The sequence below is a fragment of the Rhinopithecus roxellana genome, chromosome 8 (assembly GCF_007565055.1).
Source record: "Rhinopithecus roxellana isolate Shanxi Qingling chromosome 8, ASM756505v1, whole genome shotgun sequence".
In the NCBI taxonomy this organism is placed as follows: Eukaryota; Metazoa; Chordata; class Mammalia; order Primates; family Cercopithecidae; genus Rhinopithecus; species Rhinopithecus roxellana.
Genome location: NC_044556.1, coordinates 71,022,926 through 71,167,104, shown reverse-complemented (window position 1 = coordinate 71,167,104; position 144,179 = coordinate 71,022,926). Strand labels below are relative to the sequence as shown.

Below are 144,179 nucleotides of genomic sequence, written 5' to 3'. Positions count from 1 at the left end.
CTGGTAACATATTTCTGGTGACCACAGAAGCGACTATAGAGCAGAAACCCCCGACCCAAAGGTTAACTTGGGGTAAGTGTTGGGGTCCAATAACATCTTTCTCTTGGACCACAAAAGGGACTCAGGAGACCCCCGACCCAAAGGAAATAGATTGCTGCACTGAATGGAGAGCTTCAGGTAAGTGGTGGGGTACCCGGGGAAAGAATAGGATTGGGTTAGAGGCCCAACTTAGGGGAGTTAGAGTCTCTCCTAAGACAGAGTGGGTTAGAGGCCCCTCTTAATAAAAGGCAAGGACACTTGACCGACCTCGGGTTAGAGGCCCAGCTTAGGGGAGTTACAGTCTCTAATCGTCTATAATTCTCTTTTTTTGTGGTATCTCTGTCAGGCTTTGGTATCAGGATGATGTTGGCCTCGTAAAATGAGTTAGGGAGGATTCCCTCTTTTTCTATTGATTGGAATAGTTTCAGAAGGAATGGTACCAGCTCCTCCTTGTACCTCTGGTAGAATTCGGCTGTGAACCCGTCTGGTCCTGGACTTTTTTTGGTTGGTAGGCTATTAATTATTGCCTCAATTTCAGAGCCTGCTATTGGTCTATTCAGGGATTCAACTTCTTCCTGGTTTAGTCTTGGGAGAGTGTAAGTGTCCAGGAAATTATCCATTTCTTCTAGGTTTTCCAGTTTATTTGCGCAGAGGTGTTTATAGTATTCTCTGATGGTAGTTTGTATTTCTGTGGGGTCGGTGGTGATATCCCCTTTATCGTTTTTTATTGCGTCTATTTGATTCTTCTCTCTTTTCTTCTTTGTTAGTCTTGCTAGCTGTCTATCAATTTTGTTGATCTTTTCAAAAAACCAGCTCCTGGATTCATTGATTTTTTGGAGGGTTTTTGTGTCTCTATCTCCTTCAGTTCTGCTCTGCTGAACTTTTCATTGTTGGCTGCAATGATTGGGTCTTTCTCTGGCCTCCCTAAGCTCTTCACCTTCCCCACCCTGCCACAACCAATACTTTCCTTCTCTACTTTTCCTTTCCTATCTTTCCTGTTACTCAGGGCAACCATCTTGCCCAGAGACCACGTGTTGAAACTCCAAGTCAGAGGCTGGATTAAAGATGACAGGGCCTAGCTGGGGGCAAATTTAAGGCTTGCCAGTTTGATATTGGGTGCATGCAGAGTGAATAATGTCTATATTTTATCACACGTATTTTGTGCTGGCCAGAATGAAAAAAAAAAATTTTTCCTTTATGATGTAGCTTGGCCCCCAGGGCGATAGTGCCTCAAGCCGGATCACTAGGGTCACTCAGAGAAAGGGAAACCAGAAATCTGGCACGCTGACAAAAGGGTAAGAATTTCTTACCAGTCAGATTTCTGGCTTCTCTCTCTGTGTGCAAACAGTTGAATGAATGGTAAAAAAATGAAATAAAATAATCAGTGTTTATCTTCTCTGTAAAGTTTTCATTAATATGAAAAAGAATTCTAAGGCTAGTCTTAAGTTGGTGTATTTTGTGCTATGCATTCGTTTTTCTGTGTTGAAGGGTACTTCGGGATAAAACACGGGCTTAGAACACCTGTAAGCCCGCTTTTCAAGATGACCTGCAAGCTGGTCAGTAACAAACTTGGCTGCAGGTCCCTGAAACCACCAAAAAAATTGGATGAAGTCTCCACCTTGTTTTATGTCCTTGGGAGCTTGACATTTTAACCATGTGGCTGTACTTTCTCTTGGTCTCTGCCTTCTGGGGAACAGGAATTTTAGGGTTCATATCATAGTTAGCTCTAAAAATCATATGAGATAGTTAAAAGCCTTTGCAAGCTCAAAATTAATGACTCTAGACTCCTTCTGGGAAAGTCCCTAGACACTGCCCTGTGCTGTAGCTCAGTAGTGAGGCTTTGCTCTTTCCAGTGGTGATCTGGATTCCATTCCCAACCTAGAAAGTAAGTTGTTTCTGGTTTAACATCTTTGTGACCTTGTCTATTCTCTTCTCCTCCACAGACCGTCCTAAGTTTTCCTTTCTCTAAGCACCTGGGAGGTTACCTCTGGTAAAATTCAAAAGCCAGAAATATCAGCAGTTTGGCATAAGAAATTCTCAAAGTACTTTATTAAACAATGCTATGGCTAAAATCAGTTTAATTAAAAGCGAATACTCAAGCTCTAACAGCCTGGACTCCTTGGGAAAAGCAGGAAGCATCAGAGACAACTTTCCTGGCCCTATTTTTCCAAGAGCTCCACCGTAAAGCCCATAATCCAATTAAGAAACAAAAACTGGCAATGAGAAATCTTACAACTACCATAGTAATCTTCTTCTGCCTTTCTGTGTAGCTATATATGTGCTGTGTGCAATGCTTATATAAAAGAGCTCTAATTAATTGGCTTAAACAAAAATAAGCACTTAAATAAAATATTTTAAAAGCAAAATAAAAACTGTAATACCTTTTAGTTCATGTAGCTTTAGTAATCTTTGGGAAATATAAACGGCTTTAAAAATTATTGATAAGTGAGACATGGTGCCTCATGCCTGTGATCCCAGCACTTTAGGAGGCCAGGGCCGGCAGATCACTTGAGATCAGGAGTTCAAGACCAGCCTGACTGATATGGCAAAACCCCGTCTCTACTAAAAATACAAAAATTAGCCAGGTGTGGTGGTATGCACCTGTAATCCCAGCTATTCAGGAGGCTGAGGCATGAGAATCGCTTGAGCCCAGGAGGCAGAGGTTGCAGTGAGCCAAGAGTGCACCACTACACTCTAGCCTGGGTGACAGAGCAAGACTCCATCTCAACAACAGCAACAACAATTATTGATAAAAACATTTAGTCTAAATTATCCATGTTAGATATTAAGCTGCTAAATACTTTAAGGTCATAAACTCCTTTTTGTTTGTTTGTTTGTTTGTTTGTTTGTGACAGAGTCTTGCTCTGTCACTAGGCTGGAGTGCAGTAGTGTGATCTTGGCTTACTGCAACCTCCACCTCCCGGATTCAAGTGATTCTCCTGCCTCAGTCTCCCAGGTAGCTGGGACTATAGGCATGCACCACCATGCCCAGCTAATTTTTGTATTTTTAGTAGAGACGGGGCTTCACCATGTTGGCCAGGATGGTCTTGATCTCTTGACCTCGTGTTCCACTCGCCTCAGCCTCCCAAAGTGCTGGGATTACAGGCATGAGCCACCAAGCCCGGCCTAAACTGCTTCTTTAACTTTTAAAAATTGTTCAATTTACCTACCTGAAAGCCACTAGTTTCTAGATAAGGCCTGGGACATATGGAATTAGCCACAACCCCTAATTATACAAAGAAGATTATAAAGAAAGAGATTTTATATAAGAAAGGATCTTGTGTGGTAAGTTCTTGTCCTAAAGTAAAATGAATGGTTGTTTAAAAGGAGGGCAAGTCAGAAAGTCTGAGAATGTCTCAGATGGTCTTTGTAAGTCATGAACGGATTTGTGGGGGGAATTTATGTAAGAAATGCTGTGCAGTTCAAAGGTTGCTTGGCCTCCTAAATGCTTCATAAAATGCCGCCATGACTCTTACTGTACAACTTGCCTGCTTCAGAAAGGTGCGGCCTGGGGACATGTGGAGTTAGCCTGAATAGGTTAACTCGCTTAGCTGTGCTGGAGAGTAAGCCCTTATCTGCACTTCTGCCTGGTGTGTCCCAGGCTAGACCCTGCACCTAGTACACAATTAAAATTGCTTACTAGGAAAGTTAATCTATTCATCACCCCTATTCAGCCTGAAGAAGTGGCAGAAGATGGATCTTTGCCCCTCTGCAACCCTTAGGATTAAGGGATCTCTTATAAAAGGGAAGGGGTCAATGCCAGGGGCATGTGAACCAGAACAACTCCATCTTGAATAGGAGCTGGGTAAAGTGAGGCTGAAACTTACTGGGCTGCCTTCCCACACAGTTAAGACATTCTAAGTCACAGGATGAGATAGGAGGTCAGCATAAGATACAGGTTATAAAGACCTTGCTGATAAGGCAGGTTGCAGTAAAAGAGCCGGCCAAACCCTACCAAAACCAAGATGGTGACGAGAGTGACCTCTGGTTGTCCTCACTGCTGCACTCCCACCAGCACCACGACAATTTACAAATGCCATGGCAACATCAGGAAGTTGCCCTGTATGGTCTAAAAAGGGGAAGCATGAAAAATTCACCACTTATTTAGCATATCATCAATAAATAACCATAAAAATGGGCAACCAGCAGCTCTCACGGCTGCTCTGTCTATGGAGTGGCCATTCTTTTATTCCTTTACTTTCTTTTTTTTTTTTTTCCTTTAAATTACATTTATTTTAATGCTGAATTTACTCCTGTGCCATAAGTTTTTGTTTCTTCAGTTTCTTCTGGGATATCTTTTTCTTCTGGGCAACCTCCTCTTCTGGTTTAGGAACAATCTGTTCCTTTTCAGTAAGGATCATCTCAATGTGGCAGGGAGAGCTCATGTATGGGTTAATCCGACCATGAGCTCTGTAGGTCCGTCGGCGCATCTTAGGTGCTTTGTTCACTTGGATATGCTCGATGACCAGAGAATCTACATCTAAACCCTTAAGTTCAGCATTACTCTCTGCGTTTTTAAGCATGTGCAGCAAAAATTCAGCACTGTTTTTGGGCCATCGACCTTGTGTCCAGCCCCACTGCTTGGCCTGGGCACACCTGCCAACTCCACCATTGTAACGTCGGAATGGTACTACGCACTGTTTCTGTAAAGTGACATCTTTCAGATACTTCGTGGCTTTTCGAATATGCATACCCTTGATGGCCTGGGCAGTTTCACGAGTGTTCTTAAAGTGAACACGAAGATTGGAACCTCTTAATTTGCATGATTTCGTGGGGTTCTCCGGGTCAAGTGAATAGCGAACCATTTTCACAGATTACCTCAGGCCGCTTAGGGAAAGAGGAAGTCCTTTACTTTCTTAATAGACTTACTTTCACTTTGCACTGTGGACTCGCCCTGAATTCTTTCTTGCTCGAGATCCAAGAACACTCTCCTGGTGTCTGGATTGGGACCCCTTTCCTCTAACACAAGGTCAAGGGGCCTGCATCTGGCGAGGGCCTGCTTGCTGCATCATCCCATGGCAGAAAGTGGAAGGGCAAGAGTGCACTTGTGGGAGAGAGAGCAGGAAATCAAACTCACAGCCTCAAGCTCTTTTATAATTGGCATAAATCCATTCATGAGGGTGGAGCCCTCATGACCTAAACATCTGCCACTAGGCCCCACCTCCCAATACTGTTGCCTTGGAGATTAACTTTCCAACACATGCTTTCACTTTGTAGGGGACACACACAAACCCAGCAAGGCCCTTGACTGCTGGGATGAGGTCCTGGCAGGTTGGGATGCAGTGGCCTTACTTGAGGCTGACAGGCCCTGGGCCTGTGTGTACAACCTGCTCTTGACTTAGGTTTCCCTCTGCAGGGGGCTCTTTTCTCCACCCCGCTCCCTCTCCACCGCTGCACACACAACCAGCAAAGGCTCCAGTATATTTCCCCGTGTGCTCCCCTGGCTTCCCCATTGGGGCTCACAAAATGGGGTGAAAGAGCTAACACCCCAGCAAAAGATATGCCAGGTCACAGTCAAACCAGAGGGAAAAAGAGTTATCTATCCCCTTTGACCTCACATTCAGATATCAATTTTCTCTGGTTATCCTGATTTCTGTTTTATTATTTATGTTTCTTTTGTTACCTGAATTCTTGAAAGCCACCTAAACTCATTTATTAAAAAGATTTTTTTTCTTTTTTCCTTTTTTTTTTTTTTGAGCAAAGTCTCTCTCTTGTCCTCCAGGCTGGAGTGCAATGACTCAATCTCGGCTCACTGCAACCTCTGCCTCCTGGGTTCAAGTGATTCTCTCGAATCAGGCTCCTGAGTAGCTGAGATTACAGGTGTCTGCCACCACGCCCATCTAATTTTTGTATTTTTAGTAGAGACAGAGTTTCACCATGTTGGCCAGGCTGATCTCAGACTCCTGATCTCAGGTGATCCACCTGCCTCAGCCTCCCAAAATGCTGGGATTATAGGCATGAGCCACCGTGCCTGGTCTTTTTTTTTTTTTTTTTTTTCCTTTTTAAAGTAGGTCTACTCTTATCTCAAAAGCAGACACAGTGTGATTCTGGGGAGAATATTGTCCCCTAGTATGATGGGGCACCACTGCACTCCAGCCTGGGCAACAGAGCAAGACTCCATCTCAAAAAAAAAAAAAATATGTAAGGTGATAAATTTTATACTGTGCATTTTTCCACAATTAAAACATTTTTAAAACCCTGAAACTCTGTACCCTCACCTCTTTTTTCTTTTTTTTTTTTTTTTTGAGAGAAGGTCTTGCTCTGTCACCCAGGCTGGAGTGCAGTGGTGCAGGTCACAGCTCACTGCAACCTCTGCCTCCTAGGCTCAAAGTGATCCTCTTACCTCAGCCTCCCGAGTAGCGAGGACTACTGGTGTGTACCACCACGCCTGGCTAATTTTTGTATTTTTAGCAGAGACGAGGTTTCACCATGTTGTCCAGGCTGGCGAACTCCTGGCCTCAAGTGATCGATCCACCCACCTTATCCTCCCAAAGTGCTGGGATTACAGGCATGAGTCAGTGCTCCCGGCCACCTCGTTTCTTTTTGCCTCTACTTTGTCATCTGTAAAATGGGAATAATCAGAATATCTACCTCCTAGGGTTGTGGTGAGGACTGGCCCAGGGAATCAATTTCCTTGGTGCCTGGCCATCTAGTTGCCCTTGTGTCGGCGATTATGTTTCATGTTGAGAAGGGCAGGAAGCAGGTGTATTAGATGATGAACTTTTCTGAGGAAGGGGATGGGGTGGAGTTGTAAGAGGGAAGTCTGTTCTGAGTCCTTGGGAATCAACCCTGCAAGACAGAGGAGTTCATCAATGCTTGTTTGAACATCTGGATCCCAGGAGAACTGCTGAGTTTTCCTAATTATGTAGACTCTAATAATTTTGAATTTGTGATCATTTATAAAGAGAGGGCAGATGTTCCTGAGACTTTAACCAGGCAAGAGTGAGGCTGACCTCATTTTTGACATGTACTAGACACACACTAGGTTTAGAGCAGAAAATATTTTTATATTTCTTTCTTTCTTTTTTTTTTTGAGATAGGGTCTTACTTTGTCACCCAGGCTGGAATGCAGTGATGGAATATTGTCTCACTGCAACCTCCACCTCCTGGGTTCAAGCAATCCTCCCACCTCAGCCTCCCCGGTAGCTGGGACTACAGATGCACACCACCACATCTGGCTACTGTTTTTTTCTTTGAATTTTTGGTAGAGATGGGGTTTCACAATGTTGTCCAGGCTGGTCTCGAACTCCTGACCTCAGGTGATCTGCCCGCCTTGGCCTTCCAAAGTGCTGGGATTACAGGTGTGAGCACTGGAGCCCGGTGATTTGGTGATTTCTAAATTTCTTAACAGAATAAACTGCCTCTCAGACCTTCAGCAGGGGTTTCTAGGAATACGGTTGTGAATTATCTCACCTTCTAGTTAAGCAGATATTCACAGATATTTTTTCTTAATTCGTTCTTTAAAAAAATTTTAATTGTTAATTTTGATAAAATACACTTAATGTTTACTATCTTAACCATTTTTTTTTTTTTTTTTGAGACAGAGTTTCACTCTTGTTGCCCAGGCTGGAGTGCAATGGCACAATCTTGGCTCACTGCAACCTCTGCCTATCAGGTTCAAGCGATTCTCCTGCCTCAGCTTCCTGAGTAGCTGGGATTACAGTAAGCATGCACCACCACACCCAGCTAATTTTGCATTTTTGGTAGAGACAGGGTTTCTCCATGTTGGTCAGGCTGGTCTCAAACTCCCGACCTCAGGCGGTCTGCCTGCCTTGGTCTCCCAAAGTGCTGAGATTACAGGCATGAGCCACCGCACCCGGCCTATCTTAATCATTTTAAAGTGTACAGTCCAGTAGTGTTAAGTGCATTCACGTTGTTGTGCAAACCATTTAAAAATACATATTCATAAAAAGTCTCTGAAACTATGAAATGTAATTACATTTAATTAAAAATTTCATTAAAAGGAATAAAATAGCCAGGTATGGTGGTGGTGCACCTGTGGTCCCAGCTACTCTGGAGGCTGAGGTGGGAGGATCGCTCGAGCCCAGGAGTTTGAGGCTGTAGTGAGCAATGATTGTGCCATTGCACTCCTAGCCTGGGCGACAGAGCAAGACCCTGTCTCAAAAAAAGCAACAAAAAATCAAAAACTAACAGCAAGGAAAAAAATCACACATTTTAAAATCTGGGAGATGTAGACCCCAATTCCGCTGGAATCCCACCATACCAGCCAGAGGTCTGGACTCTCCCCTCCTCCCAGTACTCACCGCATGACTGGGAGGGGGCAACTGAGCAGAATCCCCATTCTAAGGAAAGATCCAGCTGTCGATAGACAGCAAAAGTAAATGGAGCAAAGAAAGGAGATTACTCCAAGGGGCTTTACAGCATCTGTTGAACCAAATGTTTTGTTTGCAATAACTCTCTTGGGATCTTACTCTGAGGACTCTAATGACCTAATTTCCCCCTGATTACCACCTCCAGCCAACCCTCAGACAAGCTCGGGACATTCTCCTGAGGTGAAGGGATTGACAGAACCTGGGGCTGAGAGGGGTGAGGGGTGGGAGGCGCTGCCTGGGATCCAGTCCTGCAGGTGTATATGTGCAAGCAAGTGGGCTGGCACGCTGCCACCAGCAGAGAGACCTCCCAAGTCCTTCAGTGCCTCATCCCCTCCCTCTGCCTCCATCCTAATGTGGTGGCCACAGCACTCATGCTAGGAACACTGGAGACATTGGTTTTCCTTTTTTTTTTCTTTTTTTGAGACAGAGTCTTGCTTTGTTGCCCAGGCTGGAGTGCAGTGGCGCGATCACAGCTCACTGCAACCTCTGCCTCCCAGGTTCAAGTGATTCTTCTGCCTCAGCCTCCTGAATAGCTGGGATTACAGGCACACACCACCATACCCAGCTAATTTTTGTATTTTTAGTAGAGATGGGGTTTCATCATATTGGCCAGGCTGGTCTTGAACTCCTGACCTCAGATGATCCGCCCCCCTTGGTATCCCAAAGTGCTGGGATTACAGGCCTGAGCCACTGTGCCTGGTTAACATCAGCTTTTATCTTTTGGTTTATAGCTTTACTGAGATTATAATTGACATATAATAAACGACATATTCAAAGTATACACTTTGATAGGTTTTGACATATGTATATACCTGTAAAACCATCACTACCAGATAGTGAGCATATACATTTTCCCTGAATGTTCCCTCCAGCCTCTTGTAATCCTTTCCACCTGCTCCGTACCCCAGTCCCTTCCCCCCACTCTCAAGTAACCATTGATCTGCTTTTAAATTATAGACTGATTTTCTTTTATAGAATCTTACATATATAGAACAGCACATTATGTTCTTTTTTTAGTCCATGTTTTTTCACTTAGCATAATTATTTTGAGATCCATCTGTTGTTGCACATATCAATGGTTCATTCCTTTAATAGCTGAGTATATTCCTTTGTATTAATATATCATGATTGATTGATACATTTAACTGCTGATGGACATTGGGTTTTTTCCAGTGTGGGGATGATATGGTCTGGCCCTGTGTCCCCACCTAAATCTCATCTTGCATTGTAATCCAAATTGTACTCTCCATATGTTGGGGGAAGGACCTCATGGGAGGTGACTAGATCACGGGGGCAGTTCCCCCATGCTGTTCTCATGATAATGAATGAGTTCTCACAAGATCTGATAATTTTATAAGGGGCTTTTCCCGTCTTTGCTCTGCACTTCTCCTTCCTGCCGTCATGTGAAGAAAGACGTGTTTGCTTCACCTTCCGCCAAGATTGTAAGTTTCCTGAGGTCTTCTCAGCCATGTGAAACTGTGAATCAAATAAACGTCTTTCCTTTATCAATTATCCAGTGTCAGGCAGTTCTTTAGGGCAGTATGAGAACAGATTAATACAGGGGACATCACAGATAAAGCTGCTATGAACATTTGTGTACAAGTCTTTGTATGGACATATGCTTTTATTTCTCTTGGGTAAATACCTAGGAGTGGAAATGTTGGATCACATATTAGGTGCATGTTTATTTAAGAAACTATCTCACCCTTTTCCAAAGTGGTTATACCATTTTACAGTCCCACCAGCAGTGCACAAGAGTTCAGGTTGCTCTATACCCTAGCCAGTATTTGGTACTGAAAGTCTTTAATTTTAGACATTCTGCTAGGTGTTTAGTAATAACTCATTGTGGTTTTGATTTATATTTCCTTAACAGCAAATAATTTTGAGCATCTTATTTGTCATCTCTATATCTTTTTTGGTGAAAAGTCTATTTAAATCTTTTGCCTATTTTAAAAATTGGGTTGTTTATCATTGAATTTTGAGAGCTTTAAAATATATAACCTAAGTACAAGTTCCTTATTAGATATATATCTTGCAGTCTGGGATTTGTCTTTTCATTCTCTTACTAGTGTCTTATGAAGAACAGAAGTTTTATTTTTAAAAGTCCAATTTATCTATTTTAAAATTTTATGGATCATATTTTGGTGTCACGTGTAAGAAATCTTTGCTTAACAGAAGGGCACAAAAGTTTTTTCTTATGAGCTCCTGCAGAAATTTTATAGCTTTGGTTTTACATTGATCAATTTTGAGTTAATTTTTATGTAGTAGTCCCTCCTTACCTGAAGTCTTACTTTCCACAGTTTCAGTTACCCATGGTCTGAAAGTATTAAATGGTAAATCCCAGAAATTAACAATTCATAAGTTTTAATGTGCACACTGTCCTGCTCCATCTCACTAGAGGTTATGAATCAGCCCTTTGTCTGGTGTATTCACGCTATGCAGTATGTATGCATAGGAAAAAAATATGGTCTATACAGTATAGGGCCCAGTACTATCCCTATTAAGGCATCCACTAGGGGTTTTGGAATGTATCCCCTTCGGATAAGGGGGGTGCCTACTATATATGGTAAAAGATATGAATAAAAGTTTATTTATTTGTATTTGCATATCCAATTGTTGATCATCGTTTGTTGAAAATACTTTTTTCTTCATGGAATTGCCTTTGCACATTTGTCAAAATGAGTTATGTATTGTATTTGTTTCCTAGGGTTGCATAGCAAATTACCACAAACTTGGTGGCTTAAAACAATAGAAATTTATTCTCTCTCAGTTCTGGAGGCCAGACATCTGAAATTAACGTGTCACAAGGTCACCCTCCCTCTGGAGGATCTAGGGGAGAACCCTTCCTGTCCTCTTCCACCTTCTGGTGGCTCCAGACATTCCTTTGCTTGTGGTAGCCTCCATTTTTATAAGGCCTTCTAGCCCAATGGCTCTCAGTGTGGCCCTCTTATAAGGATACCTGTCATTGGATTTAGGGCATATTCAAAATACAGGATAATCTCATCTTGAGATCCTTAATTACATCTGCAAAGATCCTTTTTCCAAATAAGGTCATATTCACAAGTCCCAGTGAACACATTTTTTTTGGGTGAGACACAAATCAATCCACTACACACATGTACATGCAGGTCTGTTTCTGGATTCTTTTTTTTGCTCCATTGGTCTTTTTTATCAATATTACACTGACTTCATGTAAACTGTAAACAAGGTATGTCTCTCCATTTATTCACATCTTTCAAATTTATCTCAGCAATATTTTATAGTTTTCAGTGTACAGGTCTTTCACATCTATTATCAGATTTATCCCTTTTTTAAAAAAAACCTTTTATTTATTTAATTAATTAATTTATTTTAGAAACAGGGTCTCCAGCTTATCGTTCAAGCTGGAGTGAAGTGGTGCAATCATAGCTCACTTCGGCCTTGAACTTCTGGCCTCAAGCAATCCTCCCACCTCTGCCTTCCAAACCTATTTCATATTTTTTATGTGCTTAAAAAGGGTACCTGATAGGGTTTGGCTGTGTCCCCACCCAAATCTCATCTTGAATTGTAGCTCCCATAATTCCCATGTGTTGTGGGAGGGACCTGGTGGGAGACAATTGAATCCTGGGGGCGGTTTCCCCCATACTGTTCTCATGACAGTGAATAAGTTTCACGAGATCTGATGGTTTTATAAGGGGAAATCCCTTTAGCTTGGTTCTCATTCTCTTTCTTGCCTGTTGCCATGTAAGACGTGCCTTTCACCTTCCACCATGACTGTGGGCCTCCCGAGCCATGTGGTACTATGGATCCATTAAACCTCTTTTTCTTTATAAATTACCCAGTCTCAGGTATGTCTTTATCAGCAGTGTGAGAATGGACTAATATAGTACCATTACTTTAATTTCAATTCATTGTTAGCATATACAAATACAGTTGATTTGTATATACCCACCTGAATCTTGCAATCTTGCTACACTCACTTAGTAGCTCTAGTGTCTTATTTGTAAAGTCAATCAGATTTTCTTCATCGATGATTGTATAATCTGAGAATAAACACAGTTTAACTTCTTTCTAATCTGTGTTTCTTTTCATTCTTTACTTATGCATTGGCTGAAGTCTCCAGTAAAATGTTAACAGAAGTGGTGACAGCAGACATTCTGATGGGCTCTTGATCTTCGGAGGAAGGCATTCAGTCTTTCACCATTAAGTCTGATATTAGTTGCAGGTAAGGTGACCAGTGAGCTTGGTTTTCCTGGGACTGAAGGGTTTCCAAGGATGTACAACTTTCACTGCTAAAATTGGGATAGTCCTGAGCAAACCAGGATGTTTGGTCACCCTACTTGAGGTTCTGGGTCTGTTTCAAAGATTAATTTTCCTCCTTATTATGGATTATATTTTCCAGTTTCTTTGCCCTCCTGGTAAGTTTTTCGTTGAATACTAGACATTGTGAATTTTACTTTTTGGATGCTGGATTTTTTTTTTTTTTTTTTTTTTAAAACAGAGTCTCACTCTGTCACCCAGGCTGGAGTACAGTGGCGCAATCTCAGCTCAATGCAAGGTCCGCCTCCTGGGTTCAAACAATTTTTGTGCCTCAGCCTCCCAAGTAGCTGGGACCACAGGCACACGCCACCATGACAGGCTAATTTTTGTATTTTTAGTAGATATGGGGTTTCACCATGTTGGCTAGGCTGATCTGGAACTCCTGACTTCAAGTGAACCGCCTGCCTCAGCCTTCCAAAGTGTTGGGATTACAGGCATGAGCCACCACACCTGGCCTGGATATTTTTTGTATTCCTATAAATATTCTAAAATTGGAATTTTGTTCTGGGGCAATTAAACAACTTGAACCAGTTTTTTTTTTGTTGTTATTTTTTGTTTTGTTTTTGTTTTTGTTTCGAGATGGAGTCTCGCTCTGTGCCCAGGCTGGAGTGCAGTGGCGCAGTCTCGGCTCACTGCAAGCTCCGCCTCCCAGGTTCACGCCATTCTCCTGCCTCAGTCTCCCGAGTAGCTGGGACTACAGGCACTTGCCACCACGCCTGGCTAATTTTTTGTATTTTTAGTAGGGATGGGGTTTCACCGTGTTAGCTAGGATGGTCACGATTTCATGACCTCATGATCTGCCTGCCTCGCCCCCTCAAAGTGCTGAGATTACGCGCCTGGCCTTGAAACAGTTTTATGTTTCAGGTCTTCAAGATTTGTTAGGTGGGATGAAAACAGTATTTAGCCTGGAGCTAATTCTTTTCCACTGCTGAAGCAAGATCCTCCTGAGTACTCTCCCCAGTGCTCCGTAGATAATGAATTTTTCTAGGCTGACTGGTGGGGCTGGAAAGTAGTCCCAGCCCTGTGTGAGCTTTGGATACTCCTCTTTTATCCTTTTGGATGGTTCTTTCCTTGCACATACGCTGGTCAGTGTTCTGCTCAATACTTGCAGAGAAGGCTCTGCAGATTTCTGGGGTTCTCCCTCTGTGTGACTCTCTCCTCTTGGATACTCTGTTCTGTGTGCTGCAGCTGCTTCAACCTCCCCAGACTCCCAGCTCCTCCTCACTTACAGAATCTGCTGGGCTCCACTTTGGTATCTCTTCCCTGCACATTTCTCTCCCAAGACAGCAAACAGGGCATTGTAAGGCTTGCCTTGTTTGTTTCCCATCTCTCAGGTATCACTGTCTTTTGCTGCCTGACACACAGGGTCTTGGAAACCATTTTTCCTATAGCCCTCCATTGGGCTAGGAGCTCCCAGAAGGCAGGGGCTATGCTTTTTTTTTTTTTTTTTTTTTTTAATCAGACCAGGTACTACTTGAGAGCAGGCCTCTTCCTTCCTCCTCATCCTTCCCTTAAAGCATGCAAAACAAGCCCATTCCAACAGATACTTAACGCCATAGCATTTTATGGAGTGGTTATTCTCACCCAAGTTCATGTGACACAAATTAAGCTTCAGTCCCTTCAGTTTGCTCTTTCTTCCATTAGGTGTCTCCTGAGGTCACACATCCTCCAGGAAGTCTTTCTGGATGGAGAAACATGACGCTTCTTGCCACACTATCAGCCCAGGAGTCTGCAAATCCTCTTTCCTTTGTTTTCCATTATCACAGAGAACACCTCAGAACTCCTCTCCCCAGTCTCAGGTTTCCCCAGGAATGTTTTAATCAACCCTACCAGTCCTATGAAACATATGTGATTTACAGTTCAAATAACTTTGGGAAGTATTGCTGGCCACGTCTCACCCATGAAGCCTCACAGCGCATATGATGATTTTAAAGGCCCTGACAAGTGTGGTAGTACCGAAACCTGTGACATGTTTCCTAAATATATTTGATCCCATTAACTCTTATTTGCTCTCAGAATCTCTCTGGATTATTTATTATTCCTAGGAACATACTGGAAAGAACACTAAACCAAGTCATCATGAACAAATATGAGATTCTTGATTTTTCCCCTTTTCCCTGAGAGCTGCAGAGATTGCATCAGATGAATGTTTGTTAGGTAAATGGTTAAATGCAATACGTGAAATGATTCTCAACCACCATTGTGATTTTAACTGCCCTCATGGATCGGGTTGGATTTCCATGGGACTGCCCTCAGTCTCTCCCACTGCAGGTACAGCTGCTCCCCCTACCCCATGTCCTTTGAGCCCCACTTTAGTTCGTTTCCTCCTGTTTGGAATTAGTTGAATACAACATGAGTAAGGCTGTGTGCACAGACTGATAAGAACACAGCTGAAGGGCAGGACCATAGTATTGCACAAGCTCAGTGGACACCCTGAGGTGTCCCTTGGAGTTGTAAGGGAGGGTATACATGTAGAAGCTCCATGGCTTTGTCATTTCTAGATCTCTGATCACACTATTTCTCTGCTTGGAATGCTGTTCTGCTCGTTTATTTGTCAAAATTCTATCCAACCTTCATGGCCTGGCCAAATGCTAACTCAGTGAAGTCTTCCTAGGTTCCTCAGGGGGCATTAGAATCCGCTATGTCCTCCCATGGCTTATCAGAGTCTGTCTTTGAACATGATTAGTTGTGTCCAGGCTTTTCTCCCAGACTATAGTATGTATTTCATAAAAATAGGAGCCATGTCTTACTCATTTCTGGATCTCTGGTTCTTAACACAGCACCTGGCCTGGAAGAAGCTCAGTGGCTGTTTCAGGAGTGAATGAATGGACAAGTGAACTGACATCCAGTGGAAACACAAAAGAGCAGGTATTCTCAGCACTTCTGGGAAAGCCTTAGGTGTAGCATACAATAATTTTCAGGAACCCATGGCAGACTGACAAGGGAGGAAGAAAGTTTGGGACATTAGGGTACATGTGCATGTGTCGTCTCTGGGTAAAGCCAGGGAAATGGCAAGGCTCAGTTCAATGTCCAGCCTGCAGTGAGGATGTCATCATGCTGTTGGACATTAAAACCTGGTACATGAATGCTCAGTGTGTTTGCAAAAGAGGATCCAGAGTGCACACAACTATGCACACTCATGTATGCACAGGGACAACTTAGGCAAAAACAGGAATTGTCACACGTGATCACACCCACATGGATATCTGCAAATGTACACTTGGATGGCAAGCCATGCAGAGATACTTGTAAAGTGCCCATGAACCCACACACGCTCAGTAATCTTTGTGGCCCAAGAAACAAAGCTGAGTGTGACAACAGGTGTTAAGGGGCAGGGACATGAGAGCCCCAAACAAACATTTGAGCTCTCTCTTGACCACCAAAGTCAAAGAAAGTTGTAAAAGCTAAATGTTGAACTACTCCCCACCCTCCTTTCTCTTTTCCAGAAAGTAGGACTTCAGGCAATAGGCAGGCGAGATCCTTACAGCTATTGCCTCCTATAAGGACCACAGCATCCTGTGAGGATGCCCAGCAAGCAGCAAGCTAGTTTAGACCTTTATCTGCACAGCTCTGCACTAGATGATAGGGAAGCCTTAGGGAGGTGGGCAACTTCTGTGCTAATCTTCACCTTTGGGCCACGCCCCTACTGCTGTGGGGTTAGTTCTGGCCTCATGCTCAATGCTTATATCTTGCCTATACCTTGTTCCAGCTCCTATCAATAGCAATCATGGTGTGTGTGGTGTGCGTGTGTGGGGGGTGTGTGTGTGTGTGTCCATATCCTCTGTCTGCCCAGGAGCTTCCTAAGAGCAGGGCTCATGCCTCCCACAGTTAGGCTGAGCATTTCTTTAGGGGAGACCATGCCTCTCCTGGGATCCTCCAGTGGGAAAAAAGCATTGTTTTTTGTTTGTTTGTTTGTTTTTGAGACAGTCTTACTCTGTCACCCAGGCTGGAGTGCAGTGGTGTGATGTCAGCTCACTGCAACCTCTGCCTCCTGGGTTCAAGCGATTCTCATGCCTCAGCCTTCTGAGTAGCTGGGACTGCAGGTGTACACCACTGTGCCCAGCTAATTTCTGTATTCTTTTGGTAGAGACGGGGCTTCACCATGTTGGCCAGGCTGGTCTTGAACTCCTGACTTCAAGTGATCCACCAGCCTCAGCCTCCCAAAGTCCTGGGATTAGAGGCATAAGCCACCATGCCTGGCCAGAAAAAAGCATTGGTTTTTCCTTGTCTTCACACTCGCTGAGGGCCCTGAATAAGCGTGGTTTCTGAGTCGGGTTTGTCAGTGGGCTGTTGCTGTCTCACCCCTACAGATCTTTTGAGAAATCCTTGCTGCAGATAGCTTTTCACATGGGGTCCTAGTGAGCCATCAGACTTTGGGATTCAATCATTGTCAGGCTCAGAGGCCTGCAAGCCTGGGAACTGATGCCAGCTCAATCCTAGCTGCAGCACCCCAAGGGCCGAGCTCTCTCAGGTTTCTTGGCATATTTGAATCGCTAGGGAATTGTTGAGAACCTGAGATTTCCTTAATAATTTACATCCATGTTCCTCCCTTTACAGGATCACAGGGCCCTGGACAAAGTTAGTGAACATTATCCTGGGGTAACCCAATCTCCTAGGTCTGATAGCAACAACAAGGGAAACAATCCAAAGGATTACCTTGAACTCTGGCCAGCACCACGGGAGACTTGGACCTAGTGAAGGCCAGTGACCCAGAAGGGCCCCTTAAGCTCGGTAATGGGCCTCCACTTGCTGGGAGGTAAAGGGTAATTGAGAAAAAGAAAATCAAATGCTTTGGGAGACTTAGGAAAAAAGATGGAGGCTCTGTTTTTCCCAACCTCGTAGCTTGGGGAGAGGCTGAGTGAGATTACTGTCACCTTCTAGGGCACTGTCTAAACTGGAGTGTCTGTTAGTCATTCTTGTTCCTTTTCCTTCCACTTGTGCTCTGGGCCCATCCCCTCCCCCTGTCCCATGGTTTTGCTTCTATTCCCTCCTCATCCTCTCTCTCCACTGTCTCCATTCCCTCAACATACAAACACTCCAGGTCTTGGAATGTTAAAGTCCCTTTTGTCCTTCCAGTTGCTACTCTACTTCTGTCCTTCCCTTCCTGGATAAGCCACTGAAAAGTGGCTCTGGGCTCTACCCGCTTCCTCTCCTCCCACTGCCCACTGCCCCCTGGTCTCCTCCTCCCGCTCCTACAGAAGCAGAGCCCTTCTGTGATTTATTTATTTTTATTTTTATTTTTTTGAGATGTAGTCTTGCTCTGTTGCCCAGGCTGGAGTGCAGTGGCACGATCTCGGCTCCCTGCAATCTCCACCTCCCGGGTTTAAGCATTCTCCTGCCTTAGCCTCCCAAGGAGCTGGGACTATAGGTATGCACCATCATGTCCATCTAATTTTTGTATTTTTAGTAGAGATAGAGTTTCACTGTGTTGGCCATGCTGGTCTCAAACTCCTGACCTTAGGTGATCTGACCACCTCAGCCCCCCAAAGTGCTGGAATTACAGGCATGAACCACCACACCTGGCCCCCTCTGTGATTTAAATACCCAAATATATCACAGACACCTGGGTGTTCCATAGGAAACAAAAAACTTGATGTTCATCAAAAGCTGATTGAACACCTCCTCTGCACCAGGCATTGAACTATAAAGTCAATACAATGAGGGTCAAGAAGCTTATGACTTGATGGTAAACAGCGATGTAAACTATTACCAGTCTGGTTGCTAAGGGATACAATTGATATATGCCCAGATGTTATGGAACCCAGGGAAGAGCATTGAACTGGGAGAGGAAGAGCAACTGGTCCTTCAGAGAAGGCTTACTGGAAGAATGGAACTGGAACTGAGATCTGAAGGATGTGTAGAAAGTGAGAAGAAGAAATTGGGATTTTGGCTATGGAATGCTTTCAGTTTCAAATGACAGAAACCTTACTCAGGCCAGAGAAAGCAAACCAGGGAACTGTATAACTGGGGCGACTGGGTGAAGCTGGTCTCAGACACACAGGCATTCAGGTTTGCTGCTCCCCTCAGACTTACCTCTGCTGCTTCTTCCTCTGTATTGGACTCATTCTCTCCTAATCAGGTTAGCTTCCTCCAGGTTTCACAGGCAGGAGCGCCCTAGCCACAGGCAGTTCCAGGCTTATATTAACCCAGTTTTTTGGCTACAGAAAAAAAGAGAGAACTCTCCCAGCACCCATATGTAAAATCCCAGGGAAGGGCTCTGATTGGCCCAGCTTGGGTCATGTGCCAATCCCAGGTCAATCACTGTGACCAGGGGATGGGTACTGTGTCTGAACGGGCCTGGATCTGCTACCCAGCACTGGGGGTAGGGGACAGGATACTGTGGTTGGCAGTTCCATTAGGACCACATGGAATGAGGGGGGATGCTGAGAACACTAAAGCAACAGATGTTCGTAACAGAGAGCTTTCTAGACAGAGAGAATGACACATGCAAAACCATTCAACAGCCAGGGAACACGGCTGAGAATTACTAGTAGTTTTATGTTGCTGGAACTTAGGATGAACTTGGGTGAGTGACAAGAAATAAACCTGGAGAAGAAGAATGAATGTGGAGGGTCATATGTGCTATACAATAGAGTTTGAATGTTATCGTGAAAGCTATAGAGAATCTTTGAAAAATGTTGTATCAGATATTTATATGATCAGGTTATATTATTTGGGGAAAAATCCTTTTGCCCATAGATCTATTCTCTTGCTTTCTTCCTTATTTCAGTTAATGGTATCCTCCATCCCTGCAATGTCATGAACTAGAAACTAGGGGAATCTTGGGGCCATTTCCCTCTGCCAAGTCCTTTTTGGGGCACCTCTCAAGGAGCCATTCCTTTCTATTCTGACATTGTCTGTGTCTGTTCAGGCCTCTGCCTGTTCTTGCCAGGACTGCTATCGTGGGTCCCCCTAACTTGTACTAAGGTATCTGCTCTTTCAGGGAATTTCCTGTTCCCCAACCTAGCCTGGGTCAGACCCGGTTCTCTCTGCTTTGGTAGCTAATATGGTTGGATGTTTGTCCCTTCCAAATCCCATGTTGAAATGTAGTCTCCAGTGTTAGAGGTGGGGTCTGGTGGGAGGTGTTAGGGTCATGGGGGTGGAGTCCTCATGAATGTCTTAGTACCCACCTCACAGTAATGAGTCTCATTCTATTAGTTCACAAGAGAGCTGGTTGTTTAAAGAAACTGGCACCTCCTCCCTTCTGTCTCCTGTCCTCTGTCACCATGTGATGTGCCTGATTTCCCTTCGCCTTCTGCCATGATTGTAGGCTCCCTGAGGCCTCACCAGAAGTAGATGCTGGCGCCACACTTCCTGTACAGCCTGCAGAACCATGAGCCAAAATAAACTCCTTTCTTTACAAATTACCCAGTCTTAGGTTTTCTCTTTAGCAATGCAAACAGACTAACACAGTAGTCCATATCCCTCTCCTAGCAGTCATTACCCTGCCTCATAACCATTTACTGTCTGGCTCTGCACCATGCGATGTGTGTGCGTATGCTCTAAGGATGCCTCAGGGGCAGGAGCTCTGTTTTTCACTGCTCAGCCCAGCTGCAGGGATAGCACCCAGTGCACTGTAGACACTGGATAAATGAATAAACCAACCCCAGCCCTTCAATAAGACTGGCAAATGAAAGCACCCTATAGCTTAAAGAAAATAAAAGAAAAGAAAAAAGTTCTAAGGCCTAAGTGAACCACTATGAAACAAAGGTATTTTTCTCATCAACTTCCAAACTCCCAATGCTCATGTTCTTTTTTTTTTTTTTTTTTTTTTTTGAGATGGAGTCTCATTCTGTCAGCCAGGCTGGAGTGCAGTGGCACAATCTCGGTTCACTGCAACCTCCACCTCCCAGGTTCAAGTGATTCTCCTGCCTCAGCCTCCCAAGTAGCTGGGATTACAGGCATGTGCCACCACACCCAGCTAATTTCTCTATTTTTAGTAGAAATGGGATTTCACTATGTTGGCCAGGGTGGTCTCGAACTCCTGACCTCAAGCGATCCATCCGCCTCAGCCTCCTGAAGTGCTGGGATTACAGGTGTGAGCCACTGCTCCAGGCAGGCCCATGTTCTTTTTCTCTATCCTCCTATCTCCTCTCTGTAACTCTCTACCTTGTCCGACTATGCATGTTATAGAACTGAAATCTGCAGTGTGTGTGGATGTATGTGTGTACATGCAATGCTTTATTTTCCTGTTTTAATTTGAAAATGTGAATAGTCACGTAGTTTTTCTGAATTGTGTGGTGAGTTTAAGTTTTAATTTTCATATTACAGTAGCCTTTGGTGGTTTTAATTTTCATACTACAGTAGCCCTTACAGTAGGAATACAGGTTTTATATTCCTAACATAGCTGTATAAAAAACACTCCTTAAGCTATGCACAGGCACACACACACACTCACACTCACACTCATAGTCACTCACTCTATCCTTGTTGTCCATGTTACAGGTATTGATGTAACGTCCTTTAAGTATTTTTGTAAGAAAACATTTCTAAGTTGAATCCTCTGAACTGAATATTGTGCCATAGAAAAGATATTCTCAGAATCATCTCTTTGCAGCTCATGGGACTGAAAACATCCATGGGCTCAGCACAAATGGACCTAACACATTCCACTCCTTTTTCAGAGGTAACCATATGGAAATAAATGATAGGAATAATGCCGAATATATTTCAGTTATTTAAAAGCAAGTAATTTACATACTTAAGTACTTTGAGTACACAGAACAGCTCCTTGACTTCACTTCTGTTTGTTTATTCTGTTGATTTTTTAAAAATTGTCTGCTTTTTATATAATGGGACTTTTATTACCAGAGTTGAGTTCAGTATCTATTGCTTTGTAACAGATTACCCCAACATTTAGTGGCTTCAAACCACATGCGTGTATTATGTCCCAGTTTCTGTGTGTCAGGAATCTGGGTATGGTTTCGCTGGGAGTCTCACCCAGCTGCAGTCGAGGTTCAACTGGGCACTGATCCGCTTCTAAACAGTTGGTGGCAGGATTCAGTTTCTTACAGGCTGCTGGACCGAGGGCCTCAGTTCCTGGCTGGCTGTTGGTGGAAGCCACCTTCAGTTCCTGGCCATGTGGGCCTCTCTAACATGGCAGCTTCATCAAAGCCAGCGAGAGAGAGAGCCTGCATTACAACCTCTTGTGACCTAATCACAGACATGATATTCCATCACCTTTGCTATATTCTACTTGTCAGAAGCAAGTTACCAGATTCAACTCACACTCAAGGGAAGGGAATTACACAAGGATATGAGTATTGAGATATGGGCGTCATTGGGGACCATTTTGGAAGTTGGTCTTCTACAAGATGAAGCCATTAAAAAAAGAGACTATTTGAATGTCACTTTTACTCTTTTATATTGAATGAGAGAGCCATCAATACTTTTTTGTTAACCCCCTGATTAAAACACACTGGTTTACTTAAATACTTTATTTTCAAATATTAAATTGAAAACAAAACATGATTTCTTTTTTATTATTTTTTATTTTTTTGAGATAGGGTCTCTTGCTCTGTCACTCAGGCTGGAGTGTAGTGGCACAACCATAGCTCACTGCAACCCTGACCTACTGGGCTCAAGCAATCCTCCTGCCTCAGCCTCTTGAGTAGCTAGGACTACAGGTGCGTTCCACCACGCTCAGCTTGATTTCTAATGTTGCCCAGCTTGATTTCTTTTTTTTTTACTGACCTCTTCATTACCAACACGAGCTAACATTTATTTTTGCACTGAGATGATAATTCAGACTGCTGTGGTTGCCAGTGACAGAAAATAAATGTGAACCTGTTTGGGCAAAAGAGGGGAAAAGGGAAATAAATTGGCTCAAGTAACCAAGGCATGGGAAGGGCCTTAGGGATAGCCACAACTAAGATCTCCAGGTCCACCAGGCCTCCCTCTGCAAGCCCTGTGTCTGCTCTTCTCTCTGAGGGCTTTGTCCTCATAGCCGCCAGCAGCTTGATCTCCCAGCTTTGCCATTAGGGTGGAACTGAGACTCACACTGTCAGGCCCTGAGGTCTAAATTGCCAATTGGCTCTGTTTTCCTCAACTTGAATCACACACTCATCTCTGGACAAGTTGAATGCAGTCAAAAGTGTCAAGTGTTGGGCCCCAAGTAGCCCCTATACCAGGAAGAGGGCCCTACTAGAGCATGGTGGCCTCCATGGAGCCATGTGATTGGAAAAGCTGATCTGCCATAAGAAGAGAGGAGAGAGCTGGACAGACAAGACAGCAGCTCTTTTCTGCCCTCGCTGTCTGTCTGTCTTCCTTGCACATAACATACATACAAGGTGTATGTATGTGTGTAAAACTTGGGTGAGGGCTGGGCACTGTGGTTCACACCTATAGTTCCAGTTACTTGGGAGGCTGAGGCAGGAGGACCACTGGAGCCCAGGAGATCAAGGCTGCAGTAGGAAATGATAGAGCCACTGTACTCCAGCCTGGGCAACAGAGAGAGACTCCATCTCACAAAAAACAAACAAACAAACAAACAAAAAAAAAAAAAAAAAAAAACTTGGGTGGGGAAACAGTCCTGGAGGAGGAATTTAAATCTGGGACCTATTCCCACCAACTAACTATATAACCATAGGCCAGTTAACTTCTCTTCTCTAGACCCTGGCTTTCCAACTTATACAAAGGCAATTATAGTACTTGTCTTTCTTGTTCCAGTGGGCCACTGCAAAGATAGAGTGGGTTGAATAGTGTCCCCCTAAAATTCATGTTTATACCTCAAAGTGTGACCTTATTTGGAAATAAGTTATATTGCAGATATAATTAATTTTGGATCCTACGAGGGAATCATCCTGGTTTTAGGGTAGGACCTGAATCCAATGACTGGTGTCCTTAGAAGAAAAAGAGAGGGCACAGAAAGACTCAGAGAAAGGGGTGAGGTGCAGATGGAGGCAGAGATTGGAGTGACATGTGACAAGCTGGGGAAAGCCAAGGATTGCTGGCAGGCACCAGAAGCCAGGAGAGGCCTCGATGCTTTCTCCTTGACAGCCCTCAGAAGGGTCCAACCTTGCTGACACCTTGATTTTGGACTTCAGGTCTGATCTGTGAAAGAAAAAATTTGTTGTTTGAAGCCTCCAGGTTTGTGGCAATTCATCATGGCAGCCCTAGGAGAGAGATTAACTCATAAGATAGCATGAAAAGTGTGAAAAATGCACAGTGTCATGGGATCAAGGATGTTATCATAGCAAGCACAGTGATTCCATAGGCTCTATGAAACTCACAGTTACTGTGCCTGATTCAGAGCACAGATCTGTACGTATGACATTGTTGCCACACCTTAATCCAGTCAGCAGCCACCTTTTATTTGTGCAGGAGTGACCTGCAGCTTGGAAGTCAATGTTGAACTCAGAGGCAGATGTGAAATGGGCTCAGTACCAGCTCAAGATTCTGTTTACTGAGTGTTTGCTATGTGCCAGCCATTGTTCTAGGCACCCCATGGGCACACTGTGTGCTTGGTGCTCTTCTGCAGACAGGGGAAAAGGCACAACAATGAGTACACGGTTGAACTAAGATCTGAATCCAAGTGGTCAGGCTCCAGAACCTGTGCACTGACCGCCTCGCCATGCTGCTTCAAGGCAGAGGAATCACCCCTTCCCGATTCATTGGGCACAATACAGCTACCACCAGAGCCCTGGGCTGCCAGCTGGTCCTTCCTTCTCTGTCTCTTTCCCCATTACCTAAGGGGAGAACAGGCTCGGAATTACCACGTTCTCTAACCGAAGTCCTGCTCAGGCCAACCCCTGCCTTTCTTTCTCTCACTGGATGTCTAGCCCAGTAGCAAAAAACCTTTTACATAGGGAAATTAGCTGGTTAGAAATAACGAGCCAGCTATAAGCCTGTTCAGGTGCTTAATGTCAGGTGGGACAGAATGAGGGTGTGGAGGAGCCGTGGATGGGCCCCAGGCTGGATGGTAGATCCTGTTACTCACAGGGAGGCTGGGTTCCCGCCAGCGTCTACAGAACAGGGCTGCAGGGGGTGCCTCCTCGGTTTCTAAGCCCTGAGATTCCACATTTCTCAGATCCCCTTTCACCACTCTCACAACCAGAAACATCAGCTGCCTCTCAGCCTGTACTCCCACCTGTGTGGACCCTGTCTGCACACTCAGCCTCTCTTGCCACAACTCACTTCTGTCTGAATCCTGTAGAGGTTCCCAACTGCCCACCAACCCTCAGGGACCTCATCCAGTTTAATCGCTTCTCAATTTCTCTCTCCAATTCCGACACACCCCTGAGCTTGATTCATGTATTCAATCACTCACATGTCCTTAGATATTTAGCAAGTGTCTGAAACTTAACGTGCTCATAATTGTCCTGCCCTAGTCATCCCCATCTCAGCAAATGGCAACACAATCCATCCCGCTATTTCAGCTCAAAACCCAGGGGTCATCTTAATTCCTGTCTTTCACTTTCTACATTTAATTCATCAGCAAATCAAGCTTAACTCTTCCTCCAGAATAGACCTGAATCTGTCTGCAGTGCCACAGCCTTGATGGAGGCTATGCCGTCTCAAGCCTGGATAGTGCAGTCACCTCCCAGCGGGACCTCCACTTCCAGCCTGGTCTCTTTGGCTCATTCCCCACACAGCAGCCGGTGGTCTGTGAACACCATAGATCAGTTTCATTGTTCTGCTGAAAACTTTCCAGTGGCTTTCATGGGACTAAGAATCAAAGCCACAGTCCTCATGTGGCCCCCAGGGGCCTTCTCTCAGCCTCCTCTTTTATTTATTTATTTTTATTCTTTTGAGATGGAGTCTCACTCTGTTGCCCAGGCTGGAGTGCAGTGGCACCGTCTCAGCTCACTGCAACCTCTGCCTCCCAGGTTCAAGCGATTCTCCTGCCTCAGCCTCTCAAGTAGCTGGGATTACAGACATGCATCATCATGCCCGGCTGATTTGTGTGTGTGTGTGTGTGTGTGTGTATATATCTATATCTATATCTATATCTATCTATATCTATATCTATATCTATATCTATATCTATATCTATATCTATCTATCTATCTATCTATCTATCTATCTATCTATCTATCTATTTTTTTTTAGTAGAGACAGGGTTTCACTGTGTTGGCCAGGCTGGTCTCAAACTCCTGGCCTCAGGTGATCCGCCCGCCTTGGCCTCCCAACGTGCTGGGATCACAGGCGTGAGCCACTGCGCCCGACTTTCTGCCTCCTCTTGTGTGATGTTTTCCTCTTCCAGTTGCTCCACTGTCCAGCCGGGCTCTCAATCTGCCCCGGCCATGCCCACCATAGCTTTCCCACCCCAGGGCTGGTGCCCCTGCTGTTCCCATCTCCTGGAATTCTCTGCAAAGGTCCTCACATGGCTGCCTGCTTCTTGTCATCCCAGTCTTAGCTCAATTGTCACCTCCCCAAAGAGCCTCCTGGATCACCAGCCCCCTTCCAATCATACTCTAATCTATCCCCATTTGATCTTCTTTATCACACTTACAAATAAAGTTACTGTCCTTCCTCATTATTTGGGGTAGCTATGCTTTATAAAGTCACCAGGAACACTCAGCTAGTGAGTACTGAACTATTGGGGAAATGGAGGTTAGGTTTTTGCAAGCCACTGGCTACAACATTTCCATCCTTCAAGCAATATATAACCTTGTTTTATGTGTGTTTCTGCTTAAAGACACCTTAGTTAATACAGTTGACCCTTGAACAATGAGGGAGTTAGGGGTACTAACCCCCACTGTGCATGTCAAAATCCATGTAGAATTTTTGACTCCCCAAAATTTAAATTACTAATCGCCCACTGTCAGTTGGAAGCCTTACTGATAACATGAACAGTTGATTCACATATGTTTTATATATGTATTATATATACTGTATTCTTATTACAGTAAAGTAAACTAGAGGAAAAATGTTATTATATTAATAAGATCATAAGGAAAACATATTTACTATTCATTAAGTAGAAGTGATCATCATAAAAGGCTTCATCCTTGTCTTCACCTTGAGTAGGCTGAGAAGGAGGAGGAAGAGGAGGGGTTGATCTTGCTGCCTCAGCGGTGGAAGAGGTGGAGGTGGAAGGGGCAGCAGGAGAGGCAGGCACACTTGGTGTAACTTTTATTGAAACAAGTTTGCATATAAATGGACCTACGCTGTTCAAACTCATGCTGTTCAAGAGTCAACTGTGTATACCGCTGATTCATTTGTAGTGAACTCATGGCCAAGAGCACTAACTCACACCTGAACGAAGCTTATCTAACATATATATTTTCTCTGTCAGGCCTGTCATTGCTTCCTTGCACTCAGAAACACGAGACAGCACTTCAGCACTAAGCTTGGGGGCCTTTTTAAATAGCGAACTCACCAAATAAAAACACAACAATGCAAAAAAAACCGCAGCATCGAACAGACGGTGAAAAGGATGCTTGTTTATGATATGATAGCAGAAACAAAAAGGTCTTGAGCAACTCAAAATTGCTGCCTCTCTGCACTTCTGCGAATTACTCTGATAGTCTATGAATATTGATTTTGGTGTTTCAAGTAAGTTTCATTGAGTGGGCATATTTGCAAAAATGGAATCTGTGAAGAAGGAGGGTCAACTGTATTTTATTCAGTTGTTTTGCTGTCTCGTGTTTCTGAGTGCAAGGAAGCAGTGACAGGCCTGACAGATAAAAAGCGTATGTTAGATAAGCTTCATTCAGGTGTGAGTTAGTGCTCTTGGCCATGAGTTCACTACGAATGAATCAGCGGTGTACACAGTTGACTCTTGAACAACACGAGTTTGAACAGCATAGGTCCATTTATAGAATACACACTCCAGGAGACCTTGTCTGTTTTGCTCCCTGCCGAATGCCCAGCACCTGGCACAGTGCCTAGCATGCAGTAAGTACTCAGTACATACTGCATGAAAGGAAGAGGAGAAGGAAGAATAAAAGAATAAAGTCCAGGCTCCTTTTCACTCCCCATTATTGGTGATGCCTGTGCAGGAAGCTCCTGCTCCCAAAGAGACCACAGGGCCCCTGCCCTCCTTGTCCCTTCACACAATTATATACCATTTCAGACCACCACCATGGTTCTTTGGCTTCTTCCAGGCAACCTATGTCTGCCCTCCTTCCTTTGTCTTACTACTGCCCATTCATACAAGCCTGCGTGTGCCAGGGAGTCAGTGGCCTCATGCTTGGGAAAGACTGCCCGCCCTTGCTTTACACTTTCTCAGTTTTCCCTCCTTCCCTCTAGGAGCTTCTTGGTTAGTGCAGGAACGAACATGCCATCTCCTTCATCTGGCCACCTCCCCAATCCCCTGCTGTCTGGTTCCTCCCTTCGGGTTTCTGCCAGTCCTCCCAAGACTTCTTGACACTTTCTTCTTCCTTTCCTGGGAAAGGAAGAATTCCACTCTATCCCCTTCCCTTTTCTTTGTTCTGACCCATGATAGCCACCACCGTAATGGTAAGGACTAACGTACTCCTGCCTAGGAAGAGGGTGAGTATTTATTTTGTGCACTGACTGTCAGCTGTTCCAGAAAATGTTTCCAGATCTTGTCTCTGCCTCCCAGTCCACATTAGGCCTGATGAAAGGGTGTGTGCTGTGGAATCAAGGTAGAAAGCTTTTTCCCCCAATCATTGCCCCCTGCATCTTCGCAGCGCTTGACCATCTAGCGTGCCCCTGTGTAGAACCATTCACATCTAACGTGACCCTCCTGGGAACCCAGCAGGCAGACAGGGCAGGCATAGTAACCTCCTTTGTCAGATGAGTCACAAGATGAGTCACAAGAGGCGACAGAAAATCAAGGAGTTTGCTCAAGGCCACGGAGCTCCAAAGAGCTGGATCTGTGCATTCCTGGCTCTGAAGCAGGATCAAGTGCCCCTGCGGGCCTGAGACAACCCACGACTGGCCTGTCTGAGTGTCCAGTTTAGACTCCAGACCAATGGGAGCTTGCCAAGATAACAAGTTCCACATAACAAAGCCCACAGTGTGTGCCACGGGAGAGCGTAGGAGAAGGCACAAGAGCAGCAAACGGTGGTTATTAAATGTTATGTTTACATAAAACTCCGTTGGTTAGAAAATTCCATTCTCAGGTGCAATTTCATTTGATCTCACGGCAGCTGATTATTGTCCCAAGATGTGGAAACTGAGGAAATGTGACCTATCTGGCTAGAAAGGAGCTGAGCTGGGGTATTGCCCTAAGATTCCTGTTTCCTATACCTGAATCCTTCCCCGTCGAAGATCGATTAATAACAATGATCAACTTGCTTCTCTGCTCGAAGGTTTAGGGGTTCTGGCCTGGGCAACTTGCTGACCCATTTCTCAGAACAATGTAGGAGTCAACAAGGGCCTAGAAAGTGGTTTCCAGGAAATGTGGGCAAGAAAGGGGGCCTTGGGGAGGGAAGGACTTGGCAAGGGGATATGAGCTGGCCTGCTGGATCCAGGGCAGTGTCAGGCGGGCAGCCAGGTGGAGCCTGGAGGCGAGCTGCTGCGCGGGCGACTGAGATGGAGGCAGCACCAGGCTCCAGCATCCTTCTGCCAGCAGCAGAATGTGCTCTGAACTCTTCCCTGAGCTTTGCGCCTCCCTCTCTAGGCAGCCCCTAGGGATTAACCCTTGCCGCGAAGCACTTCAGCACTGCCACAGTTAATCTCTGTGATGCCATCTGCACACGTCAACATGTGACTGTAATGGTGGCAGAGCTTGTGTCCCATCCCCAGCCCCCTTTCCAGTCCACCCAGTAGACACATTCTGCAAACACTAGCTGACTGATCTGACCCCTTTGTCCTGCTTTCCTGTGCAACCTGGTTTTGGTTCCGTGGCGTGACTGCACAGTGGGTGGGAAAGGGGGCAGCTCAAATAATGGACAACTGCAGTCATTGAGGAAAGAGAGGTCACGTTAATTCACAGAGCAGTGCAAATGTTATTTTGTCCACAGACCTTGCGGTCCCACCCCATGCTGCCCTGGGAGGTTGGGTCCTCAGGAAGTCTGGTGGCCCCTGTGCAGATGTCTTAGGTGCCCCTGGCCATGTTCCCTTAGCTCAGTGCTCAGCTGTCCTGTGGCAGGTGGCTCCTGCTCCATGGGACTCACGCTCACCCTGGGCATCATCCTTCCCACACCTTGAGCCTTTCAGCTTTGGGCCTCGAGGCTTCTCTGGTGCCACGGGAGCCTTTTCCACCCACTGCAGGGGCAGCCCTTAATCACCAGGGGATGGTCGGTGGATGCCTGGTCTCCTGGACTTCAGGGCACAATTCTGGGATGCCTTGGCAGGCTAAGCTTCCACACCCTAGTTTGCTACTCTCATCTCCTCCTCTCTAAAGCATCCTGTGCAGTGCCTTGGCAGGAGGGACAATGAGGGGACATGGACCACCTCCACGGGCCTGGCTCCTTCCCATTCCTCATTTCTTCCTTCGTGGTCCTCGTGATAGGGCAGGCTTCGTGAGGTGCTTGTGTTTTACTGCTCTTCTGTTGCCAACTTGAAATTCGTAATGCTCTTTGAACAGGGAGTTGCATTTTCATTTTGTACTGGGCCACACAGACAATGTGGCTACTCCTGCCTGGTAGTTTGCTGCTTGGGGAGAGGCCTCTGCAAGTGACAGAGCAAAATGAGCCCTGTCCTCTGGCCAAGCTGAGCTCATTGTTTCTTCCCTCCTCTGAGCACAACAGAAACCCAGGCACAGTGGGAGCTTTTATCAGGGTCCCTGTGACAAGGGCACATGGAAGTTGGGAGACAGGCCTTAGGGGCCAGGGGGAGACAGGCCTTAGGGGCCAGCTGGTCCATCCCCCACCCAGAGTGGGTTCTCCCACTCATCACCCTGGCACAGGCTCACCCAGCCTCTTTGTGAATTCTTCTAGTGACAAGAAAGGGCCATTTTTTTTTTTTTTTTTCTAATCGTGGACTCGAATTGTCAGTGCCCCTCACTCTGGGGAAGTGTTCTAAGGTTCTCCAAACCCTTCCATGAGGATTATCTCACTGGATTCTCACCACCCTCTCCTTGTGCAGCAGGCATTTTCTAAAGAGTGGAAATTGAGGAAATTCCGGTAATTTTCAGATTAGCAGCCCTTGCACCTCCCACTCAGCCTTTTCCCTTCCTTCAACCAGCGATGGAAATCTCTCCTCACCTAGGAAGCCTTTCAGCCTGTCAAAAGAGAAGAAATGCCTCCTAATTCCTTGTACTAAATTATTCCCTCCCCCCTCCGCCCCAGGCTGTAGGTAATGTAATGTCTTTTTTCAGATGTCCTTCACTTTGAATAACAGTCAGAAAATGGCGTGAGGTAGGCAGCCTTTTCACAGGCTTGTTAAATGTATTAGACCCTGGTGGAAAGATGGGAGAATAAAGGAGGATCACAGAGCCTCCCTCTCCTACTGATGAGGGTAGTAGAGCACACACCTTTTAAAGTGCCAGTCAAGGAAAGAAACAGAGGCTTCTAAAAGGCTGTGGTTTTTATGCCACCCCCACCTGGAGGAAATATGCCCACCAAGAACATCCTGAGCACTTCACCAGTACCCTTCAGTTAGGAAAGCGACTGCCAGAGGGGATGGGCAGGGACAGTATCCAGAGTGGAGGTCCCTACCAGCTTTGGCTTGTGTCTTCTGGTGGGCTGCAGGGTTGAGGGGAAAACTGAAGCCCATGCCAGGAGGAACCCAGGCAGAGGAAGCCTCACTGTGAGGCCTCCCTGGGGTGCACTGGCAGACAGACACACATACTGAGCCTTGAGATGTCTGGGGCTGAGGCTGTGGCAGAAGCCCCTAGAAGGAGATACACATGTCCGCTCCCACAGGCCCAGTGCTTCTCCTGCTAATGCAGCTTACAGCAAACCCTCAGGTCTTTACTTTCACTTTCTTCTTGTCTGTGGTTTGCAGATTCCTAGTACCTATGCTCTGCCCTCCCGTGCCTGTCCCTCCTCTCCTCCCACTCTCCCCTAACAGTAGACACCTTTCAAATGAGAAACCCTCTGGGCACCCCTGCTTGCTGGCACCCTCTGTGCTAGAATCTCCTGCTGCAGTCAGACAGGTACCTGGGAAGGGGGTGAGGGGGTGCTGGAGCTGGACTGGTGAGGTAACCCTGCTGTCCTTCCTCTCCTTCCTCTTCAAGGCCTAATAAAGAGGAAGACAGAGTCTGAGGCAATGCTTCCTGTGACACCAGGTTTCTGCATCCCTCAGACATTGCTCCAATGACTATTTCAATTATTATTCCAGATCTGACATGGCACAGATTCTGAAGGCTGGCTTTCAGTAGTCAACTGTTCCATTTCTCTGCCTCCAAGAAAAAATGCTTTAATTCCACATTCATTAACTCATTTATTCCCTTGCTTTTTCTAGCCACCCTTTGGGAAAACAAGGACAGGTCTTCTTTATAATAAGCCAGCCCAGGACCACTCTGGATATCGTAATGCCTGAGCAGCCATCTCCATATCTATGAGCTGCTGTTTATGCCAAGCTTCCCACCGGGTGATGGCTTTGAAGTATTTCCAAATCTTCTCTAAGAGAACAGTTCCATAACCTCATCATGGCCCTGAAGCCTCTCTCTCCTGGAATTCCCACTTTCTGGTGTTACTCTGAAGTTCTGTGAATGGTGGGCTGGACAGCTTGTTGGATATTTGTCTGGAGAATCAAAGGCTCTTAGGGCCAGATGGGGCTTTGAAACATCACCTGCTCCTCATCTCCTCACCCCCACCCCCAGCAGGGCAGAGCTTCGAACACACGCCTGCTAATCCAGCTTTGCCTCGTTTCTTTGTGCTCTACCATGATAACCTCAATAGCCATAAGCAATATTTTATTCTAATATGCCCACTTCCTTCTGGTACCCACTAAGGACTGAGCACCCAGAACTTACCACTGGAAGGTAAAGTGTCAATTCTCAAAATAAAAACTTCTGAGACTTCTGCAACTAGAAAGGAGAAAGGTTTTCAAAATCACTTTCAATTTCCTGAAGCATTAGAATACTTTCAATGTAGTTTTATATTTAGAATCATATGAATTATACAGAGAACCATGGGCTTGTGGACAGTTTCCAAATACTAGAAATTATATTTCCCTCCATTTTGATAATTAGTTCAAGGTCTTCACCACAAGAGACATCATGTCTCAGCAGCAAAAATAGGTCCCTATTAAGCCTATGTAATGTCTTGTCTAGCAGATCTGATTTCCTCTTTATGCCCTAGTCTCCTCACCTTCCTAATTGGCGCTCCAACCTCAAAGCTTTTTCTCACGGCTGTCTAGAGCCTTAGATATATTAAATATAGTCTGACAGTGCAGGGCTAAGGATTTGGGTATGCTGATTGCATGTGTCTAACTTAGAAACCCAAGGGACCTAGGGCATGATAACAGCTCACTGCAGCCTCAATTCTTTCAGGCTCAAGTGATCCTCCTACTTCAGTTTCTCAAGTAGCTGGGACCACAGGTATGCACTACCATGCCTGGCTAATTTTTTTTTTTTTTTTTTTTTTTTTTTAAGTAGAGACGGGGTTTCACCATGTTGGCCAGGCTGATCTCCTCTCAGCCTGCTGTCAAACTCCTGGGCTCAAGTGATCCTCCCGCCTTGGCCTCCCAAAGTGCTGGGGTTATAGGCATGAACCACTGCATTGGGTATCCATGGAACACATCACTTGGAGTTTAGGCACATCTCCGTATGAGAATAATTTACATCCTCTGTTAAACCCAGTTGGGGTGGGATAAAAACAGTTTCCTTACTGCACATTCGGTATAATGTGCCGGTGTCCTATGTGCTTCCTGTATACAATCTCACTTAATACTGAAAATAAGTCTTGGCCGGGCACGGTGGCTCACGCCTGTAACCCCAGCACTTTGGGAGGCCGAGGTGGGTGGATCACGAGGTCAGGAGTTCAAGACCAGTTTGGCCAACATGGTGAAACTCCGTCTCTACTAAAAATACAAAAATTAGCCAGGCGTGGTGGTGCGCACCTGTAGTCCCAGCTACTTGGGAGGCTGAAGCAGGAGAATTGCTTGAACCAGGACCTGGGAGGCGGAGGTTGCAGTGAACCAAGATTGTGCAGCTGCACTCCAGCCTGGGTTATAGAGACTCCATCTCAAAAAAGAAAGGAAGAAAGGAAGAAAGGAAGAAAGAAAGAAAGAAGGAAGGAAGGAAAGAAGGAAAGAAGGAAGGAAGGAAGAAAGGAAGGAAGGAAGGAAGGAAGGAAGGAAGGAAGGAAGGAAGAAGGAAGGAAGGAAGGAAAGGAAGGAAGGAAGAAAGGAAGAAAGGAGGGAGGGAGGGAGGAAGGAAGGAAAGAAAGAAAGAAAGAAAAGAAAGAAAGAAAGGAAGAAAGAAAGAAGTCTTTGAGCGTTTCCCATTTAACACACAAAGAGAGTGAGGTTGAGAGGATAAGAAATTCGGCCAAGGTCGAATTCAAGTCCCTGGTTCTGCTGCTCTTGGGCTCCTACTTGGACAAGCCCTTAAAACTTGATGGCGCCATGACAGAGGGATATTTTGGCACTAGTGGCAATCGTGGCCTAGAACTTATTACCCATTCTAGTTTCACACCTAGAATTCAGAAAAGAAAGGAACTATTATGAGATTGAAATCTGTATCCCCTTTGGTCTAACATAAAAATGTTCTTTTTATCTTCTACTATATAGGGCAAAAATTTTTAAATGCACTTCACTTCCACATCCAAAAAAACAAAAATAATTAATTTCAAGACTTTTCATGGTTAATTGTATCTCTGCAGCAGCTGAGAGGAACATTAATAAAAATTATCTTTTGGGGTTTTGGGGTTATTAAAATTGAGGATAAGGATGTTATGGAAGCTTTAGCTTCTAGATCCATCACCCTTTTAACAAGTATACTTGTTCCTTTAGATTTAACTCTTATTTATGAAATACATAAATCTGAACCAAAGCAATATGCCATTTTGGGGAAAATACATGAATGCAAATAAAAGAAAGCTGGTTCTAGTCCCCACAATTCTACTAAGTAGCCATTTGATGCTACCAGCAATGTACCAAAATTGTATCAGAATGAAATCTGCAACCCAAAACAAGGTGACTACTTGCTCTGAAATTCTAAGGGCCAATGAATCATGCATCAATCGGTGCCAAAAATAATATAAAGATTATGTCCAAACAAAACCTCTATTCTTTTAGCTAGGTGTCCATTTGATTAATGTGACTTATATGTATGAGGGATGGATCAACAAATCTAATCCTCTTAAAGTATTTAGGAACTCAAAATATTTCTAACTAATGGAAATTATGGGCAAGCCTGCCAAAGGGCAAGAACTCTTTTAGACCCATCTAGTGTTCTTTATTCAAATAGCTTAGGAATTTTTTTTTTTTTTTTTTTTTTTTAACTGTGGTAGCTGATCTTCAAAGACAGCTCCCAATGAAACATGCCTCTCAGTATTTGATAGTATTCTGTCCATTTATAGACCTTCCCACATTGAATCCGGACTGGCTCTGTGACATATTAACTAAAGGAATGTAGCACCAAAAGTGACTCTGTGCCAGTTTTGAACCTATGCCATAAGCCTTGGTACCTTCTACTTCTGTGAGTTCTGAGCTGCCATTGCTGTCACTGTTCCACACTAAATATATCAGAATTCAATACAGCCAATGCAGGCCCAAATGCATCATTTCTGATGCCATCCTTTGTCCTTACTGAAACATGCATGAATCAGAGAAAGACAAAAAGCCTGATTGTGGGCTAAGATTCCTTGATTGAAAGAAGCTTCTGTGTCATCAATATTTTGAATTGTCCCTTTGTTTGTCACCCTGGAGGGGCATCCCTACTGGCTAAGGTATGCCTTTGCCTTTCCTCAGTAAAGTGGGCAGTTATCTGAAATGGGAGGTGGGATCTTTTACAGGTGAGTCCCCAGGGAAGGCACTCTTAGGTCCGAGTTCTCATGGAAGTTGATTTCTTCCTTGGAAATCTTTGTGTATCAAGGATGTGTGTACCTGTTTGTGGACAGCAGCCTCTGGTCTTCCTTTTGTCTTCTAACACTCCTGGCTTCCTCTTCCTAGCACTCCAAGTTCTTCTGATCTCTCCACTTCTAGGTACCTATTTGCGTTTCCCTCAAATGTCCATCAGCTGGTCCTAATACAGTGTCCACTGGTAAGAAACTGAAGGTAAGACCCCTTTCAGGGAGTTTTTCCATCAAAAACGAAACAAAGGAATAAAGATGTAACCACTGATATTTTAAGGGAAGTATCCTAGTGCCAGGTTTTTTCAATGACACCACACAGACAGCTGCTACAATCAAAGAATGGCTGAGTGTTCTCTTGCCTCGGGTAAGTGAACAGTGAGAACTTTACCATCTCCATCTCCAGTACTCCCACACCCAAAAGGCAAAAAGTATTCCAGAGTGGGGCACTAAAATCTTTCCAGGGAAAAACTCAGAAATGAGCTCTGTGATATGCTCCCTGCTCACCAGTAGAAAACATTGTTCCAGTTTCTTCCTTTGTACCTACTAGAGAGTGCTTTTCTGATTATGAAATGGGCCCATCTCATTTCCAGCGGTTAGCCAACCCTCCTCCCACGTTCCATGTGTGTGCCTGTTTCTATGTGATCTGAACTGTTGAGACTTGGTTTATGTTACTCAAGCCTCTAAGAGTTAAGAACAAGGTTACCCAGATCCTGAGAGGTAAAAATTTATTGATTTCTATCATATCAGCATGTTATGATATGGTCACGCCCGCTCATACAGCTGACTTCTTAGAGCCAAAAGAGAATTTTTTTCCTTTTAAAAATACAGTTGTTCAGCAGGAAAAAACATTTTAAAAACAAGCATTTTCATATTAAGTGGAAATTAAAAACAAGGGCTCCCCCCCTCCCCCCACCAACTCATGAGGAATAGGGCTGGTCAGCAATAGATCTCTGAGTGCCTCCAATTTGTTTTCAGGCCTCTGTCCCCAGTCTGTTCCTTGTCTTCCACAGAAAGTAGTTCCAGGGGAAAAAGAAATTAGAATCTCACCAAAACAGCAGCCTAAATACAGATAGAAAAATAAGAGGTAGACACAACTGTAACGATTTAACTCATTTGGTAGATTGTGCAAGATATTTTAATATTTAAAATTTTCAGTGGGATCAAATAAGGTCTACAAATACCTAAACAATTGATGTTTTAAATGCTAACATCTTAGAGATGCCTATACCACAGTTTACTTAGCTTTGAGAAATGAAAGTATAAAGCCGACTTTAGAAATATGCAAGCTTCCCATGTATTTCAGTAAACGTTTTCTTTCTATCACATTCTTCAAAATCAAAAGTTTGCTGTGTAGGACTGACATTAATGCTTTTCCTACCCTTTAAAGCCCTTGCCAGGGTCAGTGATAGGAATTTCCTGAGTTCAGCAAGTACATTAACTATGAGAAGTTTATTCAACACTAATAGTTAAGAAAAAAGGATGGGGCAGTGGTGTGCTGGATACAGCCCCTACTGGCTCCCAAGAGCCAATGGTTACATTTTAGAATTTTGCCTGCAGTTGTTAAGCATTGGTTATTAAAATTGAATCATATAAATTTACAACTAATGTTAAAGCTAAAAGTGGTTTCGGCTTAATAAGTCTAATATGTACTATGGTAAGAAACAGTTTTAACAGTAGAGCACATATCAGATTGAATGACAATAAATTCATTGGGAAATGAGTTAGATTAGGACAGTCTGCTGTTTTTCAAATCATGGTTGAAATACAATCAATCATAGGTTGACTGTAGTAGTTCAGCAAAAAGCAATTAAGCATCCTTTTAAAAAAGCATTTTAGTTCTTTCCTGAGCAACTAAGTATACTGTGAGAATCAATTGGCTATATGGGATTTACAATAAAGTATTTATATATTATTATTTGTTAATTGTGTTATATGTTCTTGCTATCAGCAAAATTTATAACAAACATGTATAGCTGAATACATAATTTTTTCCCAGAAGAGTGGACTGCTAAACATTTACCAGCACACCACTGGATTGGGAGAATGGGGAGAAAGGGGGAAATATTTTTAAACCAAAGAAGGAAGTCTGATGTTTTTTCATTTGGTTTTTCAGTTTGCTTGCAGCATCCAACTGCCACAGTGAGCTTTAAGTACCTGCCTGCAGATGTTAATGCCCAAACAGCTCTGGTAAAACACACATGCCCCCTCCCCACTACTAAGAATTAAAAGCACTTTACTTGAAAAAAATCAACTTTATTTTTTCTAGGTTAAAAAAAATAGAACCAGCTATTAGTTTTTGTTGAGAAAATGCTTCTTTTGGTGTTCACATCTAAACTTCTGAGAAGGTGATCTGGTTACTAAAATCACCCCAAATGCATTCATAAACCAGATCCACGTGTGACCAGCCCTTTACAAAAATTAATTACAGTTGCCACAGCCTTTACATTCATTCTTATCACACGTTACAACATGCAGATAACACAAAGAAAGGTCAACAAGCTGAAGTAAACATTACAGCATCAGGAAAATGAAAACTCATCTGTATAAAATAAATACAATTCTGTAATAATTGTAAAGAAAATGAAAGCACTTAATAAAAATAATGGCAGTTGAATGTATAACTGTCTCATCACCCAATCATAAAATAAGTTACTGTAAAATGCATAGACTCCTTACATGTAAAGAATGTGTGCATCACAGTCATGTGTTCAACAGTTTTACACAATAAAAATAAAGCCATTCAAGATATGTGTGCATACTTTGCAACTAGAATACACTTAAAAAACGTTTGCTCTTTAAACTGTCTTAAAAAAATATTAAATGTAAAAACCCTCAGATGGAAATTTTGCAGAAAAATCCATATTTTATCTTCCATATGGCTACAGTCACCCTTCCCCAACAGTTCAGCACCCTCAGCTTATTCCCAGGGTCCAGTTCCTAATTGTTGGGGAGTGGTGCAAAATGATTACAATAAAGCACCAACCAATGACTGCTCCAGAGAATACCCAGCCCTTCTGTGATCTGGAAATCTCTAACTTAGATGGTTTTGGTCCCAAACATATTAGTCTCTACCCTTCCTGCTGCCCACTGCTGCTTTTGACTTTGTTCTTCATGTTAACAGATATAAGGCTCATAGCACTGCAGAGCAAAAAAACCTAACAAACCATTTTTATCCATCCTCTGTGGACCAGAGCTGAACACACTCATAATGGTAACTCTGGAGTGAAGTCCTGTGTAATGACTTCAAAAAAAAAAAAACAAACAAACAAACAAACAAAAAAAACAATTAACTCTTCCTACTCAGTAGTGCAAATAAAACATTTTCTTTTCAAATATAAAAATAATCCAAGAAGACTATCCATGATTAAAGGCTACTCTGTATGATTAACCAGGTCCAACTAGTTCAGAAGAGTCTTTAGGGAAGTGATTGTCAAAAAACACTCAGACAAATCCACAAGAAGTGAGCAACATGAGCAAAGAATGAAGAGGCATTCTTAACATGAATCCAAGATAGCAAAGCTAGAATAATGTTCCCAGGTTTACATTTGGTGATTTCAGATTTCATTTTCATAAAAAGGCTTGAGAACAATGCCAATACTGTCAACTATTGACTATTCAGGGATGCTTTTCTAACCCATAGATTATTCAGGCTTCTGTATTTACTCTTCCTGATAGCTGTTTGTCTTTCCATATAATTTCACTACTCATTAACATAGTCATAAACATATAGGCAAAAAACCCCTAAGAAACAACTTAAACCATTTAGTTAGTAAGCATTCCTAGAAAAAAATAAGTCTGATGAGAATAAGAATTCAAGCTCTTAAATAAAAGTAATTTTTGGTTTACCTATCATTTATTACCAGATTATCTATCCAGAAATTAATTAATCTAGTAATCCTTCCTTTACAGTGGAAAGTTAAGGATTGGCTGTAATATTAAAGACTAATATGACAGATCTGAACTCACAGCTATCTTCTTTTTTAATATACTTTTGGAATCCTCAATGAATTTGTTTGCTTACCCAACACATTATTTTCCATTCTGTAATTTTTCTTTACCTTCCGTTACTTATAGGTCTCTCTGCCATTTAAGTATAGTTCACCACCAATAATTGTTTCTGAAGTTAAGGGTGACCTGCTGGCTTGGTCACTTTTGTAGTGACTGGACCTGCCTGTGGTCATGCAGATCTCCATCATTGTAACTCATCAATACCAAGATTCCAGTAATGGATTCTCAACCTTGTCTGCCGTGGGAATCTAGGCAGTCTAGCCAAGACCAAGAAGAGCTGAGCTTCTACAAGCTACTGATATAAAACTGGCATAGTTTTATTTTCTTTCCTCTTGACAAAATATATACACTTTAAACGTCCTTTCATCTCCCTTCACAAAGTACAAATCAGGAATTTTTCTTCAGTTTTGTACAGTGGCATATTGCTGCTTCCCCAAATTGCCATATAAGAACACTGATTCTCTCTTTACCTTCTCTAGTGCAAGCAGAAGAACTCCAGTTACTGATAAGGAAAGCACTACCAATGCTTTCAAACATATTTTGCAAACAGAAGAGAGAGAACATGTTAAATAATCAAAGAGGGATAGGGCACATCAAATACACATCTATTTACAACTCACAGAAATATTTTCAAAAATTAACTCACATATCTATTGGTATTTGCCACCCTGGAGACTGTGAAAATGATACTGCACTTGAAAAGTAAAGCATCTTCTAGGATAGTTTAATGTGTACAGTATATTTAACAATATCATGTTCCTTTGGAGCACAGTGATGTCAAAAGTGGCCCTCAGCCACATTTATGTATGCATGTTCGCATTTATTTTTGGATAGGAGAGCTGGTCACTCTACCCTGTGGCTTGCTGTAGCAATGAGGAAAGGGTCTGTCAGCTAGGACTGTGCACGCTGTATTTGACAGTGAGCAACCTCTCCCCCAGATGGCTGACTAATCCCTCAAGTGAACAATTTCATTTCATCCAGTAATTTAGTGGTGCTTGCTGGGCCTCAAACAGAAGCATCATTAAGCTTCTGTTGGGCTTTCTGTCATCATCCACACCTCTAAATTAGATTGGTTTCACTTATTCACTGTCACTGTAGAACACATAATGAAATGCTTAGATTTCAAAAAAATTGCATTTTATAACAACCAGTCCCCAAACCAAACACATTAACACTGTCTTCTGCATTTTACCAGTGGTAGTATAATATTCAGTGAGGTATTTCAGTTAATGCATCATTCTCTTTCACATACGCACTGAGCTATCCTAAATATGAAGCTGCTCTGGGCTTTTATTTGGTGTCGCTTTACCTTTCCCACATAACTGGGGAAAACTCATATCTTCTCTGTTTTTTGGTTTATTTTAAAATAGAAAACATTAACTGTTTTTTGTTTTATAGCCTACTTCTCAAAATTGTTATTTGTGTGATTAGTGACAACGGGGGAATCTACAACGCTCATATCACAGTAAACTATCACTGACTTACTAGGATCTTAATAGTCTTACAATCCCAAACAAAAACCCTCCTCATCTTACTGATGCAGTACCAGCACTTTTAGAGAAGGGTGTGGTTCTCTTGTGAGGTAAATTGTACAAACACAGCAACGTATTCCTAAAAAATGTTTTCTAGAAATAGAAACTTGACTTTACCCTCTTCAAAAGCAACTGGAGGCTGGGCGTGGTGGCTCATGCCTCTAATCCCAGCATTTTTGGAGGCCGGGGCAGGTGGATCACCTGAGGTCAGGAGTTCGAGGCCAGCCTGGCCAACACGGTGAAACCCCATCTCTACTAAAAGTTCAAAAATTAGCAGGGCACGATGGTGGGTGTCTGTAGTCCCAGCCACTTGGGAGGCTGAGGCAGGAGAATTGCTCGAACCTGGGAGGCAGAGACTGCAGTGAGCTGAGATCACGCCATTGCACTACAGCCTGGGCAACAGAGTAAGACTGTCTTAAAAAAAAAAGAAAAAGAAAAAGCAACTGGAAGTGATTAGGGGAGCTTTTTGTGCTGGTCTCTTTCCTAATTACACTCACCCTGACAGGGGCAGCTCCTTGATGTGATGATTCAACAGACCACTGTCTGCACAGGTCCTCGGGGTGCCATAGGAGAACCTGTCACCATTATAAGCCACTAGCTCTTATTTTTCTATAAACTAGCCTATTTCCCCTTAAATTGATCATTTATATGTTCTATATTAATTTGTTTCAACCATCCCCAAATGCATTTAGTGCCAATGTCAAAATGGAAAAAATAAAGCCTCTGAGCAACAGAGGCATCACGTCAGGGTGGCGTCCAAGGCAGGATGGTGCTGGAGAGCATTGGCAGGCAAATAAACACACAGTGACAAGACAGTTCTCGAGAACCTCACACACTACTATGCTCCCATTTGTTTTCAGGCTGTATTACTAACTCTTTGCTATATCTGCATCTCAAAAAAGTGCATTTTGTAAAATTATCAATTTATGATATGCCTCTGATACAAAATGAGAAATCAGGTAAGGAAAAGCACGAGTGCATGTAAACACAGTGTTGGATCGAGCTAGCTTTTGTAAAGAAAACATCCAGTACCAGAAGGGGTCCAGTGGACACTGCTTTTCCCCCACAGAGAATGCCAACAATGTACCTCAGTTAGCTGTTGAAGACTGGAGTTTGTTACTGCAAATGACAGGGAAAGAGTTCTTCGTGAGGTGCCAATCAGCTCCCCTCAAGGTTACTGAGTTGGTGGAAATGTGGGCGTTCTAGAGTACTGCCCTAATATAGACTACAGGTAAGAGGGATGAATATAACTTTCTGAGTTTCAACTAAATTGTCAAGTGTAACTGGTGGCAACAGAATTTCTCTCAGATAGTCTTCTAGGATGATTTTATGATTTCCTCTTCTCCAAATGTGATGTTTGCTTAAATATGTGATAGAGTGTATCTTTTTAAAACATGTTCTTAAAATATATTAGCAGGTCATTATATTACTAATCCTCATTTTAGTAGAGTTTTAAAATATCCCAAAGGGGGATAAATATTAATCCATCCATTGAATTTCTTTTGCTTTTTTTTTTTTTAAATATATTCTGATTTGCACATGTAAAATAATGCACACTTTTGAAAGAAAGTCTCAACTCCTATGGTGACCTTGACAAGTCCACGTCAATTCCTAAAACAGGCAATGGTAAAAATACTGAATGATGTTGTACCACATATAGCCTGACAAAAATGCAAAAGACTGTATGAGAAATATCCACATGTTGCTGAGGGTCATCTCCCTGGAAACAGCTTCCTTATGGCCCTTGGAAGGTGGAAAAGCTCCTAAAAGACAAGATAGAAATATTAGCTTGTTTTACTCTGTAGTGGTAGGTCTCCTGGAATAAAAGTTGAATATTAGCTTAACTAGAGTTGTACATGTGTGTGTTAAAGCACCTTCAGTGACCTTCCAGGGCCCCAGAGGAGAGATTTTACTTGAAATACAATTTCCATACTACCTAGCCCCTTTTTGCCTCTGAGCCTTTGCTTTTTCTCTGCCTGTAATGCTCTCCTCCTCCACTTAGTGAATAGCTGGCTCATGTGCATCCTTTCCATATCAGAAAAAATACTCCCCTTCCCCCCCTTCCCATCTCTGTTTATTTCCTTCCTGGAACTTTTCCCAATTGGTCATGATCCCAATTCTCTTTCTTTCTGCAAACGTATTTGCCACATCTCCCACTGGAATATAATCTGCATGAGAACAGGCACTCTAGCTGCCTTGTCTCTGCTGGATACCTAAAGATTCCCACAGTGGTCCAGGACCCAGGATTATGTGAGATTGACATGAAATAATTTCTGAAATAGCATACTTTATGCTGATTCCTCTATTTACAAATTGTTTTTTGTCAAAAAAGTAGTTGTATAACACTGACATTATTTTCAAAAGGCGATATGCTTTATGAAATATATCTTAATAATAAAAGAAATACAAAGTAAACAGATGTCTTTAAATTCGTTTCTGGAAAGGAATGCTAGATCACTTCATAGAGCAATATTACCTAAGGTCATCATGATAACACTCTTCAGCATTTCAAATATTCTTTGTCCTTACTGATAATCCCCAGGGTAAGCTGATTCATGAGGGGATTTGCTTCTCACAAGCAATTTACAGAGTGCATTTTCAAGTTTCAAGATCTAATATGCAAACAGCTTTCTTTAAAAGAGGCTTCCATTATTGTTGCTATAATTTAACAACTATTTAAAGGTTACTGTGTACCTGTTTCATAAAAATGTGATAAGAGGTCTTCTTTTTCAACAAACCGTTGATAGAGCCAAGTGGTAAGGTCATCAGTTTCCAGGGGTACATCTTTAATTGGAAAGATCCTTTTAAGGGTTAGAAGAAAAGAACAAAAACTACTTTAATTCAGAAGTCAAAATTATTCAGAACCACAACTTATGATGAAAAGCTGAATAAAATTGTGTTATCATCTTTTGCTTTAACAAGGGTTGGTTTCTTCAGCTTTTCAGGTATCTTGGTTATTAAAAATTGTTGATTATACAACAGAGTTCATTTATGCATTCATTCAAACATTTACTAGCCTACTGTGTTAGGTCCAGTGTTAGATGCTGAAAACACACTATTAAATTACCTTGTATCTATGAATAACTACAGAGAATAACTATGTCTTCCCATGTTTGTGGGTTTAAGTAGAAATGGTATTTAGAACAGATGAAGTTTTAAAATGCAGTTAAATCAGGATGTTCAGTCATTTAGTTAAATGTCAGGCAATGTTCTTTTGGTGGGAAAGTCTGAGAAGCACAGAGACTCTGCCCAAATTGGTAGTATTAGTAGTATCAGAGATATTGCTTTCATGAATAGGGGTAACTTTTACTGGTTGGGAGTGGCTACTGGAACACTATTCTCAAGATCTGAGACCATGTCCTGACTCACCAGGAAATACTATTGTGATTCGTGATACCCATGGACTGAGAGGGGACAGGCAGCATGAGGACTATGTATTTGCTGACCTTGAAAAATAGTTTTATTTTTTGTTTTCCAATTTAGTAGGGGATTTTATTTTGTCCCCTTTATCAAAGGTATAAAGGCACACAGTTTAAAAAGTCAGCAAAAAACATATTTGTATGAAAAATGGGAGTCCTGTCCCTCTTCCCTTCATTTCTGCCCTCCCCAGAATTGATTATCACCTCTTTTAGCTGATTATCTTGGTATTTACCATCATGCTTCTTCTGTTTTAGGCCTTCTCTACTGACTTCCCACTATGGAAGATGAGGATGAAGTTCTTTCCTCTTCCTATTCCCATAACATATGCACATTCTTCCCATCTTCCCAATACAGTTGTAGAGTAATTTCAGTTAGCTCCATATTAGGCATTTGTATTAATATGATCATGTAAATATATTCATTGCTAAGCCACGGAGTAAATCATGGCTACTTTTCCTTTCTTTACCAATTTTTTATTTTCCCTGGATTGAGCAATTATGTATCACTTTTCATTTTGCTTAATTTTCCATGTACATGTAACAAATTCAACCACAAGCTCTCAGGCAATTGTCTGTAATCAATGCTCTAAATCAGGTCTATAAGTTTTTTTTTAAAGGGCCAAACAGAAAATATTCTACGCTTTGCAGGTATGAAAATAAATAAAACTTAACAGCTATTGGAACCCCTAAAACACTTTAAATCTTGAGAGAGATGTGACCTTGATCTGAGTCACGTAGCATGTAGTTGCAACTTCTGTTTCTTATAGATTAATTCTCCTCCTCATTGTTCTTGTTCTGTAAATGACTAGGAGACACCAAAGATCAGACCTCCTGCCCTTCTAATCTCTGACCTTTGTTATAGATTAACCACCTCCTTTATTGTCCTGTACCTAACTCAGACCAGATGGTACAAAAGACCTCATGATGGTGACACCTTCGGTGTGGAATGCTAAATATACCTTTCCAGAAAGAAAAAGACCACCTTGCCCAATCAGATCACTGTAACTATGCATTAAACCTTATGTAGAAAGGTGTTGAAATTTTGTTAAGCTTCCCTAAACCTTGTCTATATAAACAACCCCAAACTTCTACACTTTGGAATACTGACTTCCAATTTTTCGAATCTATGCTTCCTGGGTGGCTGTTCTCAAGCTTTGTGCTCTAATAATCTCTACATTTGACATATTTCCTGAATCTTATTTAAAGTTGACACAAGCCATACTATCTCTGTCACAACTATTCAATTCTGTCTTTGTAGTATGAAAGCAGCCAGAGACAATGTATAAACAATACACAGTAACTGTGTTCAAATAAAATTTTATTTAAAAAACAGGCAGTGGGCAGGCAGACCTGTGGTCTAAATCCTTCTCCTAAGCAATCCCCTTGCATCAGACATCCTTTCAATTTCACCTTCCTAAAGAAATTTCACCCAGATGCTGCCTGTAGTCTCACATTGGGAGGTCCCTTCACCATTGTCCTGGTGAGTCCCCGCACTCCTAAATCGAACAGAATATTAACTATACCTCATGTCTTTCTCTTTCACTGATTACTTTTGATGAGGACATCCTTTAGCAGTTTCTTGAGAAAGAGCACTTGAAATCTTGGATGTCTGTCAACGTCTTTTTTCTGTTCTCAAACTTGGTTGATAGTTTGGTTAGATATAGGATTCAAGGTTAAAAATCATTTTCTTCCATCTCTTATCTTTCTGACCTCCTTTCTGGGAGATTTCTTATTTAACTTCTAAATGTTTTATGGCATTTTAATTTCCTTTATTGTATTTTATTTTTATTTTGCTTTTTTGCTTTTTATAAATTAATAAATTGCTCATACTCAGGTCTTTTTAATTTTTAAGAGCTCTTATTGTTCTGAGTGTTTCTTTTTTATAGTATGCTATTATTGTTTTATTGTTACAATATCTTATGCTTATAATAAGTTTTTAAAATTATAATGGAAATTTTTAAACATTTGCAAGAGGACAGAAAAAGGTTAATGAACCCCCCTGTACTATTAGGAATTCTAGAAGCAGACCTTGCCCTGTGTAGTCTGGTCCTCCATGTCACCTTCTTGTGTTTGCTTTAGTCTTTATCTTTCAAGAGTTCAGGTCTGTTAGATTATTAGTTATCTGACATTCTTCGTTGTTCCATCACATTTACAGATACGGGACTGAACGGCTGATTAAAAGCTCTCAGTTTATGAGTGGAGTCTGTCGCCTGTTTACCCTCACTCAGTATTATCTTCACCGGACCATTTAAATTGGTCTCTTCTCTTAAACTCACCCGCTTCCCCAGAGAAAGATCCTCTGATTTCCTGCTTAGAGAGTGAAGGCCCGATTGCTAGCTTTCCGGTGACCAGTGAAATAAGAGGGCTGGGAATCTTAGCACTCAGCACACTGACATCACTTCACCATGCTGTTTTCATTATGGGACCTCTGCCTCAGTTGTATCTGTTGTTCCTCAGTCCACAGAGCCCCTATTTCCCTCTCCAGAGTAAACCTCCAATATTTGCCAGGGTAGGGAAAAATAATTACCCAGCTGTGGGATATAGGGTAGGGGTTGGGGTATCTGCGTTCTTCTTAAACAGATTTCAACCAGTCTTCCCAAGTTTAGTAATGCTTTCAACCTCGTTTCCACAGGTGCTGATGCTGCCAGACTTTTGGAAGTTCTATGGTACAAGGTTGGCTTATGGCTTTCCCACAGCTGCCTTGGGGTTCTGTTATGTTATTTACTGCTCGTTCTTTTTTCCAACTTCCCAACTTTTGCTGCCATTGTCTTTCAGGGTGTTCTCATCCTTGTGGGTTTACACCTTTAAAAACCCATTTAGTGTTATTTTATGGGGGTTTTAGGAGAGCAGGAAGTAGACATGAGTCCAATCTACTATGTCTTCTGAAAAGTTCACCTGTTATTTCTGAAAGATCTAAGATGATTTGCTATCTTTGGCCAGGGCCTACCACTTGTCATTCTTAAAGGGGCCTCCGTTGCTATTTTGGGTTTAGGCAAAAAGAATGTTGGTTACTTACTAAGGGTTTGAAAATTATAATGCTGCATACCATCATAAAAACATTTCAGGCCAGGCGTGGCAGCTCACATCTGTAATCCCAGCACTTTGGGAGGCCGAGGCGGGTGGATCACAAGGTCTGGAGTTCAAGACCAGCCTGACCAAGATGGTGAAACCCTGTCTCTACTAAAAATACAAAAATTAGCTGGGTATGGCAGGCGCCTGTAATCCCAGCTACTAGGTAGGCTGAGGCAGAGAACTGCTTGAACCCGGGAGGCAGACGTTGCAGTAAGCCGAGATGGCGTCACTGCACTCTAGCCCGGGTGACAAAGTGAGACTCAGTCTCGAAAAAAAAGGCCTGGCACAGTGGCTCAAGCCTGTAATCCCACCTTTGGGAGGCCAAGGCGGGTGGATCATGAGGTCAGGAGATCAAGACCATCCTGGCTAACATGGTGAAACCCCGTCTCTACTAAAAATACAAAAAAATTGGCCGGTGTGGCGGCGTGCGCTTGTAGTCCTAGTTACTTGAGAGGCTGAGGCAGGAGAATTGCTCAAACCTGGGAGGCAAAGGTTGCAGTGAGCCGGGATCACACCACTGCACTCCAGCCTGGGTGACAGAGCGAGACTCCGTATCAAAAAAATGAACAAACAGCTGGCCAGGCGCGGTGGCTCAAGCCTGTAATCCCATCACTTTGGGAGGCTGAGGCGGGCGGATCACAAGGTCAGGAGATCGAGACCATCCTGGCTAACACGGTGAAATCCCGTCTCTACTAAAAAGTACAAAAAACTAGCCGGGCCAGGTGGCGGGCGCCTGTAGTCCCAGCTACTTGGGAGGCTGAGGCAGGAGAATGGCGTGAACCCGGGAGGTGGAGATTGCAGTGAGCTGAGATCCGGCCACTGCACTCCAGCTTGGGCGACAGAGCGAGACTCTGTCTCAAAAAAAAAAAAAAAAAAAAAATTAACAAACAAAACAAAAAACAAAAAACCAAACAAAAAACATTTTAAAAAATTCTATAGTATAGTCAGTAGAACATGATGTTTAGACCAGCAAATAAATACTGAAAAAATAATCAGAAAAGAATATTACTTATGAATTACATTACAATGATATGTCTTTCTCTTGTTATTTAAACATTTAAATATCAGATTGGGGGAGTATTTTAAAACCCAAATTTAAGTGCGAGTAGACAGAAAAAAAATAGAGGAAAGAAGGAAGGAGTGCAGCATGAAAAATCTATTAAAAATCAATTTGAAAAACACACAGGGCTGGGCATGGTGGCTCACACCTGTAATCCCAGTACTTTGGGGAGACTGAGGTACAAGACTCCATCTCAAAAAAAAAAAAAAAAAAAAGGAACTCACACGCATTTGATTAAAATTTTACTTTCAAAAATTTGAAAGGATGAAAGATAACCAAAATAGAGTTTTATTTACACAGAAATAACTCTCCCATTCTTAATAATCTTCTATCTCCCAAAATACAATACTACATTGCTCTACATCAGTAATATAAAAGCATTTTGGTTGATAAAATATTTTAATGGAGTGGGAGATCCTAAGGTGCAGAAACTTCAAGTTTCAGCTTGCTGCTATGAAATCCCCTATCATCTGCCTCGCGCCTATAATCTCAGCACTTTGGGAGGCCGAGGTGGGTGGATCACGAGGTCAGGAGTTCGAGACCAGCCTGGCCAATATGGTGAAACCCCGTCTCTATTAAAAATACAAAAACTAGCCCAGTGTGGTGGCACGCGCCTGTAATTCTAGCTACTCGGGAAGCTGAAGCAGGAGAACTGCTTGAACCCAGGAGGCAGAGGTTGCAGTGAGCCGAGATTGTGCCACTGTACTCCAGCCTGGGCAATAGAGGGAGACTCCATCTCAAAAAAACAAAACAAAACAAAACAAAACAAAAAACAAAAACAAAAAACCAACCCTATCGTCCCTTATTATCACAACTTGAATTTACCATTGCTCTGAATAAGCTAACAACAGAAGGATGAATTAAAAAACGTCTTTTTTTTTTTTTTTTTTTTTTTTGAGACACTCTGTCACTAAGGCTGGAGCGTAGTGGCACAATCACAGCTCACGGCAGCCTTGACCTCCTAGGCTCAGGTGATCCTCCCACCTCAGCCCGAGTAGCTGGGACCACTGGTGCGCGTCATCATGCCCAGCTAATTTTTGTTGTTGTTTTTTTGTAGAGATGGGGTTTCCCCATATTGCCCAGGCTGGTCTCAAACTCCTGGGCTCAAGAGATACACCCTCTTTGGTGTCCCAAAGTGGTGGAATTGAGTTAGCCACTGTGCTCAGTCAACTTTTAAAAAGAGAAAAAATATTGGAAATGCTTATACTACATAAAATCATCCTATAGGTTAGTATTTGTAGCCCTTTTAAGACCTTTACTCCTAAGTAATTGAAAGATCTCTTTCAAAGTAAACATTTTTTCTCTGCATTGTCCAGCTCAGGTTCTGGTATGCCTCATTGAGTGAGTGGGACTCCATGGCTGAGATTCTCTTCTACAGTGTTTGCTTTGGTTTTTTTTTTTTTTTTTTTACACATGGAGAGTCTTTGCTTTGTAGGCACAATTAAAATAATCCCAGAAGACAGTGTGGCCTAGTGATTAAGAATACAAACCACCAGGCCGGGCGTGGTGGCCCATACCTGTAATCCCAGCACTTTGGGAAGCTGAGGCAGGCAGATCATGAGGTCAGGAGTTCGAGACCAGCCTGGCCAACATGGTGAAACAAAAATTAGCCAGATGTGGTGGCAGGTGCCTGTAATCCCAGCTACTTGGGAGGCTGAGGCAGGAGAAGAGCTTGAAACTGGAAGGTGGAGGGTGCAGTGAGCCGAGATTGCGCCACTGTACTCCAGCCTGGGCAACAAGAGTGAAACTCCATCTCAAAAAAACAAACAAACAAACAAAAAAAACCCCAACAAGCTATTAGACAGACTGCCTGGGGTTGAATCCTGACTCCACCACTTGCCAGTTGTGTGACCTTGGGAAAATTGTTAAACCTCTATATGACTTACTTCCCTTGTGTTTAAGATGGGGCTAATCATATTACTTATCTTACAAAGTTACATATATACATATACTTGGCATATGGTAAACACTCATACAAATGCTAGTGTTGGTTGTGACGATTAAGTGTCAGATCATTTAAGGCCAGTATTATTGTACTTCTGGCTTTTTTGGGTTCAGCAATAGTTGTAGTGACTATACTGGATCTGCAGCTGTCATTGGTTTGGCATTCCATGACTATTTTCATATAGTCAGATAATAAAGTCAATACCAAGAATTTAAAAGATGAAGTCATGACAGAGATTCTGAAGATGCTGTTAATATCAATATTGATATAATCAGAGGAACAGAGACAAGGAGATAAAATTTCAAATGAAGAGTCTCTGCCTAATTAAACAGGTTTATCTTTCCATCTCTTCAAAGGGTAACTTCCACCTTTTGAATTGTAAGAAATGCTCATGTTAGAAAAGACATCCCAAGAATTTTATTGTCTCCTCTTTGTCCCCCCTACATTTAAACTAAACATTCCTATGGTGGGAAAGTTATAGGATATAGAAGATCCTAAGTTTGCTTTGATAGGCTACTTCGCTTACAGTGTATATGAAATCCTACAGAATTCAGCCACTAGGCAAACATGTTTCCATGGAAAAATGTTCTGTGTTCACATTATAATGCTAGGCTCACATCTCCTCACCCTGCTGTATCTTGGCTCCTTGGCTGCAAAAGGCCATACTCCTGTCTCAAGCCATCATCTCCATTTGAAGTGGATTTGAAAAGATGATTAAAAAATAGTCAGTTTCATAAAGTGCCTTTTCCTAACTTCTTTTCTAAGAAGTTTCCAGGTATCTGGTTCTATGACATAGTCATTTACATATAAGGGTTAGGCTCAATTTGAGTCAGTGAATGACTGAATGTCTGTACCTACCAAGGAACCTTACAATTTTAATTTGCAGTTAAAAGACAAATTAATGCAAATAATGACAATTTTGTTTTTACCTTTCCTATGGTAACACTTTTGTTTTTCTTGTCATATTGCTCTGGTAAGAACCTCTAGTACAGGGCCGGGTGTGGTGCCTCATGCCTGCAATCCCAGCATTTTGGGAGGCTGACGCGGGCGAATCTTGAGGTCGGGAGATCGAGACCATCCTGGCTAACACGGTGAAACACCATCTCTATCACAAATACAAAAAAATTAGCCGGGCATGGTGGCGGGTGCCTGTAGTCCCTCAGCTACTCAGGAGGCTGAGGCAGGAGAATGGCGTGAACCTAGGAGGTGGAGCCTGCAGTGAGCCAAGATCGCGCCACTGCACTCCAGCCTGGGCGACAGAGTGAGACTCTGTCTCAAAAAAAACAAAAAAAAAACAAACAAAAAAAAAACAAAAAGAACCTTTAGTACAATGTTCAATAGAAGTAGTGATAATAAGCATCCTTCTCTTTCATTCTTAATATCTCAGGGATAAATATTCAACACAATTAAGTGTATTACTTGCTGTAAAATTTATTAGAGATATCATTAATCAGATTAACCTTAATAGAAGACATTCCCTTCTATTTCCAATTTGCTAAAAGTGTTTTCTTATCATGAATGAGAGTTGCATTTTATTAAAACTTTTTTTATCCATTGAAATGCTTATGTAATATTTCCCTATATTCTGTTAATACAGTGAACTACTTTGATTGATTCGAATTTTAAACCAAACTTTCAATCCTAGGATGTATGCTGTCACTATATAACATTACATATTTTAATATATATTGCTGGATTTTATCTTGCATCTATAACCATGTAAGAGGTCTGCCTGTAAATTTTCCTCTCTTATAATCTCTTTAGTTCAGGTTTTAGTATCAATGTTATGCTATCCCAATAAAACAAGCTTAGGAAGTATCCTTTCTTCTTCTATGCTCTGGAAGAGTTGTGTTTAATGTCCTTTTACTATTTTGTTTTATTTTTTTTAGAGAGAGGGTCTTCCTCTGTTGCCCAGGCTGGTTTCAAAGGATTCTCCTTCCACAGTCTCCTGAGCGGCTGGGAATACAGGTGCACATATACCATACCCAGCTCCTCTTTTTAGTAACTGTAAGATTTGTAGTGATATCCCCCTTTTCATTCTTGATATTGGTAATGTAGTTAATAGTGTTTTCAAAGAAACATAATTTTCTGATATTGCTATTTCTACCATATGTTTGCTATTTCAACATTCTGCTTCATTTTCCCTGCTTTCTACTGTAATTGGATTTAATTTGCTTTTCTTTTTCTTATTGAGATAAATATTTAGATTACTGGTTTTTAGTTTTCTTACTTTCTTTTTTTTTTTTTTTTTTTTTTTTTTGAGGCAGAATCTCACTCTGTCGCCGGGGATGGAGTGCAGTGGCCAGATCTCAGCTCACTGCAAGCTCCGCCTCCCGGGTTTACGCCATTCTCCTGCCTCAGCCTCCCGAGTAGCTGGGACTACAGGCGCCCGCCACTTCGCCCGGCTAGTTTTTGTATTTTTAGTAGAGACGGGGTTTCACCGTGTTAGCCAGGATGGTCTCGATCTCCTGACCTCGTGATCCGCCCGTCTCGGCCTCCCAAAGTGCTGGGATTACAGGCTTGAGCCACCGCGCCCGGCCTAGTTTTCTTACTTTCTATAATAATATTAGCATTCTAAGGCTATAAATCCTTCCTATGCATAGATTAAGTTACATCTCACAACTTTTGAGATAACATTTTCATTATCATTCTGCTAACAATATTTTTGAATTTTCATTGTAATCTCTTAATACATAGTAAACATTAAATACCTCTTATTCTCTACTGATAAACAGTTTCTCATCTTTTGTTATTGGAAACAATGTGGCAACAAATAGCATTATACAAATGTTCATTCATATGTAAGTTTAAAGGATAAATTTCCAGAAGTGAAATTGTTATGTCAAAGTCAAATGCAGTAGTAATTTTTAAAAGATATTGCTGTATTACCTTAATAAAGATTGTACCAATTTATATTTTCATTAGCAATTTGTGAGACTGATTCTTACGGAAAGATTTTTAAATTGGAGTATTACCAAGTCAGAAGGCTCTCGTTTAGGTATAGAAGACGGCTAATAGTGTTTCTTAACTAACTAGGCTATGCCTGACGGGAGACGTATTCATGGAAATTCATCCACAAAGTCTCTTTAAGATAGAGATTATCGGGCCGGGCGTGGTGGCTCACGCCTGTAATCCCAGCACTTTGGGAGGCCGAGGTGGGCAGGTCACCTGAGGTAGGGAGATCGAGACCATCTGGCTAACACAGAGAAACCCCATCTCTACTAAAAATACAAAAAATTAGCCAGGCGTGGTGGCACATGCCTGTAATCCCAGCTACTCGGGAGGCTGAGGCAGGAGAATCACTTGAACCTGGGAGGAGGAGGTTGTGGTGAGCTGAGATTGCGTCACTGTACTCCACCCTGGGCAACAAGAGGGAAACTCCGTCACCCTGGCCCCCTCAAAAAAGAATACAGATATCTTGTGTTTTCATTTCAACATTAATCTTCATTAATAAAAACATTCTGAATCATAAAGTATCTATAATTAAGTACTACCATTGTTTTTTGGTGCCTACATTTATAATAATTTTGGTACAAAGCAGTACTAAAAAGTAAAGGTCCAGAAAAGTAAACGGGTGCATACTTAAAAGCACACTCTATTTTCTCGCCTCTTAAAATTGATGACCTCTGAACTATGTATGCATGGGGCAGACTCCGAGCAGAATAAAGCTCCGCAATTCTAGTTAATACATTACGGTTCTAAACACAAGGGTGCTCAGAGCAACACAAGAGATGTTAACTATTCAGGAAATCTAATGGTTTCTTTCTCTTTCCTCCAATTTAAATGTTCTTAAATGTCTGGATGTTTAGGAAGGTCAATTAACTTCACCTTGATATTAGAGGCATATCTTAAAATTTAAAAATCAGATTTTTCTTAAATGAAAGGTATTACAAATTACTGAGTTTTTACTTTTAGATAATTTAATGTGGTCTTAACACATTTTTGCAGCCTATGTAGCACTTTTAACTATTCACCTCTACCATCCTGAGTAGCAGCCAAATACTTGCATTACTTTTTGCCTCCTAAAACTATTCTATTTCTGCCTTGTTGACACTCATTGCTTAATATAAAAGGCTATGCATGCCACCCCTTGCAGGAATCCTCTCACCAAGGGAAAGGATTCTCTAGCTCTTCTTTAAAAAACAAAATAAATTTATCAAAAGCAAATGTCTGCCAATCTGTTATCAACCAATTCTGGTAGTCTTGGCACCCTTCTCATTAATAACCCATGTCAGACCTGTCATCATATATCATTCTCTTCATGACAAGTATTGGGGTGTGGCAATGGGCTCATAACCAATTAGGGCCAAGGAGATGATAATGAAAGTTCTGTAGGGGCTTCAGGGAAAAGTTTAAGAGGGATTACAAGAAAAATAAAATCTGTTTTTTCTCTTGTCTTTATCTTCATGGAAGCGTGAGGTCTTACATTTCCTCACAGCTACTGACTGAGGATGAAACCAATTCAGAGAGGAAAGCAGACCTGGGAGAAACAGAGTTTGAGTCACCAGATTAAGTACATCATCCTGTCCTATTTTCGAAGTCCAGTTATGTGACCTAATAAATTCCCTTATTGTGAAAGTCTGTTTGAATTGGACTTTGAGTTACTTAGAGACACAAATAGTTAGCTTGGCTTTTAAGGTATACCAAAATCTGAACTCAACTTTCCAACCGTATTTCCCAGAGCTTCAATTTATGCATGCATATTACAGACTACTTATTGTTTCCTACACGTGTGCTACACTTCCATAGTTGTGTGTTTGTTCATAGTTACTACTGCACAAAATGCCCACCCACCTACCCTTCCCATCTCTACCCACCTAAATTCTATCTACCATCTTCTAAAGCCTAATAGAAATAAAGCCTCCATAAAGTTTCCTCTGGTCTAAGAAGGCCATAGTCCCATTGGTTAGCACAGAATAGGTACTCATTGTAAGACAGATAAAAACTTGTTGAATCATATCAGCTAATACTTGCAGTATGTAATTACTTTATAAGATTAATTTAGTTTCTGTTAATATAAAATCAGGTCTAATCAACTTAAGGATAACCTAGCAAGGGCCATAGGGCTAAAAGAGATCTCAAAATAGTATCTAAAATATCTTTATAAGGAGAAAATTGACATTAAAAATAAAGCTGAATTAAACAGAAGAACATTAAAAATAAGGCTGAATTAAACAGAGGAAGTCTGGGTTTACCAGTTGAATTCACAAAAGAATGCTGGTGAAGTATCTATCGCTTCAATAGGGTTGAACATGGGGGTGGGGATATGTGCTGAAAGAGAACCTACTCCACCATCTGCCCAGACTAGCTGGGATATTCTCTTCTCTTAGGAGACAGCCAGGAGGGCAGACCAAATGCTCCCTCAAGAGCAATCTACTTCTATTACTCTGATTGGTCACCACGGGATTAAAATATTAAAGCGACTAATCCCCTAATATGGTAAAGGATTAAATACATGGAATACCAGTCCTCTTGAAATCAAATAAGAGGAGTGCTTGTGGGATTTAAATAAGTAAACACGTATACACCAGAAATAAACCTTTACAATACCAATAGCTGCCCAAATGAAAAACTAGCTCCTAATTTTCAAGAAATGAACATTCTTATTATCAGTAATTCAGAATGTGCTCTTAAATAGAGACTATACTACCAAAATCCAGTCAGATTTAGAAGCACTAGATGAAATTACACTTTCAAAAAAATGTAAAGTAATACTTAGCAGCTGGCACCCCCATACTGGAGTTGGAGCATTTGAATTTTTATGCCAAGACTCCAAAATGTGAGCTGACAAACAACATAGCTAAACCTTCAATTCAATTATGTCAAGATTGTGTAAGGAACTAAGCACTGAAGAAGATTCTGAAATAAACAGTTCCTGCTTTCAAATAGCTAATCATCTAGCAGAGGGAAAAGAAGAGTAACAACCAGAATATGATAAACACGGTGCGAGGATTTTAGAGAACTACTGTGTGAGTTTAAATAAGGGAATGTGTGTATTTACTTATGGCACAGGACATATAAAAGAGATATCACTTGAATTTGGCCTAAAAGAGTAAGAAGAATGCTATGGTTTGAATGTGTTTTGTCTCTGAAACTCATGTTCAAACTTAATCTCCAATGTCAGTATTAAGAGGTGAGGCCTTTAAAAGGTGATTTGGTCATGATTGTTCTGCTTTCATGAATAGATTAATCCATTCATGGATTAATGGATTAATGAGTTATCAAAAGAGGAGGTTAGTTATCACAAGAGTGAGTCTGTTCTAAAAGCCACTTTGGCTCTCAGTGCTCCTCTCTCACCCTGTGATGCTTTCTGCCATGTTATGAAGCAGCACAAGGCTCTCACCAGAAGCCAACCAGATGCAGCCACCTGATCTTGGACTTCCCAGCCTCCAGAACTGTGAGAAAGAAACTTACATTCTTTATAAATTACACAGTCTCAGATATTTTATTAAAGCAATAGAAAATAAACTTAGATATAGGATTTTTTTACTTTGTTAAGTAACACATGCATATAATTTCCAAAAGTCAAAGCATACCACAGGGTAGACAACAAAAAATAATGGCCCTATACTTTCCTTCCTCAGACACTTGTTTCTCAGATACAACCCCTCTCTTTCTTTTGCTACTTACTTCCATATAGATTATAAATGTTTTAATAGCACTATTTCCAGATTATCCTATTTAAAATTTATTTGTTGGTTTCCTATTATGGCAGGTAAGGATTTGACTATCTTAAACCATTGTCCTCTTCTCCTTCAGCTTCCTCCTTCTCCTCTCCTAGGTAATTAAAAATTCCTTCTTGGGCCGGGTGCTGGGGCTCACGCCTGTAATCCCAGCACTTTGGGAGGCCAAGGCAGGCAGATCACCTGAGGTCAGGAGTTCGAGACCAGCCTGGCCAAAATGGTGAAACTCTGTCTCTACTAAAAATACAAAAACTAGCTGGGCATGATGGCACGTGCCTGTAATCCCAGCTACATGGGAGGCTGAGGCAGGAGAATCACTTGAACCCAGGAGGCAGAGGTTGCAGCAAGCTGAGATTGTGCCACTGCACTGCAGCCTAGGCGACTAGAGAGAGACTCCATCTCAAAAAAAAAAAAAAAAAATTCCTTCTCAGTGCCAACTCTGTCTTTTGTAACTATGTCTATGATTACACCTATTAGTTTGTGTTCTATTTATTTTCCTATGTGCTTGTTTTGTCTAACAGACTGCACTATTCTCAGCTTTGCACCCAGTGTATAAGTCAGTGCTAGTCCTCAGTAGGAACTCAGGTTTGCTGAACAGAATTAAATTACAGTAATCTGTAAGCACAAAACTTTATGTGGTGTCATCTGTAGATAATCATCAATGTTCACGGACACTACCAGGGTTAGTGTGGCAAGAACAACACAGAAATCCAGAAACTACTTGTTACAAAAAATAGATTTATGGACAAAAACAGAAACTATCAAATTTAACATATCAGAATATCTCCCAGCATTCAATTCCCAGAAGTTTTACTTTGAGCCATTATCCTGAGCTAAGCTGCTAGGTCTAATAACATACTATAATGTAATATTTATAGCTTCCCCCTGGAACTATTAGAACAGTTTAAAAAAGAAACCACTCAGTTATCTGAAAATAAATTTCAGAAACTCAGATATAAACTTTTACCTACTTTAATACAGGAAATAAACCAAAGCAGATATTTCCAAAGACTATACAAGTAGCAAACCTAGGGACATACCAGCAGATACTTTTGAGATAGGCAGATGGCAAATACTTAGCACCTAGGCCACTGCTTCCCCTTCTCAGTCAAGGAAAACTGAGCCCTCCTCTTGAGCCTTGTTCCTTGCAACAGTCAAGAGCCCTCAAAATGCCATTTGGAGATATAAACCATGAGATGACATTTTTAGAACTGGAATTTATTATATCTTTATTCATTGTATATCCTTTGAGACACACAGTAAGATGCTTAACAAATGGTTGCTGATTGAGCAGAAGTGAACTCTCCAGTAAGCAAAATCTGACATTGGTTTCTCTGCTTAAGAGACTCACTATTATACTTTTCATGTGTCTAATGATGTTTTTAAACTTTTTATTTTGAAATAATTTCAGACTCAAAGAAAAGTTGTAAAAATAGTATAAAAATTCTCATATGCTTCGCCCAGATTCCCCAAATGTTAGTATTTCTCACATTTGCTTTACTTTATCATTCCCTCTATCCATATCTATCTTTTCTGTCATTTTTTCACTCAAATTTTGAGAATAAGTTAAATGAAAAGGTTAGACAAAAAGATCTAGGTGGTCTTTCCATTTCTCAGATTCAATAACTAAGTAAAAGATAAACAGCAATTATCAGTGAGAATTATGTTTAACCATTGTTCAATTAAAATTAAAACCCTAGGAATTTTTGTATTTGAGGGCGTAATATTTCCACAAAACTGTATTAGAAAATAAGAGGTATTTTTGGAATAACAATGGCACTTTGCTAGACCTTAAGGAGATCTAAAAGTGAAAAAGACATGGTGAACCCCCAAAGAGTCAAGGAGGTGGGGAGAGAATTCTTTATTTCCAATGCTTACTTCCAGTTACTTACCAAATTACAACATTTTCAAAATCATATTATGTCCACATCTATTGATAATATCCCAGTAAATTAGCTTTATCTGTTATTATTTTATTTCTATGTGTATAGGTTAATTTTTGATATCTGGCCTAAGTCTAGACTGGGCTAAGTCTAGATAGCTGGTAAAACATTATTTCTAGGTGTGTTTGTGTGGGTGTTTCTGGAAGAGATTAGCATCTGAATTGATGAACTGAGTAAAGTGGATGCTCCCTACCCCCGATGTGGGAGGGCATCATTTAATCCATTGAGGGCCCAAAGAGAACAAAAAGGTGGAGGAAGGGCAAATTTACTCTCTCTGCTTGAGCTGGGCCATCCATCTTCTCCTCCCCTTCAACATCAGTGCTCCTGGTTCCTGGGCTTTCAGACTGAGACTGCGACTTACAGAGTTAGTACCCCAATTCTCAAGGCCTTTCGACTTGGACCAAGACTTACACCAGCAGCTCCCCAGTTCTTGGGCTTTCAGACTTAGACTAGAACTGACAACATTGGCTCCCTTGGTTCTCAGTCCTTCAGGCCTGGACCGGAATGACACCACTGGCTTTCCGAGGCCTCCAGCTTACAGACAGCAGACTGTGGGACTTCTCAGCAGCCATAATCACATGAGCCAATTTCTCATAATAAATCTCTTTCTATGTATCTTTATACAGATGATCCTTGACTTACAATGGGGTTACATTGTGATAAACCCACGGTAAGTCAAAAATGCATTTAATATGCCTAACTACTGAACATCATAGCTTAGCCTAGCATACCTTAAATGTGCTGAGAACACTTACATTAGACTACAGTTGGGCAATCATCTAACACAAAGCCTATTCTATAATAAAGTGTTTAACTTCACACAGATGGGCATTTTGTAGAGATGATGGGAAGTGAAAACACAAAACACAATATCCAAAAAGTACTGGCAACACAGTACACTGTGGAGTATTGGCTGTTTACCCTCATTATCGTGTGGTTGACTGGGAGCTGCAGCTCATTGCCATTGCCCAGTATCTCAAGAAAGTATTGTACCGCATATCACTAGCCTGGGAAAAGATCAAAATTCAAGATTCAAACTGTGGTATCCACTGAATATCTATTACTTTCACACCATCATAAAGTCAAAAAAATCATGAAGTTAACTACCGTAAGTCAGGGACCATCTATATGTCCTATTGATTTTGTTTCTATGGAGAACCCTGACTTACTATGGTAACATAAAAAACTTATTTCACGTATACTTTTTCTAAATATCTGAAATTAGGCATATCTTCTAATTAGAGAATGGAAATGTTACCTTATTTGTAATGATGATTCACCTGATTCTTCAACATCATTACAGAAACACAGAATTTGATTCACAATATAGGCAAACCTCAATTGAGACCACTTATTTCATGTCTCCATCCTGAATAGCATCAAACTGAAAAGCTTTTCTGTTTTTTTCTTTTGAGACATAGTCTCACTCTGTTACCCAGGTTGGAATGCAGTGGTGTGATCTTGGCTCACTGCAACCTCTGCCTCCTGGGTTCAAGCGATTCTCCTGCCTCAGCCTCCCAAGTAGCTGAGATTAGAGGCACATGTCACCATGCCCAGCTAATTTTTTTTTTCTTTTTTTTTCAGTAGAGATGGGATTTCACCATGTTGGCCAGGCTGATCTCGAACTCCTGACCTCAAGTGATCCATCCACTTCAGCCTCCCAAAATGCTGGGATTACAGGCATGAGCCACCATACCCAGCCTGAAAAGTTTTATTAATCACTTTTAAAGGAAAGGGGGAAAACCTGCTGGTATGGAAAATAAAAACCTTTAGGCAGTGAACATTAATAACAATAGCGAAGCAGAACTAAAAACTTGTTTAAATCTAATATGTAATTTTCCATTTTCCAATTGGTAGCTCTGAACAGTGGCTGATGGCAAAAAACATACAGACTTTTCTTGGGAAAAGCAGGATATGGAGGCAAAGCAATAATAAACAAGCAATTATAAGAAAAGCAGACAAGAAGAAAATTATTAGATAGCTGAAGTAGAGATGACATTATCAATAATTATCAGCAATGATAGAGAAAAATCCTAGCATAAGAAAAACTAAAGATAGGACACTGTTTCCTTCTACTAGGGGGAAAAAAAATGCAACTATTAGCTCAAAAATCTTTAAAGGCAATATTATCATTAGATAAGTAATTTTGGGGCTGGGGCCGAGGGTGGCAAAGACCTGAACATACATCATTATTGTATCCAAGGGTATATACGTTATTCGAGTTACTCACAGTTATTACAAAAAGCTGACCTAAAACTTGGTCCCCAATATGTTGAATAACTGATTGTTACTATATTTATTTTATTTTATTTATTTATTTATTTATTTTGAGACGGAATTTCGCTCTTGTTGCCCAGGCTGGAGTGCAATGGCGCAATCTTGGCTCACCACAACCTCCACCTCCCAGGTTCAAGCGATTCTCCTGCCTCAGCCTCCCGAGTAGCTGGAATTACAGGCATGCGCTACTGTGCCTGGCTAATTTTGTATTTTTAGTAGAGACGGGGTTTCTCCATGTTGGTCAGGCTGGTCTCGAACTCCTGATCTCAGGTGATCCGCCCGCCTCGGCCTCCCAAAGTGCTGGGATTACAGGCATGAGCCACCGTGCCCAGCATACTATATTAATTTTATTTTACTTTGTTCTTTTATGTCAAAAAATAATTATGTAAATTAAAATCTCTTAAAGCTCAGTTTTAAATTATGGATAAAACACTAGAATATGAAAATCTAGACTATGTAATTTGAGTATTTCAATATCCTTGATTTAAAAGGGAAAAATCTATTTAGTATCTTATTAAATGGTATGCATTTTAAATGTGAACTTATTAAATTTTTATACTTACCAGATGAAAATGCTTTTGTTGCAATTATTCAAATAGTTATTAATCCAAAATCCCAAATCCTGTGGGCAATTTCTTTTTTCAATTAGTTATTTTTAATTGAAGAATACATGCATATTGTAAAAAACACTTAAATAGTACAGTGAAAAGTACGAGTCCCTCCCCAGAGGCACCCACTGTTAACAGCTGAACTCTAACCACATGGCAGTCACTATGCTGCCTGCCCTTTTTTTGTGGGGCGGGGAAAGGAACAGTATTTATCGTTTAGACTTTTGTTTGAAGTGCTGCCTGCCAAATGTCCAATTAAATTATAACCAATGCATTATTACATTGATTTTAAGATGTCTCTCAATTTCAGAGATGTTAATATGTGACAAAACACACATCTCTATTGTGTGGTTTTCAGAGCTTAATTCTGGTATCAATGTGACATTATCTCTATGGAATGGGCTTTGAATACCATTTTTATAACTCTCAAATACAAGAAATATCATTAGAAAATCATCCCAAATCCACTTAAGCATACTAGACTGAGGGGAACAACTGCAATTTGAAGTAGGGTGGAGAGAGGACATTTGAGCAGGTCTGAAGGCAGTGAGGGCGATCTTCTTTCCAAGGGAAGACTCTTTGTGGAGGAGGAAACAGTCAGTAGGAACATGAGGTAGGAATACATTTGGGATGTTCAGTAACAGCAAGAAAGCCAGTATAGACACAGGGGAATGACTAAGGAGTAGAAGGAAGAGGTCAAATAAGGCCTTAGATACCACTGTAAGACTTCGGGGGTTTTTAGATGGGAAGCCATGATGGAATTCTGAGCCTAGCATTGACACAATTTGACTTTTAAAAGGAGCACTCTGGATACTATGTTGGAATTCGCCAGGGGACAAAGGTAAAAATAGGATGACACATTAGGAGGTTATGTAGTAATCTAGGAGCAGGATAGAGGTGATAGTGGCTAGGACCAGGGTGAAAAGAAGTGGTCAGGGGATATGTATTTAAATGTAGAAGCAAAAAGATTTCCTAACTGAGTGGATGCAGAATATGAGAGAAAAAGAAGAGCCATGGATGACCCCAAGGCTTCTGATCTGAGTGACAGGAAGGATGGAGGCTGTTATCAATAATGAGATGGTAAAGGCTATGAGGGAGTATATATTTTTAGGAAAATCCACAGTTCAGTTTGAGAGAGTGTTATGGGAAAGGGGTCCTGATCCAGCCCCCAAGAGAGGATTTTTGGATCTTGTGCAAGAATTCAGGGTGAGTCCATAGACTAAAGCGAAAGCAAGTCTATTAAGAAAGTAGAGGAAAAAAAGAATGGCTTCTCCATAGACAGAGCAGCCTTAACAGCTGCTGGTTGCCCATTTTATGGTTATTTCTTGATTATATGGTAAACAAGGGGTGGATTATTCATGCCTCCCCTTTTAGACCATATAAGGTAACTTCCTGACGTTTCCATGGCATTTGTAAACTGTCATGGTGCTGGCAGAAGTGTAGCAGTGAGGAAAACCAGAGGTCACTCCTGTTCCCATCTTGAATTTTGGTGGGTTTTAGCCAGCTTCTTTACTACAACCTGTTTTATCAGGAAGGTCTTTATGACCTGTATCTTATGCCACAACCTCTTATCCTATGACTTAGAATGCCTTAACCATCTGGGAATGCAGCCCAGTAGGTCTCAGCTTTATTTTACCCAGCCCCTACTCAAGATGGAGTTGCTCCAGTTCAAATGCCTCTGACGAGAGGACTATTAGACATACTAGTGAAGGAGTCAAGCACTCAGAAATAAAAATCTGTTTAGCATATTCCTTTGAAGAATACATGATATTTTTAATGCTCTCTGCTCTGAGCAAAAAAATAACAAAAAAGAATACACAATATTTTATTTAGTCATCCCTCTACTAATGGACATTTAGATTATTTCTAATTTCTTACTCTTACAAAATATCTTGCAGTAATATCCTGTCTTTCTCTAGGATATATAGCCCCAGGTAGAATTGTTATGTCGTAGATAATTTAAAATATTGCTAAACTGCTCTTCAGATTGGCTGCATGGATTTGTGTGTGTTAATTTCCCTAAAAGCTCACCAATATTTGATATTGATAAGAAAAAAATAGTATTTTGCCCTGTTTTGCATTTCTCTGATCTTTTCATATATTTTTATTTCTATAAATAACAAAAAGTCTTTGTGTCTTTTGTACATTTTCTTCTGTGTTTTAAATATTATTGATTTGTAAAAACTGTTGAGCTGTTTACATATACAGTCATGTGCCACATGACATTTCAGTCAACGACAGACTGCATATATGACAATGGTTCTCGTAGATTATAATGGAGCTGAAAAATTCCTGTTGCCTAGTGATGTCATAGTCATTGTAATGACATAGCACAATTACTTTATTTTTAAAATAAATTTAGTGTAGCCTATACAGTGTTTATAAAGTCTACAGTAGTATAGTGTAATATCTTAGGCCTTCACATTCACTCATCACTCACTGACTCACTCAGAGCAACTCCCAGTCCTACTAGCTCCATATATGGTAGGCGTATCATTTTAAGAATCCTTTGTACTGGCCGGGGACCGTGGCTCACACCTGTAACCCTAGCACTTTGGGAGGCCAAGGTGGGTGGATCACTTGAGCCCAGGAGTTCAAGATCAGCCTGGACAAAATGGTGAAGCCCCATCTCTACTAAAAATACAAAAATCACCTGGGCATAGTGACGCATGCCTATAATCCCAGCTACCCGGGGGGCTGAGATGGGAGAACTGCTTGAGCCCGGGAGGTGGAGGCTGCAGTAAGCTAAGATTGCACCACTGCACTCCAGCCTGGGCAACAGAGAGAGAGACACTGTCTCGGGAAAAAAAAAACCAAAAAAACAAAAAAACTTTTATACTGTATTTTTACTGTACCTTTTCTATGTTTAGATATGTTTAGATACACAAATACTTACCATTGTACTCCAATTGCCTACAGTCTTCACTACAGTAATATGTTGTACAGGTCTGTAGCCTAGGAGCAACAGGCTATGCCATACAGCCTAGGTGTGTAGGAGGTTATACCATCTAGGTTTGTCTAAGTACACTCTATGATGTTCGTACAATGATGCAATCACCTAATTTCACATTTCTCAGAAAGTATCCCTGTCATTAAGTGACACATGACTATATACTCAATATTTATTTTTGTTAAGTGCATTTCAAACACTTTATTGTGTCTCTTGAACATTCTAGTTTTTAGGGCTTTTTTTTAATTGGACATTTTATTTTTATTTACTTATTTATTTTCATTATTATTATTATTTTGAGACAGAGACTCACTCTGTCACCCAGGCTGGAGTACAGTGGCGCTATTTCAGCTCACTGCAACCTCTGCCTCCTGGGTTCAAGCAATTCTCATGCCTCAGCCTCCCAAGTAACTGAGATTACAGGTGCTCACCACCATATCAGCTAATTTTTTGTGTTTTTAGTACAGATGGGGTCATCACATTGGCCAGGCTGGTCTCAAACTCCTGATCTCAAGGGATCTGCCTGCCTCAGGCCTCCCAAAGTGCTGGGATTACAGGCGTGAGCTACTGTGACCAGCCTAGTTTTTAGTTTTGATGTACTCATATTTATATTTTCCTTAATGATTTATGACTTCTGATTTCTGTGTCTTGTAAGGAAGGGCTACCCTACTTGAAGACATTAAGTCTCCTATATTTTCTTCAAATACTTTATTGCCCAGGCTAGCCTCAAACCCCTGGGCTCAAGCGATCCTTCTGAGTAGCTAGGAATACAGGCACAGTTCATTGCACCCACCCAAATACTTTAGGCTCCCATTATTGTTGTTGAGATAAAATCCACCAGGAATTAATGTTGGTATATGGTATGGAGTGAAATTCTAGCTTTTCCTCCCGTATTGTGAATCAACAGTCCCCAAACTATTTATTGAATAGTTTGTCCTTTCTCCATTGATAGGAAAGGGCTACTCAGTCACACGTGAGTTCACAAATAAATCTTGACCTGAACTTTCTAATCTCTCCATTGATCTGGACTTTCTCCTATAACTACACTGTTTTAATTACATTAGTGTAACTAAACTTGACATCTGGTAGGAAGAACTCCTTTGTTTTGTTCATCCTCCAAACTGTCTTAGCTATTCATTTATCTTTACTCTCCCAAATGAATTTTATAACCAAATTTTTGTCCAGTTTCTTGAAAAACCATCCTGAATTCTGTTTGGAATTACATTAAATTTATAGGTTAATCTGGAAGAACTGTCATCTTTATAATATTGAGTCTTCACCTTATGAACACACAATACGTATTCTCTTTCTATATATTCAGGTCTTTCATGCTTTTACATTTTAGAGAATACATAATGAAATATTTACAAATGACATATGATGCCTGAGGGTTGCTTCAAAATAATCCACTGGGGTCTGAAAATAACATACAGGAGGTAACATTGACCATAAGTTGGTAATTGTTGAGGGGGTGTGATGTGCACATGAGATTTCATTTACAAGTCTGAAATTTTCTGTAATAAAAAGATTTTGAAGAAATAACTATTTCTGAAATTACAGCCCCTAAAACATATAAAAACTCATGACTTTTTTGTTTTGTTGTCTTAGGGAGTAAGGGTAAAAGCAGAAGGAAAGACCAAAATGGTATATTAATCAAAAATACATACAGGGTTAGGCATAAAATTACAAAATATTATTCTCTGTTTTTAAGTGTTGGTAATTTTTCTCACAAATAACTTTCCCTCATCTCTTTGACAATAATTCTCACTGTGCAGATGTAATTTTAATAATACTCTGCAAACTAATGTAGGCTATGTACGTGCCCAGCCATGGAAATTGCTAGATCACAGAGTATGTGCATTTTCAATGTATAAGTATAGTCAGCTAGTCCTCAAAGTGATCACAGTAGATTGTAATCTCATTAGCAGTATATAAGAGATCACCTTTTCCCATATTGGTGTCCAAGTCACCATCTTTGATTTTTCCAAATCTGATTGGCCTGAAATGGCGTATCATTTCTTTTATCAATTACAAATACCCTAAAGCAAATATGTCAAAATGTTAATGTTTGTTTACTCTTGCTAGACAGCATATGTATCTTTAAAAAATATTAATATTTCTTTTCTAAATTAATTCCCCCTCCCCAAATTAAAATAAGTTATTTTCCAAAGTTCATACTTGAATGCCTTCTCCCAAGTAACCAAAGTCCTAATCAAGTTACACATGAAAACAACACCTCTGCTTTTAGTAATCTATCTATGCCACTACACTTATGGTTATATCTCTTCTCAAGATTTTAAACATGAAAAATTAAGCTACTTCTGCACAAGGATCATTTTCTTTAACTCACTGTCCTAACTGAAGTGAAATAGACATTTATATTAAGGACAGACATTACTTTTGTCTTTATCCCTATAAATACTCTCCCTGTAATTAAAATCTAATCATGTTTAATTTTCCTATTAACCACTGAACAGCAATGCACTGTGCCCACTACTTGCTTAGCAGGAATAAGCTGTCTTCCAGTTTGACAGAAATAAAAAGAAGTCAGGAGGAGGAAAAAGTTCTTTACTCTCAGATGTTTCCCTTAGATGTCTTAGTTCTTTTAAAATAAGCATTACTTTTGGAAAAGTTCAATAATGTAGTTGTATGCAAGCTAATAAAAAATATTTCCCTAAACAATAAACAATATTGGTAATAAATGCATTTTTTAAAAAGCATCTTTTAAAGTAATAAATGACTGAGATCCAATATATGGAGAATGCTGATTTATAAATACCAGACTTATCAATAATCTATCATTCTTTATATATTTTAATAATGGTGCTTTATATTTACAAGGTGCTTTGTGTTTTTTAAAAGTCTTTGTTTCTTTTGAGACGGAGTCTCCCTCTGTCGCCCAGGCTGGAGTGCAGTGGCCGATCTCAGCTCACTGCAAGCTCCGCCTCTCGGGTTTATGCCATTCTCCTGCCTCAGCCTCCCAAGTAGCTGGGACTACAGGCACCGGCCACCCCGCCCGGCTAGTTTTTTGTATTTTTTAGTAGAGACGGGGTTTCACCGGGTTAGCCAGGATGGTCTCGATCTCCTGACCTTGTGATCCGACCGTCTCGGCCTCCCAAAGTGCTGGGATTACAGGCTTGAGCCACCGCGCCCGGCCTTTTTTTTTTTTTTTTTTTCTTTTGCGACAGAGTCCTGCTCTGTTGCTCAGGCTGGAGTACAGTGGCACAATCTCGGCTCACCACAACCTCCATCTCCCAGGTTCAAGCGATTCTCCTGTCTCACTCCCAAGTAGTAACAGGCACATGCCACCACACCTAGCTAATTTTTGTATTTTTGGTAGAGATGGGGTTTCACCATGTTGGCCAGGCTAATCTCGAACTCCCAGCCTCAAGTGATCTGCCCATCTCTGCCTCCCAAAGTGCTGGGATTACAGGCATGAGCCACCGTGCACAGCCTAAAAGACCCTTTTACCTGTACATCATTTGCATCTCACAACAATGCATCTGCCAAAGTCGGGGCAACTTCTGGCCACCAGAATCCCAGCATTAGCAAAGTTGCCTGAGCACTTAATCACCATTTGCCACAAATTTTCTGAGGAATATGCTCTCAATGCATGCCCTAAAAGTTCAACTTTTGAAACACAGCAATACTACCTATTTGTAAGACAGGTTCTAGTATACAACTCTGCCACAAATGTTTACTTTCTCATCTATGCGGTATTTTAAGTACTTCAGTAGTATTTTATATAAAAATAATGTGTATTTTATGGTGTTTCATATATAACATGTCATGTCTTCTAGAAATCCTAAAAACCAACATAAGCCTGAGTAGTAAATTAATAGAGAAAACTGCTATTGGAAGAAATAAACAGTTTCAGAGTATTTAAAATAAGTTATTACATTCTTATGCTTTTTTCCTAAGTGTCAGTACAGAAATTTCAAATCAAGAAAAACATTCTGCTGTACATTCTGGCAATCTAGATATTCTTTTTCTATTTAAAGATTTTTTTTTTTTTTAAAGAACTTATTAACACAGTATGAAGGGAGTTACTTTGTGGGAAAATGCCACTTTTGCTCAGAGATCTCCATATACTTGCTTGTCACATTATGTTCCAATGAGGTACAGAACAGGTAGTGGAATTTATTTGGCAGCTTGGACTATAATTTGTAAGAAGTGAAAATAAATGTATTATGGAAAAATAAAATTAGCCAGGCGTGGTGGCAGGTGCCTGTAAACCCAGCTACTTGTGAGGCTGAGGCAGGAGAACTGCTTGAACCCGGGAGGCAGAGGTTGCAGTGAGCCGATATTGCATCATTACATTCCAGCCTGAGTGACACAACGAGACTCTGTCTCAAAATAAATAAATAAATAGACAAACCATTGATTAATGTTAAATAAATCATGCTAACTATATTGTTTCCCAAGTGAATTCTGATGGTAAGGAATGCTATCGTATAACAATATAATACCCCAGCCACCCAGAGCCATCTTTTGTGGCTCTCAGCAGATACCAAGATGTACTACATAGGAAGCACAGTTATTGCCCTCTATGAAATCTACCTAAAATATAATAGAAGTATCTCAAATATATATACACTTATTATAGATTTAATACTTATGAATTGTTAACCTTTCTCTTAATCTGTACTTTCAACTGGGAGTTTCTCTTAGAATTCTGTTTCACGGCCAGGCACGGTGGCTCATGCCTATAATCCCAGAACTTTGGGAGGCCAAGGTGGGTGGATCACCTGAGGTCGGGAGTTCGAGACCAGCCTGACCAACACGGAGAAACCCCATCTCTACTAAAAATATAAAATTAGCTGGGCATGGTGGTACGTGCCTACTGTAATCCCAGCTACTCGGCAGGCTAAGGCAGGAGAATCGCTTGAACCCGGGAGGTGGAGGTTACAGTGAGTCGAGATCACACCATTGCACTCCAGCCTGGGCAACAAAAGCGAAACTCCATCTCAAAAAAAAAAAAAAAAAAAAAATTGTGTTTCATTTAATTACTACTACCTATGAATTTGTTTTGATTTGATCCATAATAACTGCCTTTTAAGTGGTACTAGTGTTCTAGGACTCATCTATGTCAGCTCTCTTTTTTGTTTTTTTAAATTACAGAACTCTCTAGGCTTCTCATGCTTGTCAACTCTATAGATAACATTTAACCAACCACATTATTTCTTTTAAAACGGAGAAATTAAAATACATGAAATATCTTAAGTGGGATCTAATAAAAGTTGAGCAGGATGGATTACTTTCTGACTGTCATATGTCACATTTCCCAGGATTACAGTAAAAAACTAGCAACAGGCCGGGCGCGGTGGCTCAAGCCTGTAATCCCAGCACTTTGGGAGGCCGAGACGGGCGGATCACGAGGTCAGGAGATCGAGACCATCCTGGCTAATACGGTGAAACCCCGTCTCTACTAAAAAATACAAAAAACTAGCCGGGCGACGAGGCGGGCGCCTGTAGTCCCAGCTACTCGGGAGGCTGAGACAGGAGAATGGCGTGAACCCGGGAGGCGGAGCTTGCAGTGAGCTGAGAGCCGGCCACTGCACTCCAGCCTGGGCGGCAGAGCAAGACTCCGTCTCAAAAAAAAAAAAAAAAAAAAAACTAGCAACAGGCCAGGTGCGTGGCTAAAGCACATTGGAAGGCCGAGGCTGGCAGATCACCTGAGGTCAGGAGTTCGAGACCAGCCTGGCCAACATGGTGAAACCCTGCCTCTACTAATAATACAAAAATGAGCCAGGCATGGTGGCATGTGCCTGTAATCCCAGCTACTCAGGGGGCTGAGGCAGAAGAATCACTTGAACCCGGGAGGTGGAGGTTGCAGTGCCCACTGCACTGTAGCCTGGGCGACAGAGTGAAGCTGTGTCTCAAAAAACACAAACCAGCAACAGTACTGACTTGCCCAGTTATATACCATAATCACTAAGTGATCACTTTAATTAAATTCTCAAGAATGAGGGCTGCTTTATTTATTTATCTTTTTAAGTCTGCTAAGACGAAAACAAATCCTTTCTACATCATGTGAAACAAAATTGGCTGGTCTCATATGGTTTAATAGTTCTAGAGTTCTGGAGAAATTATGCTTAACTGCAGAAAGGGAGAAATTATGCCTAACTGCAGAAAAAAAAAAAAAAAAAAAACTTTCATGAATAGTTTTTCAAATCTCCCTATAGGTGAAGATAAGCCAACAATGAACAAAACTACTACTTTTTAGTGAACTTTATAGTTTCCAGACCACCTTTTCCTATGCTTTGGGCACCCACTCCCCACTTTAAGCAGTTGATACTATCCAGTTTTTCTTTTTTTTTCGAGACAGAGTTTCGCTCTTGTTGCCCAGGCTGGAGTGCAACGGCGCCATCTCGGCTCACCGCAACCTCCGCCTCCCAGGTTCAAGCGATTCTCCTGCCTCACCCTCCCTAGTAGCTGGGATTACAGGCATGTGCCACCACGCCTGGCTAACTTTGTATTTTTTTAGTAGAGACGGGGTTTCTCCACGTTGGTCAGGCTGGTCTCAAACTCCCGACCTCAGGTAATCTGCCCACCTCAGCCTCCCAAAGTGCTGGGATTACAGGCGTGAGCCACCGTGCCCGGCCGATACTACCCAGTTTTTCTTGCCAACCTCCCCACATTACAAGAGAAAGGGATCTAATCCCAATTATTTATATTATTAACATTTATATATATAATGTGATTTCTAATGCTGCATTTTAAAACTTTTATTGAAACATCTTGTCCTTGTTTAAAATTTTAAAAATATAACCAAATGAACAAAAAGTCTGAATTAAAACCACTGTTTCTTTCCCTATGCACCATGGTGTTCTGATGGCCAAGAACAATACATGAGAAGTCACTCTATAGTTGATAGAGACTATATTCCCGGGAGCTGCTAAAGACATGGCCCATATCCCCTCTCACAGGCTTCTTGCAAAAGCACAGTACTATCCTGACACCAGGACACCTCTGTTCTTTCCTGCTCTTTTCATTTGCTCTCCATTTCTGAACACAGGTCCTTCCTCTCCTGTCCAACATTGGTTAGACAATAATCTTCATTAAATTCCTGGGAAGAAAAGTATATCTCCTCACCTGTCCCAAGACTCCTAGGGTTTGTATGTATGTGCATATTCATAATCAGGCATAATTTGTACTTTAATATCTTGGAGTATGATTCTATAACATGATTTAATCTCTACTAGTTTAACACATTAAATTTTCTTTATTAGAAGTATTTTTCTGTATCAAACTGACCATTCCTCATCTTCTATCTATTATGAGGTTTTCATCTCTAAGTCAGGGGTCCTTAATTTCTTGAGGTCATAAATAATTTTGAGAACAGAGTGAAAGCTATGAACTTTCTCTGTAGAAAGGTATAAACATTCTCAAAAATTCATTTATTCAGTTATAAAATTCTCTGAGGTCTATCCATGAGCCCCAGCACTAAGAACCTCTGTTTCAAGTGAATGTAAGAGACTGTTAAAGTAATCTTGCTAAAAGTAGGCCATTTCTTCCATTTCTATTATCCTTTATGATTTGATTCATTTTTTTCCTGATTATAAACTAAAATTTCCTCCATTTACTGATTAAAAAAGAAAAGCAGGGTCACCTATACTAGAATGCCCATACAACACAATGTTTTCTTCCTCATCTCAGTTCTTTTTGGGGTATGATTTGCTAGGAAGATCTATATACATCCAATGCACATATATCAAATGCACATATAGTCATACATCCAATAGCCATGTATTCCTAGCTTGGGCATTAACATTGTCCTTCATTCATAGATTACAATGTAAAAACTTACTGAAGGTTTGCTATGTTTCACATATGTGGAAATAAAACTGTTCCTCGAGCAATTCTTCCAGGGCCTAGCACATTGCCTTATACAGAGTAACTGCTCAATAACTTAAGTAAAAGGGAAACCTGTGGAAAGAGTCGACTGAGAAAAGAGACACGAGGAATTACACTCTTACCTCAGTGTAAGCCACACACCAGAATCAACTGTAATTTTATAGTCATCCCTCACACATCAAAAAGTCCAACTATTAATTATGTAATTTTAAATTTCAGAATTTAATTTTCATTCAAATTCTTCCAACTCTGTACTTACATTTGTATTAATAAAACTCTGATGGTTTACACATATAAAAATATGCTACCTATGTACTATCAATGGTACGTAATTTGAGTTGTTTTCCTCTAGAATTGAGGGCTTTTGTGGCAACTGTGATGTTCCTTAGGACCAATTCCTCACCTTTGTAAGGTAGTTGCCAGGGGTTGAGGTCTTTCACATGGAAACACAGTAAGGCTAAAAGGCCTATAAAAGTGATCAAAACCCAACAGGCCTTATCAGCCTATGCTTCATACAAATACCTATCATATTTATATAAACTCCTTAAAAAAACTACAATAAAAAAACAAGAAGCTAGCATACATATTCAATAAATGTTTTTGCTATTGTTTATGCAAATGACATATTAAAATGTTAAAAATTTAAAAGTGTAAGTCATAGCTAAGTTACCAATTTAATCATTCAGAAAATCTTATGTGGATTGATTTAAAAACAAATTCAATTTCTGTCACAGGTGTGTGAAGCAGAGCAATTCTATCTCGAATACAGGCTGGGTAAAATGAGGCTGAGACCTACTCAGCTGCATTCCCAGATAGTTAAGGCATTCTAAGTCACAGGAGGAGACACGAGGTCAGCACAAAATACAGGTCATAAGGACCTTGCTAATAAAACAGGTTGCAGTAAAGAAACCAGCTAAAAACCACCAAAAGCAAGATGGCCACGAGAGTGACCTTTGGTCATCCTCACTGCTATGCTCCCACCAGCGCCATCAGTTTACAAATGCCATGGCAACATCAGGAAGTTACCCTATATAGTCTAAAAAGGCTAGGCATGAAGAATCCACCCCTTATTTAGCATATCATCAAGAAATAACCATAAAAATGGGCAATCAGCAGCCCCCGGGGCTGTTCTGTCTATGGAGTGGCCATTCTTTTATTCCTTTACTTTTGTAATATACTTGCTTTCACTTTACAGACTCGCCCTGAATTCTTTCTTGCACAAGATCCAAGAACATTCTGGGGTTCTGGATGAGGACTTCTTTTCTGTAATATCTCTATTAATACATACCTTCTTAAGCCAAGTGAGTATATATTTATCCTTGATGTTTGCCCTTTAAGTTAACTTTTACACAAGTGTCAGGCAACCAAATAAACATAGTGCCTCTAGAATATCACTTTTAGAGATCTCTATAACTGAGTGAAATACCTACTTCAAATGATATTTTAATATTAAAAATGCAGCATAAGAATGAACTTGAGCCAACTATTTCTACTGTATGATTAAAAACTAAATATTAAGACATTCATGCTGTCCTGAGGTAGTATTGTTGGATATATGCTGAGTACTAATATAGAATTCTTACCTATAATGTACATGTGTGACTGTTGGTTTCCTGTATCCAAGGATCCAGGTTTGAATATCTATAGGTTCAGCTTTGGGATAAGCTATCGTCGTATCTATTATCCACTGGAGGCCTTTTGATTTGCTGTCTGAGAACAAAGAAAAAAAGACTTAAAATTAAATCAACTTTTATATTATCTGTAGCAAATAACATAGATTACTTGACCAGTGTAAGGTATATCAATATACCTTCTGGTTTAAGAAAAATTCTAAGGATGAACTTTAGTGCTGCTGTTCTATAATGTTCTTTAGAAGAAATTAAGCATTACTTATTGTGTTATAAAATGGATGAACCTCGAAACAAGGAACACTATTATCTACTGGACATGCACCATTCAAGTATCTGATACAATTATGCACTATGAAGATCTAATTTATATTTAACATTCCTATAAAAAACTGACCTATGAAAAGGTCAGAAGCTAAACTCACATCACAGAAACAAAAAACAGACTTCGAAACAAAACAAAATCATTCACTAAATATAACATAATATAATATAATATAATATAATATAATATAATATAATATAAACACCAAGATTTGTGATACTGAGGATAGGCATTAATAAATATTGGAACATGGCAACAAAATTAAGCATTCTTTATGGATACACTTGGTTGCTGCTCTTGAGGCTGGGCGTAGTGGCTCATGCCTATAATCCCAGTACTTTGGAAGGCAGAGGTGGGCAGATCACCTGAGGTCATGGTGAAACCCTATCTCTACTAAAAATACAAAAAATTAGCCAGGTATGGTGGCGCGTGTCTGTAATCCCAGCTGCTTGGGAGGCTGAGGCAGGGCAATTGCTTGAACCCAGGAGGTGGAGGTTGCAGTGAGCCAAGATCACTGCCACTGCACTCCGGCCTGGGTACAAGAGTGAAACTCCGTCTCAAAAAAAAAAAAAAAAAAAAAGGCCGGGCGCAGTAGCTCATGCCTGTAATCCCAGCACTTTGGGAGGCCGAGACAGGCAGATCACCTGAGACGGAAGTTTGAAACCCCGTCTCTACTAAAAATACAAAATTAGCCAGGTGTGGTGGTGCACCCCTGTAATCCCAGCTACTCTGGAGGCTGAGGCAGGAGAATCACTTGAACCCAGGAGGTGGAGGTTGTAGTGAGCTGAGATCGCACCATCGCACTCCAGCCTGAGCAACAAGAGCGAAACTCCATCTCAAAAAATAAAATACATAAAAAATAAAAAAATAAATAAATAAATAAAAAGCAAAATATCTCCCTCAGTTTTAGCAAGAGTTATATGTACACATAAAGCAATAAAGCTTCCTGCCTTTTGGAAGGTACAACTGTTGACTACTGTTGTGGAGACGGGATGGTAAGTTCTGCTAAGTTTGATCCTTTGCACACTGTTTTTATCCCAGCATGGGGTACAAAGGTGAGTGAGAACTGAGAGCAGAATCATCACAGAGGATACTGATGGTCAGACTTTAAGAGTATAATGGTCCATTCTTTATTTGAAGTATGTAAGAAATTCCTAAAAAAAGAAAACTCATTTTCAAGCATAAGTCCAAATGTGCATTAGGAATCAATGATATATTACTTTTGTATGTCAAATAATTTAAAACTGGCCTTAAATTCTGTAAAGATTTTAGAACAACATTGTGAAGGAGAAAAATATACTTGTAAAACAAGTAAAAAAATTTTTTTTAAATAACATATTGCTAAATGAACTGAGTTTATGTAAAGAAACACACTTTAACAAGCTACCAATGATATGCATGCTGAAATGTTTAGGAGTAAAGTATACTAATGAAGCTTATTTTTAGACACATTAAAAAATGAAACAACCAAGATGGATTAATGGATGGATAGAATGATGAAGAGATAATCTAGTCAGCTCACAGACATCCACTGCAAAATTCTTTAAACTGTTATGTATGTTTGAAAATTTGTATAATTAAATGATGAGAAAAAACACCAAAATTCAGTTTAATATCTGTTAAATCATGTGGTAACAAAAATACTAATCTTTTTAAAGTTAATCAGACAGAACTTAATTTTGGTATATGTGTATGGATCACATATTAAAACAAACACAAAGGCATGGTTTGTGTATACATGGAATAAAATGCTAGTTAATATAAACACAAAAGAAAATAAAATGCAAAATACCAAAACATGGAAAAGAATAATAAAATACAGGTAAAACTAGTTTTCAGGTATACTTATGGTTTTTCTTCTAAACAGGCAGAATGAAAAACTTTAAGGTAGGATTAAAAAATAAACTACTCTGCTTTAGTTACAAACGTAAACTAGCTCTCTCTAAAAGAAAACAACGATTTTTCTTCACTATTATGCAATCAGTATAACAATTGCCCCTACATTTGAGATCTAGACCACCACAGGATATTGCCTGGGTGGAACTATTTTAAAACAGCAATCTTTATTAGTGCAACTAATCCTGTTTGGAAGACATTTGCCTTCAAGCTTTGGCTTGGCTGCCATTGCCACAGTGTCTCTCCAGCAGTGAAACTATTCTGAACGTTCCTTTTCTATTAAAAGACTCTTCCAATTTGTCTTTTTAATAGATGATGGAAGATTAAGAGAGCTGACTGCCAAGCAGCTGCTTGGGAGAAACAAATAAAAGGAAAACTCAGTTAAATCTGAGTTAAATCACAGACATTATTTCTATGTCTGGTCCTGATTGCCATTTAAAAACATATTGTTTCTGAGGGCCAATCATTTCAATTATTATTTTATTTTATTTAAAGAATAGGAAAAGAAATAGCAAAATACTGCAAAGGAAACAGGCCTAGTGAATGCCTTTCAGCTTTCTAACTTATAACCAGACTTTCACAGTAGTATCTTAGGTAACTTGTTCAAAACAGTCTCCATGCTATGGGCACAAATATCTTCTGCAAAACTTTGTAATTTATCAGGCTATTTGCAAGATAGTTGCATCTTTGAGTATGATTTGCTTTTTGATGGTAAGAAGGTAATACATACACATTATTTTTAACAACGGAAAATTCAGAAAAGCATTAATAGAGAAAAATAATCCATAATGTTACAACTCAGAAAAGCAATCACTGCTAACATTTTGGTGTCCTTGCTTTCATGCATTTCCTACTGCCTCGTTGTTTACAGACTTGAATTCAAATTGTTTTCAGAAGAGTTGTATGTTTGCCCACCCTATTAACAGAAGAGCATAAATATTTTTCCAAGCCAATACAAACACTCCATAAACATCATTTGTAACAGCTGTGTTGTATTCCGTTGTATGGATATTTGATAATTACTAATCCATTCTCACTTCTGGCTAATTCCAATGTTTTGGCTATTATAAATAATCTGTAATAAACCTATTTGCCTGCATTTCAGATTATTTTCTTTTGATAAATATTTGCAGTGGAATAACTGAGTCATTTATTAACACTTAATGCTCTTAATACTATCAAATTGCATTAAATTAGTTCTCTGTATTAAAAACAAACAAGGCTGGACACGGTGGCATACTCCCAGCACTCTGGGAGGCCAAGGCAGGAGTATCACTTCAGGTTAGGGGTCTGACACTAATCTGGTCAACATAGTAAGACCCCCATCTCTACAAAACAACTAAAGAATTAGCCAGGCATGGTGGCATGTGCTTACAACCTCAGCTACTCAGGAGTTTGAGGTGGGAAGATCGCTTGAGCCCAGGAATTCAAGACTATGGTGAGCTATGATCATACCACTGCACTCCAGCCTGGACAACAGAGCAAGACTGTCTCCCAAGAAAATCCAGGAAAAAAACAAAAACAAACAAACAAACAAAAAGAAGACCAAAAAGCTTTCTCAATTTGATAAATGAAAATATTATCTGATAAATGAAAAGACTAATTTTTCAAACATGTCATTTCTATAGTTATATCTTTTAGTCTAGCAATTCCACTTCTAGGAATCTGTACTACAGAAATAGTTCCACCAATATGTAAAGATATTTGTAAGAATGTTTACTGCAGCCGTGGGAATGGCTCCATATAAGTAAGACAGGAGAAAGACATCTTTGACTTTATGCATTTCTGTATTATTTGAGTAAATTACTAAAAGCATAGACTTCTTTTGTAAATGGAAACATTTTTAAAAAATTACAGTTTCATCTTCTCCCTAAGTATTATTTTTAACAAAAATTATAAATATAAAAAAGAACACTGATCATCTTCTGTAACTCCAGAAAATCCTTTAACTCCAACAAGGTAAAAAATGCTAAAAACCATCATACCTAATTCTTTAGCATCTCCTCCTGCTGGACTTCCATTTTTCTGTTGTGCTACAAGTGCATTCAAAATAATTTTTGTTGCCCCAGACCTTGGCAGAGTAACATTTGTAAGAAATGGCAAGTTATTTTTCTTGGCAAATGCCTGACTTGTTTCTCGCCGCTTCCTGAGGAAGCCCCCTTCTGGAAACAAAACAATCCATTTTCGATCTCTGCTCCTGTAATTATTTTCTAAGTGCTTCTTGAGAAGCAGCAGCTGTTGGTCACGATAAGATCTTCCCTAGAAGGCACACACACATTGTAATAAGTACAGGTACATCCAAAATTAAAATGCCATAAAATTAAATAGAAATTACAGCTTCTAAATTAAAATCCAATCATAGAATAGAATAGTGATTTCCCTCCCCCCTCACCTTACTTCCCTTTTTGACCACAGTGGTAAAAAGAGAGAAGTTATTAGCCCTTATACAAATAAATCTGTCTTTCTGAAGGAAAAGGAAATTGTTCTGATTGCCCTTGAAAGTTCAGCCATTCATCAATTCAGTGACTATTTACTGAGTGCCTGCTATGTGCCATGCACTGTCCTAGGCACTAGACATAGAGGAGGAAATAAGAGACTTTCATGGAGCTTACACTCTAGTTTGGGAAGATGGTATATGTGGAGTGGAAATTCAACTAGTAATATGTGTTAGGAAGAAAACAGTAAAAGGATAGAAAGGGTCAAGAGGGTCAGAGAAACCCACTATGAGGAGGTGAAAATGTGAGGGAATAAGTAATGTGAAGATGCAAGGCAGAATATTCCAGGTGACAAGAACGAAAAGGATAAAGGTCATTTATTTGGTGGGAATGAGTATGGCATGTTCAAAGAACAGCACCAAGGCCAGTGTGGCTGAAATGTGATAAACAAGGAAGTCAGTGGTAGGAAGAGAAGCTACAGAGGGAGGTGGAGACCAAATGAGAAGAGCCTTATGCATGGTAAGTAGTTTTGGAGCGGACATCTTTGGATAGTTTTGAATAAGGAAGTGTTACAATCTTATTTATGTTTAAAAGTCTGACCAGCCTGGGCAACATGGTGAAACCCCGTCTATACAAAAAAATACAAAAATTAGCCGGGTGTGATGGCACATTTAGTGGTCCCAGCTACGCAGGAGGCTGAGGCGGGAGGATCATTTGTGCCCACAAGTTCGAGGATGCAGTGAACCCCGATGGTACCACTGCACTCCAGCCTGAGGTGACAGAGTGAGATCCTGTTTCAAAAAAAAAAAATAAAGAAAATCTGCTGGCTCCTGTGACCAAAAGACCACAGGAGATAATAAGTTAGAAGACTTGCAGTACTGCACACAAGGGAATTTGACAAGATTCAATTATATTGTATTGATGATAAGTAGTTACATTCGGGAAAAAATGTGAAAGTAAAGCTAAAAAGACATTCTAATGGACTGTATCTTAGTTGAGAGGGAAAGAGAGAAAAGAAGATGACCTGAAGTCTAAAATGAAGAATCTAGAAAAATTTGTAGGAAGGCCCAAAGCTTACAACTACATATCACAAAGGTTCTTTCAGTGTGATCAATTTGCCAGTATTTTCCAGCCAACAAAATTACAGAAGCTCCTCAAAATAATTAGTGTGCTTTCAGTCTTTAGATCAAATGTATCCCAAATAGAAAACATGTAAGACATTTTCTTAGTTTACTGAGGTGAACTGATTATGATTAAGATAGCTATTAAGTTCTCAAGATTATACATAAAATATTTTTACTATTCTTGGAAAAGCTTGTCAAAATGGTCTAGTAGTAAAGTCTCAAGAGAATTTTTCTTTTAAACATTAATGCTTTTTCCCTTCCTTCCCCTCATGTCATAGATTTTTATTACTAGTCTATCAGAGAAAAAAATGTTGCTTTTTAGAAATAAATTTGTAAACTTTCTAGATACTTTGAAATATAATCTCTATGTATGCAAAACTTCACATAGTAATCACAAGAAAATATTTTGCAGTACCTAATTTTCGACTTTTATCTAAAAGTACACTGATAATCTAGTATAATTTAGCCTCTTTTTTTTTTTTTTTTTTGAGATGGAATCTTGCTGTGTTGCCCAGGCTGGAGTGCAGTGACACAATCTCGGCCCACTGCAACCTCTGCCTCCCAGGTTCAAGCGATTCTCCTGCCTCAGCCTCCAAAGTACCTGAGACTACACGTGCGTGCCACCATCCCAGCTAATTTTTGTATTTTTAGTAGAGACAGGGCTTCACCATGTTGGCCAGGCTGGTCTCAAACTCCTGGCCTCAAGCAATCTGCCTATCTCGGCCTCCCAAAGTGCTGGGATTACAGGCATGAGCCACAGAGCCCGGCCCCTCTTCTTGATGCCTGAGGATAATCATTAGGGTCAACTGTTACACTACACTATAAATTCAATTATTTCCTAAAGCTGGAAATGAGGTAAGGTGCTCAGCTAGCTTTTCAGATCCCTGAGACTGCTAAGATTTCTAACTGTTGGTTCTGCTGCCTTCTCTGAGCTATTACACTAGGATCATTGTTAAGTTGTCCTGATCAGTTTATTTTGTCTTGACCTTGTGTCTACTCCCAATTGCCACTTCTTGTGGTTCCAAGCTATGCTTATATTTGTTTCTCCGCTCAGAAGAATAAAGGGTGTTTCCAAAAAAAAAAGATATAATGTCCAGTACATAAAACTGTCTGGAGTAAAGTATAGGTGTCTTGTGATACCTATTTTCACAGAACTTAGAAGTTTTTCTACTCACTTCCAGCTTATTTCTGAATTTGTGGTTCTTGGAAAAGGCTTAATCAGATTCACCAGTTATTTATTAAGTAATTATTATGTGCGAAGCACAGCACAATCCAGGTTGTTAAATATGTAAACACCAAATAAGTGTGGTATTGTCATACATAAAAGCACTTACATATCATATTTCAGTCATCCATTCTGGTGAAAATAAAGCATGCAATACTAGTAACAAGTCAAGAAAATAATGTAGTGCTGATAAGAGGCTATCATTCTTCTTCCTACCTAAACTATTCCTAACGCTTAGGACTTTCCAATACACCTTCCTCCATCAAATCCATACTTATTCTTTAAAACTTGTGCCAAGTATCATCTTCTCCTCTGAAGTTTTTCTGGATTCACATAAAACTGATATACTTATTTTTCCCACTATGAATTCCCAAAACATCTCCCATTATTATTATTACATTAACTTATTTATTATTTATTTATTTAATAATCTGCCTATCGTAATTTAGATATCTACTATATTATACAACAGTGCCTTATAAATAAAAATAATAGTGATACAATAGTAGTAATCAAGATAAAAATGATGATAAAGGTAGCAGGCATTGTTCCGAGTGCTTTATAGATATTACTTCATTTAATCCCCACAACCACCATTGTGGGGGATACTACATATTATTCAAGTTTGGAAAACAAAGAAACTTGAGTGTTTAAATAATTTGCCCAATTCACATAGCTAAGAAACTGAATAGTGGGCAATGTTTACTAAACTAAATTGTACCCTCTAAATGGGAGAAGAGTAGAGGTTAGAATGTTTGCATTTTAAGTATTTTAATACTTATCCACACTCAAATTGAGATTGAAATAAATGGTTAGGGAACAAAGATTCAGAGAAAGAGCTCCCTGAGCTGGGCACGGTGGCTCACACCTGTAATCCCAGCACTCTGGGAGCCCAGGCGGGTGGATCACTTGTGGTCAGGAGTTCCAGACCAGCCTAACCAACACAGTGAAACCCCATCTCTACTAAAAATACAAAAAGTAGCTGGGTGTAGTGGCATGCCTATAGTCCCAGCTACTCCAGAGGCTGAGGCATGAGAATCACTTGAACCCAGGAAGTGAAGGGTTACAATGAGCCGAGATGGTGCCACTGCACTCTAGCCTGGGTGACAGAGCAAAACTGTCTCCAAAACAAAAAAAAACAGAGCTCCCTGAAACCAGTTAGCAGTAGCCCTACCTACTATAATTGGTTTTGTTATACCTCTTTTTATAATCAATAATCAATTTGACCAGGCTATCACTGTGGGAAAAAAGTGCTTATTACTTACCTGTCTTATAAAGAAGTCTCCATGGACCAGAGAAACAATTCCAAAGTTTGTGTACTTAAAAATATGATCCATCAACCACATCATCTGAGCAACAACCTAAAATATTGAAAAGCAAGAAACAATATTGGATAGAAGAAACCTGACTATAGTCGAGCCGAGTCTCCAAGCTTTAAATATAATCATCCAAGTATACTTTTAATTAACCAAAATATTTTAAATCTACCTCTATTTCTACAAACAAAGCACAGTTACTAACAGTGTCTACATGAAAAATTACAGGTCTTGATTCCAAGTCTTCGAGTCCTAAGTCATAGGTACATATATCACTATATAAAAAATGAAATTCAAGTAACTTCTTAAATTTGGACTTAATGATTTCAAATTTGTTCTACCCCAAACAAAGTCTCTGGTAATTATTACATAACTTGCAAAATTATTTTGAAACAATACAACAAAATGGTTAAGTTATCAAAGAAGACTATATATTTAATGAACATTCACTTATAGCTCTATAGAATCTGAGTGTAGCTCTATAGAATCTGAGTGTAGCTTCATGGCAAAGTATAAAAAGTTAGTGTCCAAAATAAAACATTTAAAAATTAATATAATAGAATGATTTACATATTCTATTATGAAGAATATTTATTAGTGTATGCAAAATCATGTTCTTTGCCAGGATAAAAATATTTGTAGTGCCTTAGTCCTTAAACAGAAAAATATTATCCACTGCTGATAAGGGTTAATACCTATATCGAGGGCAGAAGACTTTCTTCCATGCAAATTTAAAAATTAAAAATACAGGTCAGGTACAGTGGCTCACGCCTGTAATCCCAGCACTCTAGGAGGCAGAGGCAAATGGATCACTTGAGGTCAGGAGTTTGAGACCAGCCTGGCCAACATGGTGAAACCCCAGCCAGGTGTGGTGGTGCATGCCTGTAATCCCAGCTACTTGGGTGGCTGAGGCAGGAGAATTGCTTGAATCCGGGAGGCAGAGGTTGCAGTGAGCCAAGATTGAGCCACTGCACTCCAGCCTGGGTGACAGAGAGAGACTCCCTATCAAAAAAAAAAAAAAATTTAAAAGTACAAACAGGATCTAATTAATGAATCGGTTAATTGTTCTTTCCTGCTGAGGAAATAGCATTCCTTGTTATAAGCCTTAACTGAAGTGAAAGCTGCAACTTCAATCAAGAATGCAGTAAGCTCTACTTTGGTTTCCCATGGGAACAATAGATGTAAACATCATCTCTAAGAACCAATTTATGTGAACCTACACATACGGAAAAAACTGAAACACTGATATCCATGTGCTGCTTTTATAAAAGCATTATAAAAGCCCACAGATGATATATATTACAGCTTCTGCCTTAGTTTTCCAGCTACACAACTCCTACTCCATCACCTTTACAATATTAAATCATTTTTTTTAAATGAAGATATATGCCCAGTCAAAGAAAGAACTAATACCTCAAGCAATTAATATAGAGTAAGATAATCACCAGCATCCCATCTTGCTTTGCTTTAAAATGATGATTACAGTACTTTGTTTAAATACACTGAGATTTGGACTAAATGAAATTTGTTGAAAAGTGTCCCCAAAACAAACAAAAAGCAGTGGATTCAACCTATAAAGCATTTTAGCTTTAGACACATTATGAAGTGTAGTTGTAATTTATTGACTTCTGGGTTTTAAGTGCCAAATAACTAGCTTTTATATTTAATCTTTCATTCACGATGTATTTATTTCTTCAGTTAGAAGGGTCACTTAAAACATAAATTCAGTAAAGATAGCCAAACTATTTTCTGAGATTTGTAAGGATAGCTCTGTTCCAACTTATTTTAGGGGAAATGTTATAAGTCAATAAATGTTTATAAAACATTTAATAAAGTTCTTTTGACAGAAATAAAAATTCTTAGTTTTATCATAAATTGTCATAAAAGGCCAAGACAATTCACAGACACTTATTAAAAAGGTACCAGGCCAGGCACGATGGCTCACACCTGTAATCCCAGCACTTTGGGAGGCTGAGGCCAGTGGATCACGAGGTCAAGAGATTGAGACCATCCTAGTAAACATGGTGAAACCCCGTCTCTACCAAAAAATACAAAAATTAGCTGGGCGTGGTGGCGGGCACCTGTAGTCCCAGCTACTTGGGAGACTAAGGCAGGAGAACTGCTTGAACCTGGGAGGCGGAGGTTGCAGTGAATTGAGATGGCACCACTGCACTCTAGCCTGGCAATACAGCAAGACTCCGTCTCAAAAAAAAAAAAAAAAAAAAAAAAAGGACCAACACTTTCAGAAAATACAATTAATCCTTTGTTTCATATTCTTCAAAAGAAGGATGAGTAAACATAAGCTGCCTAAATCAACTCTGTCAATGTTTGGTAGGTCTGTCACTCAGAACTTTTTCATTATTTCTAAGAGACAAAATCAATCTGTATCAATTACTCTTTATCTGAATGCACAGATTTTTTACATATCAGAACACCGTATAGAGACTTAAACAAATTACTGCACTCTTCTTTCCTTTTGAAATTATAATAAGGTCAATGGTTCTCCACTGGGTGAGTATGGAAACTGCAGGATAATTTTGGTCCTTGTGGACTAAGGAGTGCTACTAGCATTTACTGTGGACTAAGGAGTGCTACTAGCATTTACTGTGTGGCAGCTGGGTACACAAAACATCTGGCAATGTCCAGGACAGTTCTCAGCAACACTGCTGTCCTATTAAAATGCCAATAGTACTCCCACTGAGAAACTAATGGGGGCTTCAAGAAATCCCCTAAATTAAAAAAGCTATGTTATAATTACATTACCATCAAAGTAATATTTTTTAACTGGCCCACAACAGCCTTCCTTCTTCGAATGTATCCATAAAGTATAAAATAAATCAAGTAAACATTCCTACTAGTGAATACAAATTAATATTGCTCTGTAATTATTAGGCAGCAGGGAGAGATTATAATGCTTCCACCCTTATATTTCTCAGTTACTCCTTTATAAAAGAAAGTAAAATATTCTTCTAGATTTCAAATTATTCAATATTATCAGAGCATTATTTAGAATGCTCAGTATTAACTAATCTGAAATGAAATAATTACTTGGGACTTAAACATTTTTATAAAGGCAAACAAGCCAACCAAATTTTCTTTTGTCCACATGAGTGGGGAATTTTAAATTACCTAATATTCTGGTTGATACAGTTATCATCTATGCCAAACTGGTGTTAGAATACAGTTAGACATATTTATATTGACCATTTTAATCACCCTTTGAGATTCAAAAACCACTTAAGGACACTGTAGGCCCTCAGGATAATCACTATAAATGTAATGATCCTATCTGTACGAGTAACAATGCTAACTAATTGGACAGTCTCTTTTATAGATAGCCAAATCAACTAGTTTTGCAAAATTTTAATGTCATGAACTTAGGGGACAGGCAATAAATATTATTATAAATGCAAATATATCTACACAGTGATACTCTTTTAACAATTCAAGATCCTGAATATAAGAAAAGATTTAATGTATTCCACATTCCAGCAAGATTATGCCACTGCTTTTCAGACAGACAAGAAAAACAGATTCTACAATAATAAAACATATTTTTCTTTAATCTCCTCTCATTTTCTGACACTACCCTAACCTAGTGAATCAAAATCTCTGAAACCTAAACACACCAGGGCTTATTCTCACTTTGATGTTTTTGCCAAGATTGTTTCATTAAGAAAGAAGTCCTTGCTTTACCACTCTACCTAACTAAACTCTACTCATCCTTCAAGGCCAAGTTTATGTCCTCTCCCCTTCATAAAGTTTTCTATGTCCATGAGGTACACGGTGCACTTACCCTCCACTGAAGCCATCTCACTTGGCAATTAAGTATTGTTTATGGCTCATGCCTATAATCCCAGGACTATGGGAGGCCAAGAGTGGGTGGACCACCTGAGATCAAGAGTTTGAGACCAGCAGCCTGGCCAACATGGCAAAACCCCGTCTCTACTAAAAATACAAAAATTAGCCAGGCATGGTGCCCATGCCCACAGTGCCAGCTGCTTGGGAGGCTGAGGCACGAGAATTTCTTGAACCCAGAAGGCAGAAGCTGCAGCAAGCCAAGATTGCACCACTGCACTAGAGCCTGGGAACAGTGCAAGACTCCATCTCAAAAAAAAAAAAAAGGATTGTTTGAGATACCCTTCTTCCACCTGCCACTAGGCTGTCAGCACCCTGATGAGAAGAACTGTATCTTATAGGATGGTGTTTACACTTCTTATAGTCACTGATCATAACTACTAAGCCCTTAATGAACTTCCATTTATTTGATTATTTACTATTAGGTCACACATTAACTCCATTAATTTATACACTTTATATTTATTTAGTTTTCTATGAACATAACCTCTTTAACTTCTAAGGTGATAATTCGTTTAAGGCTAAAGACTGAATTTATTTTTTAAATCCACTCAGTTTATAAATATTTATTCTATCATAAGCAATATTCCCCCAACCTTTTGTTTTAGAGATGGGGTCTTGCTATGTTGCCCAGGCTGGAGTGCAGTGGCTCTTCACAGGTATGATCCCACTACTGATCAGCACAGGAGTTTTGGCCTGCTCCATTTCCAACCTGGGCTGGTTCACCCTTCTTGTGCGAGCTAGTTGTTCACTACTCCCAGGAGATCACCATATTTATGCTCAACTTAGTGCAGACCACCTATCAGCATAAAGAACTACAGCCCAAACTCCTGGGCTCAAGCAATCGTCCTGCCTCAGCCTCCCAAGTAGCTTGGACTACAAGCTGCACCACTGTGCCAGGCCAAGGCAGCTTTTTGTGTTTGTATTTTTCAAACTGGCAATCCACTGCTTCATCTCCAGATAGCCCTCAATTTGAACTATATTAACCTGCTTTCATCCCAGTTACTATTTTTTAAAACAGTCTTATTGAAATATAATTCACATTGTCCCAGTTTTTTTTTTTTTTAAGTCTCTACATCCCACTTCTGGGTGACTTAGAATGATATATTTTTCCTTTTAATATTTTCTAAATTTTTATTGAAAGTAGTATACATACTAAAGTCTATGTCTATATTTCAAAGCACAGTAAGATATTTGAATGGATTCCCTTTTTTTTTTTTGAGATGGAGTCTTGCTCTGTCTCCAGGCTGGAGTAGTGCAGTGGCATGATCTCGGCTCACTGCAGTCTCCACCTCCCTGGTTCAAGTGATTCTCCTGCCTCAGCCTCCTGAGTAACTGGGACTACAGGCATGCACCACCACACCCAGCTAATTTCTGTATTTTTAGTAGAGATGGGGTTTCACCATGTGGTCCTGGATGGCCTCAATCTCTTGACCTAGTGATCTGCCCACCTCAGCCTCCCAAAATGCTGGGATTACAGATGTGAGCCACCATGTCCGGCCGAATGGATTCCTTTTAACCTTCCTTTCTGGATGTCTACCTACTGCCTTCAGGGTAGCTTACCAGTCCTTTGTCCTGGAGGCACATCATCAGTGTGCACACATCTCCTGTTGCCTGATGATTCACCAACATCACTGCTTCATCTTTTGAAACTGCTTTAATATCTTCTCCCCATTCCATCACTGTAAGAATAAAAAGTTTCAAAGCTCTCATTTTAAAGATTTTTATAATATCACAAACCTTATATTAGAAAAAATTATGTATATTAATGATGATATGTCACCTAGCTAAAACATCCAAAAGTTTACAACTAAGTCTATTTCCTATGCAAATCAGAATGTTAATATAACTTTTATAGAGCCCCCAAATATACATTAAAATATAAAATGATCATTCTTTCTTTACTTATTTACTTATTTTTGAGACAGTCTAGCTCTGTCACCCAGGCTGGAGTGTAGTGGTGCGATTTCGGCTCACTGCAACCTCCACCTCCCGGTGCAAGCAATTCTCCTGCCTCAGCCTCCAAGTAGCTGGGATTACAGGTGCACACCACCACGCCCAGCTAATTTTTGTATTTTTAGTAGAGACAGGGTTTCACCATGTTGGCCAGGCTGGTCTCAAACTCTTGACCTCAAGTGATCCACCTGCCTTGGCCTCCCAAAGCGCTGAGATTACAGGCGTGAGCCACCATGCCCAGCTATGGTCATATCTTTGATCTAGAAGTTCTATTTCCTAGAATTTATCCTACAGAAACTTTTGTTCACATAAGCAAAGATATATGTATAAAGAATGTTTATCACAACATAAATGTTCACCAACAAGGGAATGGACAAGAAAATTATGATGTAATAGGAGGGTATAAACCCATTAAAATAATGGAGGATATCTCTTATTCACTAACCCAAAAAAGACATATTATCAACTAAACAAAGCAAATCACAAAACAGTAAATATAGCATGATCCCATCTTTTTAAAGCAGGAATACCATCTATGTGTTGTTCAATGCACTGAAAAAAGTCTAGAAAAACAAATTTCAAACTGTTAATACTGATCATCAATGACAGGTGGTTCCCAACCCTTCAGATTCTATTTTATAAGAAAATATTCAGACATAATAATACATACTTTCACCTTAAAAAAAGAAAACTAATAAAAATGCCAAATTATTTGAAGTTATCAGATGAAAAGTCACTGCACCAAAATCCATTGGTACATTCTAAGGGAAACATTGGTATTTCTATGTAGTTATGCCTCATTTCATTTTTTATTTATTTTTAATTTTTTTGAAACAGGATCTTGCTCTGTTACCTTGGCTGGAGTGCAATGGTGCAATCACAGCTCACTGCAGATTCAAGCTCCCTGGGCTAAGTGACCCTTCTACCTCAGCCTCCTGAGTAGCTCGGACTACAGGTGTGTGTCATCACGTCCAGCTAATTTTTGTATTTTTTTTGTAGACACAGGGTTTTGCCATGTTGCCCAGGCTGATCTCAAACTCCTGGGCTCAAGCAATCTACTGGCCTCAGCCTCTCAAGGTATTGGCATTACAGGCATGAGCCACCGCACTCAGCCACCTCATTTTGCAGTAAATTTATTTCAAGTCTCAGTTTTCAAACATCAGAATTCCGCAAAGAAGCTTCTAGCATTTTTTGATATGAATTACCAAAGGCCGATTCTATATTAGTATTCACTTTTACCCTATCTTTATCTCACTCACTGCTACAAGGAAAAAAGTCAAGCCACCTGTGTGTAAAAGCTCTGGATGAAATAGGGATAGGGAGACCTATTGAGAGCCAATTTTGCACTATATTTCAAAATTAACAAATGCACAAACCTTTTCACCTAGGAATTCTACTTCTAGAAATGCATCCTACAGATACACTCATTTATGTGCAAAATGACATGTACACAAGGCTACTCATTGCAGCTTTGATTGTGAATATACTTAACAAGACTGAAAAATAAAGTACACTTGAAAAATTAAGATGAATTTTTAAAATTCAGGTGAATTTCATGTTAGCATATTTTACCACAATTAAAAACATTTTTAAGGGAGACCAGCTAAGTAAATTATATCTATGAAATGGAGTATTATGCAAACATAGCACTTATGTACTAATATGAAATGATATACTTTAAGTAATAAAAGCAAAGTGTAGAATAGGATGAGGGATGCCATTAGTTGTGGTTTTTTTGTTTTGTTTTGTTTTTGGGATGGAGTTTTGCTCTTGTTGCCCAGGCTGGAGTGCAATGGCATGATCACGGCTCACCGCAACATCCAACTCCTAGGTTCAAGCAATTCTCCTGCCTCAGCCTTCCGAGTAGCTGGGATTACAGGCATGCACCACCATGCCCAGTTAATTTTGTAGTTTTAGTAGAGACGGGGTTTTTTTGTTGGTCAGGTTGGTCTCGAACTCCCAACCTCAGGTGATCCACCCACCTTGGCCTCCCAAAGTGCTGGGACTACCGGCCTGAGCCACCACGCCCAGCCTAGTTATGTTTTTAAAAAGGACAGAGAATATACTAACCAAATGAAAACTCCCCATATGCCCCTCTTGACAACCCTCCAATGGAGACACATGGACATACAAACACACAAACACACACACACACATGCACAACATTCTTTCATTAATACATTCTTCATTCAATAAATCAGCATCAGGCACGGTTAGGTATTATGGATATAAAATAAATAAAAACATTTCAAGTATTATTCTAAAGTGAACAGCAGTTAAAACTCAAGAAAGACTAGCTTGGTTCTATAAATAGTGGGTAATGTGGAAAGTTTTCTGGCTCTCCATCTGTATTAATAGATGTCTCATAACCAAATAGTCCTTTAACGCAGTCTGTGCTGCATGAGTGGAAAATACTAGATACCTAGGCCCATGCAGTGGGAAGGCATATATGTCAATATAACTGCAAATAAGAATACGTTTTTACATAAAATATATCTTACCTGTTTGCTTTATATAAAGCAGATAAATCTAGTAAGTGTGACTGGTTTAAATATGAAAATATAAATTGAATTTGGATCTCCCTATACTGGTTTGAACAATATACTCTAAAAATTCATGTCTACCCAGAATCTGTGAATCAAGATGAGGTAGGTCATACTGGATTAGGGTGGGCCCTAAACCTAAATCCAGTAAGACTGGAGTCCTTATAAGAAGAGGAAAATGTGGTCAGAGAGACACACAGGGAGACCACCATGTGATGACAGAGGCAGAGATTGAAGTGACGCACCTACAAGCCGAGGGACATCAAGGATGGTGGACAACCACCAGAAGAAGCTGGAAGAGGCAAGGGAGGAGCCTCCCCAAGAGTCTTTCGAGAGAGCATGGCCCTGCTGACACCTTGATTTCAAGACTTCTAACTTCCAGAACTGTGAAACAATAAATATCTGCTGTAAAATCCAGTTTGTGGTAATTTGTTATGGCAGTCCTAAGGAATTAATATAATCCCTCCCTCAATTTTTCCCATCCTCTCTTTCCCCTTTCCATTCTATTTTCCCCAAAATTATAGTCTTTCTTTTCTTATCAAGTATAGGAAAAGAATTGCATTATACTTTTAATATTGAGAACATTATATATAATCTAACATTATGTATTATAAATGGTTTTTAATGTTCACTTCTAAATACTTTCAGAAATTATACTTTAAAGTATAATTATTAAGAGTTAATCCACTACATGTTTTATCTCTCAACCAGAACTTAGTCAAAATTTATTTTCAGACCAAATGTCAGTTTACCAAGACTCACATAGCATGCTAAATCAAAAAAGTGAAGGTGGTCAGGTGTGGTGGCTCATGCCTATAATCCCAGCACTTTGGGAGGCCAAGGTGGGTGGATCACTTGAGGTCAGGAGTTCGGGACCAGCCTGGCCAACACGATGAAACTCTGTCTCTACTAAAAAATACAAAAATTAGCAGGTATGGTGGCATATGTCTATAATCACAGCTACTTGGGAGGCTGAGGCACAAGAATTGCTTGAACCTGGGAGGCAAAAGTTACAGTGAGCCGAGATTGAGCCACTGCACTCCAGCCTGGGTGACAAAGTGAGACTCTGTCTCAAAAAAACAAAACAAAACAAAACAAAATGAAGGTACTTAGATCAACTCTTCTTTTTTTCTTTCTTTCTGTTTTTTTTTTTTTTTTTTTGAGTCAGGAACTCCTGGGCTCAAGCAATCCTCCTGTCTCAGCCTCCCAAAGTGCTGGGATGACAAGCATGAGCCACCACACCCAGTTTGGATCAACGTTTTACCAAGAAATTATCCTGAGGTAGCAATAAGGTCATGTTGAATTTTACAATAATCCTAATTTTATTCAGTAACAAATTTAATTTCCAATATATATGGTATTCTTCTTTTAGAGCATCATTTAAGGACAACTGTTAGAAAGTTAAATGACTAACAAAATCAAGATTAAAATGAGCAATTTATTACACAGATGAAGTAGCTATGTTACTCAGATTATGCCCTGCTATCCCATGACCAGTAAATAGAGTAATAAAGCTAATATCTTAACCAAGGGATAGAAAAGAAGCTATGGATGCCTGCCAGTTCTTACACTGCACTTGATTAGAAGAACAAAAATATTCTAACACGCTGCTCTATGAAATGAATTCTCAAAAAAGAATTGGGTCAGGTCTACTACTTCCAAAGGGAAAAAGGACAACTGAATAAAAACTGGAGGAAAAATTTTCTAATTGTAATAAATTTCAAAATTGTTATTGAAAACCAAAGCTAAGGGTTATCATCTACTACATACACACACACAACACACACACACACACACACACACACACTCTAACATGTACATCAATATACTTTTCCCAAAAGTTACAGATTAGAATTAATCTGGACAGTTCACATCTCAAAAAGAAAACAGAAACAACAACCCATCAAAAACTCCTTAAAACAGTGACACTAAAGCCATTTATACTGGCCCACAAAACAGAATTAACGGAGAGAAGAAAGGTTGCTTATTATGCCCACAAGCTGATGCAACATACTATTCTATCCTTCTGTGCCTTCATTTTCTCACTTATGAAACAATATCATTAATGCTACTTAAACATCTTGCAAAAATGAAGGAGATCTAATTGATAGTACCATAGAGATCCTGAGTAATGGGATTAAAGTCACTTTTGGAATCACTAGTAACTAAAAGAGCCCTAAGCCTACTGTGTCATATGAAAATCAGTCTAATAGTAAAGATTAAAGAGCCAGCTGGGCACGGTGCCTCATACCTGTAATCCCAGCACTCTGGGAGGCTGAGGCAGGAGGACCCCTTGAGGCCAGGAGTTCAAGACCAGTCTGGGCAACAAAGTGAGAATCTGTCTCTATAAAAAAAATTAAAAATTAGCTGGGTGTGGTAGCATGTACCTGTGGTCCTAGCTACTCTAGAGACCACAGAGACCTAAGGCAGAGGATCTCTTGGGCTCAGAAGCTCAAGGCTGTAGTGAGCTGTGATCATGCCACTACACTCCAGTCTGGGTGACATATATAGGCACTCTCTCTAAAAACAAACAAACACACAAACAAACAAACAAACAAAAGAAATTAGAGAGCCAAAATAATCATAAGTGAATTTCACATAGCTGGAGAACTGTGGCTTTCAGCAGTTCAGGTTTGAGGCAGACCTGATTGGATTCATCCGAGGGAGGGTGTTAATTAAGAGTGGCCATGAGAGAGTGGCTTAAAGTACTCATTAATGGAGGAGAGACTGGTGAGGGAAACAAGTCTTGCAAACAAACAGCTGACTACCTAGAAAAGAGATGGAGGGAGGGCAATCATACATAGAGATGCTAATGTCATCCCTTTCTCCACAACATTCTAGTCAAGCTTCCCAAGGGAAGGCCCAGACTTTTGAAAATCCTTCTAATACATATCTCTAAGTAAGAACCATTGGAATTGAAGTGCTGATGTTTAATTTTATTTTTTTTTAAAGCAAGTACATTGTACACACTAGGAAATCATGGTCAGTATCCCTTTGGCACTTAAATTTTAAGAGGTTAAAATTTGAGAGGGCAAGGCTCAAGAGGTAGCTTTTGGAGGGGTCACATAACTAAAATACTAATAGTAGCAGATATTATTAAATAGATGTATAAGTAATAATCTCAATAGCTAACATTTATGGAATGTTTATTATATGCCATGCACTAGAATTAGTAATAGAAAATAATTTATATTATTTTCTGATTTAATCTTCACAAAATTCCAAATGTACAGATAGTATCATCCCCAATATGCAAATGAAGAAAATGAGACACAAAAGGTTAAGCACTGTTTTCAAACTTATACAGTGAGGAAGTAGGGGAACCTACTACTAACCACAATATCATATTGTCACTGCTGACATGCTTCATGTCAAAAAACGTTAAGGACAGGAACTTGGATAAACTGCACTTGCAGGCCCTAAAGTTGCCCATGATTATGCCAGGGAATAGGGTGGACAAGCCAAGTCCCAAAATCCTCAACAAAAAAGGATAGTGGATGGCAACAACAAGGAGGGGTAGAGAGGTATATAGCCAAATAATCAAGTATTTTTTTCAGTGACAGCTGAATAATAACCAAGTCTAAAGGGGCAAGGTATCTAAGAAAAAAAATCAACATTGTCTTTGGGCCCAGATGGGATTATCTTAAATATAATATGCTTGATACAGAACTGGCTCTTTTCCCTAGTCTTCCCCATCTTAGCAAAGAACACTGCTGTTCACCCAGTCATCTGAAGATGAAATCTAAGACTATCTTCATTCCTCCCTTTCCTTAATCTTCCACATTCAATCCATCTCTAAGTCCAGTGAACTCTGCCTTCAAAATACATTCGGATCCTCTATTTTTCTTCTTACTTACTACCATTTATTATTATTATTATTATTGAGACAGAGTCTCACTCTGTTGCCCAGGCTGGAGTGCAGTGGCACAATCTCAGCTCACTGCAACCTCTACCTCCCAGGTTTAAACAATTCTCCCACCTCAGCCTCCCGAGTAGCTGGAACTACAGGTGTGCATCACCACATCTGGCTAGCTTTTTTTTTTTTTTTTGTATTTTAGTAGAGATAGGGTTTCATCATCTTGGACAGGCTGGTCTTGGTGCTCCGCCCACCTTGGCCTCCAAAGTGCTGGGATTACAGGCATGAGCCACCATGCCTGGCCCTCTCTACTACTACCACTCTAATCCAAGCCACCAATAACTCTTGCCTGGACTTCTGCAATGACTTCCTAACTAGTCTTCTTGCTTCCACTCTGCCTACCTATGTAAAAGAAATCTTTAGAATTCCAATTTCAAATATCATTAAAATCAGAAACACCACTGTCAAGCATGAATTAGGGAACAGCAGGAAAGTCAAAGATAATAACTGGGAATTAACTTTCACTGGCATTAAGATTTGGTTTAAGTTAAACTTGTACTGTTTTCAAAAGGGGAGCTAGTGGCATTTTGGGTGAAGCAATTCTTCTTCCTACAGCTCACCAGTATTGCAAAACTTTTAGCTTGCCTGGCCAATAGTCTGTTACAATCCAAAAGGTAATTCCAAACATCCTGACTCCACCCCAATCTCCTTTGAGAAGAACTAAGTTAAAATTATGTCAATACAAGCCTGTGGTAAAATCAGGGTGAGGTTAAATAACAAGTGAGAATCATCCTGACAACATTAGGACTAAACAAACACGTGTTTACTGCCAACAAAGATCCATCTCTATGATTCCCTCCCCTTCACCCACTAAGCTCCCAGGATATGGCAGCCAAGAGTTTGAAACAATCTCCTCTAGGAAATCTGATCACCTCAAGAGGAAAGACCTAAAAATATTGACATTTGGGGTTCTCCAGTGAAACATTCCAATAAGATCACCCTACAATGAGGCTCAATGTTGATAAGCCACAGCCACTTGCTTGGCTACAAATCAACATTTTAATCCCTTACTCTTAAAACAGGAACAGACAGCTGAAGGGGATGAGAAAAGCAGATGTGTGAAGGGCTCTATGTCATCCCCACTTCTGGCTTGAAATAAGGAATACACTCCCCACGCGAAAGTTACCCTTCTGATACTAGGAAGAAAAGAATATTCTTATCACCACGAATGGGGAGTCAACACGGTGATGAGTCTGCACAGCAAACCATACTAAAATAATGCTTTCCTTCCATTAGTTTCCCCCATGTAGTTCCTAGTCACTTTCCTACAATTTGCCACCCTTAGAAGCTCAAACCCGTTTCCTTCATCCAGTCATTTCTCTTCAATTTATTACCCTTTGTTAAAATGGATATAAAGCCAGGCTTGGTGTCTCACACCTGTAATCCCAGCACTAAGGCTGAGGTGGGAGGATTGCTTGAGTCTAGGAGTTCAAGATCAGCATGGGCAACAAAGCAAGCCCTCATCTCCACAAAAAAAATTTTAAAAAGAAATTAACTGGGCATGCTGATGTATGCTTATAGTCCTACCTACTTGGGAGGGTGAGAGGGGAGGATCACTTGAGTCCAGGAGTTCGAGGCTACAGTGAGTTATAATCACGCCACTGCACCCCAGCCTGGGAGACAGAGTGAGACCCTGTCTCTTAAAAAAAGAAGAAGAGAAGAAAAGAGAAAAAAAGAAAAGAAAGAAAAGAAAAGAAAAGAAAAGGCATGGTGGCTCACTCCTGTAATCCCAGTACTTTGGGAGGCTGAGGAGGGCAAATCACTTGAGGTCAGGAGTTCAAGATCAGTCTGACCAACATGGTGAAACCCCATCTCTACTAAAAAAAATTTTTTTTAAATTAGCCAGGCATGGTGGCACAAACCTGTAGTCCCAGCTACTCGGGAAGCTTAGGCAGAAGGACTGCTTGAACCTGGGAGGTGGAGGTTGCAGTGAGCCAAGATTGCACCACTGCACTCCAGCCTGGGTAACAGAGTGAGACTCTATCAAAAAAAGAAACAAAAGGAAGGAAGGAAGGAAGGAAGGAGGGAAGGAGGGAAGGAGGGAAGGAGGGAAGGAGGGAAGGAGGGAAGGAGGGAAGGAGGGAAGGAGGGAAGGAGGGAAGGAGGGAAGGAAGGAAGGAAGGAAGGAAGGAAGGAAGGAAGGAAGGAAGGAAGGAAGGAAGGAAGGAAGGAAGGGGGGAAGGGGTATATAAAATCCTGAATCTAAATGCTTCTTTGGAGTTTTCACTTCTTTTCTATGAAGCCCCCTGTGCCACATAAAAAATGTTAACATCAAATAAAATGTGTATCCTTTTCTCTTGTCAATCTGTCTTTTGTTAGCCTAATTAGGCTAACAAAACAGGCCATAGCTGCGAAACCTGAGGGCAAAGGAAATGGTTTTCCTTACCTACATAGTCATATATTGCCAGAGACCTGAAAAAGGCTGTTAATGTGAAAGAGAACAAAGCAAACAGAAAAATAAAGAATCTGAGGAAACAGGCATTACACAAAAAAGAAAACTTCAAGAGACCAGCATTAATGTCTATATTGAGGTAAGGGATGAGATGATGATAATAACCATGAGACAAGAATAAGAAAAAACAGGACCTGCTGGAAATTAACATAATTGTAAAAATAAAAGTCTCAATAGAAAAACCAAGAGATAAAGTTGAGATAATCTTCCAAACAGGAGATTTAAAAACAAGATGAAAAACGAGAAAAGACTTGAACATTAGAAGACAATTCCACAAAATCCAGCCTTCAAATAACAAGAGTTCCAGGAAAAAGAAATCAAAGATGTAGTTAAAGAGCATTTGAGGGTGTGGATTTCCACTCCGACATGGGACATCAAATAGCTAGCACAGTGGATAAAAACAGACCTATACCAAGACATACATCCCCATGAAATTTCAAAACAAAAAAAGAGAAGATCCAATAAACTGTCAGAAAGGAAAAAGAGGACACATATAAGGATAAGGAATCAGATTAACTTGGAATTTCTCAATAGCTACTGAAAGCAAAAAATATTGTAGAGATTATTATTAAAATAATAATGACTTCAAAATCCTGGAGAAAGGTAGTGAGTTATTTCAATTGATTGTTCACAAAGACTGCACTTGACTTGGGGTAAGAAAAAAAAGGGAAAAAAAAAATCCCAAAGAAAAACTACTTCCAACCTAGAATTCTCCACCCAGCAAAATAATCAATCAGGTGCAAGCAGAGAAAAATATTTTCAAGTGTGTGACATTTTGAAAAATTAACCTCTTGCCCTCATGAAGATATTGGATGATGTGCTTCCCTAAAATGAGAAATAAACCAAGAAAGAGAAAGACATGTGAAAAAAGAAATTGGGAACACAACCAAGGAGAGAGGATGATAGGGAAGAAAGATAATCAGGATGTCAGCTGTATACCAGACTTAGTGGATAACCAGTCCAAACTGGAGCAAGTTAGGCATTTCCCAAACAGACTTTCCAAAAAAGATGAAATTGGCAGAGAAGCATCTGAATGACTTGAAAGGAGATCTAAAATGAAAAGCACTTGGGGGTGAATTAGTGATCATTTCATACCAAAGTAAGCAAAAGAAACAAAAATTATTAAATCTAGGAACAACTCTGTGCAAGAAAGTAAAAGTAAACAGTTTTATACACAGCTCAGCTCTGAGTAGATTTACATATTCATAATAAAGAAAAACTCCAAATACTGACACTACCAAAATTACAATAAAATTCAAATACAAACTAGAAAATGCGTTTATTTTTCAGTTTCTTTTCTTTTCTTTTTTTCTTTTTTTTTTTTTTTTTTGACACAGTCTTGCTCTGTCACCCAGACTGGAGTGCAGTGGTGCAATCTTGGCTCACTGAAGCCTCCACCTCCCAGGTTCAAACAATTCTCCTACCACAGTCTCAAGTAGCTGAGACCGCCAGCATGCATGATGAAATACAGCTAATGTTTGTATTTTTAGTCGAGACGGGGTTTTGCCATGTTGGCCATGTTGGTCTCAAACTCCTGATCCCAGGTGATTTGTCCGCCTCGGCCTCCCAAAGTTCTGGGATTACAGGCGTGAGCTACCATACCCAGCCCTCAAAATTGGCTTATTTTTATTTTTAATTTTGAGGTTGGGTCTTGCTCTGCTACCCAGGTTAGAGTGCAGTGGCACAATCAAAGCTCACTGCAGCCTCAACCTCCTGAGCTCAAGTGATCCTCCTGCCTCAGCCTCCACCACCATGCCCTGCTAATTTTTTTTACTTTTGTAGAGACGGGGTCTCGCTTTGCTGCCCACGCTGGTCTCAGATTCCTGGGCTCAAGCGATCCTCCCACCTTGTGCTCCCACAATATTGGGATTACAGGTGTGAGCCACCATGCCCGACAAAAATTTATTTTTAAAACATTATTTTAAATAGGTTTCTAAAAAGATAAGGCTTTCTGAATATTAAAACAACATATATTCATTGTAGTAAATCAGAATACTGAAAAACACAAGGCAGAAAATTACCCCAAATCTCACTATCCAAGGATAAGAAAACACTATTAAAATTTTATACTATATCTTCCAGTTATTTTTCTCTGTGTATACATATACTTTTTTAAATGAAAAATGAATGATTCTTAAATTCTGGTTTATACAACTTGAAATTCAATATATCATACAAAATTGGCTGTCATTATTCTCCCACAATATGATTTTTAATGGCCACATAATAATTTATTACATGTAAGTGCACAGATTAGTTAGTTCTCTAATGTTGGCTACTGGCTATTGATTACAGTAAAATGCTAGACCAATAAGTATACAAATCAAAGAACTAATGGGTGTGTGTTACAAAAAGTACCATGATTTTCCTAAAATAAAGAGTAAAAATATCCCTACCCACAAATGTTAAGTCACCAAAGCAAATAAATCAAAAGTATAAAAATTTACTTTAGGAGGTAATGGAACTGTGGTGATGGTCATATAATTGCACATTGTAGAAGACATAGAGACTTTTTAAAGTGTTCTTCAAGCCAGCCATTGAATAAATTCATAGAGAAACTTGAAATTGGGGGATGTAAATAAGTTCCAGATTGACAGAATACTAAATACCAAAGAATCAAAAAACAAAATACAAAAGTCAAAGGCAAACACAGAAATCAATGAAATGAAAAAAAAAAAAAAATGGAGAAAATCAATGAAAGCAAAAGTGACTCTTTGAAAAGGCCAATACAAGTTATCGAATTAATTTTTAACAACAACAACAAAAAAAACATAAAAACCATAAATCACCAATATCAGAAATGAAAGAGAAGACATCACAACAGATGTTCCTTGATTTATCATGGGGTTCCTGATAAACCCATTGTACACTGAAAACACAGCAAGTCAAAAATGCATTTTTAACACAAAGCCTATTTTATAAAAAAGTGTTGAATATCTCATGTGATTTACTGAATATGGTACTAAAAGTGAAAGACAGAACGGTTGTATGGATACAAGCATTATTGAATGCATGTCACTCTCATACCATCATAAAGTCAAGAAATTTTGAGTAAAACCATGAAAAGTCAGGGACCATTGGTACTATGAACTACTTTAGAAACAAAATTTGACAACTTAGGTGAAATGGACCAATTCCTTGAAAACCACCAATTACTAACTATCAAAACTCATCTAAGATGAACAGATAACCAATTTCTATTAAAGAAATTGATTTTATAGTCAAAAACCTTCCAAAAAATAATTTGGCCCAGATGGTTTCACTGGCATTTTCTACCTGACATTTCAAAAAAGAAATAATACAAACTGCATGCAATCTCTTCTAGAAAACAGAAAAGAAAGGAATGCTCTCAAGTTTATGAGGCCAGTATTGCCCAGATACCAAAACCAGAAAAAGACAAGCAAACAAAAGCTACAGACTAAAACCATCACGAACAGAGGCAAAAATCATCAATAGGATATTAGCAAATGGAATCCAACAATATATACCGTGACCAAGTTAGGTTTACCTCAGGAATGCAAGGCTGGTCCAATATCCAAATATCAGGCCAGGCACAGTGGCTCATGCCTGTAATCCCAGAACTTTGGGAAGCCAAGGTGGGCGATCACTTGAGGTCAGAAGTTTGAGACCAGCCTGGCCAACATGGTGAAACCCCATCTCTACTAAAAACACAAAAATTAGCTGTGTGTGATGGTGCATGCCTGTAGTCCCAGCTACTTGGAAGGCTGAGGCACAAGAATTGCTTGAACCCAGGAGGCGGATGTTGCAGTGAGCAGAGACTGAGCCACTGTACTCCAGGCTGGGCAACAGGGCGAGACTCTGTCTCAAAAAAAAAAAAAAAAAAAAAAATCAATCAATATAATTCACCACATTAACTGTCTAAAGAAGAAAACCTTCCACAGCAATAAAAAAAAAAAAAAAAAAAAAAAAGGAATGAAATCATGTCCTCTGCAGCAACATGGATACAGCTGGAAGCCATTACCCTAAGTGAATTAACACAGAAACAGAAAACCAAATACTGCATGTCATCACTTATAAGTGGGACCTAAACATTGGATACACACAGACACAAAGATGGGAACGGTAGACACCAAGGACTCCAAAAAGGAATGGCATGGAGGGAGGGGGAAAGGATAGAAAAGCTACCTATTAGGCACTGTTTTCACTATCTGGGCTAGAAGCCCAAACTTCAGCATCATGTGATATACTCATGTAGCAAACCTGCACATGTACTCTCTGAATCAAAAATCTAACAAATAAAATTTTTTAAAATAAGAAAGTCTCATGATCATATGAATTTATGCAGAAAAAGCATTCAATAAATTTCAGTATCCATTCATAATAAAAACTCTCAGCAAACTAGGAGTAAAAAAAATTTTCTCAGTGTGATAAAGTATTACACATAAAAACTACAACATAGTATTTAGTAGTATTTAGAATGTTTCTCCCTAAGATTAAAAAACAAGGCAGAGATGTCCACTCTCATCGCTCTTACTTAATATTGTACCAGAAGTCCTAGCTAGCTTAAGAAGAAGAAACAAAAAATTGGAAAGGAAGAGATAAAATTCTTATTCACAAATGACATGACTGCCTATGTAGAATATCCTAAATAATTTACAAAAAGCTCCTATTCCTAATAAGTGAGTTTAGCAAAGTTGCAGGATACAAGACTGACATAACTATCAATCATATTTATATACACGAGAAAAGAAGAACAGGAAATTGGAATTTTTTCTTTTTTTCTTTTTTTTTTTTTTTTGATATGGAGTCTCACTCTGTTGCACAGGCTGGAGTGCAGTGGCCGGATCTCAGCTCACTGCAAGCTCCGCCTCCTGGGTTCACGCCATTCTCCTGCCTCAGCCTCCCGAGTAGCTGGGTCTACAGGCGCCCGCCACCTCGCCCGGCTAGTTTTTTGTATTTTTTAGTAGAGACGGGGGAAAATTGAAATTTTTAAAAAATACTATTGACAAAAGCTCCTCTCCAACACATGAACAAGATCTATATAGTCAAAACTACCAAACACTGAGAAAGAAATCAAAAAGGCCCAAAATGAAGAGACATACTATGGTTGTGGATTAAAAGACTCAACATAGCAAAAATGTCTATTCACCCACAACTTGATCTACAAATAGAACTCAAATCTAGTCAAAACTGCATTTAAAATGTTTGCACATAAGTGGTTATTAAAATTTATATAGAAAAGTCAGCAAACTATACTAGCTAAAATAACTTTGAAAAAAAATAAAGTTGGAAGAATCACACTATCCATTTTTAAAACTTACCATAACTACAATAATTAAGATGGTATGGTATTGGTGAAGGCACAGACACATAAATCAACAGAACAGAAAAGAGCGTCCTGAAATGGACTACCTAAGTATGGTCAAATGATCTTTGACAAAGATGTAAAGTCCCCTGAATGGAAAAAGAATAGTCTTTTCAACAATGTTGCAAAAAAAATGTGAACCTTGACCTAAACCTCACACCTTATACAATGATTAATTCAAAATGGATCACAGAGATGTATGTAAAATGCAGAATTATAAAACTCCTAGAGTTTTTAGGAGTTTTGGGCAAAGTACTCTTAGACATGACATGAAAAACACAATCCATAGAAGAAAATAACATCAATGAATTGGGGAATCTCTCTCAACCTATTCTGGCTTGGGGGCTGCCCAATTTTTTTTAAAAAAGTCAGTAAATTAGACTTTATCCAAATGTAAACATTTTAATGAGGAAAAGACACTGTTAAGAGAATAAAATGAGAGAAAATAATATGCAATCACATATCCAACAAGGGGTTTATATCCCGAGTATATAAAAAACTCTCAGCCGGGCGCAGTGGCTCACACCTGTAATCCCAGCACTTTGGGAGGCTGAGGTTGGCGTATCACCTGAGGTCGTGAGTTCGAGACCAGCCTGACCAACATGGAGAAACCCCGTCTCTATTAAAAATACAAAATTAGCTGGGCATATGCCTGTAATCCCAGCTACTCGGGAGGCTGAGGCAGGAGAATCATTTGAACCCGGGCAGGGGTACGGAAATTGCAGTGAGCCAAGATCATGCCATTGCACTCCAGTCTGGGCAACAAGGGCGAAACTCCATCTCAAACAAAAAAATAAAAAACAACTCTCAAAACTCAGCATTAAGATAACAAACCACCCAATTAAAAAAATGAAGAAAAGACTTGGACACTTCACCAAAGTAGACACACAGATGGCAAATAACTATATGAAAAGATGTTCAATATCATTAGCCACTAGGGAAATGAAAATTAAAAACAAGACAAGCTACCTTCAGACATTTACTAAAATGAGTAAAATTTTAAAATACTGGCAATATCAAGAGCTAGTGAGGGTAGAGAACAACTGGAACATTGCTGACGGAATGCAAGATGGTACAGCCACTCCAGAAAAGAGTTTGGCAGTTTCTCATGAAGTTAAACATACATTTACAATGTGACTCAGAAAACCCACTTCTGGATATTTACCCTGGAGCAGGACTCAGCAAACTTTTTCTGTGATGGGCCAAATAGTAAATATCTTTTTTCCTCCAGATCAAAGTAATAGTGGGAGACATTACTAAATGGACTGCACTCCTTTTTTTTTGTGTTTATTTGCTTCCATTTACTATCTAACAACCTCTCCCCCAAAGTAGCCTGGTTTAAATTAATTGTGTTGGCAGGGCGCGGTGGCTCACGCCTGTAATCCCAGCACTTTGAGAGGCTGAGACGGGCGGATGACGAGGTCAGGAGATCGAGACCATCCTGGCTAACATGGTGAAACCCCGTCACTACTAAAAATAAAATAAAATAAAATAAAAAAAATTAGCTGGGTGTGGTGGCGGGCGCCTATAGTCCCAGCTACTCAGGAGGCTGAGGCAGGAGAATGGCATGAACCTGGTAGGCACGGCTTGCAGTGAGCCGAGACCGCGCCACTACACTCCAGCCTGGGCGACAGTGCAAGACTCCATATCAAAAATAAAAATAATAATAATAATTGTGTTAAATCACTCAGAGTTGAGGTAGCTAAGACTTTACATCTTAAGTTTCTTTCTATAGTATGTCCCAATAACAGCACTTGCACCTGTACAAAATCCCCAACTTGCTCAAAGGTTTCTTGTCTCATCCTTTCAAATAGCTCCTTTCATTTATGTATAAGTTGAGCAATAGGACACTACACTGAATTCAGAGATTCAAATGTAAATCAAAGGTCCTTTAATTTTATAACATTGGGAAAACTTAAACTAAGTAATGAAATTTAGCAGTATTTGCCTTAGATTCCCAATATGGTTTGGTTGTGTCCCTGCCCAAATCTCATCTTGAATTGTAGTTCCCATAATTTCCATGTGTCGTGGAAAGGATCTGGTGGGAGGTAACTGAATCATGAGTGGCGGTCTTTCCCACACTGTTCTCATGATAGTGAATAAGTCTCACGAGATCTGATGGTTTTATAAAGAGGAGTTCCCTTACACAAGCTCTCTCTTGCCTGCCGCCACGTAAGATATGACTTTGCACCTCATTCGCTTTCCACCATGATTGTGAGGCCTCCCCAGTCATGTGGAACTGTGAGTCATTCAAACCTCTTTCCTTTATAAATTAGCAGTCTTGGGTATGTCTTTATTAGCAGTGTAAGAACAGACTAATACAATTCCTAAAATGAGCAAATGGAAAAAAAGAAATTCTAACATCTCCTAAAGGTAAAGGATTACACCAAATTGCCAGGAATACGTGTACAACATGGATACCTCTCTGTTTTGCTAACACAGCTCTAAAAAGCTTTAGAACTGAACTATTATATATAGTAAGGGTTTTGATCTTAAAGAAATTTAGAGCCGGAAAGGAATTTTGAGATATTTTAAGTCAAGCAGAAGAAACGTAACTCTATGGTTCCTCCCTTTCTGACTGAATTAGTTGCAAAGAAAAACACAGATGGTAAATATAATTAATTTACACCTCCTCCTGTTCACTATCCCCCAAAGCACTTATTGATAACGTTCATTCATTCAACTGGTTTTATTTTCTTCAGAGAGACACAGGGTTCTACCACTGCAGAAGATATTAAAGTATACTAGAATTCTATCATGAAGTAATTAATGCAATTCAAGAGAAAGTAGAACATGAGGGAAGATAGAGGGTGGAAGCAAAAAAGAAAAATTAAAACAGATAAACATTTTAAATAGTATACACAATTTGTCTGTCTTTCCAGTCAACAGATGTATGCCCTGGAGTATGGATAGACCAGAATCTTGAATATGCTGTTCCCTGTCATATTCAGCTCTCATGCCCATCATCATGCCAGCATCTCATATGCCCATCATCACGCCAGCATCTCACTTAGCTGTGTGATTTTTGTTTTTTAAAGTTATGTTTTCTTCCATATAAAACTTAAGTCAACTTTTTAATTGATCTAATACAATCCCTGTCTTCAAGAAGTTTGCTCACTTATTGGGAATAAAAAACAAACTGTGAAATAATACAATACACATGAAAATATGTACCACAGGCTGGGCGCGGTGGCTCAAGCCTGTAATCCCAGCACTTTGGGAGGCCGAGACGGGCGGATCACGAGGTCAGGAGATCGAGACCATCCTGGCTAACACAGTGAAACCCCGTCTCTACTAAAAACTACAAAAAACTAGCCAGGCGACGTGGCGGCGCCTATAGTCCTAGCTACTCGGGAGGCTGAGACAGGAGAATGGCGTGAACCCGGGAGGCGGAGCTTGCAGTGAGCTGAGATCCGGCCACAGCACTCCAGCCTGGGTGACAGAGCGAGACTCCGTCTCAAAAAAAAAAAAAAAAAAAAAAAAAAAGAAAATATGTACCACAGAAGCTAGGAAAAGAAGTCATTGTGAGCTGAAATACGAAGGGAAGAGATATCAAAGACAGGGAGAACATGCCTGGGTAGTAAACTTCTGGGGGAGATAGCTGGCACTGAGAACAAGAAGAAATAAGATTATATCTATAAATACAAATTCAGGTTATAGGATTATTTTTTAAAGTCAGATACCAGACTTTAGGCCAGAGAATACAAAATTCCTGTTTTATCACCACACAGGTGACAATAGAGGGAAGGAGGCTTCCTATATGACAAAAGGGAGCAGTGGGACTGTGTTTAAATAAAGAGAACATTCACCACCCAAAGTGGGGAGACACTATTCAGCTCCAGTCTCTTGCTGATATTTGGAAACATAGACCCAGGCTACCATATCCTCCAATTCTTTAAAAGTATTGGAAAGTCAAGAGTTTTTATGAAAGTTAAAGAAAGAGGACATTGACAATGAAGGAAGGTTTATGAGCAAGCAGGGAGGAATGAAATCCAAACAAAAGGACTGGGTCTTGATAGGAGGGACATTCTACACTGCAGCAGAAAGCATAAAGGGAGGGAGCACCCAAAAGATAAGACAGGCCTGGGACAGGTTATTAGAGCATCAGAATCCTTAATGTTATGTTATAAACAATAGAAAGCCAGTAGGTAAAAGGAACTGATAACATATGGGTCAGATGAAAGGAATGAAGAGCTGTTGGGAATGATGGAGACCAGTTTGCTAAATGTGGATTTTTTTAAAAGATGGGAGTATCTTGGCTGAGCACAGTGGCTCATGCCTATAATCCAGCACTTAGGGAGGCCAAGGTGGGTGGACCCCTTGAGGCCAGGAGTTCAAAACCAGCCTGGCCAACATGATGAAACTCTGTCTCTACAAAAAATACAAAAATTAGCCAGGCATGGTGGTGCGCACCTGTAGTCCCAGCTACTCAGGAGGCTGAGGCATGAGAATTGCTTGAACCTGGGAGGTGGAGGTTGCAGTGTGCTGAGATCCTGCCACTGCACTCCAGTCTGGGCGACAGAGTGAGACTCTGCCTAAAAAACAAAAAAGATGAGAGTATCTTCATATCCTGCAGGATAAGAGCAAAGATAGAAGGAGACAGTACTAGTGAGATGAAGCAGCAAGATGGGATATTAACCCTGCAGAAGAGACTACAGATAAATGATGGTGTGAATAAATTACAGGAGGGAGACAAGAAAAGAGAAAGTCTCCAGAGCACAGTTCCAAGCCACCAGCTAAACCCATGGCAAAGAGGTAATGAGAGGAGTTAAAAACTGACCTAGGAAAGAGAACTGCTCAGAAAGTTATCACAAATGTAGATATCCTAAGTAGAACTGAGCTACACAAAGTTGGGGATGCCCCTTAAAAGAACAGAAAGCAGAATGTAAGAATTCACAACAGCCAAATATCTAAGAGGTTTTAAGCAAAGAAATTCATAGTTGGGGTTAATGTATCCTCTGGTTTGAGGTTTGGCCACATTCCCAAATCTTGAAATCTAAAACAGGAAAAGAATAAAGTATTAAGAATATTCTAAAATGAGAAACCAATTAATTGTATTTATACTACATAGTAGCAAAATTTTTCTATTTGGAGGGGCTTTCAATCTATATTTTCTCAATTTCTACAACAGCTCTAAAAGACATACCACCCAGATATTAGTATTATTTAAAGCTAAGGATCAGAGAAGATACTTGTGCAAAGTAATACTATAAGTAAGCACTGTACATGTGACTAGAACCCAGTGAAACCAAAACAGAGGTAGCCCCTGTCTAATGAGATTACTAACCATTTAACTAAAAGTGAAGTGTGCTGTGTTTTCATAGTATAATGAAAACACACGGGCTTTAGACGAGACCTTCACTCAAAGACTAGCTTGGCTCTTGCCAGCTCTATCACTCACATTGTGCACGTAACCTAACTTCCACAGACCTTCATTTGCTCACTGATACCACATTCCCTCGACAGGATTGTTTTCAATATTAAATAACAAGCCACGTGTAAGCACTTGTCAAACGGCCTGGCACAGCAGATACTCAATCAAGGTGTTTCTTCTCACTAGAAGCATTACTGGTTACCTGTGTTGGCACAGAAGTTAGTCTCCCTACTGCAGAATGAAGTAAAAAGGCTTAGGGAGGGCTTTCTTTTTAACAAGAAGCTTATCAAAGGATAAACAGTTCCTAAGGGAATCAGAGAAATTAACCTAAACAGCAAACTATACATGGAAAAGTCGAAGGTTACAAGAAAAAAACATCATTTTGAAAATGGTATTAATGGGATGATGAATGTAAGCATATGACACAGAGACAGGAAAGAATAAAGAGATTAACTAGAACACACTATAGGTGTAAGGTTCTCACTGAGCAAGGAGCCCAAACCTAGAGTCCATAGGATCCATAAACGGACTTCAGAGTTGTGACTCCTTGAAACTGTAAAACTGTGACCATGTGCAAAGGTTCTATGGAAAGCTGAAAAATGTACCCCTCCACAACCCCAAAGATATCTATGTGAAATCCTTGGAACCTGTGAATGTTACTTTATATGATAAAAAATGTGATTAAGTTAAGAATATTGAGAGGAAGTGCTTATCTTGGATTATCCAGATGGACCTTAAATCCAATGACAAGAGTCTTTCTGTAAGAGATACATGGAGAGGAAGGGGCGGCAATGTGACCCTGGAGACCGAGGCTGAGTGATGCAGCCACAAGCCCAGGAACGCAGCCCAGATGTTGGAAGAGGTGAGGGATCTCCCTTAGAACCTCTCGGGGGGATCTCGGCCCTGCAGATACCTTGATTTGAATGTCGGGCCTCCAGAACAGTCAGAGAATAAGTTTATGTTGCTTTAAGCACTCCTGTAGTAATTTGTTTTGGTAGTCACAGGAAACTAACACGGGTGCACCCTTCTAGAGGGAGGGGCTATTTACTTTCGTCAGATTCTGAAAGAGGTTCTAATAAACCTCCAAAGGTAAAAGAACTACCACTGTAGAAAGTAAGCAAAACTGTCTATAAACAAAATAACTAAAAAATTTTTAAACCAGCAAAACAAGTAGTTACTTGGATAAGGTCTCATAGTTAATAAATGCTGAAGTAAGAATTTATCCTCTGACATATAACTAACTCAATATTCATTTCATTATCTCTCAGGGTTCAACTCTATGAATGCACTAAAAGGAACTGATTCCCAAACAATTCAATAATTTGTTAAAAATATAAGTTCCCAGGCTCCACCCCTGATGTACTGATTCAGAATCTCCAGGGTAGAGGAATATATATATTTATGCTTATAAATATGTATATTTTCTTAAAGCTCCTCAAATAATTCAGATATTAAACAAGGTTAGAAACTATGACTACGGGCCAGGCGCGGTGGCTCATGCCTGTAATTCCAGCACTTTGGGAGACCGAGGTGGGCAGATCACGAGGTCAGGAGATTGAGACCATCCTGGCTAACACAGTGAAACCCCGTCTCTACTAAAACACAAAAAAATTGCTGGGCGTGGTGGCGGGCGCCTGTAGTCCCAGCTATTCAGGAGGCTGAGGCAGGAGAATAGTGTGAACCCGGGAGACAGAGGTTGCAGTGAGCCAAGATCGTGCTACTGCACTCCAGCCTGGCAACAGAGCAAGACTCCATCTCAAAAAAAAAAAAAAAAAAAAAACTATGACTACGAAGCAGGGGTCCTCAAACTTTTTCTATAAAGGATCAGACAGCAAAATTTTCAGATATGCAAGCCAAGAGGCAAATGAGGGTATTATGTAGGTACTTATAAAACAAATTTGTTTTCTAACAAATTTCTATGAGAATTTTATTGACAAAATTCAAAATAAAAAATTAATAATTGAATATAATTTACATAATACAGTTCTAATGACAAGAATGGAATTATTTCTCAGGAAGAACATTTTGCTTAACTGGAGTTCAAAGTTAGTGTTCTCTTAGCATCAGGTTGATTGCAAATGTTCACCTGTAAAAGCTTCTTAGCTGGAGGGGCGTTATGAAACAGGCAGTGAGCTGGATTTGGCCCAAGGGCTGTAGCTTGCCAACCTCTGCAGTAGGGTACAAGGAAGAAGAAAGAACCACAACCCCTGCCCTTACAAGCAATTTACAAGTCTGTTAAAGAGACAGGAAAAGAAAAGATAATAGTCAAGAACATGAAGGAAAACTGAATGTTGTAGAGCAATGATTCCTAACCTTGTCAAGTATGAACATTCTTTTTTAAGGTCAAAAAATGTGTCCAGCCTTAATATATCAGTTCTTTTAGAATTGAGTGAAAACATCCATAATAAAAGTAACAACAAAGTTTAAAAGCTTTTAAAGGATTTCTTATTAATCAAAACAGCAGCCACATACATTTGAAAAACATTAGCACATATTTACAAGACACATTATTTATTCATCCACAGATGGCACTTAATATGCGTATGGATTCCTGACCCCCTGAGATAACTCTGAAGCACTGCAGGAAATCTCAGCCCAATAGTTAGGAACCACAATTACAGAGTTGATGCCAAAGAGGTTCAGAGAGAGGAAAAGAGTGGAAACTGGAGCAGTGTGGAAGTGTGTCATGGGGTTAGATAGGCAGGTAGAAATTTTCAAAGAAACGAAAGAACAGATTTTGGGGAGAGGAAGAATGAAACTGAGAAAATGCAGAGGGGTTGCAGGAGAGCATCCTTACTAAAGAGCTTGGAACAGGACCAGATCCATGGGGGCACTGGACCACTCAGCCTGATTCTGCCAACAGAGTCAACATTTAAACGCTTTCCATGTATGGAGTGCTGATATGCATTTGTTCATTCAATCCTCACCAAGAAGAGTTTCCTAATATACTACCTGTGTGAGTAAATGATCCTGGTTTCATCAGGTACAACCCTAAGTGGGTCAGGATCTAGACTTTTCCACCTTAAAAATAAAAAATGTAAAAAGTCTTCCCTTGACCCTATATCACTCCCTCCAGTATCACCCTCTATTCTTTCACAGCCAAACTTCTGGAAAGTCATACATTCTTGTTTCCATTTTGTCCCCTCCCATTCATCATTCATCTCCAACCCACTCTAGTCTAGTTACACTTCTACCACCTCAATGAAGCTGCTCTTGCACAATAAAAGATATGTCAGCTCTCATCTTGGAAAATGTAAATAAATGCTCAGCTGCATTCAGCAGGTCCCTGCCTTGAAACACTGTGGAATTCTGTGACCCCACACTCTTAAGGCTGGCATTCCTTCTACTTCTTCTCTTCCAATCTTCCTCTCTTAATCTCCAAATGGTGGCATTCCCTCACGAGTTAATCCTGGGCCTCTCATCACTTCATACTGAGATATCCCTAGGTGATCGCAGCTTTAAACACCATGGATAATTTGCCAATTTCTCTTTCTAGCTCAAGTTTCCCTTACAAGTTCCACACTGCACATCCATGTCAATTTCATAGCTTCAATTGGATGTTTTTCATCTACCCTATGCTAAATTTTTAAATTTTTAAAAAATTTCCTCTCAATGTTACCTCCTCTCTGAGCTTCCCCATCCACCCAGCAGCTCACACCAGAAACCTCAGGGGCGTCCTGGTCACCTCTCTCTCTACCTCATCCTCCAGGTCTAATCTCTAAGCAAGTCCTGACAATTTTCCCTCCTGTAAAACTCTCCAATCAGGTCACTTTCCATCTCCACTGCCATCATCACTAGACAACCAACTATCACCCTCACCTGATAAGGTGAGAATCTTCCACAGGGTCTCCTGGCCACACACATTGGCTTCTCTTGAGTTCATTTCTACAAAGCTGCAGAGTAGAATTACAAATAAGAATCTGATTTCATCATTCCCTTACTTAAAACTCTTTGATGGTTTCCTCTTAAGATAAATTTCAAAATCCTTAATATGCACTACAAGGCTTTAAAGGATTTGGCCTCATCAGCTTCCCTCAAACACTAAGCTCCTCTCCCCCTCACTCCCTCCCTGCTGCAGCCACTGGCCTTCCCTTTGTTCCTCAAACATGACAAATTCTTTTCTGCCTTTGTGCATGCTGTCCCTCCTCCTAGCTTCACCTGGCCAACTCCTACTGATTCCTCAGGTCTCAATTTCAAGGTCCCTCTCTCAAGGGCACCCCTCCCTGGTACCACTAGTCTCAAGATCAAGTCCTCTGTCTCATCCTCTCCTAGCCCTTTCCACATGTGATTCCATGGTTATGACGTGACTCCTGTTGTCTGTCTCCCACACTAACCTGTAAACTTCTTAAGAACAGGAACTATGTTGTTTTGTTTGCCACTGTACTCCCAGCCACCAGCACAATATCTGACACAGAGAAGGCACTCAAAAGTTTGCATTAGAATAGGTGACTGAATTAATAAATTGCTTTGAAGCACTGCAAAATTTACAAACATAAAATCTAATTAGTTAATATTTTATTTAGACTATGGCCTAAATTATTTTTATTGATTGATTAAAGCAAGAACTTGACTGAGCTACACTACTAGCTAGGCCTGAGTAGCCTCAGATATATTTCTAAGACTACCTCATAGGTTAGTTTTTATTCATTTACACATGCCTTTTCCCAAAAGGTTAACATAATTCTTTTCCTAGGCATTAATATAATAATGATCATACTAATAATGAAATTATCATTTATAGAGTACCAAACACCATGTTTCACTTTATATTCAAGTTTCATAACCTCCATTTTTACAGATGATGAAACTGAAGCTCAGAGAAATTAAGCAACTAGCTCAAAGATACAACTAGCAAGTGGTAGAAACAGGATCCAACCTCATACTAGCTCAAAAATCAATGATTTTTCCCAACACATCATGCTACCTCTAATATCATACTTATTTTGCAGTATCTATTATTTGTTGAAAATACATCTATATACAAGTATCTGAGGCTTAACACAGCTTAGAATGATTATTTACACTTTATAACGGCTGCTCAAATCAGAGTCTGATATACAAAAACAAGTTCTATCCCAACCGTATAAAATAGCCCGCAACAATTATTCCAAATGACATTCTTGTTCCTTATCCTTGTAACCTATACTTATAAATTTAGACTCCAATTAATTTTCTTCCCTTCAAGGACCTCAATTAACTTTAATAAATGGAACCATCATAGTAGGGGGAAATGTATATATTGATCTCTGTTTTTCAAAAAACTTGTCACAAATGCATTTTGAACATGCAGTTCATAACAAACTCAACTATTCATAAAACCATCCATTGCCAGGTGGGGTGGCTCACACCTGTAATTCCAGCACTTTGGGAGGCAGAGGCAGGCAGATCACCTAAAGTCCAGAGTTCGAGACCAGCCTGACCAACATGTTGAAACGCCACCTCTACTAAAAATACAAAATTAGCCAGGCTTGGTGGTGCATGCCTGTAATCCCAGCTACTCGGGAGGCTGAGGCACAAAAGAATCACTTGAACCTGTGAGGCGGAGGTTGCAGTGAGTCAAGATCGTGCCATTGCACTCCAGCCTGAGCAACAAGAGCAAAAATCCACCTAAAAAAAAAAAAAAAAAAAAAAAAAAAATCCATCAAAAACAACCAGAATAAAAACTATGCCAAAAGTCCTTTTGGTAGGAATTAATCTACATCACACTCTCTAGCCCAGTATTTATAAATCAATAACTTTGCTAACTGGTAGTAGGCAGTCGATAAAAATTTGATTGATCAGTCACACAATAAACACAATTCTACAACGGATGTCCAGCTTTTTAAAGAGGGTAAAGAGCAACTATTGCTATTCCTAACAATGAAACACATAATTAGTAAACATTTCCTCAACATAGAGATAAGGGTCATTTAACCCAATTATGTATATTAATTCTTGAAAAACATTGTTCTAACTCAGTAAATACTTTAAAATCCAAAACCGTTTTAAATTAGTATTTCTATGTCATGAACTAGCCTTATTATTAAAATCATAATACATAATAAAAAGGACAAGGATTTTTTTTTTCAAAGACAGGGTCTCGCTCTCCTGCCCAGGCTACAGTAGGCAGTGGTAAGATCACAGTTCACTGCAACCTCAAACTCCTGGGTTCAAGTGATCCTCTCACCTCAGCTTCCCAAGTAGCTAGGACTACAGGTGCAGACTACCACACCTGGCTAATTTTTAAATTTTTTATAGAGACAAGGTCTTGCTATGTTGCCTAGACTGGTCTCAAACTCCTAACCTCAGCTTCCCAAAATGCTGGGATTACAGGTTTGAGCCACTGTGCCTGGCCAGAATTATGAATTTTTAAAAAATTAAAATACAACAAAATTATTTAACACTCAAAATTTACTACAAAGCTACACTAACTAATCAAGATAGTGTGGTACTGGCACAAGGATAGACATACAGAACAATGGAATAGAATTGAGTCCAGAAGTAAAGCCATACCTCTATGGTCAATTGATTTTTAACAAGGGTACCAAGATCACTCAATGTGGAAAATCATTTTCAACAAATGTTTCTAGGATAACCGGATATCTACACGTAAAAGAATGAAGTTTGGACCTTTACCCCACACTACATGGAAAATTTAACCCAAAATGGATCAAAGATTTAAATACAAAAGCTAAACTCAGCCGGGTGCAGTGGCTCACAACTGTAATCCCAGCACTCTGGGAGGCTGTGGTGGGTGGATCACTTGAGGCTAGGCATTTGAGGCCAGCCTGGCCAACATGGTGAAACCCCGTTTCTACTAAAAATACAAAACTTAGCCAGGCGTGGTGGTGGGCTCCTGTAATCGCAGCTACTCGGGAGGCTGAGGCAAGAGAATCGCTCCAGCCTGGACAACTGAGCAAGACTCCACCTCAAAAAACAAAAACAACAACAACAACAACAAAAACTGCTAAACAATCAACAGAAAGCATAGATATAAATCTTCATGACTTTGGATTAAGCCATGGTTTCTTAGACAGAACACTAAAAGCATAAATAACCAATGAAAAAATAGATAGGGTCTAGTATACAGAATACAGAAAGAATTCTTATAACTCAACAATAAAAAGAAAAATAACCCAATTTAAAAATGGACAAAGGACTTGAATAGACATTTCTCCAAAGAAGACATACAAATGGCCAATAAACACATGAAAAGATTATTATAGTCATTAGAGAAATGCAAATCTAAACCACAGTGAAATACCACTTAACACCCACTTAGGATGGCTAGTATAAAAATAAAAAAAAAACAAAACAGAAAATAACAAGTGTTAGTGAGGATGTGGAGAAATTACAACTCTCCTACATCGCTGGTGGGAATGTACAATAGTGCAGCTGCTATGGAAAACAGTCTGGCAGCTCCTCAAAAGTTAAACACAGAATTACCATATGACCCAGAAATTTAACTCCTAGTCCAAAAGAACTGAGAACATATATTCACACAAAAACTTCTACATGAATGTTCATAGCCACATTATTCACAGTAACCAAAAAGCAGAAACAACCCAATGTTCAGCTGATGAATATATAAATAAAATGTGTGTCTATCCACACAATGGAATATTACTCAGCCACACAAAGGAATAAAGTGCTGACATATAATACAGGTGAATATTAAAAACATAATGCTAAGTTAAAAAAGCCAGACACTAAAGACACATATTGTATATAATTCTCTTTATATGAAATGTCCAGAATAGGCAAAAGCATAGAGACAGAACATAGATTAGTGGTGGCCAGGAACTAAAGGTAGGAGAGAACGTGAAGTGACAACTAATGCGTTTGAGGTTTCTTTTGAGGGTGATGAAATGTTGTGGAATTAGATAATGGTAATGGATGCATAACTGTATGGATATACTTAAAGCCACTAAATTATATATTTTAAAATGATTAATTTATGGTAGGTGAATTATATCCCAATTAAAAAATATATATGTACATATGAGTGTAACACTAAAGGTGTATTGAACATAGTTTTGTCTTTTTATGATTCAGAAACATCTTGATGTATTTAAATTTATAATTTTTTTCACTTAGTGTCAAATAATACAAATTTCTAATTAAAAGCACATGCAAAATGTGCATTAGATACTTGATTCATAGCGGTTCTTTTCTTTTCTTTTTTCTTTTTTTTTTTTTTAGAGAGATATGATATCACTCTGTCCCCGAGGCTGGAGTGCAATGGCACAATCACAGCTCACTGCAACCTTGACCTCCTGGGCTCAGGCAATCCTTTTGCTTCAGCCTCCCAAGTAGCTAGGAATGAACATCACCTAAGTCTCTGGGATCCAAGCAAGTACTCTTCATGAGTAAAGTAGGCCCAAAACAAGACAAGAAGCAGCAGGATCTTGGATAAACTGGACAGTAAAGGGGGTGGTCATCACGCAGCTCCAGCAAATTGTTACTATGCAGGAACGAGGGCTCAGCATGGCCGGATCTCTAATTTCTCAAGAATAGCTGGAAATGTGGCATTTGTTTTCATGTGTTGTGAAATCTCCCAAATTTGAAATGTTGACAACTAATTTTTTTTAAGTTAAACTAGTGCTAAGACTAAATAAAACACACCAGCTTCTGAATACGGCCACTAACTTGCAAACTCTGAAAAGAAACTCCTAAAACAAAGCCTAAGTATTCAGTAAATCCTAAGTTTAGATTAGGAATGATCAACTCATATGTAACAATATTTGTCAAACTTTGGGGGGCACTAGTGATCTTTAAAGTTCTCAAGGCAGACCAGACCCTAGAGCGTCACTGTATTAATGTCACGTTTATTTCATACTCCTTACTAAGCTACCAAAGGTAACTCACTCCTTCCATTCATTTTGATGATATTTTCTTACTGCAGCCAAATGGAAATAGAGTGGATGTCTTAAACATATGCCACTGGTAAGCAGTCTAAGAATCAAAACAGTTTGGAAACCACTGGGAGACAAAAGAAATACATTTTGGAGGCTACTTTATGCTTTTGAACAAACCTCAAAGAAAATTAATTAGATGGCAAAATTGCTCTCCATTTTCTAATAATCAACCAATGTACAATAGGATGCTGACAGTGCTATTTGAATTATAATTAGTTAAACAAAAATCTTGTGTTGTACTTTTTGGTATAGACATAGTAGCATTATAGGCATGAATCTTCTGGGAAAATACAGATAGCAACAAGGAGAAAAAACTGCACAAAACTGCTTTTTCAGAAAACCTAGGAGAAAAACAAAAATATAAAAATCCCAGCCCAGGTGCGGTGGCTCATGCTTGTAATCACAGCACTTTGGCAGGCCAGGTGGAAGGACAGCCTGAGGCCAGGAGTTTGAGACCAGTCTGGGCAACCTGGTAAGATCCCATCTCTACAAAAATATTAAAATAATTATCCAGGCATAGTGGCATATGCCTGTCGTCCTAGCTACTTGAGCTGAGGTGGGAAGGCTCACTTGAGGCCAGAGTTTCAGGCTGTAGTGAGTTGGAATGCACCATGGTATTCCAGCCTGGGTGACAGAACAAAACCCTGTCTCCAACAACAACAACCACCAAAAAAGCCAAAAACTTTAAACCTAAAAAATAAAACCACCAAAGTACCTGACAGCAAGGCTGAGATCAAACAAGGCAGGCAATCTATGCTGCGGTGGAGAACAGCTTATAGGGAAAGACACTGTGGCATGTGATGAGGAGGGCCTGACAGTGGCAGATCTCAGAAAGCAACAGCTACAATACATTTCCTTAAGAAAAGGGTTGCCGGGACCGGGCGCGGTGGCTCAAGCCTGTAATCCCAGCACTTTGGGAGGCCGAGACGGGCGGATCACGAGGTCAGGAGATCGAGACCATCCTGGCTAACACGGTGAAACCCCGTCTCTACTAAAAACTACAAAAAACTAGCTGGGCGACGTGGCGGCGCCTGTAGTCCCAGCTACCCGGGAGGCTGAGACAGGAGAATGGCGTGAACCCGGGAGGCGGAGCTTGCAGTGAGCTGAGATCCGGCCACTGCACTCCAGCCTGGGTGACAGAGCGAGACTCCGTCTCAAAAAAAAAAAAAAAAAAAAAAAAAGAAAAGGGTTGCCGGGCACAGTGGTTCACGCCTGTAATCCCAGCACTTTGAGAGGCCGAGGCAGGTGGATCACCTGCAGTCAGGAGTTCGAGATCAGCCTGGCCAACATGGTGAAACCCCAATTCTACTAAAAATACAAAAATTAGCCAAGCATGGTGGCAGACGCCTGTAGTCCCAGCTACTCGGGAGACTGAGGCAGAGAATTGCTTGAACCCAGGAGGCAGAGGTTGCAGTGAACTAAAACTGCACCACTACACTCCAGCCTGGGCAACAGAGTGAGACTCCATCTCAAAACAAACAAACAAACAAACAAACAAAAAAGGTGGGTGGGGGGGTGGTTTGCATTGGCATGCTGGAGCCATGTCCAATCATAGCTGCAAAGGAAGGAGTGGGAAGTTCAGAATTAGTGGCAAAACGCCTTCTAGACTTGTTCTGGTTTGGAGAGGCAGAAGACTTGTGGCAACACAGAGAAACACACCCAGTTTCATATGTGAAAAAGACTACCTCTGAGGCAGAAATCCGGAAATCTACCCTGGCCCCACCCAAACCTCCTACAAATAACAGATTGAGGTAAATCCAATTCATTAAATCACAAGGAAAAAAAGGTAACTGGCATGGTACTGACTGAGAGATACTTTAAGAAAAATGACAGATAATGTACCGACACTAAAAAAAAATTACAATGGAGAAGACAAAATTTATAACTGAATAATTTTGCTTGATTTTAAGAAAATCAGTGAAGCCATCATCACTACGAGCAAGACCACAAATAAGAAATACAAGAACTCAACAGAGAAATGTCTAGATAACAGGAATAGGGAAGCATGAATTGGCAAAACTAAACAACAACAACAACAAAAAAATAGAAGAATAAACAAAGCCATCACAGAAATGAAGAAGAAACTGACAGGTGAACAAAGAAGAGACATTGCAGAAAATACAGTAAGAGACATGAGAGAAACAAATGAAAAAGTGTTTAAAAGGATTAAAGGAAAAATAGATACAAAAGACATAAGAAAAAAAAGGAGATTCAACATACATATAACTAAGGTCTCCAAAAAGGAAAACCAAAACAATGAGACAAAGTAAATATTTAAAGATATGATTAAAGAAAACTTTCCTGAAATGAAAATACATTTGAATCTAAATATTAGAAAGGCATACATGTACTATTAAAAATTGAGCTAAACAGTCAATACCACTATATCTGAATAAAGTCACTAGATATGAGAGATAAAGGGAGAATCCCTTTTGGCAGACAGGCAAAAAGACCAAATCATTAATAATAGGAAAAAATTCAATCTGGCTTCATATAACATTTAATGCCAGAAGACATTTGTATAATACCTGTAAGATACTCAAAAAAAGAATGTGTGAGCCAAGGACTTTATAACCTGCTAAGTTATCCTTCAAGCATAAAGCAACAGGCTGTGGGCGTGGCGGCTCACACCTGTAATCCTAGCACTTTCAAAGGCCGAGGTGGGCAGATCACCTGAGGCCAGGGGTTCGCGACCAGCCTGGTCAACATGGCAACACTCCATCTCTACTAAAAATACAAAAATTAGCCGGGCGTAGTAGTGCATGCCTGTAATCCCAGCTACACAGGAGGCTGAGGCAGGACAATTGCCTGAACCCAGGAGGCGGAGGTTGCAGTGAGCTGAGAACGTACCACTGCACTCCAGCCTGGGCAACAGAGTGAGATTCCATCTCAAAAAAACAAAAAACAAAAAACATATAAAGCAACAAAAGACAAATTATGAAAATGATGTAAGAGTAATATCCCCATCTTGTTCCCCTGAGCCCTTATTGAGAAACTGCTGGAGGATAAACTTCAGCCAACCAAAGAATGACTCTGCGCAAAGTACCCGGGTGAACATTACATTCAACTGAAGAATTAACACAAAAACAGATGGAAATGAGGTTGATAAAACAGAATGCAAATATTATAGGCTATAACACTGTATAAATTCAAATAACATAAATTGAAAGAAGGGAGAAAGCAGAGAGAAGTATAATAAGCTTACTGATTACCTTGATGTAATAGCTGGGAGTCAGTGCATAGTCTTTTTTTTTTTTTTTTGAGCCGGAGTCTCGCTCTGTCGCCCAGGCTGGAGTGCAGTGGCCGGATCTCAGCTCACTGAAAGCTCCGCCTCCCGGGTTTACGCCATTCTCCTGCCTCAGCCTCCCAAGTAGCTGGGACTACAGGCGCCGGCCAACTCGCCAGGCTAGTTTTTTGTATTTTTTAGTACAGACAGGGTTTCGCCGCGTTAGCTAGGTTGGTCTCAATCTCCTGACCTCGTGATCCACCCGTCTCGGCCTCCCAAAGTGCTGGGATTACAGGCTTGAGCCACCGCGCCCGGCCAGCAGTGCATAGTCTTAAAGCTCAAGTAGTAGAAGCATAAGTATACATAATAGCACAGATGTATATGCTATTTTAAATGAATATTACTGACTAAGATTGGGTGAGGAAGAAGAGAAAGGGGAAGAGAGAAGGATTAAAAAGAGTTTTACCTCTGGTTATAGAAGAGAATGAATGGTTACTATCAATAGAGAACTAAGAATATAAAGTAACAAGACTGAAATACAAACCTTCCTAAACATCAGAACTGAAAAGCAAAGAAAAAGATACTACACAGTGAACGACTTAACATTCATATGTATATATAAATAGAAAACATAAAATACAATGGCAGAACCATGATAAATTTTTGACATATGAATAAATATAAATATGGATTCAACTCATATTAACAGAGATTTTCAAATTCACTCATAAAGCAAAACCTAACTCCATCCTATATACTAGAGACACATCTAAATCAAAGCAAATTATAAAAGTTTGAGTTTGAAAACAAAAGGATTGGCAAAGATATGCCAGGCAAATATAAACAAAAATAAACCAAAAATTACTCTACCCAGCTCTTTCTGACTCCAGAACTTGAGGTCTTACTACAAACATTGCAAATACTGCCCCCTGAGCTTCTGTAATAGTGTATGTGAAGGTGTATGTATGCAACATTATACATATTTCAAAATAAGTATCTAAAATAAATTATTCAATTATAAACTATCTTTGAAATAAGACCAGACATCAAATGTATAGTACCACTAGATTGCTGAGTTTACAGCATTTAGTAATATTTACCTTTAATTACCTATCACAGGGATGGAGAAGAAAAATATTTCCTTTCATGATATATTTTCCACATAAAAATCGAAACACTGTACTGAAAACTCCTCTCCTGGATTTATGTCAAGATCAGTTGTCAGCCAGGCGCAGTAACTCACGTCTGTAACCCAAGCACTTTGGGAGGCTGAGGCGGGTGGATCACTTGAGGTCAGGAGTTTGAGACCAGCCTGAAACCTCATCTCTACTAAACATACAAAACATTAGCTGGGCATGGTAGTCCATGCCTGCAAACCCAGCTACTCGGGAGGCTGAGACAGGAGAATCACTTGAACCCAAGAGGCGGAGGTTGCAGTGAGCCAAGATTTTGCCATTGCACTCCAGCCTGGGTGACAGAGCAAGACTTCAAAAAAAAAAAAAAAAAATCAGTTGTCAACCTAACATCATGTAGTAACTCCTTACTCTGATGATAATCCACTTTCAAGCACCAAAACCAAAATTCCAGTGGAGTTTTTGTTCTCCACATGAGTAGAGAGCCTTAAGGAAGTTAGATTTTATGAAATTTCCATTATACTACAACATTTCCATTGAAGCACCAAGTTTTTAACCTCTTGAAGAAATCTATAGCTATGATATTGCTTTCAGATGTTAAAGAGTTGTATCTTCAGAAAGAGATTTCATGCCTCAAAAGCAAAAGGGCATGTGGCTAGTAAAAATTAAGAAACACTCTAGGAACATTACCTAAAGGTCAGTACTGGCTCTTTAAATACAAAAATCAACTTGTGGCAACATCAATCCAGTTAATGCTTCTGGGGAAGTAACTGTGAAACCTCTTTCAATTTCAACATCCATAACAAAAGGAGAAGTGATAACAGTACCACCCTGATAAAATTTATATGATCATTAAGTGACTGAAGCATTTTGGTCACTGCCTGGTTTATTTTTCAATAAATCTCAGCTAATATCATCACCACAAAGATACACATTGCATCTTTTAAATGAATTATAATTACTAAGGATTCAAAGGAATTCAAATTCCTTCGAAGCCTCTCACTAAATCCCCTATTCCCTCCCTGTCAGCCCCCACCACTGAGGCTAGATCAGGAGCCCTTCCTCTTACCTCCCTTTGTACCCCTGTATATTTTCATTGTTGGTGCAGTCTCCCCAACAAGGCTGCTGTGAGCTCCTTAAAGTCAGTGATTATATCTTGTGCCTATCAGGTACCTCCAGTGTACCTGTTCCCACAGATAACTGAAGTTCAATAAAGGTATGTTAAATTAGTAAATGTGGCCAGGCATGGTGGCTCATTCCTATAATCCTAGCATTTTTGGAGGTCAAGGAAGGAGCAGCCCTTGAAACCAGGAGTTCAAAACCAGCCTGGGCAACAGCAAGATCTCATCTTTATAAAAACTTTTTTAAAAAAATTAGCCACGCACGGTGATGCACACTTATAGTCACAGCTACTCGAAAGGCTGAGGCAGGAGAATCCCTTTTGAGTCCACTAGTTCAAGGCTGCAGTGAGCTATGATCTCGCCACCACACTCTAGCCTGGGCAATAGAGTGAGAATCTGTCTCAAAAAAAATTAACGAATGTATTGTAAGAGATTACATATATTAAACATGATGTGATTCAAGGTTTCATATTTTGTGGATTGCAGTGACCTTGCTAATAGACCTTTCAGAAAGGTAGGCAGCTAGGGAATCTCAGAACCAGGAAAGGAAAAGAGAACATTTGGCCTAGTGCAGTGGCTCACGCCTGTAATCTCAGCACTATGGGAGCCAAGGCGGGTGAATCACTTGAGGTCAGGAGTTCAAGACCAGCCTGGCCAACATGGTGAAACCTTGTCTCTACTAACAATACAAAATTAGCCAGGCTCGGTGGTGGATACCTGTAATCCTAGCTATTAGGGAGGCTGAGGCATGAGAATCGCTTGAACCTGGGAGAGAGAGGCTGTCGTGAGCCAAGACTGTGCCATTGTACTCCAGGCTGGGCAACAGAGTGTGACTGTCTCACAAAAAAATAAGAAAGGATCATTTAAGAACTAGACACTTATGGAGTACTCTGTGAGCATCAGGTAACAAATCAGACCCTGGGGTTATAAAGAAGATCCATCCATTGGGCACGGAGTAGGTAAGGATCTCACCCCTATCAGTGAGAACAGATTTAAAGTTAAAGCTAGACCACCGACTCCCAGAGTTTTCCAAAATCGCAGTGCTCTTTCCATTAGAACAATGCCTCTCAAATGTTGACTGTACTCATAGTAAAAAACACATTCTGCAGCACCACTCAGTATAAACACATGCACTTCTAATGTATTCTATTGAATTCTATTTTATTTCACATTCTTAAAATGTTCATCTTCACATACTAAATTGGTTTTATGGCTCGGAGGTTACAAGATATTGCTCTCAAAATACATTTTTGAAACTTTCTGTAGAATTTCAAGGTCAGAAATAATTCCTAAAAATTATTTTTTGTCACACAATGAATATGTATCCCTCCTCGAAAAGCAGGACACTATCAAATAATCAAATAACCCAGAAAGACATAGCAGCTGTCAGTTGGGGGGTAGGAGGTAACTAAACGTAATCTCCATCAGCTTTCCCTAAAGCCTCCCCAAATAATGCTCAATTTAAGGAAAACTGTTTGCTACATAAAAACAGGTTGGCAGCAAGTCCCCTGGCACCCCAGCTCCCTTCCAGTCAGACTTTGGCCCATGATTCTCATCCTATATAAAAATAAAAATTCTGCAGTTTCTATTAACATAAACATTTTTAAAGTATTTCATGCACAGTCTTTTTTTTTTCTTTTCTTTTTTTTTTTTTTTTTTAATAGAGACAGGGTCTCTGTTGCCCAGATTGGAGTGTAGTGGCATGATCACAGCTCACTGTAACTTCAAACTCCTGGGATTATGTGATTCTCCCACCTCAGCTTCTCAAGTTGTTGAGATTACAGGCATAAGCCACTGTGCCTGGCTGAGACTTTAATTAAATGTGTTTGGATGACAATTCCTTTACTAAAATAAGTAAATGAAAATAAAAATCAACCATTTTAAATAAATAGAATATATTTTGTTTGGTATGAAACCTTTCTCTCAAATTTGCCAATCGTCACTTAAACTCCGGGGTGGGGGTAGTGGGGTACTGATTTATCCTAAATCTAAATAAAGCATGCAGAAGTGGATCATTAGTTAAGCTAGTATCTCTTTTGGTTTGCCCTTGAAATATTAAGACAAAGGCAATATAAAATGTTTCTTCAGCATGAGATATCTGTACAGCACTTCCTACTAAAGAAAATGTAAAAACAGGCTAGGTACGGTGGCTCACGCCTGTAATCCCAGCACTTTGGGAGGCCAACGTGGGCGGATCACAAGGTCAGGAGTTCGAGACCAGCCTGGCCAGCATAGTGAAACTCCCATCTCTACTAAAAATACAAAAATTGGCTGGGTGTGGTGGCACACGCCTGTAGTCTCAGCTACTCAGGAGTCTGAGGCAGGAGAATCGCTTGAACCCGGGAGGTGGAGGTTGCAGTGAGTCGAGACTGCACCATTGCACTCCAGCCTGGGCAACAGAGCAAGACTCCATCTCAAAAAAAAAAAAAAAAAAAAAGGAAAATGTGAAAACAACAATCATTACTACTTTAGTAGCAAGCCAGGGATGAACAAACCCCAGTGTCTTCAGAGTACTTTTTAAAATGTGTAACTTAAAGTCAGAAACAGACCAGAAAATTCCTTTCCCATCTTCTGTGTCTACAGACAGTTCCCCAGCTCTGAGAATGCAAACTAAAGTACAAGAATGTTCATTTATGTTCTTGGGCTTACTGGCCTCACCATTCCCCATCCAAGAAGCATGTATGAATTTAAAGGGCTCATTTTTGTGATGAGTTAAGAGACGGTTTAATAAAACTTTAATAAAACTTCTTGTCTTTTACAAAAGAAATCTGTTTAGAACTAAGGAAAGATTTTTTTAATAAAGATAACATTTAGTTTCTCTAAGAAAAGAAAACCATGCTTACTATATCAGCTTTGTCCAATAGTACTTGCTGTGATGATAGAAGTGTTCTGTATCTGCACTGTCCATACAGTAGCCACTAGCCACCTAGTACTGAGCACTTGAAATGTGGTTGGTGTGACTGAGGAGCTAAATGCTACATCTTATTTCATTTTAATTAATTTAAATCTAAATAGTGACACGCAGCCAGTGGCTACTATATGGGGCTGTGTAGGTTAGATAATCAGCGTAAGTCCTCATCAGCAGAGCTGAATAATTCACTCATATTACACTGAATGTCACAATTTGGAAAAAATATATATATATTCTATACCAATATACCAATATTCAATTTTTAGCTTCTTAATTAGTATTTAAGGTTTCCTCACAAGTGGTTTTACAACAAAGTTTTGGCAATTTTTATTCTAAAACATGAACATACTTAATCTGCTGAGCAGAATTCCTTTGGCAATGTTCAATTTTCCATCTGTGAAACTTGGGCATAGGGAAAAAAGAACTTCACAAGCCCACCCCCCTATTGATGTAAAGGGAAGAAGTGAAATATAGTATCTAAAGAAAGGCTAATATAACCCCTGAGATTATTTTATGGGTACACCTGTTCATCAACCTCTGCTTAGATGTGCTTCTTTAAACTCAGCTGAGGTTTTCAACCAAATTCATTCCTATATTTGTTTGACTTCTTGATTATTTTCTGTTATGATCAGACTATAACCAGGCCCTCTGAAATCAAGTATTCTACCTATAGGAAAACCTTTTAAAATACATATATTAAAACAGTCTATATTTAAATGAGACAAACTGATCAAATTGTCAAAATTCAGTAGCCTGAAGAAGAGCAGATGCTTCAGAGAGACTAAAATATGCAGATCATGCCAAGACCACATTCCAAGCAGGTGGCAAAAGAAATTACACAGTTCCATAGTCAGCAAGGAAGAGACACCCCAAGAAAATATGCTTAAAAATACATGCTTAAAAATGCTATGGCCATAGGATAACTAACTTTGACTTTAAGCAGCGCCACTGCACTCCTAATCTCAAGGTCAATGCCAAATTAATTTTACCTTCCCATCATGCTAACATTTAAATACACTATACACAAGCACAAACATTTCAGTAATTTCATTGTTTAGCAGAATGAACTTCTAGAACACGTTTCTGAAAACACTATAAGCTAATTTAAAACAAGCAAACTTAAGCATACTATACAAGAATAAAGCCACTAGTACCATATAACATATATTTGGGAATGCTCAAACTATACCAAGCCAAGCAACTCTAAGATGGCAGTGCAATTCAGGTAAGAATTCAGCACCATAGACTAGAACTTCATTTTTTCTCTATCACTGCTATTGCTACCACCAAGTAGTAAAAAAGGGCTAGAAGCTCACCTACTATATCCAAAAAGCACTAGAATCTCAACAAGACAGATGACAAGGAAGCAATGCATACACTATCCCAGGGGCTTTAGCTCTTGCATAATAATAAATGGCACTGCTGGAAGGAGAAAAGGTTTCATCTGGGGCAACTGAGAGCACTCAGACATAGCAAGAGTCTGTCAGACTCCACAAAAGCTGTACACTATCAGTCCTTCTCTTGTGTGTGTGGATAAAACGTGCAGGTGCAGCCTGGGTAGGAAAGAGGGAGACAGAATTTCAAATGGAGAATTGCCATACTGCTTGACCCTGGGAGTACCCCTCCTCACTCTGCCAAGCTATGAACTACAGCCTCCACTGACCACAGCATCTGCATGATCTCCAAGGAGCCTGCCTGGTAGAAATTTCTGTGCTAAAAGCCTCCACATCTGACAAGTGCAAAAAACCTCTATGATTTTTTTCATTATCTTAATTCTTAAGGAAAAAAAATCAAATAAATACAATAAACGATACAGAATTTTCACAGCAAGGGCATAAGTTCTCAAAGCATACAAGGTTTACCTCAGAAAATAAACACTTCTCATTTAGTTCTATAAAAGTCCACTTCTGAATAGTGTTACTCTTGCTTCCCCAAATGCAATTTAAAGGCAGAAATCACAATCTATTTAAAGACACTCAGAAGATAAATTAGCTTAACAAAGTTAACTTTATTTTTTATATTTAATACTCTCAGATTTATGAGATAAAATATAGATTCTAGTAAACAAAACATACATAAGAGAAAAGAAAGCCATTTTGCTTGCTCAAAATGGTAACAGTACAATATCACATTAAATGATGAAGAAACTTATTAAACTATCTTAGCACAAATATGGTTCCATCATTTTTCTACATTTCCAAGGGCATCCTCCATGAAATAGATGAAATATCTTACATCTTCATTATATAAGTTCTCGAGTCCTATGCAATGCACTCCTATTCCTCTACCAGAGCTTTTGCAGACCAGTTTTCATCAATGTATGTCAATCACAGTAAAAACATTTTGAAATTTACCAATACACAATTGTGAAATTATACTTCTGAAAACATCAGTCTTCCTGAGATTCTGAAGAGAAACCCAATAGAACTGTTTTCTTTTTATTTTTTTTCAACAGTGAAGACATGAAAGCATCCTCAACCCAAAGTGTAACATATATTTAATCATGGCTCCTGACAAATCTTTTCTTATGCATTAAACAAAAGTGTTCTCACTCTTACCTGTATATCCAGCATACCATCCCCAGGAAGCCACCATTCCTAAAAGCCATTTATACATGATTCCTTCGATATACCAGAACCGCTTACTGTCCAGCACTCGAAGGGGCTGAAGTATAATTACATAGCAGATGTAGGATGGAATAGCAACCAGGTTGTTGACGACCATGAAGGCAAACCTCATCAGTGCTTTCACCAAGAGCCAGCCCAGCCACGGAGCTTCTTCCAAAGTCATAGCCATTCTCACATTGGACTCCGTCCTGTCTTTCTGGGGTGAAAGAAAAATTCACTTAAAAAGGAAAATGCATAAAACATATCTAAACAGTCACCAACATAGAAATTGCCCCCAGCACAAAATAAAAAAGCGAGGGTCGAAGCCTTCCGGGTGTAGGACCTCGGTGATCTCTCAGGGGAAATTCCAGAGGGGGACAGAGAGCTAGGGAGGAGGAGCCGCACAAGGTCAAGGGAGCTGTTCACCGAGGCACGGAGTATGTCACAATATATTTAGCAAATGGTAACACAATTCCCATTCAGTAATTGGTGACCGTCCCCGCGCTGTGTCTCACTGCGGTCGTCTATTGGACTTAGAAAAATAGATCCACTCGCTTCAGACACCCTCAGGATATCCAAACTGAAGACACGAGTGACATGACCGAAACAGAGTCCTCTCGATCAGATTTCCCAAATACTGAGGACCTGGGTCTCCTCACCACCACCATTCCTGCACACTGATGCAGTCCTTTAAAAGGTCTCTGGCTCTAGCGAAGAGTTACCCTCAAAATTCTCATTTGTAGCAATAGGGTTTTTGTTTTCCTTTTTTTTTTTTTTTTTTAAAGAAAAAAATGGGGGGGGGGCCTAGAAAAAAAGCTTAAAAGGTGAGAGGAAGAAAGTAGGGGGTTATAAGGCGAAAAAGAGGAAGGACAGGAGTAGGGGGAGGGGAGCAAAAGCCAGAAAGAGGTAAAAGCCAAGGAACTGGGGATGAAGAGAATGAGATCTCCGACCAGAGGGCAGGGAAGCGAGGGATGATGAAAGGAGCAGAGAAGAGGCGACCGCAGCGCCGGGGGCCGGTGGAGCCTGCAGCGGTTTCCGCGGATGTGGAAGGGTCGTGGCGGCGGGCGCGGCCCGCGCGCTGGGCTCACCTCGGCGGGCGCGGACGGCGGGCGGCTGCGGAGCGCGGGGGCGGGTGTCCCCCGCCGAGGGGTCGCGGTCATGGACGCGGCGGCGACCCAGGCGGCCCGAGGCGCGGCGCGAGCGGGCGCGCTGGCGCCCTACTCCCCTCGCGACTGCCTGCGGACAGAGGGACGGCGGGGACTCAGAGGCCGGACCTGTCACCGGGGCGGGTCCCGGGGAGGCGGGCGGATGCCCCGCGCCCCCGCCTCCTCCCCGGGGCCTACCGCGCCCTCGTCCCTCAGGCCGCTGCCGCCTGCCCGGGCCACGCGACGGCGACACCCCTTTTCCCGCCCCCAGCGCCTCCCCTGGCCCGGCTCCGCTGCCGCTCCGGGGCCTGCGACCGCCGAGCCGGGGGTTACCTCGGGCTGGCCGGGCCCCGGCCGGGGCTTTGGGAGTCAGAGGAGCCGGAAGAATGCATGGCCGGCAGCGGAGCCGGCGGAAGAAGGCGGCGGCGGGGCCCTGCCCCGCTCCGGCTGTGGCGCGGCCCGCGGCCGTTCCCCGGTGGCGCCGAGACTCGGTTCCCAAGGGCCCGGCCGCGTTCGCCGGGACTGGCGGGGAGGGGCGGCGGGAGGAAGCGGCGGGAGTCGGGACTGCGGCGGAGCCGCCCCCACAGCGCCCTCTAAGGAAAGCGCGGCCGCCGCTGCCTGGCCCGCTTGCCTCGCCTGGCCCGCGCCCCCTACCCCTTCGCCAGGGAGTCGGGGCCCTCGGGGCTACCTGGACGCTCGGCCAGGACCTCAATGAGTCCAGAACATACTGAGGGAAGGGGCCGCTCGGAAAGGTCTGGGAATGAACACCCATCCTCACACTCCAGGAGTGCCTTGGTTTCAGTTGAGAGCCCCCTTTCAGCCAACACGGCCGCGTTTTATTGTTAGGGCTCTCTTCTCTGCCCAAACTAGGAACCTGTCTCCTTGAAGACTAAATGTCTTCTTGATCATTCTTAATGAAACCCAGTTGCACTCATGGCTTTTCTTCTTAACCTCTTCAGAGTATTATTGTCTAGAGTTTCAAATTCATTCTTTTTAGGGTCAAAAGTCTTGTTTCAGGAAAGCACCTGCAACATTAATGGCAATTCCACTTTCCCATTCATCGCCCCCCCCCCCATCACCCCACCAAGAAATTCAGTGGGAATGAATAGCCAACACAGAGAAACTGAAATCTGGCTAGTCAAGAAGGAAAAAACAGCCAAGTGCCTAGCATTAAGTAAGTACTCACCCGCCCCCCGCCCCACCAATAAAAAAGAAAAACCTAAACCACAAAAAACGGTGGACATGGGAACTCCTTGGCAGACCCCGTCACTTGGGATACTACAGCTGCATTCTGGTTCAAAGGCTGGACCACCCGAAAGAAAATAGAGAAATAGTCCATGGACCTACCCCTTGAACATTCTTAAATGATCTGCCTAAATTTCAGTTTTTAAAAACCCTGTTTATAAAACCTTATGTCCCTTAAGCACATTTGTAAATGGAGGGGATAGGGGCAGGCAGATTTTACACTCCTTAGGGAACTGCCATATTTGAATCAGAATGCCACGTATTCTGCCTGCTTTGAAAATGTTCATCACAGAGTTTGCTGTGGACTCTCAACTTTCTCTAATTTCAGTTCCTCTTAGGTCCACAGGTGAAGGAAAGATACGCCCCATTCTATTCCTTGCATTCTCTATTGACAAGGTAGTAAGATCTTTAAATAAATCTCATGAGAGAGATAATGTGTATACTTTATTGTTAAAAATATGTCATTATATTCTTAAGTAAGATAGGTGAGGCACATATTTATTTCCAGAATCAAGAATAAACTCTAAGGATTCCATCTGGTCCATCCCATTCAGTTTTCCCACATGCTGCATAAACGTTGGCTGACACCTGGAGAGAGATAACCTACAATGGGATTTACACGTGATTCCTGGATCAGGGACCATCTGCCAGAGGACCAGACACAGCAGCACTTGATGAAATGCAATTAGTACCAAGCCCAGAATTCATTTTCAGGCTCAGAAAAGAGCCAGAGGTTGGGCAGGACCTCTGGCTCTTTAGTGTACAAAAACAACACTTGAAGTGTCTACCAAAGAGACAGATTGTTAGGCATCATACCAGAACATTTGAATAATTCAGGTCCACTGGACCTGAGAACCTGCTTTTTGAAAAGTATCATAGGTGATTCTGATGCAAGTAGTATGCAGACCTTGCTTTAAGAAGGCCTGACCTAGAGGTGTTCTGAGATGATCCCATTCTTTTCTAGACCCTTAATAATTTTAAATCATTTGATCATATGTATTCTCATGTGTGTTACTCAGCTAGAGCTGCCATAACAAAATACTGCAAACTGGGTAGTTTAAACAACAGAAGCTTATTTTCTCGAAGTTCTGAAAGCCAAAGTCAGAGATCAAAGTGTGGGGAGGTCTGGTTTCTTCTGAGGCCTATCCCCTCGGCTTGCTAATCACCATCTCTCATTGGATGTTCGCAGCAGAATTCTGCCATTTCAGTATCTCCTCATGAAAGGAATAGGGAACACCTAATCTCCTTGATCTTTTCAGATGTCCTTCTATTAACTGCTTCTAACCTCGTTAGACTTTTCTTGAAGCTCAACAAACAGTACAACACATTATGTTCCAGGTATAGATATGCCCTGGTTTTGTGCCAAAGGTGTAGGAGAGGGGTTATCTTCTTAACTTTCTGACCACTGTATCACAGTTTCAAGATAATTCAGCTCCTATCCTTATCTATTGATAAGAAACTGTTAGAGCTGACTTAAGGGAACAATTTCAGATGATGCTTGCATTTATTTCTCACATTTCGAAGTTCATTTTAGTTAGTTGTACCTTCCTCTTGCCTATACTACAACTTTTTTGCCCGGCCTCCTTTCAACTACTTAGGAAGCCTCCTGAGATTCTTCCATAGTCTATTTTATTGCACCATCGACAGAGAGATGTATGAATGCTCTGAATGAGTGTAACAGGAAGGTTGGAACAGCCAGTTCTCCAGGGTAGACTGTTCTGTGGAAAACAAGGATCTTCTTCAATGACTAGTTAGCTTCTAGTCCCCTATCCTACTACTTTAGAGCCATCTTTATCAAAACACAAACGTGAAGCCAACAAGTTCAACACCTTCATGTACACCCCAATAGAGAAAAGAGGGAAACAAACAGACCCCACCTTATAGCCACAGATGTTATTGTTTCTGTTTCAAAAGCCCACATTTGAACCACCAGAGAATGGTCCTTTGAAAGACAAAGAGAATTTCTTACATTTCTTGGAATCGCTGGTCATTTTCACATCTAACCACAATACCTTAGCAATCTAGCCACAATACCTTAGAAGGTTTAATTCCACCCATCTGGTCCACGTACACACAACAAATTAGGTTATAACCAGGGAGAGGTTCCCTTGGGCAGAAGAGTACCCCCTGGGCCCTGTCTTTTTCCTAGTGGCAATTATAAAAACATTTTTACCTACCTGTATTGGTTTCTGTACTAAAGCTCCAATGAACTATTTCCTGTCTAGGGAGAAACCTACCAGCAATAACCTTCAATGACTTGGCACAGGCCCCCAACATTACTAGGAAACAGTTGCAAGCTTGAAATCAGCAGCCCGAGAGAGTCATGCATTCTGACTGTTGTCAGCTTTAACTTCAAACAAAAAATGGAAATATATGTGGATGTTCTCTTCTGTATTCACGTCAATAATTATTTTTATATAAAATGCTCCAGGGCTTATAACCTTAAAATTTTTTTAGACAGGGTGAGCCAAATCATCCACACTTGGCCGAGTGTGGTGGCTCACTCCTGTAATCCCAACACTTTGGGAGGCTGAGGCAGGCAGATCACTTGAGGTCAGGCGTTCAAGACCAGCCTGGCCGACATGGTGAAACCCTGTCTCTACTAAAAATACAAAAATTAGCTGGGTGTGGTGGCGCCCGCCTGTAAATCCAGCTACTCGGGAGGCTCTACCTACTCCCTGATGATCTGATATATCAGAGGTTAACAAGACATTCAGGGTTGATAGTGGTGTTTAATGTTTCCTCTAAACCCTATAGTTGTCCTTACCTGGGTTAAATTCCCCCCTCTTATCCAGGCCTTCTGTAGCATAGCTTGGCTCTTTCCATGCTTCTCATCACATCAGCTTAAATCATAAGGGATATGAGCAGAACTTTTCACTCCGTACCTACTCCAACGGTATGTTTAAGATTAATTTATCATTTTGGGGCTAAGCCCATTGGCTAATACTCTGTTGTAATGAAAGTCATGCCACTTTGCGTTTCTCTAGCGCTTTTCAGTTGACGAAGTTCTTTCACACACACACACACACACACACACAATCTTGTTAGATGCTATCAATAACCCCCTTAAGTAAGAAGGTACTTATTGGTTAAAAGAAATAAGAATAAGGTTAAGGAAAGAATTTCTTTACAAGTGATTTTCTCTTGAAATCTCTTCAAGAAATATTTTATGAAACACAATTTCAAACCTTTTGTTTCTCTTAAATTTTATCTTCAAAGCATAAGCTGAAGTAGAGATCTGAATTGTTTGGAACCAGCTGCTGGCAAGCCTACAGCCATGAGAAATTGCAAAGTGGAGCAGGGGAGGTTCTCCTGCTCTAAGTGCTAAGAATCAAACAAAGCTATGGGCAAAAGAGTGATGCTAAAATGCTGCAGCTTAAAGTATGGGATTTAAAAAAATTTAGAACCATTCAAGTTATATTAATACATTGTTTAATTTCTTAAGTTTTGGTAGTTTCGGTTACTCCATGTTATGCTGAATTGAATGACATTATTTCAAAAAGCTGCCTACTCATAAACAGGTCTAATCATAAAAATCATCTAGGGTTCTTTTAAACTCAGATATCAGTGTATATGCAGATCTGCTAGAGAGTTTGTTAAAATGCAGATTCTGGGGTCCCATCTCAGAGATTCTGATCCCATAGGTCTGGAGTGGGACTCAGGGATCTTTTGCTTTAAAATGCATCTTCGTGTGATCTGGGGCAGATAATCTGAGGATCTTTACAGCCTTGCTATTTACATCTGCCAACACTGGCATCACCTTGGATATTTTATTTTATTTTTTATTTATTTATTTATATTTATGTTTATTTATTTATTGAGACAGGGTTTCACTTTGTTATCCAGTGGTGTACTGAAGTACTGTGGTGTGATCTCGGTTTACTGCAACCTCTGCCTCCTGGGCTCAGGTGATACTCTCACCTCAGCCTCCCAAGTATCTGGGACAAAAGACACACACACCACCATGCCTGGCTAATTTGTGTGTGTTTTTTTTTTTTTTTTTTTTTTTGGTAGAGGCAGGGTTTTGCTATGTTGCCCAAGCAGATCTCAAACTCTTGACCTCAAGCGATCTTCCTGCCTTGGCCTCCCAAAGTGCTGGGATTACAGGCAGGAGCCACTGCACCCAGCCCCACCTAGAATATTTTAGAAATACAGAATCTCAGGCTCCACCCTGGATCTCCTGAATCAGAATCTGCATTTTAATACGATTCCTAGGTGATCTGTATGCATATAAAGTTTGAGAAGTAGTGCCTTACAGTACAGCAAATACCACCACATCAATTCAGAAATTGAAACCAAGTGAGAGCTCTAAGTGGATAACCTGGAGAAATGGGGGCTTTCAATATGTACTTAATGGTTGAGTGTGGTGGCTCACACCTGTAATCCCAGCACTTTGAGAGGCCAAGACAGAGAAGATCACTTGAGGCCAAGAGTTTGAGAACAGCCTGAGCAACATAGGGAAATCCTGTCTCTACAGAAAATTAGCTGGGCATGGTGACATGCACCTGTAGTCCCAGATACTGGGGAGGCTGAAGCAGGAGGATTGTTTGAGCCTAGGAGTTTGAGGTTGTGATGAGCCGTGATTGCGCTACTGCGCTTCAGCCTGGGCGACAGAGAGAGATCCTGTCTCCAAAAACAATAAAACAAAACCAAATATGTTCTTAATAAATATTCATTAGGTGCATATATTTTCACAAGAGATGGGGAGAGAGACTACAGAAGTCCCCTGGTGTAAATTAACCCTGAAAAATCCTGAATAAAGCAGTGGTCCACATGAGAATTAAAGGAGTTAAGTAATGCTATTTTATACATTAATCAGTAAGTATTTACTAGGTGTTTGCTATGTACCCAGAACTTTGCTTCTTCCATTCTATTTGGGGGACAGAAAGCTAATATAGAGGAAACTTTTAATGAGCTAATCAGTAAAGTGTGGGTAGAATTTATGTAGGTTGACAGGAAGCCCTCCCAAGTAGGAGAAAAAGCAAGGAGAGTAAAATCGAAAATGAGTTTGATATGTCTAGGAAACAGAGAGGTTAGTGGCCCATTGTGGCAATGGTTTAAAGTGAGTGAGAGGTGGAAAACTAGAATATTACGTAGAATGAAACTAAATTGTAGATAATTTTGAAAGTCCTAAGTAGAACTTGCTCTAGCGTGTGTTTTGCAGATGCTGTTATTTCCCCCAATATCCGTTCTTTCTTTCTTCCTTATAAGACGATTTCTTTTTTAAGTTCAGCCAATGGACAACAAAAGCATGGACTACATTTCCCAGAATCTTTTGCAGTAAGGTCTGATCATATGACTGTAATCTGGCCAATGAAATATAAACAGAAGTGTCAGCTGTGACTTCTCTAAGGTATCCTTAGAGGATGAGGGGCACATCTTCCTTTTTCCTGTTAACTAAATAGGGATTAGGAAACTGGAGCCCAGGTAGCCATTTTGGACCTAAGATGGAAGTCACAAGCTAGGGAGAGCAAACAACACATGTGTAGATCCCTGATGATCAGGTCATCCTAACCCTGGACTGCTTTCCTCTGGTCTCTTTGACAGAAGAGACCAGAGGGAAACCATGAGAGAGATGTAATTTTCTATCTTGCATAAGCCACTATTGTACTTTGGACTTTCTTGTCATGTATAGCCAAGCCTAATTATAACTAATAAAACATGCAATTGAAAGACAAAAATGTAAGGGTTTATGCATCAGGTACCATTCTGGTTGCATCTCTTACAAACTCCAAGTGGTAATGGATTAGTTACCTAATCTCTCTAAGCCTTTGTCTCCTCTCGTGTAAAACAGGAAGAATGTCCCTCAAGGGTAATTGTGAGGTGCAAATTATATTAAATATATTAAATATTTAGCACAGTGCTAGTGCATAGAATACTCTTAATAAATATATACCTTTTCTAAGTATATACAGGGGCACATCAGCAGACCAATATGGGACACAGTGATATCCGTGGAAATCCACATCTAGAAGGATATCCACATCTAGAAGATTACCATGACACTAGTGGGTATTATGATTTGGAAAGTGAATAGATTAGAAGTGGGGAAATGCCTCAGAAATCTCAAGTCTGGCCTGTGGCATTAGCAGTGGAACTGAAGTCGATATTTATTGAACCCCTTTTTATATGTGCCAGGCACATTCTAGGAGTCAAATCCACAGTGATAAACAAAACACACTTGGTTCTTACGCTCAAAGAGTTTACATACAGGCTGGTATGGGAGTCAGACATAAAACTACTAATGGAAAATTATAGAATGACAAACTAAGGTACATGACCTGAGGGAAAGGAACAAAATATTCTGAGAGCTTGTATTACAGGAACCTAATGTAGTGAAGCACAATTAAGCTGGGATATGAAGGATGAACCTGAGTTAACTAAGAGAGGCAGAAAGTACATCCTCTGAAGGGAAATGAAGGGCAAAGTTCATGTGGTGAAAAAGATCACAATGAATTCTCAAAATTAAGATAAAACCAGTGCACCCACAATGGTGAGTCCAAGGGGAGCCTAGTCTGAGATGAGCTGGAGAGGTAGGCAAGAGATACACTCTATGGGGCCTCGCAGACCATCATAAAGGGTTTTATTCCAAGGATGACTGGAAGGTGCTGGCAGGTTTTGAGCAGAATCCTAGGGTGCCCAACCATCCCAGTTTGCCTAGGACTGAGGGATGTGAGACTTTCAGTGCTAAAATTGGAGCAGCCCCAGGCAAACCAAGGGATTGGTCACCCTCATAGTTGTATGATCTGATTTTTTCTGTAGGAAGGAAGAAGTGCAATTGATAAGACAGTTAGGAGATTACTGCAGTATCCAGACAAGAGAGGATGGTAATTTGGGCTAGGGTGATGATGGTGGAGTTGAGGAAAAAAGGATGGGCTTGAGAGAAATTTAGAGGTAAAATTGGCAGGACATAGTGAGAGATGGAAATGCTACTTCTAAGACTGCATGGATTAATTCAAATACAAGAGTGAAATCTAGATTCAAATTCTACATAGGACTACTCTAATTTATATACTCTTGAGCACTAAAATACTGGGGTCTATGTAAGAGGATTTTGCCTTATCCAAAGTACAAGCGTACCTCTGAGATCATGCAATTTTGGTTCCACACCACTGCAATAAAGCGAGTGATAAAATATTTTTTGTTCTCAGTGCATATAACAGTTATGTTTACATTATGCTGGAGTCTATTAAGTGTAAAGTAGCATTATGTCTTAAAGAAATACAAACCTTAATTTAAAAATACTTTATTGTTGAAAAATGCTAAGAGTTATGAGTCCTCAGTAAGTTGTAATTTTTTGCTGGTGAACGGTCTTGCCTCCATGTTGAATGGCTACTGGTTGATCACAGTGAGGGTTGCTGGAGGTTGAGGTGCTGTGGCAATTTCTTAAAATAAGACAACTATGGGCCAGGCGCCGTGGCTCACACCTGTAATCCCAGCACTTTGGGAGGCTGAGGTGGGTGGATCACGAGGTCAGGAGTTCAAGACCAGGCTGGCCAAGATGGTGAAACGCCGTCTCTACTAAAAATACAAAGAAATTAGCTGGGCGTGGTGGCATGCACCTGTAATCCCAGCTACTCCGGAGGCTGAGGCAGAGAATTGCTTAAACCTGGAGGGGCAGAGGTTGCAATGAGCCAAGATCGCGCCACTGCACTCCAGCCTGGGCAACAGAGCGAGACTCCGTCTCAAAAAAAAAAAAAAAGGCCACTATGAATTTTGCAGCATTGATTGACTCTTCCTTTCATGAAAGATTTCCCTGTAGTATGCTATGCTGTTAAATAGCATTTTACTCACAGTGGAACTTCTTTAAAAATTGGAGTCAGTTCTCTCAAACCCTGACACTGCCTTATCAACTAAGTTATGTAATATTCTAAATCCTTTGTTGTCATCTTGACAATGTTCTCAGCATCTTCACCAGGAGTAGATTTCATCTCAAATAATTACTTTCTTTGCTCATCCATAAGAAGCAATTCCTCATCCATTCAAGTTTGATCATGAGATTGTGACAATTCAGTCACATCTTCAGGCTAGTTCCCTTGCTATTTCTACCATGTCTGCAATGACTTCCTCTACTGAAGATTTAAATCCCTCGAAGTCATCCATGAGGGTTGGAGTCAGCTTCTTCCAAACTCCTGCGAATGTGGATATTTTGACCTCCTCCCATGAATCACATTCGTAATGGCATGCAGAATGGTGAATCCTTCCCAGACGATTTTCAATTTACTTTGCCCTAATCCAATCCATCAGAGGAATCACTATCCATAGTAGATAGAGCCTTATGAAATTTATTTCTCTCCAATAATAGCATGTGAAAGTCAAAATTACTCCATGATCCATGGGCTGCGGAATGGATACTTTGTTAGCAGGCAAGAAAACAACATTAATCTTCTTGTACCTCTCCATCAGAGCTCTTGGATGTTCAGGTGCATTGTAAATGAACATTTTGAAATGATTTTTTTTTTTCTGAGTAGTAAATCTCAACAGTGGGCTTAAAATATTTAGTAAGCTATGTTATAAATACATGCATTGTCATCCGCACTTAGTTGTCCCATTGAGCACAGAAAGAGTCAATTTAGCGTAATTCTTAAGGGCTAGAATTTTCAGAATGGTAAATGAGCATTGGCCTCTGCCAAGTCATCAGTTACATTAGTCTCTAACAAGAGCCTTAGCCAGTTTTTGAAGCTTTGAAGTCAGGCATTGACTTCTCTCTAGCTGTGAAAGTTCTAGACGGCATCTCCTCCCAATATGAAATTATTCTGTCTACATTTAAAATCTAGGGTGTAGTGTAGCCCCCTTCACCAATCATCCTAGCTAGATCTTCTGGATAACTTGCTGCAGTTTCTGCATCAGCACTTGCTGCTTCACTTTGCACTTTATGTTATGGAAATGGCTTCTTTCCTTAAACCTCATGAACCAACCTCTACTAGCTTCCAACTTTTCTTTTGCAGCTTCCTCATCTGTCTCAGCCTTCATTGAATTAAAGAGTTAGGGCCTTGCTCTGAATTAGACTTTAGCTTAAGTAAATGTTGTGGCTAATTTGATCTATCTAGGCCACTAAAACTTTCTCCCTATCTGCAGTAAGGCTGTTTTGCTTTCTTATTCATGTGTTCACTACAGTAGCACTTTTAATTTCCTTCAATAACTTTTTCTATGCAGTCACAACCTGGGTAACTGGTGCAAAAGGCCTAGTTTTTGGCCTGTCTTGGCTTTCAATCTGCCTTCCTCACTAAGCTTCATTATGTCTAGCTTTTGATTTAAAGTGAAAAATGCAACTCTTCCTTTCACTTTCACTTAGAGGCCATTGTAGGTTATTGGTCTAATTTCAATATTGTTGTGCCTCAAGGAATAGGGAGTCTCAAGGAGAGGAAGAAAGATGTGAATGGCCAGTTGGTGGAATGAAGAGAACACACATGTTTATCGATTAAGTTCACCTACCCTCTATGGACAAGGTTCCTGGAACCCCAAAACAATTATAATAGTAACATCAAAGATCACTGATCACAGATTACTATTACAGATATAATAATAATGAAAAAGTTGAAAATATTGTGAGGATTCCCAAAATGTGAGACAGAGACAAGAAGTGATCACATGTTGTTGGAAAAACGGCACTGTTAGACTTGCTCAACACAGCGTTGCCACAAACCTTCAATTTGTAAAGACTTGATCAACACAGTGTTGCCACAAACCTTCAATTTGTAAAAAGCACAGTATCTGCAAAGCACAATAAAGTGAAGTGCAATAAAACGAAGTATGCTCGAATAAACTATCTGGTCTGAGCCTTAGTTTCCAAAATCAAAGGCTATAAAGAAAAGTTATGTCTCTTTAACTTGCTGCCTTTAGGCATTTCAACCACCTCAGATCAATGTGTTCCCCAAGGAAAATGATCTTCTTTATAGCCTAACAACCACACCTAACCCCACACAGATTCGCTATAAATGAAGCCAAGAAAATCTTTCACCTAGATATGCTCTAAAATGTTTTTTCCTCCTGCTAGTAAGTGTTCCAGTTGTTTCCATGAGCTACTAATCTAGGTTTTATTGGTATGAGAACTGTGCTTCTGGACGCACTTGCAAATATTCATTTGTTCTATCAGATTTCTAAACTCATGCACTAAACATAGTGAAGGAAATTATTGTTTACTTATGGTTATCATTGTGGTTTTGTAATAGCTTTAACATTCTTTGAATATGTTTTACCTTTTTAATCGGTATAATGAACAGCATATATGAGGGGACTGCAAAAAGTTCATAGAAAAATGGAATTAAAAGATAGAAATGAAACATACAAACTCTATTTCTCAACATAAGCTCCATCACATTCAAGACACTTTTATCAGTGATGATACCAGCCATTTCGTCCACCTCTAAAGCACTGAGGGTCCTGGGAACTTAACCATGTCAATGCGGTCTTTTTACATTATTAACTGAAGAAAATGGGTGCCCTAAGATTGTTAAAGATTAGGAAACAAAAACAAGTCAGAAGGAGCCAAATCAGGACTGTAAGGTGGATGTCTAAAGATTTCCCATCAAAACTCTCACAAAATTGCCCATGTTTGATGAATGGAATGAGCGGAAGCATTGTTGTGGTAGAGAAGTACTCTCTGGTGAAGCTTTCCCAGGCATTTTTCTACTAAAGCTTTAGCTATCTCTAAACATTCTCATAATAAATAAACGTTGTCATTCTTTTGGCCCCCCAGGAAGTCAACAAGCAAAATGCATTGAGGATCCCAGGAAACTGTTGCCATGACCTTTACTCTTTTTTTTTTTTTTTTTTTTTTTTTTTGAGATTGAGTCTCACTGTGTAGCCCAGGCTGGAGTACAGTGGGGCAATCTCGGCTCACTGCAACCTCCACCTCCCAGGTTCAAGCAATTCTTTGCCTCAACCTCCCGAGTAGCTGGGATTACAGGCACCTGCCACCATGCCTAGCTAATTTTTTTTTTTTTTTTTTTTAATGGAGACAGGGGTTTCACCACCTTGGCCAGGCTGGTCTTGAACTCCTGACTTCGTGATCCACCTACCTCAGCCCCACAAAGTACTGGGATTACAGGCGTGAGCCACCGTGTCCGGCCTGACCTTTACTCTTGACTAATCTGCTCTTGCCTTGACTGGACCACTTTAACCTCTTAGCAGCCATTGCTTTGATTGTGCTTTGTCTTCAAGGTCATACTAGTAAAGCCATGTTTCATCTCCGGTTACAATTTTTCAAAGAAATCCTTCAGGATATTGATCCCACTTATTTAAAATTTCCATCTAAAGCTCTGCTCTTGTCTGCAGCTGATCTGAGCACAACAGTTTTGGCACCCATTGAGTGAAAAGTTTGCTCAACTTTAATTTTTTTTTTTTTTTTGATGGAGTCCTGCTCTGTCACCCAGGCTGGAGTACAGTGGTGTGATCTTGGCTCACTGCAACCTCTGCCTCCCAGGTTCCAGCAATTCTCCTGTCTCAGCCTCCCCAGTAGCTGGGACTACAGGCACATACCACCATGCCCGGCTACTTTTTGTATTTTTAGTAGAGACGGAATTTCGCCATATTGATCAGGCTGGTCTCAAACTCCTGACCTCAGGTGATCCACCCACCTTGGCCTCCCAGAGTATGGGATTATAATCATGAGCCACCACACCTGGCCATCTTTAATTTTTCAGCCAGAATTATGTAAGCCAGACCAGTTGCGATGTCTATGGTGTTGGCTATTGTTTGTGCTGTTAATCATCGGTCCTTTTCAATTACAGCGTGAACAAGATTATTTTTTCCTTGAAAGTTGACATGGATGGTCTGCCACTGTGGGCTTTGTCTTCAACATCGTCTCAACGCTTCTTTTTCATAACATGAGCTATCCACTTGTAAATTGCTGATTTCTTTGGGGCATTGTCACCATAAACTTTTGATAAGGCATCAATGATTTCAACATTCTTCCACTCAAGCTTCACCATAAATTTGATGTTCCCTTTTGCTTCATTTTAGCAGAATGTGCTCCACTAGGGGCTCTCTTCAAACTGATTTTTTTGTTTTCATTTTTTCACTGGGATTTTGAGAAAATCAAACTGATGTGTTAGCCTTCTTAGTGCCTCAAATTCGATCCTGTTCAGGCACAAACAAGTTAATACAAGTTTGTTTCAGTGAAAAAAAGGTTTGAAATACATGCATAGTTTTTCATAATATGCATTTTTCGTGAACTTTTGGAAGACCTTTTGAATACTTTTTTAATTGCAGCACTCTTTTTTGCACCATAAAACTAATTAGTGGCTTTACCATTAAGAGGTTGAGCCAAGCAAACAATAATAAAAAAGCTTTGTATAGAATAAAAATTTACACTTAAATTACTTTTTTGCTTTCTTTTTTCTCCATTTATATTTATTTAATCTATATTTAATTTAATATATTTAATCTGTAATAAGCCCACAGGAGTACTTCTTTGCACTGTTTACATCAATGAAATACATATATGTTTTCTTTGCAACATAATAATTAGCACATCTTAATGTTATTATGTATTACTACAAAATAGCCCAATTTCATCCTGCAGCATTTAGTCACTTTAGCTTGAATTAACTTTATTGTAAAAGACATGAAAAATAATATGAATGAAATTATTCTGAAAATCTTATGATTGTGACCAGTATACATTTAGATTACTTGCATATTTGACAAGGGCAGATATGTTTCTCTCACTTTTAAAAGGTGGTGATAAATCCAACCTCCAGCTCTGGCATAATTGATTAAGTCAAAAAGCTAAAAGGATGCCCCACCATCTAGGGGCTCCAAAGAAATTTAGGAATTATATAGCATCCACTCTCAGGGTCACCTTGGGCCTAGTCACCACCCAGAACTGCTTTGATTATGAAATCTTAAGCTCCATTATTCAGGCCTCTGACCACAGACTCCTGGTCTTCTATTTCTCACTCCCTCACTGCTGCTACCTTAAACACCCCACTCTTCTTTCTCCCACTCCCTATCTCTCCCCTGGGCTTTTATTACCTCACTTGTTACTTTAATAACTCGCTATTTCCTTTAACTTACCTGTTCCCTAGTCTATTTTTTTTGAGACAGAGTCTTGTTCTGTTGCCCAGGTTGGAGTGCAGTGCCATGATCTCAGCTTACTGCAACCTCTGCCTCCTGGATTCAAGAGATTCTCCTGCCTCAGCCTCCTGAGTAACTGGCATTACAGGCGCCCACCACCACACCCGGCTAACTTTTTGTATTTTTAGTAGAGATGGGGTTTCAACATGTTGGCCAGGCTGGTCTCAAACTCCTGATCTCAAATGATCCACCCATCTCAGTCTCCTAAAGTGCTGGGATTACAGGCGTGAACCACTGCACCCAGTCTCCCCTAGTCTTTATATTACACTTGCCCTACAATATGAGGGATGGCCCTGAATCCATTTTCTTTTTTTGTCATACTCGTATAGGGGATGTTGGGCTCAGTTGAAAAAAATCACACAACTCTGTACAGAAGGGCAACACAATACAATATGGCTTCCAAACTCGATTAGGCCCTGAGTGACTTGGAAAGCCTTTTATAGCTCCTTGATCAGCTTCCCATCCTATTTGTTTCATTTCAAATACAATGTCTTCTTTACTTTAAACTTCAATCTAAATTTTCTCCCCTCAGTCTCAACAAAAGGACTTGTCTTCTGACCCCCAACTGGAAAGCTGTTTTCAACCATCTTTAT

General features: G+C 40.3%; 1 protein-coding gene and 1 pseudogene across 5 annotated transcripts; both read right to left on the bottom strand.

Moving 5' to 3' along the window:
- Positions 1-4,243: 4,243 nt before the first annotated feature.
- On the bottom strand, positions 4,244-4,876 carry LOC104669499 (annotated as a pseudogene). Its single transcript, XR_748998.2, has one exon. The product of XR_748998.2 is annotated as a 60S ribosomal protein L17 pseudogene (transcript).
- A 31,326-nt stretch (positions 4,877-36,202) lies between these two features.
- LPGAT1 (lysophosphatidylglycerol acyltransferase 1) lies at positions 36,203-129,853 on the bottom strand. Of its 4 annotated transcripts, none has more exons than XM_030935634.1 (9): positions 129,595-129,853; positions 129,205-129,352; positions 128,069-128,333; positions 88,219-88,337; positions 82,747-82,842; positions 78,683-78,956; positions 74,432-74,558; positions 43,729-43,835; positions 36,203-42,797 (listed from the first exon to the last, which is right to left on the bottom strand). In XM_030935634.1, the coding sequence occupies exons 2-9, from the start codon at positions 129,274-129,276 to the stop codon at positions 42,646-42,648; spliced, it is 1,212 nt and encodes a 403-aa protein (XP_030791494.1). In that variant the 5' UTR covers positions 129,277-129,352; positions 129,595-129,853; the 3' UTR covers positions 36,203-42,645. The 4 variants fall into 4 exon arrangements, with proteins under 4 accessions (XP_030791494.1, XP_030791495.1, XP_030791497.1 ...); XM_030935635.1 differs by having other exon boundaries at positions 37,732-42,797; positions 128,069-128,329; positions 129,595-129,803; XM_030935637.1 differs by lacking the exon at positions 129,205-129,352 and having other exon boundaries at positions 37,732-42,797; positions 129,595-129,794.
- Between the last annotated feature and the right edge of the window lie 14,326 nt (positions 129,854-144,179).

What these genes read in the sequence shown, in the direction of transcription:
- LPGAT1 (XM_030935634.1), bottom strand. Translation starts at nt 129,276, where the DNA reads ATGACCGCGACCCCTCGGCGGGGGACACCCGCCCCCGCGCTCCGCAGC. An exon ending in ATGGTATGCTGGATATACAG is followed by an intron (nt 88,338 to 128,068) that starts GTAAGAGTGAGA and finishes TTATTCTTACAG; the next exon opens with TGATGGAATGGGGAGAAGAT. An exon ending in GCCTCCAGGACAAAGGACTG is followed by an intron (nt 82,843 to 88,218) that starts GTAAGCTACCCT and finishes TCAATATTTTAG; the next exon opens with GTTGTTGCTCAGATGATGTG.